The following is a 143,851-nucleotide window of genomic DNA, read 5'->3' as shown; positions in this document are numbered from 1 at the left end:
GAGCAGGGTGCTAGCTTTGTGGAGCTACCACCTAGCACCCAGTCTTCTGCGAAACCTGAAATAAACTGATATCTCGGCTCTGTGTGTGTATTGGGTGTTGCACACCAGGTAATGAACTCTGTTTGTGACATAACAATTTCAATAAAAATAGCAGGATAATTAGGAGCACTACTAGAGTGAAAGTCTCAAGTTAACTCTACAGTAAGCACATACATTTAGATTATGCTGAGCCTGCCTGGTAGTTTGTGGAAGACAGCCACAGAGAACAGAACTAGCTAAATCTAGTTGCTCTTATTCTGCTATGTTCTCTAGCCATTTTTTGCACATTTTGTTTCTCTGTCTGCTTTCAATGTGGCAAAGGGCAATGTATTCAGAAGGTGGTAAACTTCTGAGTAAGCCTGAACTGCAGTTTAACCCTTATAAACAAAAGTAATAGCCTGAGGGTCTCAGAAGGACTTGCAAGAAAGTTTAGGGAAACAGCACAGATATTGGCAGGGGGCTTTTTATCAAATAAAGAGTAAAATGGGGAAATAAAAAATTGTTCTTACTTGTACTTTAACTGTTCCAGCAATAACCATGTACTTAGAAGATTTAGCAAATAAAGTTAGATGGGCCAGTAAGCAAGCAGAGGATTACCAGAAATACTGTTGAACAGCAATATTTAAATGCACACACACCTTGCTATGCAACAGGGTAAGGGACAAGAAATATTTTTAAAGGAGAGTCTCAGACTAAGAAATTCAGATTTGCTTTGAATTGCTACAGGAAGGGAGGAACTGCATGAAGCAGAATCAACGAAAGGTTCATTAATCAAGAAAGATAAGAGTCACCACAATTTTTGCTGTGAAAAGCTCGTTCATACTTTGTCAGACAAATTCTCTGCTTTCCCAGCCAGCTTACAGCCTAGTCTCTCTTAAATCTAGGCATCCGGGAGGTGTACCCAAACAGCTAGAGTTTTCCCCTCCCATTTTGTCAATGACTGTCTCTTTTCCATCGTATCTTCCCCTCTCCTTCCCCCCTGATTATTTCATTTCTGAAATACTCTTACCTAGTGACTACAAGCAACATCTGTGATGTCTAATTGAAAGGCCAGTAGCTTTAATCTGTCAGTCTTCTTGAGCAATGTTCCACCACAGGAAACACCCAAAATATGGCAATTTTGTCAGTAAACTTTGCGAATTGCTTAGATGTCCTTGAGTAAGACAACAACACTTTAAACTACATTATGAATTCTTGAAAGTATTCTTTATGATGTCGAGAAAATCTGTGGAATTGTGAAATCTGTGGAAACTATGACTGTTCAGCCAGAGAATCATAAAGCTATTATTAGTAAATAGGAAGTGATTTAAAAGATTCATTGTCTTTGGCAAGACTATCACTGTTGATTCAGCTACTGTTTTCAATGGCAAAGACTGGGATTTTCAAGCTCAAGCCTTAAATCAAAGAGAATAAAGTCTTTTAAAAATAGTGAAGACAGAACTTAACGTGAATATATCTTGATTATTCCTCATACTAGTTAATTTAGGCTTATTTTGCCAACCATCACAGTCATGATTATTGGAAGAGTTTATTTAATAAGCAGTAAGAAACCTAAGCAGCAAATTACAGTTTTATTCAACACTGCTCAGAGAATTGAAAAAGTCTGAAATAAGGTATCTGACCTTTTTCTGTGCAGCTTGTTCCCAAGATGAGGTAAGCTCAGAATGGTAACAGAGCTCAACGCATAAAGAGATCGCTACAGTTGTCAGGGTGCTGATTGGATATTGTGTCTTCTAACTACTTCAATTAAGATATTTATCCTGGATTCTTAAAAAAAAAAAAAATCAATGACACTTACGATGAAAGCAATCCTCTCCAGTCTGCAAAACTGGACACTTGAAACTGGCTGCGATTGTTTGGTGTAAGCGATATCCATGCAACATACTTCTAGAATATAGCCTGCACACCAGATCACCTAACACACACATCCTCCCACATCAGGGCAGAGATCAGAGAACTGCCACGTCAAGGTGCTGAACGACGTTTCTTAAGCTCCCATGCAGCATTGTCCCTCTTCTCCCCAGCTCCAGGAAGCCACACCTGGTAGTGCAGCTTGTGAGCAGGTCATAGATCCATTGTGCAGATGTATCTACAAGGGCTCCCAGAGCCTCAGATGGGCAGTGGCACCACACCACCTGTCAGGGAGGTCCAAGAGTTTGTCAATATCTGAGATGAGGGCAGAGGGTGAGTATGTGAGAGTCTGGTTTGATTTGTTTCCACTCCTTTCACTTCTGCTTGTTGAAGATGGTGCCCCAACCTAAGGAGGCCAAGTCCTCCAAGGTGGAGGCAAAGGCCAAGGCACTGACAGCCAAGAAGGCTCTTGAAAACATCCACAGTGTCAAGAAGGTCTGCACATTTCCCACTTGCGGGAGGCCTGAGACTCAACCCAGTGGCTGCAAAGGCAGCTCAGGAACCCCTGCAAGAGCACCCCACAGCAGAACAAGCTTGAACTTTATGTCATTACGAGGTTCCCTTTGACTGCAGAATCAACCATGAAGAAAGAAGATAATACCCTGATTTTCATCACTGATATCAAGACCAAGGCAAACATAGGATCAAGAGGCTTTCAGGAAACTGCACAATATTGACGCAGTCAAGGTCACACATTGGTTAAGTCTGAAGTCTGGTTTGAAGACTTGTGGCTGTCTGACCTAGTGTTCTAGTTGAGACACTGAGCTAGACCCACAAAGGGGGCTTGGGTATCGAAATGTCTGATTTACTGCATCTGCTTAATAATTTTTTTAGTATTCAGACCGAGCATTTAGGATCTCCCTTAACACTGCAGGAGAATCAGAAGATATTAGAGGATATAATTCAGGATAAGTCCCATCAAAGTCAGCATATCAAGATAGAAACTGCCTAAAATCAGGCTGGACAGGGCTCTGAGCAACCTGCTCTAGTTGAAGATGTCCCTGCTCATTGCAGGGGGGTTGGACTACGTGACCTTTAAAGGTCCCTTCCAACCCAAACTATTCTATGATAAAAGGGCTCTGAGGGCACTAATAGGCCTTAGTGGCCCTGAACAGCCTCAGCTTGGGTCTCAACCCCACCAATCATGGGTCCATTTAAGTCAGGCTGCTGGGCTGTGTCACACCCAGGTTACCCTTATTGGGCCCGATCCTGACCTTGTGTTGCTGATTTGCATTTCTGGCTTCACCTCAGAGCTGTCTCATCACCACAGACTTGCTTGATGACCCAGACTCTTGGTTGAGGCTGCCCCCAGCCTGCCCTGCTCCCTTGCCAGAGGCAGTGGACAGGCCAGCTGGGCTCTGCCCTTCCAAGCCCCACCCTGGCGATATTCCCTGTGAGAAATCATTTTAACACAGAACAAATAGTTAAATATAAGAATTATTTAGTGATCTGCTCAAAACACTTTTTCATGGCATGGAAGTCTTCCAAGTACAGTAAAGATTGCAAATTCCAGATTATTGGATACAACTGCTCAAGGGCTAGGTTGTAAAAGAAAAATCTGGAGTTATGCCCGTAACATTAGATCTTAATTCCAAGGCAGAATTTTAGAAGCTGTTTGCCACTATGGCACATTCTCCTCTCCAGAGCCTACTAAGCTTGTGTCTACTAACCTTTTAAGGCTTTGAAGATATCATTGAAGTCCTAGAGATGTGCAGAAGAAGAATTCTGTGTTTTGCAGATTATCTACAGAAAGGAGCTTTTATGAGGCCTCTCGTGTAGTTATACACCAGTCATTGATTTTAGCTCTCATAATCCAGACCCAGATTCTTCCTTGTGTACTATAAAACAATGAAACACAAATTATTACACTACGCGGAATATTTTTAAGAAGAGGAAGGGGAGTTACGGTATGTTAGTAAATCTATGCTTTTATTCATATTAATTGCCATTATTAAAAGGCCATAATTTATTTCAGTTTGGGTGACCTAGAGCTATAAAGCCACCAGCTGAGAGTTAGATAGAAATGTGTGTCATTGCAAGACATCAACTGGTCATAAAAATAACCAGAGTAACTAACTCCTCGTTGAGGAAAATTTGAAAAGCTCGCTCTGGATCCTACTCTCCTGTCTAAACTTCTTTCACTTCCCTCTTAACACTGTCACACTAAAATATATGGTTCGCAAACCTCGCACTACTTACGACAGAAGGAAAGCTTTCTATAATTTGACCTGTTCTTTTCATATTCCTGGGGAAAAAAAATCCCCCTATTTTGTAATCTTGCAAAAGAGATTGTCCCACATATGAAAAACAGTTTATTATACATTTGAAGTAGAGTTAGACTTCCCCTTTCTGGCACTGGCTCTGCAGTGGGTGGTACAGAATGGACAGGCACTCACGCAGCATTCCTGGGACAGGATTTGTTCACTGTGCTAAACTTCATTTTGAATGGAGGAATTTTACTAGAAGGTATGATTCTTAGTGCTTTAGCTCCCACAATTCCCAGAGTTAAGACTCCACTATTATTACTTACAAGAATGAAAGAAAGAAAAAATATGTGACTAAAACACAGAAATGCATTTCCCTTTTTGTTCCTTTTTAATATACTCCTAGTGCAAAACACTAGAGATTATTTTCATTCCTGTAGCAACAGCTCTCACAGGCGTCTATTTCAGTTAGTCCTTATGTTTGTAAAAATGTACCTGCAGTAGCTGCTGGGTGCTTCAGTCCTTGATCAGCTACCTGGTTGAGTCGATTCTGCTGGTTGTTCAGCTTAATCCAGAGTAAACTGCATGGTATGAGGCAGGCAGCACGCTTCAGTTCTAACGCAAAGCAGAGCAATCCACACTGCCTTTTAGTTACTATCATAATACTAAGTTATCACAGAAACTATACATGATGAATATTCTCAGGGACAACATACAAAAACTCTTCAAAGTTACCTGACAACAAAAACCATGTTTTGACTTTGCATAATAGTATAGTTCACTAACATTTTAAAGAGAGACTTGTCATTTTTTAATTTTTACTTCTTTTGTCTTAACCTTTCAGCAAGCTTTCAACATCAGTTTTCTATACAAGACAAAAAAAAAGAATTCCATAACTGGACATAACATTAAGGGAATGTGAATGAAGCTATAATAATGTTAGCACATGAACCTCCCATCAGGAATTAATGCAAAAACAAAAAGAGCAAATTATGCAAATGGTTCTATTTGAGGAGATAAAACAAGTTAGACCCAATTGCCTTCCAGTGCAAATTATAAAAACTTTTCAAAATTACTGTTGTATGTGAGAAATTAATTTCAGGTGGAAAAGGAAGTCAAGTTTACCTAGGTGTTCTGAAATAAAAGGTAGACACAGAATGAATCTCATCTACAGAAGTAATCAGCTCAGTTTAATTTTTAATCAGTCATTAAAAATACCATTTAAGAAGAACTCATCCCTTTTAAACAGGTTAATTAAAAAATTAAGCTTAGTGGGAAGTTCAGCATGCTTTATCGTACTCAAAAATACAATGTTTCATGTTTTATATAACAGCTTTATTACCAAATGGCAAGAGACATTTAGTAATGATGTCATGCAGGTATCACAAAAAATTCCAAAAGATAAACAGGTCACCTAACAACTCAAAATTGCTTGCAGTTAAAAAACAAAGCTACATCTTCCTGATTTCCCAGTTTGTTTCGTGGTAGACACTGTTTTCCTGTCAAAATGCTATGGCTATTTCTTGGATCACTTGCTGGATTCCCTAAAGGAAAGAGTAGGCTGGTACAGTATTCCACAGCACAGTGCTTTTTTGCCTTTTTCACAAGGCCTTCCTTACTCTTCACAACCCGCAGAAGTAGTCCTCATAGGGCAGGAAACTGCCTGAGGTCATTTGCAGCTGAAGATAAACACAGAAGGAACAGGCTAAAAAAAATGCTAACTTTTTGCAAAGGGAAAAGAACTGTATTTTCAACCTTTTTAAGGTCTTAAGGCTTTTAGTCACTGTGAGGGGAACTCAGTCAATGGCTGAAACACAACAGATTTTTCAGTAACACAGCCTGATCCCATCTACACAGTGAAATATAATGCAGTGAAAACGTCAAGTGACTCACATTAAATTGAAACATAGTTCAGTTCCTTCTTTAGTGCCAAGGTTACGCCCAAACATTGGCTTTATACAGAATAGAAGGGATTTTCCAACAGCATCCGTTATTGACCAGAAATTGCGACAAATTTTGAGAAAAGCCACTGGACAATAAGTAGTAAGTAATTTATTCTAAGAGATCATCTGCATGAAAAATTAACTATGTGGAAAAGTAGGCTGTAAATCTACAGTGACTTCACACTCAATAGTCTAGGGGACACTTGCTCACAACAGCTAAATTCACACTCAAGTTTACTATGGAATAAATCCCCTGGGTAGATGACCTCTGAGATTAGAGCTGCCGCAATAAAAATAATCACTATTCAGTTTTAAATACCAATAAAGTACACTTTTAGAGTAAATTCTAAACAACAAAACAATTGCTGAAGCTAAATAATCTTACAATAAACTTGCAAACAGAAGTGATATGAATTCCTTTACATACCTATGTAAAAAATACCATTTATGTGCAGCCCATAATAATCTTTAAATAAAAGACAAATAGTGTATCAATAATATTTACTATATATTTACATGTAATACTGTGATGAAATGAAGGAGTCAATTATGTTACAAAAACTCTTTAAAGGTACCAGTACCTTTCACATTATCACATTTATGGAACTGTTCTCTTACATCTCAAATGATCTACCATATGATGAGTTAACATGAGGATACAGACAAATAAACCCTTGAATTGGAGCATATGCTAATGTGTCAACTCCCATTTCAGCAAGATACTTCAGGGGCACCAACTTAAAGCATATAAGCAGCACTGGTTTCAGTAGGATAAAACTTAAACGCGCACCCCAGTTCCTTGCTCATCAGGGCCTCATTTTATGGGATTCCACTGACAATACAACAAACTACAACAGTTATAAGCATACAAGGGGAGGTATCATATACCTTATTGAGTGAATATATATACTTTTACTTAAAGGTGAATCATAGCTGGTCGCCCACTGCCAGCTACTGACTTACCGGACAATGGAATCATCCTTTCAATTTTATATACACTGACACATGAGCCTTCTGTTACATGATGCTTTGAACATTATTTGGAATCAGCTCTTTAATAAGAACTACACCAATTTGTGTACTTGACATTTCTAGCTAATCCAGCAGCAGTGGAAAATTTTATACTCTTTACATATTGCTTGAGAAATGGTAGTATTACAATGCTTAAAGTTATACGTTTTTAAATCACTTGAGAACTGAGAGTTTTATATAACCATACGATCATTTTCTTAAATTGGCAGAATAAATCTATGCAAGTGAAATATCAGCAAAATAATCAACATTAAAAAATTAAAATTAGAACTTCAAAAATCATCAGCCAGGCACGACAAAAATTCTAACCTACTCTCTCCCTTCCTATATCCTCTCCCAGAAAAAACTTTACAGAGGACTGGACAAGAGGGAATGATGTGACACTTGGCCTTTGTTAATCCAGTTAGTAAAGCAGATGTAGGTTCAAGTATTTAAATCCACACGGCACTAATAAATAGAAGTAAACAATCAGGATGAGAATATCATTGTAGTTAAAGTACTGCGAGAAACTTTTGTTTCTGAGTGAGCACCGTTATTATATTATGCTATTATTTTGGAAATCCAAAAGGCAAAAAAAAAAAAAATATTGTTGATGAGAAATGTACTCAGACCAGATCACATGCAAGCCTACAGAGAATGTTACAAAACTGGACTGAATAATTAAGAGGTTTTTTTCCTTGCAAGTTTTAGAAAGCATTATCTGTAGTTTATGTCTACATTACAATTTTTGCTCTGCAGATAATCAGAGCAAAATATTACATCTGTGTTTTCACTTCCCTCATCCTGAGGGCCCCCCACACATGCCCTCCCAAAGTAAAACACTGATGGTTTGGTTACAAAACTATACGCAGTACATTTCTGAACACGGTTCCTTCTATTTTAGGCCACGTGTTCATTTGAAGACATTCTTATCAATTACAAGCCTCCCCTTTCATTGCTTAAGATCCAATAGAAAAGCAAATATACAAATATCAGAAGTGCTGATCCTGAGATGAAGTATGGGAAATTCTGGTCCGGTTTGATCCTTATTCAAACTTCTGTTTCAGTTTCTTCTGGAAGACAGCTGGTAGGATGGAGAGGATGGCTAGAATCATGAGGACAAAAACAGAGTTCCAGGAAACAGCTTCCCCTGCTGTTGTAAGTTGGTACAGGGTTGTTCCTGCCTTAATGGCTACAAAAGATGGTGGTGCCACACCTGGAGCAGGGAATTAGAAGGGTAGGAAAGCAAAGGAAGAAAAAACAGCTTGTTAGGGTGAAAAAAAAAGGAAAAAATAGTCATCCAACTTTTAACACCAAAAAATTCAGACTTTGCTGCCTTGTACTTTTGTTTTTTTTAAAAAGCAGCATAAATACAAAATTCAAAGACAAAAAACCGTTATCAAAAGAACTGGTTTTAGGCCATTTTTAATATTTTTAACACCAACTCAAACCCAGAAGACTAAGAAAATAATCTCTGCTCTTTAGACACTGCAGTTTCAAGTTGTCTCTCTACAAATGGATTTTATTTAAGTTCACAAAGGAAAAATATGGATTGTTTCCTGACCAGATTAAAAAGTATTTGTAAAAACATGCCAATTACAAAACTAAAGTGTTTAGCACTACTTTAGTTAAATTATGAATTCACTCCTAGGAAGATATATCAGGATGAACAAAATGGAGTGGGAAGAGGAGAAACAATCCTTCAGATCAAAGCCACATACATCCTCACACAATTATGCTGAGCTCAAAATAGGAGCTTATAGAAGTTCACAGAAATATGATAGCCATGAAGTAGAACAAAAAGTTACTAATAAAGTGTTCATATAATGTATGTTTCCTTAAGTGAGTAATTAGCCTAGGCTCATTACCTCTCATCCAGTACATCAGAACAGTCCCGACTACTAAAATCTTTTGATGCTATAAGCTCCACACACTGAAAAGTACAAAAGCAATATTCTTGTGTAACCTTTCAGTTGTCCAGTAGGTGGTGATCTCTGCTGAACAATGTATACAGAGAGAAGCAAGTAATAATCCTTCTTTGGGCTACCCCCAAACTGCAGTTCACTAGCCAGAATTCTTACCTAGAAAAGTGCCAATGAAAAATACTTTCAATGGCACATTAATTACAGGAGATGTTATATTGATAAACCAGTTGGGAAGAAAAGGTGTTATTCTCAAAAATATTATGTAGTTAATGAGGTGTTCTCTGTGTCGTTCAACCTGCCAAGACAAAAACAAAAAAAAATTCAGTAAAACAATCCCTGCCTTGAAAATACACAATTATTTTACTACTAGAGCTTTGTTAGGGGAGATTTTTGTACCTTTTGTAGAAATTGAAAAGTTGCAAACATAAAAATCAGTTAAACAATAAGTGACTCAAGGAAGAGTCATCAGTGAATCACCTGTTAAATAGTACTGAAGTTAGTCTGGAAATACTAGTCTGTGGTAGAGCATGATGACGATGTGTCTGAATCAGCCAACTTAAACAGCAAACAAGTAATTCGGCACAGCAGCAGGCCTAACCCTAACTCTAGAGCAGCAACCTCTGCCTGTCTAACTGTAGCTCAAGCAACACGGCCAGCTTGTCATCCTATTCCTAAAGCTTTTGCAGGAACTAACAATTAAGTTTGTTCCTCAACCCATTCTGTCCTAACTCATAATCAAACTTGAAACATAGCTGTATTCCTCACCTGAAAACTTACCTAGGTCATGGCTCTGACGTTCATCAGGTGGCTGCTGCCAGCACAGTTGCAAAACCTACCTACCTATACATTAGAATGCCTAGCATTAACATTACCCATTACCACAATAGCCTCAACTTTATTTACAGTCTTAATTATATTCTCAAGTCTAGCCCAGCTCCTTACACTAGTACTACACCAAAGCCTCTTCTCCTTCCAGCCTGCCTGTAGCACATCAGCCCTCTCAAACAAGGAATGTAACCTCAAACCAAGTTATAAGGGTAGCAAAGCATCCACCATTTCTGGCCTATCCTGGTAGACCCTCACTAAGCCTAAGCCTAAACATGGTCATCTGGCCCCAAACAGTTGAAATCAAACCTGGTCTGACTGCAATTCCGTCTGAAATCTCATGTAGCAACTCACCCCAGTCACAACCCTGGTTTTTCCTGTTTTAGCTTTAACTGCAACACTGAACTCAGTAGCCCTGCTATTGTTCACTAATACCACTGTGGGTTTTTTTAACCTTAGTGGAGAACAAATATTTAAACATTTATTAATCCTGCATATAAAATGTCTTAGCCCTCAAAATGCAAGCATGATATAGTCCAATTAACTTGTAAGCAGTGAGATATGAGCTGCACATGTAATTACATGATTTGAAATCACATATCCAGTTCTACTAATGGAAATAGCAACCACTTGCTGCTCAGAGAATAGCCTCAAGATTATACTGCAATATTAAGATTTACTTGGGTCAAGAGTCAAAATACTACTATATTACCTAATAAGCTCAATTGTGCAGGACACAGCTCCACATCTTACCTAATGAGGAACAAGTTTAAAATATTCTTATGTGATTCAAACACCTTGAACAGAGTATAGTAGTAAGTTGTGCTTCATACTTGCCAAAAAAAAAAAAACTCAACATGTTTCAGAGTATCAAAGCAAGAGACATGCAGTCAAGTACTAATCACACTATGACTTGGTATTGCAAAATCTTTAACTTCATCTGATGATTAACACTTGCTGACACTAATGTTACCAGATACTGTAAGAAAGTTTCTAAATGCTCCAACCACAATAACATCTTCAAATTAAGGGTTTGCAATCAAACATGTAGCTACAGGTTTTCTTCCCCTATAAAAAACAGAAACCCAAGCTTTCATTAGTTCTGATGCTTAGAGAGCTATTACTTTAAATTGAAACTGGAGAGGTTTCCTTTTGACATTAGCTAAACCAGGGGGGTTATCAGTTGCAAACTCTTCCTAGGTAAAAACAGCTTCCTCACAGGAAATACCATAAAATCAGGAATACTCCCCACTGTTTAAAAACACCCAGAGAAAGTAACTATACAGTGTCAGAAAGGAGTCAGAATCCTTTCTTTGTAACTAGATACATGAGCATAAGACCCCCTAGTTTTTCATGCTATTCCACTATACATTTTCTATCATAAATTTCAGCATCTCTAGAAACTTTACCTGTTCTGACCATTTTACCGCTTTTTCTGTTAAGTATCTGTATACAACAGGACGTCCCACTAGGTATGAAAGCATATAGCAGAATGAAGCTCCAAGTCCTGAGCACTGGGGAGGGGGAAAAAAAAAAAAGGAACAAATGAGCAGAAACTCTAATCTTAGCCTTATATCTCTACACTGGTCTGGATAGAGCCTGCTTCTATGCAGCCCTCCATTGTGGCTGAAGGGCTGTCCTTCAGCAGTATGTACACACTCCCTAAGAATGTTGTTGACTCAAGACAGTTCCTTTATTTCCAAGGCATATAGATCAATCTTAACATTCAAAGTAGACAATGTTGATTACTTATCAGTTAATACTGAGTGCTTCTGCAGTTTTAAGATTTTGAACAGTGAAAGCTTTACAAGTAAGGGCACAATGGCATTAAAGATTCAAATTTGAAAATTCATCAACTTGGTCTTCCATACCTGCTCAATTATCTCATTCATAAGTACTAAGGCTCATTATGACTGCATCTTTTGTAAATGACATTTTTTGAAGCTTGTCAATAACATACATTTCATATCTTAAATTAAGCTTCTTGGGTATTTAAGCCATTTAAAAACAGATGTGTTTTGCAGTGCGCTAATAAAAATGTAGTAAGCGTTCTGAAATTACAGTCAGGTTCTGGTAGATGCTAGGTAAGCTTAAAATAAAGGTGACTGTCCAATTCACACCCAGCTGCCGCCATTATTAAGAAAACTTGGAGAAACAGTTTAGTGTTTTGGATCATCACCCAATGCTACAGTGAATTTTGTGGTAACACCATTCTCACAACAGAGCTGAATGAGAACCCGTTCATACCCCTATTTCACTCAGACTTTGATCATTTCAAACAGGAAGCTGTTTAGATGCTTGGTTGTGTTCTAAATGGATAGAAGTATATGCCCTCACAAACTATTTTCCATACTTACCAGACAAACAAGAAATAGGGCCAGTGGAAAGGGATAAAGAAACCCTGACAGGATACTGAGAAATATAGACCCAGGGATAGCAAATGTTTGCAAGCTGGATGCATCTTTGTTAAGAAAAAAAAACCCCAAACATTTTTAAAAAGCTACCCAATTCTTAATTTTTTAAGCAGTCATGATACATATTACGATTTCAACAAGCATAAATTGGCACAGCCTCTAAAGATCTTTACTTCCAAATACATTTGCAGAGTAGCACAAGAAGCCCAAGCACAGAGAAACAAGGGGTAGATTCATCATTACACATACAAAAATAAGTCACTAAATAATAAAAGCTGTACTACATTTTTCTCTTTTATCTGTGCTACAATTGACACTGGGTATTTATTGTGACATTACAAGAAACACATACTTGTGATTTTACATTATTGACTAGAGATAAGCAGATTTCAGCCACTCTCTCAGAAAAGTTCACAGAACTCCTCATCTGAGCCCCTAACTATTATGAGTTTCATGGAAGACTGACATGTATGAAGGCAACTACTACTTTCTTACAAATAGGCACAGTGCAATCACGAGATAACTAGGATACATGATCACTAATTTCAGTCAGAATTTTTCAAAAAGGCAAAAATTAAATTTCTGCAGCATAAGCAAAAAGGCTAAAACTAAATTTCTGCAGCATAAGCAAAAAGGCTGTTGAGCTTAAGGCTTGCTAGGCATACTTGCGACTCTGATGTATTGCCCAGTTTGGACAGAAATCTTATAAAGCAAAAAAAATTTGCACACTATTTTATCTGAGTTGAATTGACTGAAATATCAAAAAGCCAAATAATCTTCCTTTCTATTAAGTCCATTACAACTAGCACAGCTTTTTCTAAGCAAGTGTCAAGGTTCCAAGATAACTGTAACATGCTTGTCAACTGATCACAGTCTACTGCTGAGACAGTAAATGTCGTCACATCAGCTGCTATAACAGTTCAATAAACAGCTAATTCTGTTCTACCTCTTGTTAATATATAAACCAACATTTTAATTTTCTTCATAAATCTATTATTTGTGAACTACACTTAAAAAGAATGGGCTGAAGGATAATTACTAATGGCACATTCAGTGCTGATTTTTCTTGGGAGTTAGGAAAGCCTCCTGCATTAAACTATGAAACAGACCTCTTATATAGCTTTTAAAAGTTATTAACCTCTAGTTAAATGTCCCAGTTAAGAGTGTGTTTAATGATTAATTATTATATTCAGCACTCAGGAAAAAGTTAGCACAGAACACAGGTAGCCTTTGTGTATCCCTAGGCAGAAAGTACTTCAGAAATTTAGCTCTCTCTAAAAGGAAATAGAGATTTGTTTTTTTAATGTGGGCATTGCAGAGATGAAAGAAGGCTCAAAACACTTTCCTTGAGAAAGGCTGTAAAATACTCTTTAAATTACCTTTATATGGCACTTTTGAATGTCTCGAGGAAGAGCAGTGCAGTAGTCTCAGTTTTCCTTTAGAATCAAAAGTAATTTCTAACTGGCAATTCAGTTTGCAATTTAAAAAGTTAGCATAACTCTAAAATGAGACCAAGTCTAATATTAAAGCTAATAATGTTGTCCATAACAGACACACAGTCAAGGTGAAGCTGCATGCAAATCCCCAACAGCATTTACTACTATACATGCATGCATCAATTTCCTTCTACTCAATGCCTTCATACAGTCCAAAAAGCATACTGAAACACATAAGAAATGTTTTAAGTTCAAAGATTTTAGAATATCTGTGTCTATTTATAAACATACCTAAGTATGTTAGCCTTCTTTACCCATGATCAAGAATTTACAAGTTTGTATTTTTAATTTCTTTTTCAGAGAAATATGACTATATCAAAACTGCCATTTATATCAGAAAAAGGATACAAAACATATGTGGCAAAATATGCCACTAATACTTGAACGTAAAATGTGTCCTTATATTTAGACAGGACTTTTCCCAAGGCCTTTGCATCATCCATATCTCTAGGAACCTTTATACATTCTCTTTCTTCTCTGGAGGGGAAAAAAAAAATAAATAGCAGGAGTGGTGGTAAATATAATCCAACAGTATAGTAAAATTACTTACTGAATATATAGATAAATAGATACACTACACCACTAAACTATAACCTCAGCAAACAAACCACATGATTAATATTGTGATAATGTTCTCAGATGAACACTTAACATTTACAGCATGTTTTGTATTAGAAGATCCTCAATTTTAGATATTTGCAAATGATATTTTAATTCATTACAATAATCAGCTTCATTTCTAGGGTTTTTGTTTTGGTTTGTTTTTTTTTTCTTACTAAGTACGGATCAAAAAGAAATAATTACTCAAACCAAACCTTGGCAACTGAACAGCAGTCAACATTTCGGCCAAAAAAACCTGTAACTGCCTCAACAGTAGGGTCATAACATTTGAAGTGCAGCAAGAGCGGCAGAGCTTTACCTCACAAACAAACAAAGCTTTAAGAGCAAAATCTCATGTCACACCTTAATCTGGTGCAACCCTGGGCAGCACAGTTGAGTGTCCTCTCTTCCTCTGTATCAGACTTAGTGATTGGACTGTTGCAAACTGAACTTGTTGAGCAAGTTAATCAGACAGAAAATTAACTACCAAAAGAAAAAAAGAAAGTTGTCAGACAAGCAGGCTTCCATCTTGTCAAACTATCTACCTTCCCAACACAAGCACTAGATGCAACGAAAAGGAGAAAAAGAGAACGTGAAGCTTAGCTATGAAGGAAGAAGGATGTCCCCTTTTGATGACAGCCTGCAGTTATACCAGTACACAAGGAATTTTAAAATAAACCTAGCCCTAGCTAGGTTATAACCTAGCTAGGTTAATAAACCAAGCACATTTTGGCTCTCAACTGAAGAAGGTTAAGAACATAGTGAGTTACCATTGCTAATGTGACAGGCGGTAATTTATCAAAACACAGTATCTCAACTGTCCAACAGAAACCCTAGGTCAAGTACAACTCTGTTTACACAGATCCTACTGGTTAGTATTTCAATATTAAGCTTTGTACCCTGACATTCTAGGTTATACACTCAAATTCCCTTTTAAAAAAATAAGGTTATATCTATAATTAACTCATGTCAGTTTAAAAATCACTTAACCCCATGTAGGCTCCTCTACAATTTGATCCTGAATGAAAAGCAAATAAATTAATCTTTCCTGACATACTTACTCACTAAGTTGTGGGAAATTTTTATATACCAGGAACATAAGGAAAGCAGCTGATAGGAAGACAGACACTAAAATAAGAAGTGATGTCCGAGCTGATCCACCTTCTGCCTGCGCTTTCCCTGGAGTTAAACAAAAACAAAGAAAGTTAAAACAAAACAACAAAAAACCCCTCACATCTTACAACAGATTTCAAACTTATACCTTAAGGAAATGTTAAGGTAAGCTGTCCGTGGACATAAATCTTCCCACCAATGCTTTCAATAACATATACAACACATTGCTCACATTCCCTGAAAGCTTTCAAACAAATCTGAAGTTCTTACACTGGCAAACATCCCACAGAAGTCATGAACTTCTATGATCCATATTAATTGAGGCTTAAATTATTAAATACATTTGTAAAGAGATAAAAGGAGCAAAATAACGTAAGCCATACATATTTTTCCCCTTTTTGCCAGAAATCTTCTGCCAGTCCAATTAACCAGAGATTTAACTTGAAGTTAAACCTTCAGTATGGACAACGCAACTTTGAAACAGGCTCATTAACAGATTTTTATTTTTTTTCCTGCTAAGAAAGAACACCAGGCACAGCCACTAGCCAACTAGCTGAGACACACACATCAGGAGAAAACATATGTAAACACACACAGCCTCCAGCCTGGGATATAAAGATTACAGTTCTCAGACTTGGGAATTACACATATTTTACCCTCATAAAAAAAAAGACTTCTCTCTGATATGTCTATGTAAGTTTTTATTAGCCCTTAAATTCTTGTGTAAAGGAAGTAATAGGGGTACAATAAGTGATAAAATTACATTTAAGGCTTCTTCTCTACTTTTTTGTGTTAGATTTTTACCAATATGACCATACATATGCAATACACTGACAAGCACCAATGCACTGACACGCACAAATAATTTTAAACAGAAATAAACAGTAAGAACTCTCTGCATCCACGCTAGGGTGTGTATGCGTGCATGTATTAAAACACTTTCTCTCCTCAGACACTGCTAGACTAGCACAACTTTGCAGGGAGCGTCTCTCTTGGTCACTGGAAGAACGCAAAAAATGCCAAGGCTGTATTTTCATTCGTAGATGCCGGTGGCATGACTACAATACCAACGCGCAACATTCAAGCGGGTCGCGCTGCCACCTCACTGTTGTGAAACACAGCGAAAGGATGACGAAACCCACGGACGAAACAGAGCCGGCTGGACGAGCTGGCAATTTTACTCGCTTTAATGTTTTTCGCTTTGAGGTCAGCGTGATCCTACAGGTGTGCACTGGCTCTGCTAAGGCCGAAAGGACAGAAGGCGGCCTCCATTTAGCAGTTTCAAGCATTAATACCTCACCGGTGGTTATTTTAATAACATTTTCTCCACAGAGAAAAAAAAAATAATAATAATTTAAAAAAAAACTTAGAGGACGAAAAAGGAAAATAAAGCGAACTGCACTTTCTGCCACTTTTTGTACTACGGTCGTGCCGGTAGCGGAACAACACACACACGAACCCACGCGTGTTTCCTCATTAGCGTGCCTGTGGAGCGGGTTGCTGCCCCATTTCGACCCCCGGCCCTGACGCCGGTAGCGGCTGACAGGCCCCGCGACCGGAGCCCGTCTCACCCCCACACACATCGGGCCCCCTGAGGCGACCGAGCTGCCGCTCTCCCGCCCAACCGCCCGTGCGGGCCGCAGCGGGCAATGTCCCCGGCCCGCGCGGGCAGCTGGGCGGGCGGTTGACCGTTGGCAGGACGAGGTCGCGCGCTCCCGCCGCCCCAACCCCCGGCACCTTCTAGAAGCTGCCGCTGGTGCCTGGCGCTCTCCGCCGCCGCTTGACAAGGACCGCGCTCCGCCGCCCTCCGCTGCGCCATGGCTCCGCGATACCCCAGGGCCCACCGGCCGGCGAATCAAGGCAAGGGCAGGCCTCGCCGGCACCGAAAGCCGCGGGAAGGAGGCGGGACCGGCCGCTCCTCCTCACCCCACCGGGTCGCGGTCGCCCTCCCGCCCCCGTCGCCGCACAGCGCATGCGCTGCTGCGGTGTGCCGCTTGTATGAGGGTTATTACGGTTTGCGCTTCTGCGCCGTGATATACGGGAGCACGTGTTGGGCTTCACATCGTGAAATACGGCGGTGGGTTAGTGATGGTAAATACGGTAACGCCTCCTTTCTGGGAACGCCCATATGGGTATATATGGTAAACGGGTGTGCGCTCAGTAGGGGTAAATACGGTGCGGGGTGTCCCTTCAGCGCGGCGGGGTGGCGGCGCCCCGGCCCGGCTGGAAATAAAGGCCGATCGTGCCTGCGGGAAGCAGGGTAAAACCTGTCTGCGGGCTCGTTTTACCTCGGTAACGGCGTGAGGCGTGGGAGCGGCTTTGCCTCTGTGAACGGGGGTGGGAGCTTCCCTGGGAGACAGAGCAGCGAGAGCCCCTCGGCCGCCGGTTGGGACGGTGGGGCCTCACTAGCGCCCCGCCGCGGCGGCGGCGGCTCTGGCGGTGCCCGGGCGGCTCTGGGGCGGGGCGGGGCTCACCGGGGCGCTGGAACAGTAGTGGGCTTTGAGGAAAAGGGGAAACCTGATTTGGTTTTTACAGTTAGGTTTTCGAGACGGTTTGTTCCTCTCTTTCGAGAAGAAAGCTTCAGTGCGCTGTTTCAAATGAGCCGGATTGCTCTTTCCCGGGAAGAAAGAAAACTCCTCTAGCTGTCTCGGGATTTTCTTCATGTCTGTTCCTGTCAGTAAGGAGGTTTGAAATCCCTCAGAAAAGCTAGAGCGTCATGTCCCAATGTTCACAGATTCCTTGGCATTCAGGCCGAATCTGACCTCGAAGCACCTATTTCCTCATACAATCTTTTGGCAATAGGACATCTCTTAACCTTTCAACTCTTCCCGCCAACAAGAAGTGTTACAGTAAGTGTTCTCCAGAGAGAATGCTCTGAAGCTGTGCAGACAACACACATTGCATAAGCTTCTGGGCAGACTTGTTGGCTGAGGGAGATAGTGTGTCACCCTCTCTTCCCTTTTCCAGCTGTATCTTCTTACGAATATCTAGCCCTTCTTCAGGGTCTTTTTCTAGAAAGGAAGCTCTCATGAAAGAGCTCGACACTGTTCTAAGATTTAACTTCAGCCTCATTTATCGGAATACTCTGCCTGCAACTAACTTTATACCGTGACTAAACATATCTTTTAAAATTGCTTGTACAGGATACAACAGATAAGTAATTTTATAGCAGTAGAATTTTACAGATTGTATTTCCTGAGATCATAGATCTTTATAAAGCAGCGAGGAAGATGCAGTTCAGCACACAGCAGACCTCTGAAAAGCATTGCTTTATTGCTACACTGTACAAAAAACACTTGTGTTACAGTGTAAGTGTCTACAGGAAGTTGATGATTCATTTAAGATCTAAATAATCTAATATGCTATTACACAACTACAGCCCCTGCCAAATCCAGTGGGAGGAAATAATCCAAACTATAAATTGTGATCAGATTCCAAATAAAGCTTCAATTCATGAGCAGATTCCACATGAAGCTTTAATTTACTAATTAATTAATGAGTAAAATGAGAATCAAATTATTTAAAATTATTTCATTAAATCATGTAATTCACTATTTTGATACTTTTAATTGATATTTTAGAAATGCTAGTGCCCAGAGGAGCCAGTCAGGTCTATGAACTTGTTGCTCTGGGCATTGGTGCCAGATGACAGAATCCTTTGTTTTTTCAAACCCTTTCACTAGAAAATTGTACATACTAGCAAGATGGGAATTGCTGACACCGTAGCAGATAGCATTTTTCCCCCTATTGTAAATGCACATCACATTTGTCATCTCTCTTTGATTATCCCATTGTTCCTGGTACTCCAGGTAAAATGATTCAAACACTGGGACTTCTTTCTTGTCTGGATAACTTGTGACAAAACATCAAACAGATACTAAACTGAAGAAGGTTGGAAGTAAAATTGTAAATCAGATTATTATGCAGAAAAATGTTTACCAAGTCATCCTGAAACAGAGGAGAAAAAGCACATAAAGATGTAAATAAAATACATACCACAATTTAAAAGCTGTAGAGTAGATTCTAAATGCAGCAAGGGCTATCTCTTATTTGGGTGTAGTGGTTTGTACAGTGGGGCATGAATCCCAGTTTGGCATGTTTGTTGTTCAGTAATCACTCAGAGCCAAGGAATCAGGCAGAGCCTGCATCAGTGGATGTCTGACTTTAATTAACCTGCTTTGTATTGTGTAGCCCCTCTGTGTTACCCAAATGCAGGTAACCTGACAACACAGGTTAGGCTAACATCTGACTCTTGCTAAATTCTCTACAGTTCCTGCTGTCCAAGAGACCACTGTAAGACATACAACAAACAATTACAGCAATACAAATTTGCTCCATGTTTCCCCTTCTATTTAGTACAAGCGCATGGCCTGCAGATGGTTCCCTGGACACTGATACTGCAGTAAGCTCCCAGTGTTAGTATATGTCTATTAAAAATAGAGAAGATAACTCTCATCAACTCAGTGTTATGGAGCTCCAGCTTTCTGAATTGCTGCCAGAGTGAAATTTAAGGATTCATTAACTAGATCACTTTGAAGTTGAAATACACTGCATAAGTGATATTTGTTAGACTAGATTATCAGAAGACTCTTAGACTGCCTGTTCTATGCTGTTCTTGGTTCCCCTTGGGGGGGATACTGCTGTTGTGAATGTGTTGGCTATTTTACTAAACTTTGAAACTGTCAGCAGTGTTTGGTATCTGCTGACAATTTAAATAGTCACCTCCAGAGACATCCCCACCTAACAAATATCAGCAGAACCTCTGCATTCACTCACGAAAAAAAAGGGACATGTCTGGGGAATGTTCCTTAGGACTCACTTTGTAAATAAAATAACTCAGAACCTCTATTTAAAATATTAAATTAGATTTGTTTACTGGAAAGAAAGCAAAGAATGAAAAATACCACCATAAGCCACATCCCTTATGTGTTCAGAGGAGAAAGAGTTTTGGTAACTGGAACTTTGGTGAGTGATCAAGGAAACTTTTGACACGTGGTTGAGATCAGTACTGCCAGAAACTGCTTCACTCCACAGAGTACTGAGAAAGATAGCTGTGGACTGAAAATAGATTTACTCTCTTCATGTATAAAGTATCCCCTATACATAACATACAACTTCATAAACAACATAAAATCTCCTCTGTGTTTGGAGCTTCTTTCTAATCCCCTCCTAATACGGAACATATGCTGCACTATACTTCATTCAGCAGAGAAAGAATGATGGAAGTGCTCTGGTCTCCAGCTGGAGTTTGCTCAGTGGCTTTACTAGTGGGAGCAGCACTCTCTGTACTTAGAGGCTACAGACTGAATGAGGCAAGAACCCACAAGCTTTATATGAATTGCTTTTTGGAAAATATACCTTACACTCAGAATATGAGTTCTTTCAAATTATATGTGAACTAAAAGGAAAAATGCTTTTTTGACCTGCTGGAAAGAAACAAAATATATTGACAATTACTAGGGCGGCAGCTAAGTGGTCAGCTATATGAAGTCACTTCCTTCTGTGGGTGGTTGGATGGAATGTTTTATTTTTATCAAATTGAAAGAACTCTCTTCCCACAGCACAAAAACTTGTACTTGTTTTTTTTTTAAATCACGCTTAGATGGACTGATAGAGCACATGTCACATGGCTGAGTCATTGACACTGCCAGTGCTTTGTAGACTGAGTCACACTAATTGTCAGCAAGAGGAAGGAGGAAGAGAGAGACAGAGTGATCCTACTCCGGAGAGCTTCTGGGTGAAAATTATCAAAAATGGGAGCATTAATCAATTAGTAAATCATATGTATAATTTCTTGAGGAGGAGAAGTGCAGATTTAGAACCCTTTTCTCCTGCTTTCCCCCATTATTGTCTTCTTTCTGACCACCACAAAGAAAACTGCATTGTTTTAACATTTTTATTATGTATAAATATGGCAAGAAATTACTCTGTTCCAAATAACAGTTCAAACTTTAGAATAAAGCAGCTGATTTTGCTTTACACAGAACAGGGAGCTACTTTGCTGGCATCTCAGAGAGGCAGTAGCTTACAAGAAGAAGTTGTAACAAGCTGAAAGGCAGATGACACCAGAGCTCACTTCCCTGCCTGAGACCATTCCCAGGAAAGCGATGGAAGGCCCAGCTGTAACATTTAGCTGGACAACCTATCAGGTTCAGAGTGCCTGCTATTGCCTGTGCCCCTTCGTAAGCCATCGCAGAGGGCTGAACTGTTCCAGCAGAAATGTGTGCAGAGATGGCATGATGGGTCACGTCATTCCTTATGTTTCTTGAAAAGGACTTTGCATAGGTGCTTTTTTCCAGATTCTTCCTCCCTGGCCTGGTTAGGATTGGGGTGGGCAAAGCCTGAAGTTTATGAGCACTCAGCATATCATCTCTGGTTGGTTTTGAGTCTGTCACGGCTCAGTGATGGTGCCAAGCTGTCTCTCAGCATGGGTGCTGGGTGTTGCATGCAGAGGTGACAGTGACTTCCCAAATACAACAGTAATCCCAATGAAAGAGAAAGTACATTGCTTGAACCAGTTCAGAAAGGACGGTAGCCAGAGGCCTTGCTCTTGGAGCACAGATGTGGAAAGAAGCTGGCAAAGAAGAGTCTAATACAGTCATTCTGAGGTAACTACAAGAGGTCCGTAGTATAGCAGTACATAAACACAATACCTAGGAGTCTGCTGGAGTAAGGTTGCCTGTTCAAAAGTTTTGAACAATATTATACTAGCAGATCCATTTTTAATCAACGAAGGAATTTGTATTCTGTGGCAGATGCCTTTTTTTATTCCACCTTTGCCTTAAAAAAAGATTTACAGTCCTATGAAACCTGTATCTGCGGTGTAAGTGTTAACCAGTGGAGTTACACCATTGTCATTCTCCAAGTTGTGCAGATGTTTTTGTTCTATTAGAGGAGGTCTTTCCTCAGCTTCATTTATATCACTTGGGAAGGAAATCAAGACAACAAAATCAAATACACAACTACACTGATGTAACTGGTAAACTAATCCAAAGTACACGTGGCCTTAGTGATTTTTTTACTTTTGGTTGTTTTTTTTTTTACCAACTTCAGTGAATTTATTTAAAGATACTATCAGTCTGGTATATGGACATTGTTCCAAGAAGTTGGCATTAACATAATTAAAGCACATCTAAATTAATTTAGCTATATGGATGCAATGCATATATAAACAAGCTTTAGCGGAGTTAAGAATTTTTGAAAGAGTCCACTTCTCCTCAGTTCTCCTAAGTATGGTTTTGCTGGAATACAATTAAAAATACTTGAGTACTGTGTGAATGAAGCAATACCTGTCAGAAATTAAAGCTCTAACATTTATTTTATCATCTTTCTATCCAAATTCTAATTTAAACCAAATAAATCTATGTCCTTTGCAAGGAATGGGGTTTGTGTGTTTTGATGAGCTCATAGTTTCATTAGTTGTGATAAAGAGGTTGAGGATGTAACTGGTGAATAAGCATCTGCACAGAAGACAAGTTAGGATGGAATGCACTGATTAAAATGAACAGAAAAATGTCACCAACAAGTGAGATAAATAGAAATAAGCACATATTTGTAGCTGCATAGCTCTGTTGGTGTGAATGAAGGATTAGAAATATCTTGGAGCCAGAAGGAGAGTTAATGAAAGCTTTTATTTATAAAAGTCAGTGCTCAAGGACAGAAGCTGAAAAATTAATTAAAGAGCAAGTGAGAGCAAAACTTGTAAGCATTAAAATGAGTTGAATCTGAACTCAGGAATCATAAATGTTCAGATTCATTTATCTCCTGGTATTTTTTTTATATAAGGTATGTTTCTGAACTCCTATTGTCCATTTTATGTACATGCAACACACTGTACGCATTTATGTGCAAATGTACAAAATGCACATTTTTAATAGTGTACCTATTTTAATTACTGCTTAATTAATTAGAAACACAGTAAAATAGACAGCTATGATGTTTCTATCCCAAAAGGTAAAAATAAAAGCCAGATTCTCAGTTCTGATGCATCTCTTGTTTCTAATTAATAGTTCACAGATCACCTTAAATAGCCAGCTACATTTTTTTTTTCTACTGCATGTGCCAATGGTGTGCATGAAATTGGGAAAGAAACTTTTCTGGTTAGTCTGCTCATATCCTATTTTTGAATGCAAGACGACAGGAATTAAAGGTTATTTTGTCTTGCTGCAAATTAAGAGTGAATCACACCCTGTAATAAGCTTATGCCATCCCAACTAAGGGTCATGAAAGCTCCGTCAGGTTCCTGAAATGTAGTACCAACCTTCAGAGGCCGGCCTTCTGATTCTTTTTTGTTTTCCCCCTGACTCAGAAAGCACTTTCTCTAAAAAGTCAAAGCTCGTATTAAAAATACCAGGAAAAGAGGGAGTTCTCATCACAGTCCAGGGAATCTCAAGTGTCCTCCTGACAGAAATGAATAATTTACTGTTTGTAACAGGAAGAGGGCTGAACAACTCCACCTCACTCTGTTGATTACCTCATACCAACTCTTAGTCTAGCCTACAGCATCCAAGTTCTGGGAACTGGCTCAGGCAGAAAATATGTTAAAGAGTTCAGCCAATGTCAGCTCTTTAAGATAGGTAGCAAGGGAAGTAAAAATATTTCCAAAGCAAGAAAATCTTCCTGGCACCTTATTCTTGCACAGTGTCTCTTTCTTCAAAGCTCTCTGCAGGCACCTGTGAAGCACAGCACAAGCCACACCTAATGAAGCACAGAGCTGTAGGGGGAAGCCAACACGAGCAGCAGTCCAGATCGCAGACAGATAAAAGAAGGGAGGCAGCGCAAGAGGAGAGTGAGTATGCAGAGCTGCAAGGAGAGTCCTTGCTTGACTCAAAAACAGCTGCGCAAGACTTCAGCCATGCAGCGCTTGTCCGCAGGTGAGGTATTTACAATCTGGCATTTATTACTTGTGATAACTATCTCATTTGTAAATTTCTGGGTAGAGAATGTATATGCCCTTATTCTGGGATACACCCATTAGTCATGATTCATATTTAATACTAGGTTAGGATTAAATGTAATGATCAAATTTATACCCTGTCTGCAGCTGAGTTTATGCTAACATAGCTGAAAATTCATATATTCCTTCTAAGGAGGAGTATGTTCCTTCAAAGATTCCTTCTAATTTATAGCAATAAGGTAGTTTGACATACCTGTCTGCACGGCAAAAGTTCCCAAATCTAAGTTATTCCATGCTGATAAAACCACTATCTTTAATCTGATCAAAGACCCATTTAAATTTCTCTTTAGATGCCATTACATACTTTCCAGACTGTTTTTACAGATCCTGCCTCTACAAATGTGGAATTGGAGTTTCAGCTCAGTTAAACTGAGGCTTAGGATATATATAGGGGTGTTGGCAGAAGTTTCTGTCTTTTGATTCTTGTTCTTGGGCACACAAATTCAAGAGGGAGGGGGTGAACAGTGAACCTGAGCAGGGACCTTAGATCTCACTGAATAATGCTCTGCGTTTCTTCTTGCTGGTTTATTATTTGTTGGACTAGTTCCTGAACTGCCTCACTGTATGGCCACAAAGCTGTTTGAAAGTAACACTGGGAATGGTATACTGGCAGAAAAAACTAGTCAGAAGTGGAGATTTCCAGTGCCCGTTTAAACAGCCTGTGTCTGAGGCTCATTCTGTCCAGTCTCAACCCCAGCATTTCCTCTCACCTTTTTGTGGGCCATGTCACTGTTCCTGATGTAACCACATTGCACTGTCCAGCCATGTGGGCCCATAACATGCCTTATCTGGAAAGCTTGGGGCTCATGTGAAGGTAACTCACAAAGATCATTGGTCTGGACAGCCAGCTTCAGGCCACCTCCCAGTATTGAACACATACTGGGGTGTGTAGCTTTGACAGTGTCTAATCTGCTGGAGTAATGACAGAAATTAATGCTGCAGAGTGCAATCAGGTGCAATCAGTGCAATTTCAAGCTGCTTTTTCCACTGTCCTCACAAAGACCCAAGTGGAACCACCCGCTGGAACTCACCAAGACCTGACTGATCTCCTTTTGCTGCCAGGTTCTTAAAAAGTAGACAAGGTATCAGATCACTGTAACTGTCTATTGACATTTCCTTTCTGCATTTTGCATTCTCACTGTAAGTAGGCTAAGCAGGTTACACTATCATAAAGAAAGCTTCCTTTTATTTTAATTTGCCCTGAATTGAGGTGCTAGCTCTGTCCCCTACTGCTAAGAAACAAGCTAGAGGAGAAAATGTGTTTATAAAAAATAATTGAAACTAGTAAGATACAAAGCAGAGAGTAAACACTGTGAAAGATAAAAAATGAGAAACTGTTGAGATCTGAACAGAAACGAGTTCAGCTTCCTCATTTATTCTACAGCTCTCTTGGAATGTGGTCTTTACATAACACGCCACTTGATTACCTGAACTGGGTTACCAGCAGAAAGGGTATGTCAACAGCCAATTGCCTAACGGTATTGCAGAGTCTAATGGTTAAATTATCAGTGATCATCTTCCATGTTGCGCTCTGAGTGCAGTTTTAATCATCCCTTGGTGTTAAGCGGTAAATGCATTTGGCTTGGAAAAGGAGGAGCAAATCAGCAGTACTGGCACATAGTGTTGAAAAACAGACCAATAAAGCATAAAATTAACACTTGCTTCAGTGTTAGGAAGGATTTGCATGTCTTCTCATTAATTACTTAAATGACAGAATGACCTTAAGCAATGTGACCCAGCTTATGGTAAGCATGCCTGGCAAAGGAGAAATTATAAAGACAGAGCTTTTCAGAAATGCTATCTGACTTCTGACCTCAGCTTCTCTGAAATTCAGGCTCAGAATGTCTCAATGTAGCACTGTGTCATACAACACTGTGTGCCTAGGGTTTTATGTTCCAGGAATACATTTCTCTCTTACCTACATAACTTGGTAAACAATGTTACATCACACAGGGGGAACACGGTTCTGGTCTGATGGCAGAAGCAGCCTGTTTTATGTGACACAAGGCCCTAGACACCATACTGGGTAGTGCTAGGAGTGACAGGGGCACTAGTTTACTCATCCTTCCTGCAACCCTCATGAAATCATCAGCTTGAAGTTCTGCTGCTTTAGTGTTGCCTCTGGATCTATTCTCATCACCAATGTACCCACAAATCGTAGGAGGTTGGATGATCAAAGCCATTCACTGCTCATGCTCTGAGAAATAGTTGTTTTCATTGCTGAAGAGGATCATTGCACAGACATTAAGCGGGAAAGTAAGCGTGTACATGTGTGGGATAAGAAGGGATAAATACGTAGTTCATCACACAGTCATACAAATACAGAGGCTTTTTCTCCTGCTCACAACAGGCCATTTCTCACAGCATTGATGGACAACATATAGAGTGATCAAAAATGGCTTGAAACTAGAGGCAGTGCCCCTGCTCAGGAGAGACAGCGGGTGATCTCAGAGTCTGTCAGGAAGCACCTGCTGTACGGAAATACTGCAGAATGGTATGGTCAGGTAGCTGAAAGTTTATTTCTGCAGTTTTTCCCAGTTCGCACTGGAAACCTGAATGAAGATTTTAAAAATTAAATGCACCTTACTTTTCAGAATTAATAATTTTCAGATTTAAATAGCCTGAACAGCAGTTATTTACAGTCATCAATGAACCACTGGCTGGTGGCCAGCAGCAAAAGACTACAGGTTGTTGATAATTTGCTTTATTTCCAGGTGTTGCTCAAGGGTCTCAGAAGACCTGAAGAGAGAGGTCAGAGTTTCTACTTTGATTGATATGCTGGTTTTGCCTGGGATAGAGTTAATGTTCTTCACAGTAGCTAGTATGGGGCTTTGTTTTGGATTTGTGCTGGAAACAGTGTTGGTAACACAGGGATGTTTTTGTTATTGCTGAGCAGGGCTTACACAGAGTCAAGGCCTTTTCTGCTCCTCACCCCACCCCACCAGCGAGTAGCCTGGGGGTGCACAAGAAGCTGGGAGGGGACACAGCTGGGACAGCTGACCCCAACTGACCAAAGGGATACTCCGTACCATATGACGTCATGCTCAGCATATAAAGCTGGGGAAGAAGAAGGAAGGGGGGGACCTTCGGAGTGATGGTGTTTGTCTTCCCAAGTCACTGTTACGCGTGATGGAGCCTTGCTTTCCTGGAGATGGCTGAACACCTGCCTGCCCATGGGAAGGAGTGAATGAATTCCTTGTTTTGCTTTGCTTGCGTGCACGGCTTTTGCTTTACCTATTAAACTGTCTTTATCTCAATGCATGAGTTTTCTCACTTTTACCCTTCTGATTCTCTCCCCCATCCCACCAGGGGAGAGTAAACAAGCAGCTGTGTGGGGCTTAGTTGCTGGCTGGGGTGAAACCACGACAACTGAAAATTTCTTCTATTTTAGAGGAGGAAGAGAGGAAAAATCAGGGATCTTTGGAAGTGGAGACCAGATGGACAAAGATTTGGAAAAAAATGACATAATGGTTACACACATGATTCAGGAAGAAAATGTGGAACAACAATTCTGATGGGGGAAGGAAGATGGAGAAGTGTGTTCAGGTAATACGGGAGTGTAAAACAGATTGTAGAAGAAAGAAGGATAAGAAAAAAGGAAAAGTAGGAAAACCCAGTATTACTTTTTCCAAAACAAGCAAAACTTCCAGTGAAAAACTTTAGGACTTCTAAATATTTCCCATATTGTAAGGAGTCCCTGCAACCTTCAGATAAATTGCATGAATTGCATTTGAGATGAGGAGGGGAAAAGTTAATAGTATGATTTTTTTTCCTGTTACGATGTGTTTCACAATTCAAGAATGCATGGTCTAATCAGAATATGTGCAAATGTCATGCCGTATTTTCTTCTGTTTTGCTTTTTCTGTGAGATACAAAATGTCTGCAGTGAGAGTGCCCAGTATTTCTCCTGATCTGGCCTCTAAGGTCTAAGTTCTTCCAGAAACTAGCCATTCATAATGAGTGGGCCGATAACCAATCCACAAGGAACAAACCTTTCAACCTTGCTGTACGCAACCACACACAGTTAGTTTTTAAGAAATATATTCAGGTCACTATTAAACAAGTATTCTGCAATGGAAAATAATTAAAATCCAGAGCAACATCGAAGGGGTTAGAATGTGTTTAACTGAAACATTTTAGAAAAGCTGCCAACATTCTGAGAAATTAATTGCTGTATGTGTATTCCTATGGGAAATTATTAAATTAATTGAAAAAGCTATAATATGACTGATAGCACTTACTATTGTAATAAATGAGCATCACAGAGTCAGTTGTTAATCAGGATTAGAGATTAAATGGGGGTGGTCTGGTAAGTATAGACTGTTTTCACCAAAGGCAGTTCTGTGGAGGAAACCTCTTCATTTCAAGAATCTTGAACATAACGCACCCAGTCCTAGACAAGTTTCCTGTTGAATAGCTTGGCTGAATGCAGAAATCCAGATCTACAAATATTTGTGATAAGGAAATTCACACACTTTTTCTACTGCACACAATACTAGTTCCTTTTTGCCTGTGGACAGACTACAGGATCGGCTTTTTGGCCCGCTTTCTGCAACAAAATAGGCTAAAGCCAATGACTGCAGAAAATAAATGTCAGATGCTTGTGTAAGACATTAATTAATATGATGTAATAATTTCTGAATAAGCAAGGCTACTACAGAGAAAATAAAAGGAATCCACAGGAAGACTGCTAAGTGGTTTTATAAGAACTAAAAAAAGCTGGTATGCCATTATTCTGTAGAAATCCTTATTGTAGCTGAACCGGCATGTTTGCTTTTTTATGTGGAATTACTTGCTGTACTGGTGATACAATTTCATGCAAATACTTTAATACACTTTCAGCTTGATTTAGCTGTAGCAATTCATTATTTTATCTTGTCAACCTAGCAGAAACATGAGTGAAAATTCATTTCACATTCTGAAGCAAGGAGTCCTGCTTGGGAAAGGCCAGGAATAGAACAGCAGAAAGCTCGCAAGCAGGAACCAAGGTGTATGAGGAGCACCCAGGGAGGAAGCTGACACAGCTCTTTGTTATCCTGAGAACACGATGTTGCCCTGCATGCATCGTTCACGTGCCTTCAAAAGGTGAAATGAGAGGTGTTTTCCACTTTGTTACTTCACAAAACACATGGAAAAGACTCAGAGTCTTGATCAGCCAAAGACATGGGCATTGGCAATACGGTTCTCGTGTTTCCACACACATTCGCTGCCTTGCTGTTGCAGCTACTGGAATTAGCATGCAGCAATCATGAGGTGTGTTTGTCCCACAGGCCACGCTAACTGCCCTAATTTTAATCTAGCTGTTGGCTACCAAGAGCCCAGAAGCCACAGGAGTATGAATTTCTGGGCCAGCTCTGTACTAACTCAGCTAGCCTCAGTCGAAGATAATGCTAATATATCTGGGCTGCTGCTCATGCAGAAGCTAAGATAAAGCTATATGTCCTATGTGTTTGTATGTCACAGGCAGATACCCAGCTGTAGCACATGCACACCCCAGCTCACCACCTATTATTCCACATGAACAGTTAGTGGTGCACCAACAGTCATCAGCAAACACATACGTGTGCCCACAGGTAGAGTATGAAGTTGAATAATATAAATTTCATCGCTTGTTTTAATATCTGTATTTCTTTAGCAATTTACATACAGGTCAGAATGGGTCCTATGTTTACCCCTCCTCAGCATTATAACCACTTTTGTTAAATAAGAAAATACTAGTATTTAAAGCGATATAACCCAATAGAAAACATATTCATCCCATTTGGACAGCAATACTCAATTGCAAAGACTTACAAAGAATAAACACTTATGAGTCACCTAATAAAAGTGCTGATCAGATAACATCTAAAATGTAAGTAAAAGAAGGAAATTAAAAGCATTCAGTCTTATAACGAAAAAAGTATTTTTAATACCCTCAAATTATCATGTTTATCTTTGTTCTATCTAGGAAATACACATCACACTTTTCAACCATAATTTTGTTGTTATTGACTCGTTTAACATAAGCAGCTATCTAAGGCTTATGATCTATAGAGCTATTTCTAATATAAAAGTAATTTGGTGAAGAAGTAAGGTACTTTTATGAAATCCTATTTATTTAAAAAAAATGTATCAAAAGTTGTGCTTCACTTAGTGCAGCAGGAATCCAACAGAAAGGGGTAATATGTTTATTTTAGTACTTGTAAGTAAACTTTCCAGATTATTTGCTGCTCACAAACTCTGTATTTAATCTTAGATTTTCTCCCAGTCAGCTGTAAGCACCTCCCTGCCTGCCTCTGGGTACTTCTTTGGTCCCTTTATTATGCTTCCTCTCAAACAGACAGAGAATTCACCAAGCAACAGTCAGTCTCCTTTATTTGTAGTCAGACCCAAAGAAAAGCACTTGGCCATGTAGCTCCAATTCTTCACCTGCCCTGCGTGGGGTCTCTGCTTTTAACACAGTTCTGATGATTTCAGCTATAAAGGAACAGAACTGGTTTTACATTTTTCCTGCATAAAAGGCTTCTTTTCTATGTACCTGCTTCCCCTGTATTATGCAGAAATCTGGTAACTGTACTCTCCACTTACTTTACTTTTCTAGAAGAAAAAATGTTTACATATCAAATGGGAAAGGGAGTAGAGAATATACCTAATTGCCTGGCCTAAATTTTGATCTTAAAATTTGGCATGGAATGGATTTTAAGGGTATCTGTTTGGCATTGGACAACTGTCATCTTGAACTTGCTATTTATGAAAATTAAACAGGAAAGTTTTAAAAGGTTCAATTTACTCTTTTATTTAAAGATAAACTATTATTCATTATACTGACTTAGTAGTATACATAACTGTCTCCTCAAGTTTAGAAAGGACAGAGGGAAAGGTAGATTTGAAAAGCTGGAAAAATAAGATAAAGGGATATTGTACCATGCCAGCAAAAACACAATATGTTTTCTTTTGTATAATAAATATATAATAAACCCCAAATGTGCAATTAAGACTGTGGTCATCACTAGAGGTCAATCATATTTACTGATTTCTCATCCTTGGATGAATGTTACCACAGCCATTTGATGTCATATATTGCATAACAGTCACAACAGACTTCTTGATCAACTTCATCTCTTTAACCTCTACCTCTTTTCTTATCCTTTCTTTTCCTATATCACTTCCTTCTTTTCCATCTCTGATATTCTTTCCCTCTCTTTTCTCCTTTTGCTACCTCCGCATTCTTCTTCTCTCTCATACACATCCTCACTGCTACTGCTGACATTCATGCAGCTCACTATCTGTGCAAAACTGCATAGTCTAAATACCTACTGGCAATTTAAGGTCCTTGAAGGAAACCGAGCTTCCCAACATACTGGCTTGTGGTGTCACCTCACAGTAGCACTAGGAACCGATGGCCAAGGGCGTGGGCAGCCCTGAGCACACCAGAGGCTCCTCATCACGGCCTCGACCACCCCTGGCTGCCTCACAGCCTCCCTGGCTGCCAGGACCCTAGAAATGCTTCACAGGCAATTAAGTTTGCTGCCGAGGAGCCACACTGGCACACTTTCTAAACACAGATGTGTTACGGAGGGAACTGCCTAGTTCCCCTAGTACAGACTGGAATGAGTTAATAAACTGAATGCTATGTTACTAGATTACTAAAATTCTTAATGCGTGTATGTAGTTCCTTGCAAATGAAAAGCTTTTCCTAAGTGCTGAGAATTTATTCTGAGTTAATTTTTAATATAATAAAATCCTAGTCCCGTTTTACTGTACTCACTGTTATTTAATCAATTTAAACGGAAACATGATAAAGACTAAAATTATTCTAAACAGGACTAACTTGAACTCTCTGTCTTATGAAATAGAAATATTATACTTTGATAAATGTACATATAGCTTGCATAAGCCTCACTTGAACACATATTTAGTAATATGGCTAAAGTTATAGCTTAAATGTACTTTTTTACTCTTAGGAAGTTTCATAAATTTTTGCCTGTTCCCCAGCTTGAACATTTTTACAGCTCTTTCTGAACAATTTCAGTTTATTGCTGTATTTTGGCTGTAAAAACTGCATTAGAAAGCTTGTGTTTTAAAAATCAGCATCCACTTGAACACTAATAAATCATGGATGCACATCCCTTATACTTAGATTTTCTATAAATTTGCTTCCTCAAAATTTCAAGTCTGCGTTACATTTGATCCACAGGTGTCCATTTTAGGAACAATCATAAAAAATAAGATAAGCTTGGGGTCCTACTTAAGGAAAGGTAAGGAACGGACATACTTGTTTTCTTGCAAAAATAAAATAAAAACATGCCCATAATGCACATTAAGAAAAAACATACTTGCAGAGCAACACAGTGATCACAGTCATTATTCTTAGGACACGTATTCACTGGCAGCAATTCAGCATGAGTTTTCATTTCAGAGTAATACAACACATTCCATTCAATGCATTTGTTAACTTCTGTGGTTGTGCAACTGACTTCAAAACGTGAAAAGAGCATAAACTGTTAGTGCTATCTTAGCGCCGCAAGTACCGGTTACTATCTCCTGCTTATCTTCTCAGGGTGTCACGGATCCACCATTCTGCAGCTTTCTAAGTTTGGGATTTTCCCTAAGGGCCATGAAATTCAATGTTTTTGCGTGCAGAATTCACCATTTTCTAGTGTCCAACATTCATTGTCTGTGTCTATGTGCCACTGAGGCTTATTTGAAACTGCCTCTGTTTCATTTTCCTGCATGAAAGGAAGTACGTTTTTTGCACAGTTTGGCAAGGGGTAGAGTTACAGAGCTGGAGGGGACTCCGTATCACAATAAGGGAAAGCTAAAAGCATAGATGTGTATATAAATACAAATATACAGGCTGGAAAAAAAGTGCATGAGGTAGGAGGAGATAAAACTGCTGTAGCTACAGACACTCTTGCTCCACTGCCTGTCGCACAGAGCCTGAAGCAGGTTCTGGGCTGGGTTAGCTGGACTTCCACATTGTGGAAACTGAGCCTTCAGGAGCAGATACATCTAACTTGAAAGCAAACAGCAAAAACCAAACCATCGTGCAGTTTATGATCACATCATCTAGTCCAACATCCTGTATAGTACTGGCAATTAAAGTTTTATGCACATATTTTTATTAAAGCCCTAATCTTGTCGGTTTGACTGAAGCACAGCTTGTGTTTTTACTAAAACATATCTTCCAGAACGGCATCCAGTCTCAGTCAGAAGACATCGAGAGACAGAGCACTGATTACTGCCACTGGGAATTTGTTTCAGTGATTCTCTAGTTTCATCTGTTAGATATTTGATCCTGTTACATCTTTCTTCACTGAAGAGCTGTTCAGTACCCAGTATTTTCTTCTTGAGGAGATCATTGCTCTTTTTTCCCAGCTTGCTGCCCAGAGTTAACGGTGAAAAGCAAGAATTGATGCGGGAGTCTTGTACCTTTGAAGAGATGTTTATTAAAGAAGTTAAAAGTCCAGTTTTTCTGAACTCAGAAGTATTATACATCAGAGCTTTTTTCTAATTTTCACACTGCTCAAGCTTTTTTTTTTTTTCTTTTTTTTTAAGAGGCCATTGGTCTAAAAGCTCTATAAAAGCTCTATCTCCTTGGCATTTACTCAGGACCTTAATATCACTGGCTCTATTACAGTGAATGTTTCTTTGCTGCTTCATCTCAGCATTTCTACTCGTGCTGTTCTACTTGCATACACTTCCACCAGCTAATGACTGAATCTTGTTTTAAGCCTCTGTCCCCTGGGAAAGCTGTCTGAATATGGGGTTTAGCATCTGCTCAAGCCTTGCCATCTGGCTGGAGGGGGTGGGGGTGACTTGTGCTTTTTTTTAGCAGAGGGGGAGCGACTATTGAGGTCATGGCTACATAAAGGAGCTTAGTGGCTTCTTTACATCCATCCTGAATAAAATTTCAGTGCAGTTTACCTTGGGGGTGAAGCCAACTCCCAGCTGACTAAGGGGGGGATTAAAGGGAGCTGTGCAACCACAGGATGGGCATGCTATGGCATCCTGCTCTCTCAGCTAGAGCCAACCTCAGAGCAGAGACTCCATAACAAACCTCCCTTACACTGCCCACTAAATCTCTGCTTTATCTCATCATTATAGTAGTGACATACAGTAATCAAGACTCCTCATAACTTTTGTCTTAAACCTAACTTGGACATTTCAAATAGCTGTCACACAGATGAAGAGAATAAACTCTGCATCTCAAATAATTTTTGTGGCTATTTTATACAATCCAGTTTGTAAATACTTGAAAACCGTAAATGCTAGAGGTATTCTCTGGCAATGTAGCATCTGTCTCTCCAGCACCAGAGGAAGGGACAAATCACTTCCCTACTCCCCCTTTTCAGACCTCTGTTTTCAACTTGAAGATTGTACTACGTCTTCTGCCACAATGTCCTGCTGGGAGCTCATGTCAACCTGCACGCCCACGGTATCCCTGACAATCCTTTCAGTCTACAGAAACCTGCCTGCATTTTCTGTTCTTAAATATATAACTTTACATCTGGCTGCATTAAAGTGCATTTCTGTTTGTTCAGGTTACCAGCTTGTCCCATCCATATAGGATTGTTTTGCTAATCTTATGCCATCCTCACAATGATCTGCAGAGATTTTTACATTTATTTCAAAACTGCTTAAATTATCAAATAGCAAAGAATCAGCCAGTGGTATCAGTAGAAATCCAATAGGAACCGGTCCCTTAAATAATCACTCTTCATTTATCACCTTTTTACCAAGAACTGTAATTTAGCCAGTTCTCAATCCCTTCAATGTGTGCTCAGGGTTATAGCCCACTATGACATTTTGAAGCAAAGAAGTCTATTTATTCTGCACCATTTTCCCAGCAAAACTAGAGAACTCCTCAAACAATTAATGACCTTTGTTTGACAATTTTACACCAAATCCTGTTGACTATCACCAGTTTCATTTTATAGCTTCATATCTGAATCTCATTTGAGCTTTTTCTTTTAAGACTAATATAAATAGTTATTTGAAAACTTCGCATATTGGCGCAATATTTCTGTACATGCTTTTTCCTTCCTATTGCCATCTTTGATTTAGCAGAAGTAGCTCCAGGATAGCTTTGGGTGCTGGTGATTCATCCGTTCACTCCATGTCCAAACTCCCTTTGTATTTGTAGGATTGGTAGGTACCTTCACATGCAAGTATTTTTTTCCAGATTCTGGGTTGACATTTGGAATGCTGTTGATGTAGGAATACACTGTCTTGCCATAGCTGGAGTCAATCTGGCTGCTGTCAAATCTGTTCTGGCACAGAACAGCTGATACCAGCATTTATCAGTTACTACCTTTTTTGGATAATGTAGATGGCATAAAAATTTCTGCAAAATTTTGTAGAATGCTCTGGTGAAAGCACCCAAACTTGACAAGGCTCAAGAAAGATCTTCAATAGCTGTGCTCCCTTTATACACAATTTTTGGCTTCTAGCTTTTCATTTACCGTAAAGAGAATGGTACCCTAGAAAGGCATACATGCTAAGCAGTGCCCTGCAGTCAGCTCCAAGGGAGTATACTACTTTATTAAAGCTGACAAATCTTGTCTTTGTTATTGTTCCAACTTTCCAGGGAAAATATACATGGCTGCTAAACCCAAGACAGTCTATGAGAGTATGTTTATCTTCAGGAGTAATTGCGACTGATTTGTATCCAATGTTTGAGGCCTGCACAATACTGCATTTGCCTTTTATGAGATAATTTGAGAAGCTCAGTTCTCCCACAGGGGCCTGAGGTTGTCTACAAGTGTTCATACACAACAGAGAACACTATCAGGCCGCTAATCTCTGCAGCATGTATACATTTTTTTCTGTTCTGAGACCAAGAATTTGATGAGGCTTCTCTGGCTAAGGGACACATTTCTCTCCAATGTCAACTCTCATGATTTGAAATTTGACTTAAAAATTAAATTTTTATATGAACTCATCTGTTGCATCTTGCAAGATATTTCTTTATGCTTTGGTAGGATATTTTTCACCTCCTTTCTTTGCTAAACAGTTTTGGCCAAAGTCCTCGCCAATTGCTGTGCTGTGATGGCTAGACTTAAGTCTCTTTTGTCCTGCTAATACTGTTCAAAGAAAGTACCTGACAAAAGCAGGTATATTTATTTAGCCCTGACAAAATTTCAGTGTTCAAGATGCTACAGCTCACCAGTCCCTCGTACTTTGATGTCAGTTGTCATGTTAGGTTGCTCCACTCAAACTGCTAGCATGTCCGTTTTCTTTTATCTTTACTAATTCATCTCCCACTTTAACACTAAACTACCCATGGCAAATGTAATCCATCAACAAATTGTTCAGATTTGTGATGTTATTTTTTAACCTCATGAATGTTTCTTCTTAAAGCTGGTGTCCAGTCTACATGAAATGTCTATCTTGACTGAATCTTGCATTTATTATTTTCTGTGAATCATTTACGCAATTAATCCTGCTGTGAGGTTAGCTATTGCTATTACTTCTGGGCAAGCAAAGATGCAAATGCGAACATCCTTGTGAATGCAAACATTCCTTGACATACAATGTTTTCTTTTTCAGAGTACTCAGACTCTGGACAATTGCTTACACGTTCTTCTGCATAACTTTTTTTTGACCTCCTCATTTTTTTTCTTTTTAATACAAATAGTAACAGCTCTGGCAATAAGCTTCTCTAGCCACAGTACCTCTGCCGACAATGGTTCACATCCTGTTGTGCTTTTCTTTGCAGCATTTCGCATCTGTATATCTGACAAAGAGTATTATGCATAACCAGCACATCATGAGCCCTTTGTCCTTTGAAGTACTTATTTTTCTTTTTAGAGAAGATATATTCTGTTTCATAAGTTGTTGGATCAGCTTAGCATCTATGTTCTCTCTCATTAGAGACATTATTGCTTTGCTCCTTTGATACAAAGAGCATTGAGATTTGATCTTGTTATCTGTGCTGTGACACAAAAGCATGAAAAAGACTTTGTTGTAGCATTTTTTAATGGTATTGAATCTACAGTGTTTCACCTTTTTTTACATTTTGGGCAACATCTAGAATTGGAGTGTGACTGCAGATCTGGGCAACTTACAGAAGAACATCCCATGACATCATGTCCAGACATTGTGCTACATTGCCACTTGGGTCTTCTGGGTCCGTATGTCTCCTGGGCTTATTTAGAAAGCCAGCCATTCATTGCTGCTTCGCCGTTTAGTTTTAAAAATGAGGCACTCATTTTCATACTTTCAATTTAAAAAAAAAAAAAGCTATGTAGTGTAAATCACAGTTTTTAGCACTATGTAAAAAAAAAACCACCAGCAAACCAGTAGCAAGAGAAACAGAGCAATCCGGTTTTTAGTTCAGCAACAATCATGGAGAAGTTACTCATTTGGAAAATTTATAAGCAAGTCTGTTAAGCTGTTTCATATATGAAAAGACACTCTAGATAAACCTGACTAGTGCAGATTTTGCCAGCTGAAATGGTACTGGTTAGCCTGCCTTAGGCCATTCTCTGGGACGGTGGCCAACTGAGAGAGGATGGCCTTCAAAACCAAGCTGGCTCCATCCAGGTTATGTGCTGGGAATGGCCTGTGGCCCATGCTAACTCCATGTATGGGAAACGTTTGCAAGACCACTAGGACAGTAGGGTGGTAAAGGGAATCAAGTTTTAATGTGGCATTTCCTGAAACTGTTTAACTTAACTAGTAAAGAGATAGTGTCCTTTATGAATTTTCTAAATTGTACCACTTTTAATTTATGTTATTTTCTGTATGTATTTGCATTTCTGCTTTTCTATTTGATATGCAGTTTCTTTGTTAATGTGCCTTCATTTCAGAGTTGTTCCAGGATGGGCTGTTTGTGAAACTTTTTTTCTTGATTGTATTACCTGACTGTTCAATAAACTCCTCTCACAAAAATAACTCTCAAAATTTCAAGTACATCACTGCATGTCATCCCCCAAAAGAAGACATGACAGTGAATGACTCTGTATACTACCAATTACATTTTACAAATCACTATGCACCTAACTTATAAATAGCGTTGCTTATTTTATCGTGACCACTCACGTAAGTGAAATTACTTCAGTGCCTAAATGCTTGTAGGATAAAGCCTGCAGAAGTGACTTGTAGAGGACCAACTTAAGCAGTCCAATTCTGATTTTGTGACTGAGTCAACCCCTCCAGAAACGACAGCTCTGTGTTTATACTGATTTTCTGACAAATTTCTGACACACCTTCGGGACCTTTTTTTTTTCCTTTTTTGCTAAAACTAGCAGAACAAAACGCTGGATTTTCCCCAATCCTTAAGAACTGTTTGCACCCTGTGCCCATTATAAAGCAAGCGCCTTTAAAGGAAACCTATGCCTCCACGCATCCCTCCTTCCTTACCAGCCATCCAAGTCGCACCGAAAACGGGAAGCGCACGTGGTAAAGGGAGGGACTTTCGATAAAACAACGGATTCCACTAAATCTTACCACGGCCGATGAGTTCAGGGTGGACCGTGTGCCGGCCTTCCTCGCGCGCAGAGGCGGGCAGCCCAGCCCAGCCCCCCGCAGCCAGCAGCACCTACCACAAGGCCGAGGTCGCCTTCAGGCCCCCTCCACAGGCCAGCGCCGCTCCCCGGGCTGCCCCGAACACAACGCGCTCCCCGAGGTAGCGGGCCGAGCACCGAGCCCTCACACAGAGAGGGAACCAAGCGGCGGACCCCTCTCCGTCCCTCCCCTCAGCGTGCGGGGGCGGCGGCGCGGCCTCCCTACAAGCGCGCCCGCCGCCCGCCGCTCCGGTTTGGCGGGGCGGGCGGCGGTTAGGCGCGCGGCGGCGACCGTTGGGGCGGCCGTTAGACTACAGGTCCCGTGGCGCCCCGCGGCGCGGAGGCGGGGCGCGGGCGGCGGAAGGGGCGCCGCTCCCTGGCGGCGGCGGGGGGCAGCTCTATCCGGGCCTTTGGCGCTTTCCCTTCCTTTCGCGCCGGCGGCCGCTGCGAGGCGGCGGGTCCATGTGCGCACGGCGCGGTGCGGCCCCGGCCCCGGCCCTCCGCCTCCTCCTCTTTCCCCCGCCGCCGCCACCATGGACCCCAACACCATCATCGAGGCCCTGCGGGGTACCATGGATCCGGCGTTGCGGGAAGCCGCCGAGAGGCAGCTTAACGAGGTGAGGGCGCTGACGGGGCCTGGGCCGGGGCCGCGGCGATACTGGAAAGCGGGGGGGACGGCGGCGGGGTTGGGGCAGGCCTGTGTGAGGGGGAAGCGGGGCAGGCCCAGCGGGGGCGGCGGGAAGGGGCGGAGGGCGGGGCGAGACGGGGCTGAGGGAGCAGGGAGGGAGGTGGAACAGACCCCCCCTGCGCCCCCTCAGCCCCGTCTCCCCGCGCCCTCGGCCCCTTCTCGCCGCCGGGCCCCGCCTGGTGTCACGGCGGCTGCAGGCCGGGCCCGGCCGCCTGACTCGCATTGTCCCCGGCACATGGCAGCGGGGCCTCCGGCCGGGGCCAGGCCATGCCGTACCGGGCGGGGCTGCTGAGGGGGGGGGTTTAGCGGCAGAAAGCGGTCGGCATTGGGGAGGAGGCCCCCGTTGCCTTCCCTGTTGGTAACAAATTACCTCCATTGTCTTCCTGCTCAGCCGGGGAAAGGGTAGTAGAGGAGTGTTTAAAGTCATCGGTGGCGCAGGCACCCGGTGGCTCAGAGGCTGGACCCAGTCCTGCCTAGGACTATCTAAGGGCAGGCTTTGGATGTGGAAGGCAGTAATTTGTCAGCAGGAAAGGAGATAGTAAGACCCCCATCACTTTATAAGTAGTACAACCTATTAGCATAAGAGTGGCCTGGGCTGAGTTCAGAAATAAATCTGATAGCCTGGCGTAACAAATTACATGTGTTCATACAAATCCTTTGGACTCCGGGTTCGGCAGCGCTGTCGAGGTAGGTGTGCTCTCTGGGTGTAGTATCAACACGTGCCCAAGAGACGAGGGAAGACAGGGTTCCCAACCCAGATCTGTCATCCACTTAGACTACATTCATGTGTCTTGTTGGGATGTAACAAAACCAGCAGACCCTAGTTCCACAGGTTTCAATTTTGGAAGAAGGTTATATTTTTGTTCCACTTAACTCCAGCTGGTAGGTGAAAACTTTTCTTCATTGATGTGATGTGGCCACGGGACTTTTAGACATTTTGACAAAAAGGCATTCTACTGTTTGGCTCGGAGAAAAGGTGATAGCTTGATGGAGGCAGTGAAGGATAAGCCTGTTCGGCAGCTCTTGTGGTGCCTTTAGTTGGCCTTTTCCACAAACGTTTTTCTTTGTTGCTCTTAAGCAGACTTTAGGTCTGACAAAAAACACTTAATGCAACAGATGTTCAGCAGAGCTTAGATAAAGGTGGGCCAAATGTTCTGCTGGCAGTAGAGAAACTTTCAAAAACTAAAGGTATAGCTTCTCATATTTTAAAAAAGTGTAATTAAGCTGAATTCCTGCATGTCATTTAATAAGTGAATGGCAAATAAATATTGGGTACATTTGAAATAAATAGCTGTAAAACTACTCAATGTTTAATTGAGGTTTGTATAAAGTAATTGGCTATCTTTTATACCTCAGTAAAAAGTATTTTAGTGTTTCTTATTTAAACCAAAAGTAAAAATAATGTAATTGCCTATAAAGACAGCAATATATATGAAATCTTAAGCTGGCTCCAAAATGCAATTTTTTGTTCTATGCATGTCTATCTATATATAGTAACTTGCTTGAAATCTATTTTAGCTATTTTCTGCAGGTATTGAGTTGCTGAGCATGCAGGAAATTACGTTCTCTGCCAGTCGGGGTCTTCAGCAAATGGCTAACTCTGTTGCATGAAGGATCATGCTCACCGGCAACTGGCTTTTGTTCACACTTTTGAATCAAAATATCATGGTCTATCATGTACTACACAAGTACTAAATTGGTATAAAATCCAAATATCTGTTCCCCTTTAAAAACACCAGACATTATTGAATCGGTGCGTAAGAATTCTTTATTATTGGAAATGTAGCCTCACTGATCTTTCACAGACCTTTTGTGATAAAAACATTTGTTAAACTCTGAATCTGCAAGCACTCGTACATATATGTCATTTTAGTCACATGCATGGTCTTGAGTTTGCATAGGTTTATTGAAGTCAGTTACGCATTTGCTTGCAGGATACTGGTCTAAATTTGTTAACTGTTAGGGCAGCTGCGTTACCAGTTAATATTTTGTTTCAGGTATGGGGGTCTCTTTCTCTGTAAACGTGAAATCATACAGCAGCGAATGCTATTCTAGCATGTGGCCAGGCACGCACAAGTGTTTTTATAATTTAAGTTTAATAGTTGTCTTTGGTTGACCTTTTAGTTTATCTTTAATTTGTCTGAAGTGCCTCTGTTGAGCTGATGAGACTGGGTTTCAGTAGAATGGTCATTTTACCTTATCAGAAAAGAATATGCTTCAGTCAGTAATTGATATTCCTAATTAATGGAAGGGTTAAGTATCTAGATCTGTCTTCATCATAATCAACAAAGTTTCCACTGACTGGAGAAGGGAACCAGGGTGTATGATTCTTGGTTTGTCCAGGCTTTGTTATTTGTCCTTTGACCTTGGCTAAGTCATTAATCATTCTATGCGTTATTTCTTCTTTCACTAAGTTTTATCAGGTTATATTGCCTGCACATAAAGTGTTGTGAGAACTTTTAGAGTTGAGATGTGCTGGAAAAAAAAAAAAAAGGCAGGTATCTTGGTCTCTTTGGCTTTACTTTCTTCACTGTGAAAATAAGTTACAGGGAATGATACCACTAGCTCTTGTGTCCAACAGCTTGTCATGTAATTTCCAGGTGATGATGTACCCTGAGGTGTTTGCCCATCTCTATCCCTGTCTTACAGGGGAAAGCTGTGCTTTACAAGGACTTAGAACCAGAGTCTTCGAGTAAGCTACTGGAAAGCAGCAAGAAGACATTGTTGCCTTTTGAAAGTCTTTGTACTGCGTGTATAAAGTGTTTCCCAGAAATGGTGATGAAAACAGATATTTTTAACTATGCAGCTATGGAATGACACTCTGAAAATAATACACAGTGTTGTTTCATCTTTTAATATCAACATATTTATAAAGGCACAGTTGCTAGATAATACTTTCCTTGCAGGTTTCTTCTTTGTAATTCCAGGGAATTTATAACTTAACTGCTATGTATGTCTTCTAAGTATCTGAGATTAACCCCAGTACATATGAGCTATTAAGACATCTTTTTAGACTTACAACCCAATTTTTGTGTCTGAGAATGTTAGGTTTGTTTTTTTTTTTTTTTTAAAAAAAAAGCAATCCCCAATAACTCATAATTTTTTTTAAGTCAGAGTTTAACAGAGTTTGTTTAGGAAAATGTTACCCTATCGCTCTACTGAAAAAGTGCCTTTCAGAAGTTATGTTTAAGCTTTTTCATGTTCTAATATAAGAGTCATGGGAAGGAAAAATGCTTTAGCTTGTTGACTAGTCGCCATAGCACGCCATTGGTTTAACAGAATACAGTAGGGCCTAGTTCAATGTCTTTCATTGCCTGCTTAATAGATACAACTGTCAGAACGATGGAATGATTGTATTAAATTATTGGACTCTTAACTACTGGGAGCTTTGGAGTGAAAGGTTGTCGAAGGGGAAAAAGCAATCTGCTTATTACGTGGTGCCTTTCCCCCAGGAATTTTCAAATGCTGAAATGCCATGTTTTGGATAGTTTGGGGTAGATATTTATAGTGTTACCCCCATCTTTAATTTTTTTTAACCTTTTCTAACATGGTCTTCGTGTATAACACCTATGGCTGTATATTGTAGTGTGAGTAAGAACAAGAATAGCATGAATTTCCTGGCTCTAATTATCAGATCATGGGTTCTCTTTTAAAGTTGTTACTATGACATTTTACCGGAAGTACTTGATTATTTTCACTTGCCTTATCATCCATCTATATATTTTGTTGTGTGCTAGATGAGAGATGCTTTGGGAAAAGATGGTTTTAAATTTTATATATCAAGGCTGGTCCAACACTAGACATCCCCTTGGGGGCAGTAAGGAACCAAGGGAGCTTTGTCTTCATTAGGAAGAAGTTACATTCTTGATGCATGTTAACCGGTACAAGGTAAAATCTAGCAGACAAGGTGACTTGCCACTTTCTCATGACTTAGCAAATAGTTACTGTGTGCTTAGCTAGCCTTTGCTAAGAGCACATTCCTTTTTCCTCTGCGAACAGAAGAGCAAATAGGCTTCAGAACTTGCAGACAGTATTCTGATGAAATGAGCATCAAGGATGTTGGCAAGATCTGATAAGCATGTATGTAGCTTTTGTGGACCTTAAACTGGATTTACATATATATTGTAGCTGCATAAGAGGTAGCAGAACTAGCTTGCAAAAACCTGAGGTCAGAATGACTTCCACACCTGCTGAGTTCTTAAAAAAGAATTGAAAGAGTGCTACAGGATGGTTTGCTGATTCAGCATGGCCTAACAGTTCCTGACCTTACCTTTCTATAAAAAAACCAAACTGTTTCATCTCAGTGTAATAGTTGTGTTCACCTAGTCCTGTTATGGTCTAGATCAAAAATTGCATGAAGATTTTTTTCAAAATTGGAATGGGGGAGATGTGTTGGATTCATATATTTTCAGCTGTTTTAAAAATAAATTGTAGCCTTTATTAAATTAAATACTTTGAATAACTACATAAATAACCTAAGGTTCTAGTTCAGCAACATGTAGTAAGTATTACCCTTCTGGTTTGCTTTTTTGGTAACAGTAAAGGCAGTACCTATAGTAGTGTGTCTGTTATGGTATGTTAAATTCTTAATGTCTAAGAAGAATGCACGGAGGTCTTTTTACCTGAGATGAAGCTTCTTGTTTTTATCATTTAGTGGCATGCAGGCTTTGTGTAACATATGAATAATTCTAGTGTTAAAGATGAGTGTAACTTACTTCAGTGAATATCATTACTGGGGAAAAAGTGGTTTTCCGTATCATAATTAACTGTTGATAGTTTATATACCATGAACCGGTCTCTTTAAAGTTAACTTCAGACTTCATTTATATTTCAGATTATGTATCTGGTATGACACTTTTTTTCTCAAAAGTGTTTTTTAGCACATGGCCAACAAAACTCTGCTAGGAAGAAGTGCAATGAAATATGCAAAAAGATTGTGTGTTCTGGAACAGTGATTGATATTAACAGACAGTGGTGCAACGTTTGTGGTCTGATAGAATACATTCCTCAGCTAGTGAGGCTGCATAGCAAAGATTGCTCTTGGGAAAAGTCCCTGCATTCTTTGGCTCTTAGACAACAAAGTCATACCAGTGACACGGCATGTTGGAGGATTTGCAAGGGGGAAGGACTTGAGATCGGTTTTGGTTTTGTTTTTTTAAAATGTTGAGTTACATGTTGGGAAATAGACTTTGACAGAACCATTTTTTTTCAGTTATCATTGTAGCTCTCTACATTTAATATTTATTTTTAAAGGGTATTTGTAAATGAGGAGCAAGAGAATAGAAGGCAAAGTTTCATAGATGTCAAAACTTTAAAGTTATAGAAATTGTTTCTATTCTCCATGCAGTTTAGAGTATGTAATAGCAACCATTGTGAAATGCTGATTAATTCTCGCATGCTGGAGCCATGGGATTTCTGTGTAGAATGACACTACTTGCCAGTGGCTTTCACTGAAGTGGCATCGGTGCACCCGATTCTTCTTGACACTGGGGTGCGCATGGGCCAGCAGAATCATCTACATTCAGGTAGTTCCCTGGTAGACCTTTAATGAATCTCCATTTGCAGCTCACCTTTTGTATAGTGAAATATTCTGGCTAATCGCGTGCACTAAACCCAAAAGCTAGTATTTGTGTAGAATATGTACCTAAAATAGGTGTGGGTTGGTTGGTTGGTTGGTTTTTTTTTTTTAGCAGTGCTGCCAGTGAAGAGGAACATGATGTCCTGAGAGGCAGCCATCTTTGGAGAGTAAAAATACTAAAGATTAAAATAGCTGAAATGGATGTGTGTTCAGTATTTTTTAATGCCGTAGATACAAAATAGGTACCTATGTGGTGTCTTATTTTAAATTCAGTTGTTTTTTCTGGGCGCCAATAAAACACTGGATGTTCTTTTTAATAGTAAAGCAAAACAAGGGAGCGAGTGACAGGTTATTGTAGTACCTGGAGTTTTATTTGACCATTCAGTACACACATGCCTTCGTGTAGCTGTCCTTACTCCTCCCCACATTTCAGTTTCTCTGGAGTCACCTTCCTTTCAGTGGCATGGGAAGGGAGTCATTGTAAAAATTTTGGAAGTCCTTTATATTCCATTTAGAATGCATAGAAGTGTTAATGTAGCTCTGTGTGAATTTAGTTATGAACTGAATGGATTAAGAGGAGGCTTTGTGTGGAAAGTACAAGGTATTTTACTTATGCCACCTTGTATTAAAAGCACAAATTACTTCTAGCCTGAATCTCTGCATTGAACCACTAAATGTGATAAAGTAGCTCATCCTTGTGGTTGGTTGGTGTCTGATGCTTGAGATGTTAATTAGGATGATACTGGTAAGATTTTTTTAAAAAATACATAATGGTATAGATGTTTTGGTCCTGTCCTTTAAAACTTGTTATAGTTCAAAGAATCCAGTGAAAATATATTAATCCTGCATACTAATATAATTGACATTTCTAGGGAGTTTCTGTAGCTTGCTACAGGCCTGTATAGGCTCAGTCCTGGTTTTTTTATGAAGAATATATTATTTGTTGGTATTTTATTAAATTTCAGTGTGTGGCAGTTTTGTCCACTGCAGTCTATTTTTTGTTGCTTTTAAGACACAACATTTTTGTATTCGATTTGTTTTGTTATTCCATTAGTTCCTTGATAGTTCTTAAGCAATTTCCATATTTTTTTAATTGAAATGAATAGTTTTTATTAAAAGGATAGTTGTTGTTTATCATGAAAAAGGGAAAGTAATCCTTCATTTTTAAAACTCTAGGATTAAATGCTTTTCAATTTCCAAATGTGAAATACATTGCAAATTTTCACTATTGAAAAGGTAGCTGTTAAGTTTATCGTAGGCATTGTGGAAAGACATCAGTTTGCACTTTTAAGTCCATTTTATGCAGACTGTAATATGGCCTTATTTGTAGGTGAGTTAAAGGTTATTGAAGCTGAAAGCTTTCTTCAGCAAGTTCATAATAACAAATTAAGTACAGGAGTACTTCCACTGCCATTAATGTTAGGCATATAATTGAATACTGTGCTGAATTAGGGTCTAATGTCATTTGGTATGTGTTGTAGGAGAAGTGTGTCTATTAATGTTACTTAAGAAAAGAAGGAGCTTAACGGACCTGGAGCTGTAGTAGAAATTAATACCAACAAGTAAATTTTATTTTAAATGTATTTATTCAACCATTATTTGACAGTTGAAAACAAATACACTTTCAAATGAAAAAAAGTATTTGCTTCTTCAGGACTTTGGGGATATCAGAGGGACATGGGCCAGAAAGATGCATGCTCATATTGCAGTGTCAGTTACTCCCAATTCATCAAAACGCACCCTACAAATAAACATTTCAGTTGGACCAGATGCAAGTGTTGCTTCTGTGGGGTTTCTGTAGCCTGTAGATTTTTAGTGCACAGGATGAATACATACAATGACGTTTTAACATTTTGGGGAGATTCTTAAGTCAAGTTCATTCTTCATTTAAAATCAGTTTTAAATAACAGGAGATGGAAAACAAGCTACACGAATCAAATCTTAGTACAAATGCATGAACAAATGTCATGTCCCAGGCTGTCCCTTTTACGCTTGTTTATACGAGAACGTATAGGAGATATTTGCTGGGGAAAGTTAAAGTTGGAGAGAAGAACCTGGTGCTGTAGGAGTGAGCTGGGCAGTGTTACACGCTTAGGAGGAATGTTGACATCATTTCATACTGTCAAAAGAGCTTTTGATCCTACTAAAAGAACAGAAATAATTTCTGGTTGTTTCTCTTTATGATATTAGTTTGCTGCAGTAACTGAGACAATAATTTGTTTTTGTTAAATGAATAGTGTAATTTCAATGGTTTTCACAGTATTAATTGATTTGCTTTATGTAGGGAGTAACAAACTGAGTAACAAGTGGGTAAGAGGTGTTTTCCTAAGAGTTTAACTGGTTAAGTTATGTAGATCTATGCAGTTGTCTTTGATAGAAGTGCCACAAAGAGCGTATGAAACAATATTGACATGTCAGTGAAGATAAACCAGAAATATATCTTGGCAATTTGAATCATGGAGTAATTAGGTTAGAAAGGACCTCTCCGGATCATCTGGTCCAGCGCCCTGAAGCATAGCTGTTTTGAAGTTAGATGAGGTAGATTGGGACTTCTCCAATTGAGTTATGAATATCTCAAAGGACAAGGTCTCACAGCCTTTGTGGACAGACTGTTGCAGACCTTGATGGCCCTTGTGAGTTGTTTTTTTTTTCCTTCTGTAAAATAGGAATTTCCTTCACTGCAGCTCATGTCCATTGACTCTTGACCTTGAGGAAAATTATGTTGTTTTCCGGTTATAAAAAGTAGAGTTAGTTTTTAAGGATTACAGTTCACTTTTGCCAGGGAAATTCATTTAATGTCTCAAGGTTTTGATGCTTAGGAAAGGTGGGTAAAGGATGCTATAATAATGTTAAGAATAGTTTCCTAGTATTGAAAATACAATATAGCGTTTAGTGTACCAGTGACATTTCTCATTATAAAAAAAAAAAAACCCACGTTTTGTTTTCTTTGTAAGTGAACTCTTGCAAATCCTTGCCAAGTTGTTACTTTGCGGATGTCACTCCATTTAGGTCTCCATACTGTTGGTTTGCTGTTGTATAGGTATGCTGGCTGTTGCTGCAGTAATGCATAAACGGTCACTTGAAGCTGTTTTTTTGGAAAGATGAACTATGACTTGGACAGGCTTGCTTAAGGCTGGGCTTAGTTTTAAAACATAGTTGCCATCTGTTTCTTAGATTATTATATTATGAATTCATACCTTGTTAAAGGTCACTGTAAACTTGCTGCGCTTGGGTTTTTCTGGCTATTTAGATATTCTTCTTTTAAGTAAGTATTTGTTCTGGATGAGGAACATATTTGGTGACTGTAAGAGGCTGATTCCTGAAGCCTGTTTAATGATTTCTTCAACTCTATTACCTTAAACAGTAGGGTTTTTTCCTCCCCCATGCTGTCTTCAGAATACAGTAAGCATGAAACTTTGGAATGCTTCGGTTGATTAGCTGACTACTGTGAAACTGTCTGAATTGCTGGTATTCTATTGATTGCATTACATCATTATAAAGATACTGTAAAACCTAATGGGAGTATTCTAAAACTTAACAAACTATGACTAAATAATGTTCCCTTTTTTTTTTTTCCCCCCCTCTACAGGCTCATAAGTCAGTGAACTTTGTTTCAACTCTGCTTCAGATCACTATGTCCGAGCAACTGGATTTACCAGTGAGACAGGCAGGCAAGTTTTCAAACCTTTTTTCATTGTATCTACTTTAATGGTGCATACACACAAGTACATATGCAGATACTGTTAAAGAATTCTAACGGTTTTAATCTCAAATACTCAAAAGTTGGGAGTTGCTCGAATAATGGTCATCATGAACTGTATCTGGCACCACACACTGAATAAGGAAGATGGAAAGAAAAGGTGGCTAGCTCTTCAGTGATTGCTCCCCTTTATCTCTAGTGAATAATGGTCTTTGGGGAAACAGAACGGTTTATGATGCTAGTATGCTTGGTCCAAGGAGGTAATTTAACCTTGTAGTAGTAATGCTAATGTTTCTAAACATTTTAAATGGACAAAACCAAAGTATGTCTTTTGGAACCCTGCTGATTTGCACATGAGCCGTAAGTAAAATTGGATATTGACTATTAGCAACTCCAAACATCACCTTAAAGCTTCTATGATTACTTGATAGAGCTTCTAATATGGTACTTCAGTGGTTTTTCTGACAGTTCATGAAGTGTGATCTTGGTCACTTATTTGGATCTTCCATGTAGTAGACTATTCTAAGTTGTAGCATAAGCCTAACTTGTGTTTTTATCTTGTTGCTTGGGGGTACCATTCAGATGATGACTCTAAAAAGTTACTGCTTAACATGTATAACATGCAAAAAAAGGGGGAGGTTTGAAAACAACCTCTGAAAATTCACCCTCAGTGTAAGCCAATTAAAAACCAAAGCAGTCTGTAGAGAGTGGAAACAACTCATACAATGTGTAGATTACAAACAGTGCATGTTTTGCAAAGCAGTTAATGGCATGATAAATCCCTCTGAGGATGGACTGAAGTCTGCATCACTTCAGTCTTGTAATAGCACATATCTGCTGAGTGTTTCTTACCTTTGCAGACCCTTTCTGAAACCCTTTGGTTTCTGAAATCCTTTCTGAAACCCTTTGGTTTCTGAAATCTTGAAATCCTTTCTGAAACCCTTTGGTTTCTGAAATCCTTTCTGAAACCCTTTGGTTTCTGAATCTTCAGAAGGTGCACGTGAAATTTGGGAAGAGAAGTTGCTTTATGCATTTATATATAGAATTATATTAATAGTAACTTTGTTATTAGTTTGTAATTTGAGATTTCCTGTTGCATTTTGTAAGTCCTTTTCTTTCCAAATGCTGTAATCTATATTCTGCCACATAAGCAGTTTGGATTTGTGGTAAACACAAATGGTAGCAGGTTGTCAAATGGTAAACACAGGCATTTGTGCCAGCAGCCTGATTGCTACAAAGTGCTGTGGCCCATAACCTTGATAGAAAGGAGCTCTGTTTCTCTTTAGCATTCACTCCTGTATCACAAACTTAATTAGATTTTTTTTGCTTACAAGGGACATTTTAGATAGTCACTAGTATTGATTAGCTTTTTTAAATGAAAATACTGAGAAAATAATTATAAAGCATTTTTCAGAAGTGTGTTGCTAAAATGTTCCACAACTATTTATCTGTAGCACAGATATAAAAACACTAAAAGTATTGCTTTTATGAAAATACATTCTTTATAGAACTAAAAATACAGATATCACAATAGATGAGTGAAAGAGTATCAACCTAGTAAATTATTAGGTTAATAATTTGCATGGTTTATGTGTTTTGATTTTCCTACTCAGAAATGGTCAGTGAATTAGTAATTTCAATCAGTTTTGTTCTAAAATAGATTTGTTCGCAAAATGTGTGTTTGTTTTGTACTTTGAATGGCTATCAGCTGATTTCCCACTTTTGTCTCACAGGGGTTATCTACTTGAAAAATATGATAACCCAGTATTGGCCAGATCGTGAAACTGCACCAGGAGAGATTCCACCTTACTCCATCCCAGAAGAAGATAGACACTGTATCCGTGAAAATATTGTAGAAGCCATTATTCACTCTCCTGAGCTGATTAGGTATGCAGTTTTAACCTGTTTATGAATTGGCTGTGGTTTCTGACTGTTGGGTTTCTGTCTTTTTTTTTTTTTTCCCACAACTAAGATCACCTGTGTGCTAAGCATCATTGTCATACGTTGTGTATCCTAAGCATAGAATTAATGTAGATGGAAAAACAGTTTTCAGCTTGTGCAGCATGTAGAAATTTAAAGTTCCTCAAATGGAGAATATTGAGCAGAAAATACAGAACCTAAACCTTCTAAACAAAACTTGAAATAAGTCTAAGTTTGGGCAATATTAGCTGTTTCAACACCGCAAGACTATTATTAAAATAGCTGTAACTTATTTAATCATTGTGTATTTGATTTCTAGAGTACAGCTTACTACTTGCATTCACCATATTATCAAGCATGATTATCCTAGTCGCTGGACTGCAGTTGTGGAGAAAATTGGATTTTATCTTCAGTCTGACAACAGTGCTTGTTGGCTTGGAATTCTTCTTTGTCTTTATCAACTTGTGAAAAACTATGAGTAAGTTTTTTTTCTACCATATAAAACAGAAGAATTAATATAGTTGTGTGTATTTTTTTCTATTCTATAGGTATATTGTAACTATGTAGAATTGCGTGTGGGATTGCACAAAGGTGAAAGAAATCTAATTGTAGAAAATATTATTGAATACTCGCTATGCAGATGTTGGCTCATACATCTTCTCCACTAAGAAATTACAGAAAAACTGCCTTCATTAGAGGTTTGAGATCAGAAAAAAGAGGGTGTTTTAAAGCCTTAATTTGGTAGTTGTTTTTTATGGATTGATAGTAGTAAGAAAGTCTGCTCAAAATCATGACTTTTGCAGAAAATTATTATTTCTTTAAACCAGGTTTAGACTCTTAAACAATTTGTACTCTAGGTATCAGTGACAGTAAACATAAAGGTTTCAAAGTGTGAAATCTTGAATGTTAGGAAGTTCAGAATTAGTTACCTGACTTTGGTATGATCATTTTGATAGCCTCATTCAACCCATCATAGGAAATCTTTATCAAAGCCCACTTTCTCCTATATGCAAGGCATTGGGCTAGGATACAGGTGAATGTTGTTTGCTCTGTATGTGGTATTACGCTCAGAGCTTTAAAGTTGAGGTTGCGCCTTGAGAAGTTATGGGGAGCTTAGCTGCTGCTGCTGGCATGTTGGAAGCTCATTTGAGCTGGGTCAGAGAAAAGTGCAGTCCTGGAGTCAGGGAGTTGTAGTAGTGGGACTGATGGAATCCACAATTTACTCTTTCAAAGCACTGTCATGCATAACATTTTTGTTTCAGGTACTTGATTTAAAACATTGCATTGAAAAATTGCACTCTCTAATTCCATTAATTTTACATAAATTAATGTAAAACAGGTGAATATCAGTTTCTCAAAAATCCTTTTTTACAGAAATGCTATAAAGACCTTTGTAATCCCATGTTGGAGTTTTTTCAGTGGCTGAAGGTTACAAGTCCTGCTAGGAAAGGAAAATAAACTAATTTCTCACTTACTTTTCAATTTAAACATCTTTAACCAAATATACAGCAGAGATCTGTGAGATACACTACCAGTGAACACTTCATGTTTGATATTATGATTATAGCAATCCTTGTTTAGGGAAGAATTTTGATATGAGCACAGTATTTCATGATTAACTAAGGTAACAGGTGTGTTCATAATCTTAGTTGATCAAACACTTTAGCTGAGGCCAGCAACTGCTCATACTTGTTTGGCTTTCGGGTGAAGTCAACAAGGGTCAGTTTCACAAATCATGTAGGAATATGCACGTTTCATTGTGTAACAGTATGGGTGCAAGCAGGTCTCTGTCAAATTTGTTAAATTACTTATGTCAGGTTTTTTTGGGGAAAAATCTGCATAATGTTGTGGCTTTGATCAAGTTTTTACTGCTTGAGTTGTAGGAATATTTAGCTATTAACTTTTTTTTTTCTTAATGTGGAAGGTAAATATCTTGGGGCTTTTCAACATTTTTTTTTTTTCCTCCAAATCCAGGCAGCAAGATCAAATGGCTGCTCTTTGCATAGTCATTTTTTTTTGTCTTTTTCAATTGTGTCTTTTGCGGAAATTAGAAACTGAGTTTTCCTGAGCAACATTTAATCCTTATATTTAGGTTTCTATTTCAGAAAATACATGGAAACTATATTATTGGAGCTCAGTGTTCTGTAGTAGTTTTTACAGAATGTGCCATCTGGCAGCAGATTGAGTAGACTTTATCTTATATTTCTGCAAATTGGCATTGTTTAAGAGGTTGAGCACTGATATTTCATATTAGTGAAAAGTATACCAAAAATGTATTAAACCCCCAACAAACAAAACCAAACCAAAATCCAATCCCCCAACCCAAAAATCTCCCACAAGAGTCCAAGAGTATTATAGTATTAATTGCTTAATGAAAAAAATAAAGCTGTACAGTCTTAAAGTGATATTTTACTTCGTTCTTATTGTCATCACCAGTATGGACAAGATCCTATTCTGCTGTGATAACTCTTGAGTCAATAAGGACTTTCTTCTTTGTAAGTTAAAAGCTGGGGGAAAGATTTCAAAATACACCTTCCTTTCCTTTCAGCAATTTTGAAGTGTTTTGAGAAATGAAATGGAGCCTTGTTTTCAGTATAGGCAAACTGGTGGACTGTCACCAGCATGGGAAGGTCTGAGGCACTATTTCAAGGGGGGTTGCAATCAAAGCCTGCTCAGAGTCCGCCACATAGCCTTGAAGCCTACGTTCTCTATCAAATTGTTAGATTTGGGCAAATTAAATGGTAAAATGTGAGAGACATCAATGGTAAACTGAGAGACTTCACAATTTACTTTCTTCAATGTCAGTGAAGTAGTCTAGTTTCTGGAAATATTTTGATAAATTGTGAACTCTGATAAATGTCTTTCTGGAATTTTACTGACTAGCCCAGCATCTGCCATTCTTGGCAATAAATGTGTGCCTTTTGCTTGCAGTTTTTGTAGTGCTCTGATTGCTTTTCACCATAGTAATGGTGTGGCCAAACATGATGTAGTATTCAAAGTGAATAAGTTGGCAGGAGTGCATTACCAGCAGAAAACTAATGTGGATATATAGTGGAGTAATGGACACTCAGTGGTTTTCTAACTTGCCTTTTAACCATAATGTTGTCTGGCTATAGCTTTATTTCAAATTCTGTAACAAGAAATGGCTAGGGTTTGGTTTTTTTTTTTAAATCATATGTTGTTATGAAATGTATTATAACCTACTTGTGTCTACACTGGTGGACTTTTTTAAAATCCAAAAGCTACCTGAAAGATCTACAAAACTGGTTTGTTCTTAATCTAAAGGTACAAGAAACCAGAGGAGCGAAGTCCTTTGATAGCTGCAATGCAACATTTTCTACCAGTTCTGAAGGATAGTTTCATTCAGCTCTTGAGTGATCCATCTGATCAGTCTGTCCTCATCCAGAAACAGATCTTCAAAATATTTTATGCCCTTGTCCAGGTAAAAAGTAAACTTTGTATATACACAATAAGTAATTTAATTTAAAGCATTATGCTTTTCCTTAAAATAGTAAATGACAGAAATATTAACAATATTAGATTATATCTGAATCATCTCCCCTACTACTCAACTGTGGTACGATTCACAGGTTTTTGGTATGCTTGATTGTGCTGTGCTTTTACTTTTGTACAGTGCTATTCCTGGTTGTCATTAGATAGAACTTATGCATGCCATCCTCTAAGAGTGTTTGCTAGAAAACTGATTAGAAAATCAGTTAGAAAACTGATTAGAAAATAAGTTTTCTAATGACAGATTGTAGAGGCCAGCCTACATAGAATTACCAGTGTAAATGCAGAAGTTTGGAATTAAACTGTTAATATGCTGTTAATTGCTTCAGCTATTAGTGTAACATCCATTTAAGTAGCATCTTAGGATTGCATAAGCAGAATGAATTGGAGTAAAGACCTCTAGCACCTTTGAGGATATAGACTAGGTTGTGTTAAGTTCTTTTGCCTGGTTTTTGGAGTAATTTGCTAATCTTTCGTGGTAGCTAAGTGTCAACAAAGATTTGAAAGAGCTGAAGTTCAAACTGTGAAAGTAACATTATTTTCAAATTGCTTTATAATATATTTATTTTGCTTTTTTTTTTTTTCCTAAATAAGTACACATTACCTTTGGAGTTGATAAATCAGCAAAACCTGACTGAATGGATAGAAATCCTGAAGACTGTTGTCGATAGAGATGTACCAGCTGTAAGTGGCTTTTGGCTATTTAGGTCTTTAAGTTTAAATATTTTTCATTCATTAGAATGTTTAAAAGTTTAACTTTTTATTTCTGCATTCTTTTTTCTCAGTAGATGCAAAAAAAAAAATTCTTAAGCTAAATAGGGTGTTTTAAACAGACAAGACAAATTTTGAAAATATGTAGCTTGTATGGGAGTTCTGTTGTTTTCAAATTATAGCACAACTTATTTTGGCTTCTTGTTTCAAGAATTTGTTGACCATTTATGCAGCATATATAATGGGATTTATTTTTAGGTATGCTGTACTTTATACTTCTCTTAAGCTAGGAGTGCAAATAGCAGGTTACAAGCAAAATATGCTATATAGTTGTTCAAAATACATATAATTTGAACTCTTTGTGAATAGTTGGTAAATAATCTCTCCCCCCCCCCCCCGTCCCCAGGAAACCCTTCAAGTTGATGAAGATGACAGACCTGAGTTGCCTTGGTGGAAATGCAAGAAGTGGGCTTTGCATATCTTAGCTAGACTTTTTGAGAGGTATTTTCTCTTTGTTGTTTTTTGGTGATTTTTTTTTTTTTTAAAAAAGCAAACAACTACTCAAGTCAATAATATGACTGCACCCTTGAATTTGCATACTTGCTTCTAATTCTAGGTATGGAAGTCCTGGTAATGTTTCCAAGGAGTACAATGAGTTTGCTGAAGTGTTCCTGAAGGCATTTGCTGTTGGTGTTCAGCAAGTAAGAAACACTGAATGTGGGGTGTATTAGGATAAGTTTAGAGTTAGTAATGATTTCTTATTTAATTATTTTCTGAAAAGGCTTCTTGCTCTTCTTCACAGGTGGGTTTTTTTAAGCACATGGGCATGGAAAGCACTGACATCTGTGGGTCAAAAGAAAAGAATGATTAAAAAAATTATTAATTTGCCATGTAGGACAATCCACTGAAAATAGCCTATGCAGCATTGATAATCTGTAAATAGAGTAAATGCTCTCATATAACAAGCCCTCAGATGAGCTTCAGATAAATGCTATCAATTTTTCTCTTTCTGGAAGAGATAGGTATAATATTTATGTGGTGTAGTTGGCCTTCTTACCTACCCCTTTAAGTCTGACAATATAATTCTTCTTTGACTCAAAGTTAGTAAATACTAAACTTTCTAGCCTTCTGCAAAAGCCTGATCAAGCAGAGGCTCGCGTACAAACAGGTAAGTCTGGTCACTTTCCACTCATCTCCCTGTCTGGGGGTTGCCACTTCTACAAAGCATCTTATGAACTATAGCAGTTTCTAACCTGATGTATTAATATTATGCCAAGCTATCCTTGATTTACCTTTATTGGAGTAACTTAATGATTCAGATAGTCCTACCATGTGGCAGGAACCTACAGGTTTTCATGAAGGGACAGAATGGATGGGACATAACTTGTCATCTGCCTCTCTTATAGTGCATGTGTTTAAAGTCAGTAATTTGAATTTTTTGAACTAGCAGGAAAATTCACATGAATATTGGGAAGTTTTTTGATCTGATTCTCAGCTCCTGGCTGTACTCCTGACTTCTGTTCTTTTGAAACAAGTTTATTTATAAAAAAAATTCAAGTAGTTTTTATAAAATTTCCTTGTATTGGCTCATAAATCTGATTATATTAAGTTGATTAGGTTGTAAATGTAAGTAGACTATTAATTTATGAAAATCTCAGGGAGCGGAATGTTTTCTTCAAAACCTTTATTTTAATCAGGAGAAGAACAGTTCTTAGTTCAGTTTCAATTTTCTTAGTTTTCATTCCTAATGAAATTATAATTATTTACAGGACTTTAAAAGAGGAGAAGTAGGGAAAGTATCTCCTAAATACATGTTTTTTGAAGGTCGTCCAAAATATTGAAAGGGAAAAGAACATTTGTCACATGGAGTGTTAGGAAATATATCCCAACATACTACTCAGACAAATGGAGTCAGCATCACCTTCTGAGGTACTCATCTGTCACCTGTAGATGACATCAGACAGATAATTACTACATGTTCTTTAAGACCTTACTGGTTGCTTTGCACTTCCAAGATAAAATGAAGCTCTGACAAAAGACTATATGGGCAAAAGAAGTCTTTGAAGAGATAAATTTAAACAGTTCAAGAAAATACTTTGTGTTTTTTCTTTACATTTTCTTTGCATCAAATTTGATCCTTACCGTTATTGCATCCAGGAAACACCAAGAATTCAAGTCTTTAAAGAAAATTGCTAAAAAGCAAAACTTTAAAATGCTTACAGTTTCTTCCTATACAATAATGTAACTAGTTTAGAAATACAGATTATTTTTAAGGTGCTGTCCTCTATTTCTGTGCAGAAGATAAATCTTGGATGTATACTCAAGGAATTGAACCCTTCAGTTAAATGTTATGGAAGATTTTTGAACTGGATGTATTTCTTTACAAAAATTGGAAATCCATGAAATACTGAAGAATACAAATTCTGATAATATGCTTCACTGAGTTCTCTTTACTCTCCAAAGTGCACCCTTTTACTAAAGGAGTAATAGATAAAGATATGGTATGGGGTTACAGGTTGTTCAAGTATAAACTTGAAACATACTGCTAATATTATTCTCATAATTACTTCTCATTGATTATTCTTTTTATCTTTTTGTCATGTGCATGTCACCACCAACAAAAAAAAAATCCAGTACATTCAGCATTAGTTCTAGCTAAACTTTCTTAAGCTTGGTCAAAACAGGCTGAACTGCCTAGCTGGAATATCTTGATTCTTATCCCTTGTGTTAGCAGCTGTTTTGCTCAAGACACTTCTCATTTTGAAACACCTGGTGAGCCAGAACTAAGCCCTGGCTGAACACTACTGTCTGGTTATTCCTTGGCACAGTTGCAGAATTTTCTTTATTTGCCCTGGAGCCTCTGTCCCACATCCTGCTTTTCCTCACTGCAATTCTTAAACCTTTTCTTAATCTTTTTAATTTATTTACTTATTGCATCTGAATCATGAAACTGCTTAGATTTGTGAAAAGAGAGGGCCAAAACATTTGTCCTAAGAGTGTGGCTGCTTTGTTAGGCCTCAGCTTTGTCTTCATTTCCAAAGACTATTGCCCATCCCTTCATTGACTATTGATGAATTTAGGCTTTTCTGTGTGCTGTCCTGTTACATTGGAGAATATCTCTTTCTCAAAAAGAAACAACTTCAGATCCTTCTAAAATTCAAATACACCAGCAAACTGGGCCTTCTTGTATAAGCTCTTCCACAGAGAAGATTGTATTACTGTATGTTAAGTTCTACTTTGCTGAAGACCCAGGATTACTACTTTTGTCTAGAACAGAGAACTCCTAATTTATATTTTTTAAATCTTTCCTGAGCTGTCACCATGGAGTGACTTAGGCCATGGAGCCTGTCTCAGATCCACGCGTTATAAAAGTTCACTATATGCTGTTAATACAATGATGGTCACTTCTTTGTTGCTTGTGTTGAAATTTATAAAGGAAGCCAGTCTTTAGAATGTGATGTACTCTGTGTAAAACCACAAGAAATCTGTCTTTGTTAGTTTCCCAATTACTTCTGGAAAGACTGTATTTAAGGCATACCATCAAGGAAGTAAAATATGTTGCAGAGTTGTTTACATGTTTAATCAATTTTGTTACCAGTTTGTTAGACTTTTTAATGATTAACATTCTTCTTAATTGTTATAACTTCAAGAAGCATGTTAGTCTTACCATGTACTCAATGTTTTACTGATTTTGGAAGTTACAAACATCTGTCACTTAAGGTATTGTTTTTGCAGAGAATCATTTTCTCTTTTAGTTCACAAGAGACTGAAAAGGAATTTTGACATATGTATTCTTTCATAATCCTTGAAACAGCTGCAAGTCTGAACATTTGTTCTCTTTTCCTTTCCTATCCTAAGTCAATATCTAATGCCACCAAAGCCTTGTACTCAGGTGAGGGTAACAACCGTTAATTTCTTTAAGTCCAGGAGGCTTTTAAACATGAGCAGTTAAAGTTTGACTGATAATGCATCTAGAGCATTATATTTAGCATTTTGAATATAAAACCATTTGTAAAGCTATGAATTTCATGGTGAATGAATGCATCCTCTTTAAACTCAAGTGTGAGGCATCTTCTTTGGGGGAAATGCCTCAGTGCTTGTGTAATAAATGTTATCAATGGAATTACTTTTCAAAATAATGAATCTCATTTTCCCAAAATGTTTTCTTGGTGTTATTACAGATTGATAGATATCTTTTCAGTTCCTTCAGGTTTGGATTTTTTTAAACGTTGTTTTATGTGAAGAATTAAATGAAACCCTGGAAATGGGATTTGTCATTTCTCTTTATTTGGTGCTGCTGCTCTTGAAGGTGCAGCGTTACCACTGACCTGGATTGGGCTACAAGGAAACCCCCTTGCATTACTAATACCAAACTTTCCAGTGAGCTGGAATTTAATTACTAGTAATCGTCCCATGTCCATTTCATGTCCTTATTTGTGGAGAGCCATGGACTTTAACAAACATAAATCCCTGTGAATAGTTCTGAATGCCACCTCATGAGAAGAATTGAGGCCAGAAAGCCAAGGGGAAAGGCTGGTTCATCATTCTTCATATGCATGCATTCTTCATACAGCATCATTGCTGTAAGGCTGCCCATAGGCAAGGATCAGTAGACTGTGTAAGTGTAGAGTCTTTTACCAATCCAGTGTCTGGTGATTAATTTCTCCCCCCAGAATGGCAAGATGGAATAATAAACCTCAGAGGGACAGGTCCCCTGGGCTGTGTTGGTGATGAATTAGCATGTATGTTTTGTCTTATTACAGGATTGTATTTTTAAAAGATATGCAGCACCTCATATGAGCTGCAAATTGCCTTATAAAATTAACAATGGCATTTAGCAGAAGGATTAGTTAGTACCCATTTTAGTCTAGTGAATAAAGAGGGGGGTTTTGTTAGATTTAGAGGGGTTCTTATGTAGGATTGTGAGGGAGGGTAGAATTCTTCTGGTTAAAATGGTCTGTGGTCAATATAAGCTATTGATGAGATTGATTTTTCTAGGTGTTGCTGAAGGTGTTGTATCAATACAAGGAAAAGCAGTACATGGCTCCTAGAGTTCTGCAGCAAACACTGAATTACATCAATCAAGGAGTGTCACATGCAGTCACCTGGAAGAATCTGAAACCTCATATTCAAGTAAACCATTTTTGGGGTTTAATACTTAGATGATTCGGCAGTACCTTTAGTCAGTCTGTTGTATGGTGTTTCTAGCCTTGCCAGAATTCAAGTTTTAGGGACTTCTGTTATAAATGGCTGGTAGAAAGAGTTCAAGCCTGTTTGGTGAAGGTTACCTTGATACACGAGCAAAGCTAGCTAATTGGGTTTTTTGCTGTCAGTCCTTTGTGCTTTAATATATTAAGGATTACAGTGTAACACAGCAACACAACAAATTTGGAGATGGTGTAAGCTACTGAATTTATGGCATTGAATGATCTCCACATACCATTATCCAAAGCAAATCTAGTAGCTTGCGCTGTATTGTAGCTCTACCTTAAATTAAAATATCTCTTTTTTGCAAGGTAGCACATAAAATCCAGTATGTCCAAATAGTTTTAGAATGTTGCCATTTTATATGAGAAGTGACAGGATGGACAAAATCTGTTGAATACAGGACAGAATATAGAGATTGATTTAGTAGTGCTAGCCTGTTTTCAACTTTTTTTTTATTGCAGGGAATTATCCAAGATGTTATTTTTCCATTGATGTGCTATACAGATGCTGATGAAGAGCTTTGGCAAGAAGATCCGTATGAATATATTCGCATGAAATTTGGTGAGAATTTGAAATCTTAAAATATGACTTCACACAAATATGGGATTATTTTTTTTTTAAATAGATATGGCTTTAATTTTTAAAAGAAAGAGAAAAACAGTTTGTGTTATCCAAATAATATAACTTCATATAGTTTTCTTTTGGAAATACTGGTGGAAATAACAGATAACATATGAGAGTCAACACACAGTGTTTCTGCACTTGAAAAGGTAGCTAATTTTGAGAGTTACAAAGTTTTTGTTATAAGTCAAACAGTCCAGGTCTTGCTAACAATTATTACATAAATTTAATGTTATTAAAAGTTTATGCTTTACAACAGCTAATATTTCAGGCCCTGGAGTTTTTAACAATCTTAAGGAATTTCACACGTGGCACAGTTCAGAACAGGTTTACCGTAACGGTAAATGAAACATTATGAAGTAAGCCTAGCATTCCAGACTTGTCTAATTTAATCTCCTGTGGCTTGCTACTTTGGTGTTGGGGTTTACTCTGTCTATGCAGTCCTTTCAGGCTGGGGAAGACAGAAGATACTTGAGACTTCCTGAACAAAATCTTCCCTCCACTAGGACTTTTATGTGGCTAGAACAAGGAACCTTGATGGGTTTGGGAGTTTCTTATCTCTCAGGTCAGAGGCAGACCTGTAAACAGTACAGGTATTATACAAGGCTCTGATAATCCTCTTCTGCAGAGAAATAAGAAACTGAGCATTTTTAACTCAATCGTGTGCTTGCCTGTACAGCAAATAACATATAAGTCAAAAATTGACCGCTGTGTCTGCTTCTACTGTTACAAAAGATTTATCTTAAAAATAAGGAAGACATACATTTCAAATCAGACATGTAGAGCCAGTGATCATGAAAAAGGTGAGACATATGTATCAGGAATCTCCAACCATGTGTTACTGTTGTTTGGTCTTGCAATATCTGTAGTAAGAAAGCATGATTAACCACCTGAAAAAAAAGGAAAATTGTTGCTCTTTTGTTTCATATTAAATTATTAGATTACATTAGGATCATGAACTGTAGTAAAGGACCAAAATTTATAGGTGTTATATGTTTACTTAATTAGATGTATTTGAAGACTTCATTTCTCCAACAACTGCTGCTCAGACGTTATTGTTTACATCATGTAGTAAAAGGAAAGAGGTAAGCTATTCAAGGATTTTACTTAAATACGTTAGCCAGGTTTAGTTTATAGTCTCCATTTGCTGAAACAACTACTAATAAGAGTTTTACTTTACTGCTCTCTGTCATATAGTACACTAAAATTTATCATTTCTCTCAAATTTATTTTGCACTGGTCTATTTGTGATTTTTGTATTTGCCAATTCCCCTAGGACCTATCTATGAAGAATGTTGTGTGTTTATAACAAAGACATAAAACATTATCCAAATTCCAGACTTGGAGCAGATTATTAGAGATTTAAGCATTTCAGAGCATGGAGAATGGTACCCGAGATGATTGATTGAAATACTTTGACTAACCTTACATGTAATATAGGTCTTGCAGAAGACAATGGGCTTTTGTTATCAGATCCTTACGGAGCCAAATGCTGACCCTCGTAAGAAAGATGGTGCTTTACATATGATCGGTTCTTTGGCTGAAATTCTCTTAAAAGTAAGTATAACAAATCTGGTGGTTCTTTTAGTTCTTTTTTTTCCTCCTTTCCTTTCTTTAACATATAGTGTCACATATAGTGTCACATATAGTGTCACATATAGTGTCACATATAGTGTCACATATAGTGTCACATATAGTGTCACATATAGTGTCACATATAGTGTCACATATAGTGTCACATAGAGAATAGCTCTTTGAATTTACAAGTTTTTGAATAGCTGCCAGTTTTTTTAAAGCTGTTGAACTTAATTGTTTTGGGTTTGTCAGCTTAATTACACAAGCTTTATTAGGTCATGTTCAAGTTCAGATGATTGTTTTAAGTTCCTTTAAGTTCTCTGCTTCTAGTAAGAATTGCTACACCATTTCCTGTGCTGCACTTAACTACATTCCATTTTTTTGTGGAAGGAAGGAAAAAAAAAATCCATCCAGTGAGAGGCTGTTGATGTAATGAGATCTTTTCTGGGTATAGAAGAGAGGAAATAAAGTGCAGTTAGCAACCTTGATCAATTAGAATGGTAGCCAAAAAGATGCAGGGCATGGACCTGTATTTGGACAACAGCTCTGAGAAGCTTCCCTGACCACTTTTGCTTTTGATAACAGAGTAATGTACTGCCAAACAAAAGGTGTCTCTAGGAGTCAAAAAATGACAGGAAAAAAGTGTCACTATTTTGACTGAAAATTATAAAAGTCCATGTAGGATCCAAGTTTAATTACTAATATGGGATTTCATTGTTCCTTAATGGAGTTTAATAAAGGGGGAAGTTAAAAGTCTGAGCGTTTTGTTATGCTGTTGATGCTTTTATATATGACATTTTTTTACTTGATTAGAAATGCATTTTATATAAAAGTTTTAAACTGATGTGTTTCTATTCATATTCTGACAGAAGAAGATATATAAAGATCAGATGGAATATATGTTGCAGAATCATGTGTTCCCTCTCTTCAGTAGTGAGCTGGGTTACATGAGAGCACGGGTAAGAAAGTGTAAGATTTACTGTTAAGATACACTGTTCCAACTGAAGAGTTCAGGAATATTCTTTAAATTTTTCCCTCTAAAAATGTACTCCTTTCTGCACTTTTTCTGTAATAAATTGTATGCTTATTTCGGAGATTAGTATCAACCTTTATGTGCGATTATAGATAGCTACTGTGTAGTTCTAAAATGGCTGCAGAGTTGTGTGCATAGTTTTCCATCTGTGTCTGGTGGTATGGTCTATCTGTGTTTTGCATTTAGACTGTACTGCTCACACAAAACCTGTGGCCAAAGATAAACTTGAGATCATAGTACTGGTCTAGTGATGTCTGAAAGACAAGCCTCCCACTGGCCAGCCTCCACACTCTCAAACATCTTCATCTGTTAAGAAGTTTTACAGTATCTTTATTCAACAGTATATTTACTTCAGATGTAATAATTTGTGTAGGTTATGGATATATGAGTAGTCAATAATCCTTTTAGTAGGTTTTGTAACTCTGAATTTGTTCAATGTCTTTTTTTCAGGCTTGTTGGGTTCTTCATTATTTTTGTGAAGTCAAATTTAAGAGTGACCAGAATCTCCAGACAGCCTTAGAACTCACAAGACGGTGTCTGATAGATGATAGGGAAATGCCTGTGAAAGTGGAAGCTGCAATAGCACTTCAAGTTCTGATCAGTAATCAAGAGAAAGGTAGCCCTCTTTTGTTAAAGCTACAGCAAGCTTTAATGGAATAGGCATTAATATTGCGATGTTCAGGGAGACTTGTTCTCCTCTTTCCTGATGTTAATTTACTTCTTGCAATTGTAATTTGTAATCACTTATTGTAATTTTCCAGCTGGAAAAAAATATGTTTTTTTATAAATAACATTATCACAATTTCATGGTACAATAAATCCAGGTTTACAGCACCTAATTGTTGAATCAGAAATCCAATGGCAATACAAGCATATCTGTTTCAGCATACATTCATTCATGTTAAAATTTATTTCTTTAAAAAAGTTGTCTTTATCCTGGTGGGCTTTACATTGCTTAGTATTCCTGAAGCTGGCATAAAAGCCACAAACATAAATTCTATATCAAATACTTTGGCTAATTTGACAAAAATGTGTATATACACATTCCTGTTCAATTAAAATCTGCAATGATAAGTAATCTTGCATCCCATAAAGACTGTAGAACTCTGGTTTTCATACTTCAGTTGTGATCCTCTTGGTATACATTTTTGTTAAAAAATTGTTCTGAATGTTAGTATTGCTATAATGATTTAATACTGCACATGTTTTTGGCATATTAATGCCAAAGCACTAAATATTAGTAAAATATATATGGACTTTCTTTTACTGATACTGTAGTTTTGTAAGAATGTCAATTCAAGTATTTTCACTTGTTTTACAGCTAAAGAATATATTACTCCGTTTATTAGACCCGTAATGCAAGCTTTACTTCATATTATAAGAGAGACTGAAAATGATGACCTTACTAATGTGATTCAGAAGATGATCTGTGAATATAGTGAAGAAGTTACCCCAATTGCAGTAGAAATGACACAGCATTTGGTAAGACTTTCTAGTGACTTCAGGAGATGTTTATTATGTGAGAGATTGGTATTTAAAATTAAGATAGTTGTCCATCAATCAGTAGGTGTTGTTACTCCAATCTGCTTAAGTGCATTGATACAAGTAATTTTCGTCTACATTTAGACTGTTTTTTCTCAAAGGTGGCTTCATAACTTGACCTTAAATGGAAATTTCTAAGAACAATTGTAGAAATGTTTGAGAAGTCTTTGTGTGTATTTTCTCCTGATGGTGTTAATAATGAATTTTGGTAGGACATTTTAGGTAGTCTCTACAATGTGACTTAGGTTTTATGTTCTAAAATGGGAAATTAAAGAGCAGGTTTTTAATAAAAAGTTTGGTGTGAAAATAATGTTATGTTTTATGGAATGTGAAAATAAAATTGAATCTGCAGGAGAAATTTGGAGCCCGAATGGCCGTATCTAGCAAGTTGGACTAATGGTTTCAAATGCAGAGGTCAGCTCAGTGCTTCCCTATTAAAGGCCCTTGCCTTGGAGTTAAAACTATAAATTGTTTGCATGTCCTCTCTGGGAATGCCTGCAAAGTGGTCCAGTCTAGTATAGCTACCAATTAAACCTTTTGTGTCAGAAAAACATACCGTGGGAAATTTATTCTTTTGCATGGAAAGTAATGTCATTTTATATCTTTTTATTCATGAATAGATAAAGGCTGACAGCTTAGATGGCTTAACATTCAAATTTTATCAATCTTGTAAACAAACTCTGGAATGGAGCAGTCACCTTCTGATATTCATACATGTTTTCTTAGCAGAAGTCCTCCTTAAATTGTGTGGAATACCAGACTTGCACAATTGTTCTTCATCTCCAAGCATGTCCTCATTAAATGACATATTTATGGGTTGTTTTGGTATTACATGCAGGCAATGACATTTAACCAGGTGATCCAGACTGGACCAGATGAAGAGGGCAGTGATGACAAAGCAGTGACAGCAATGGGAATCTTGAATACTATTGATACACTTCTCAGTGTAGTTGAAGATCACAAGGAAGTAAGTAAAAATTACTTTAAAGCTAATATGTATTGTCTAAGACACTGAAAGTCTTTTGTAGTTCCAGTGTTCCTGACATTGTTATCTGAAAAACTGTCCTTTCAGCCAAAAATATCTTAAAACAGAAAACAGTGAAGTACTTATCATGCAACAAAGTTGTAACAGAGTGGGTCACATTTCTAACACAATATGTGTAGTAATAGAGAATAAATGTTGTAGGGTGGGTTTTTGGGGTTGGTTTTTTTTTTTAATTTCACTTTTCCAGAACAGCAAATACTTCCTGCAATTTCCATTGCTTACCCCTTTGATATATACATTTGCTTATTGTGTTTTAATGGGACTGAACTGTTGCATAGGGTTACTGTCAGGCTTTTGTTTTTAAAGGATACCCTATAATGAGATTCTTCCAATATTCAAAGAATATTCCAAAACCACCTCATATTAAAAGCTATCTTACAAATCCTTAGCTAGGAGTGCTGCTCTTACACATTTAGTGCTCTAAAATGTGAGAAATTTTGAATTGTTTTTAGAAGACTATATTGTATAAATAGAAACTGCTTTGAGTAATTTTATTTTTAAATGTGTTTAATTTAAACTCCAAAGTATTGAAAACATTCATAACTCCTTTTTCCAGATTACGCAGCAGCTGGAAGGGATCTGTTTGCAAGTGATTGGAACAGTTTTGCAGCAGCATGTATTAGGTATCTGTACTTTTGTTGGCGTATTTTTTTACATGTATGGGATTGGCATTAAATTTACCTAGATTCTGTTTCTTTTAGAGTTCTATGAGGAGATCTTTTCCTTGGCGCATAGTCTGACCTGTCAGCAAGTTTCTGCACAAATGTGGCAGCTTCTTCCTCTTGTTTTTGAAGTCTTTCAGCAGGATGGCTTTGATTATTTTACTGGTAAGTAATACAAATAATTCAGAAAGCCAAATGGTTTCATATATGTAATTTCAACCATACAATGAATTGCATCTTGATTGAAATGTTAGGAGAACAGTGAAGTGAGGGTATGCTTGAAGTATTTATTCTGCTGTTGCTGCAACCAGACTTGTTTTGCTAAGGCATCTATGACTAGACGCACGCTTATCTTGACAAACATGAAGCAAGAACTGTAATTAACTTATTAATACATAGATTTCAACCTGATTTTAACAGCTTGTCCTATAAAACATGCAACCATTATCTAACTGTGATCATTCATCTTTTAATACAGACATGATGCCTCTCTTGCATAATTATGTTACTGTTGATACAGATACACTTCTGTCAGACACAAAATATCTTGAAATGATCTACAGTATGTGCAAGAAGGTAAGTAGATTCCTTTGAGATAACAAAACCTGTGATCTCTGAAGTAATACACTGTTAAACTGGGTACTTTTTTCCACAACAGCAGACTGTGAAAATGAAGAATTTTTATATCTGCTCTTAAAGCATTATGCTATTTCATGTCCTCCGTGATTCCACAAATTATTAAGTTATAGCAGAGAAATTTAAAGAGTCTGCATCAAATTTCAGGTATATGCTTTTGCTAAAAGGGAAAAATAAATCATACACAACAAAAGCAGATTAAACCCAGGTTTTTGTGCATGTGTGTTTTGTGTAATACACTTCGTGCTTATGGGCATGCAAAACACACATATGCATATTGCAAAAGGTAGATGGTTTCTTTTATCTGAGATTTGTAGCCTCACTATGGCTGGGATACCACATACCATATGTATGCTAAAGGTCTTAAATTTATTAGCTAAAACAAGTGGAGTAGGGATGGAAAGTAGAGGGATAGGAATAGGAAGTTATTTTCTCAAGTTCAGGCCAAGTCAGTGATAAAAGCTGGGAGCAGAATGCAGTTGTTCTGACTCAGTCCAGTCACTTTTTAGCAGTGTTTCTGTATTTAACTTAGCTTCTCAGCTCCTGTGTAGTATAGGTAGCTGCCAACTGGGCTTTCTTTATCCAATCAATATGTAAAATACAAAGCTTTCCAGAATGTTAGCCCTATGTGAGGAAATGAATACTTCCTTATAAGATGGTTTTAATGTTTTTATAATCTCTAATAGTAATCTGTGGGGATTTCAGTTTTCCACTTCTGGATATCATGTGTTGTGTCTATATAAGAACTATGGTGAACTGTCAGCTGCCCTGCCCGTGGCATTTCCTGAGTAATTCTTTTGAAGGTGTTTAAATATTATAGTGAATAACTCTTGTCAGCTTGTATTTGAAAACAAGCTGCAACCAGGCTGATTGTAAATACTTGAACATTTTATATATATAAAAAAGAAAATTAGCCTGTTATAACCTCTTAGTGATTAGTGTTTTATTAGCTGAGCACAGTGAATCTTTAACACAGAAGTTTTAGGTATTGCGTAGTGTCCCACTGGATATCCCAAATTCGTAAATATAATTTTTACAAAATTCAGTATGTGAATGCGTAACAAATTTTTGGTTTGTGTATGGAAATAAACCTTTGCAAAATGGCAGCTGACACTTTTACAGTTACTGTTGTAAGCTCTGTGTCCATAGAGTTATTGAATATTTGTACACGTAGATCAGTTTTACCCGCATTCGGCAATGTTTCAGTTTCTAGTTGTGATACTGAGCCATTGCTGTAGATTTGGCTGCTTCACTGATGGATGTTTATGCTAGCATTGTAATAGAATGGGTAAATTTATATCAGCTTTTTAAAGCAAAACAGTATAGAGAAAATACTTCTTCAAGGGATATCATCAACAGTAATTGTTATTTTTCAGGTCCTTACAGGAGTTGCTGGAGAAGATGCAGAATGTCATGCAGCAAAGCTGTTAGAAGTAATTATTCTTCAGTGTAAAGGGCGTGGCATTGATCAGGTTGGTAACAACTTTGGTTGCTATAACTAATACTTTAAAAAGATTTTTATTCTCAAATATGAATTGATTATGTATTAACATGAGTTCAGTTCTGAGAAGTTTGTATAGTGTGACTAATAATCCTGTCTTCTACTTCAGTGTTACTCAGTTAACAGTACTGCAGAGAGAGTTATTGCACACTTTGTCTCCAGAATTTAGGACACTGCAAAACTCATGTGTTTTTGTGAATCTGGAACAGTACTGTTTTAGGAGCATCTTGGTTCTAAAAGTTGATTAATTATATTCTAAGTTAATTCTAGTGAATATTTCATGAAAATTATTCAATCTGTCAAGTTAATAGCCTTGAAATAAGAATGAAAATGAAGTTCCTAGAACCCCAATTAATGTCATAGAGGAGCCAGGGACTTCATTATGCACATATGGAAGTTGGAATTTGAGAGATGAATTTGTGTGCTTCTGCTGTGTACATGACAAGCACTGTATAATAGCTGTTGAAACATTTTTTGCATGCTTTTTAATACTTGTGGGTATGGTGCCTGGAAACTTTAATTTTTAATTTATTTGAAAGAAAATCTTCTATAGCAATTTTTTTTTTCTCCAGTGTGGCATCTCTGAAGAGACTACTCCTTTGAATAGCTGTTTTCTTGGAACGTTAGTAATATCTCTTGACTTTGTTGTGGATATTAAAAAAAGACTAAGTTGATTTTTCTGGACTACTGTACACATTTCCTCTATTTTTCATTTTTAAAACACAAGATTATAGAACCAGGAATTACAGCCACTGTGCATGACGTCACAAAATCGATGTGCTCAGAGTAGATTAAATACTTTTCACCTTTTCATTTCATCTTTGTATATGACTTCTGCTGGCAATTAAAAATTATTCCCATTTTATGCCCTCTGTATTTATGCACCAGACTGGTTTTATGCCATTTCTCAACTTTATTGTGAAATACAGAACTACAAAATTTATTTTTGATCACTAAATTTGTAATGGTTCTCACTTTTCAGTGCATACCCTTATTTGTGGAAGCTGCATTAGAGAGATTGACCAGAGAAGTGAAAACAAGTGAACTGCGAACAATGTGCCTCCAGGTTGCCATAGCTGCTTTGTATTACAATCCTCATTTACTATTAAATACGTTGGAAAATCTTCGTTTTCCCAATAATGTGGAGCCTGTCACTAATCACTTCATAACACAGTGGCTTAATGACGTGGACTGTTTCTTGGGGTAAGTGTTTCTAATTTTGAGGATTATTCTCTGTGATACACCTCTATGTTACCTGCTTGTAAATCATAACAAAACTTGCAACTTTTTTACTCTTTTGTTTTGTAGACTTCATGATAGAAAGATGTGTGTGCTTGGCTTGTGTGCTCTTATTGATCTGGAGCAAATACCACAGGTTTTAAATCAAGTTGCTGGCCAGATCCTGCCAGCTTTTATCCTTTTATTTAATGGATTGAAAAGAGCATATGCCTGTCATGCAGAGCATGAAAATGACAGCGATGATGATGATGAAGCTGAAGAAGATGAGGAAACAGGTATGGAAAATGAAACATTGCTGTTACTTAGTATTCTTCTTTTTTTCTGATGGAGATGCTGAATTCCTTTGTGGAATTCTTCAGAGTTCCTGAATTCCAAAAATCAAAGGCTGTGGTAGAACACTGGACATCTTTTAACGACTTTCAAGTATATCTGACTTTCCAGTTCCTCTTAAAAACTAACTTCCTAGGCTGAGTCTCTTCAAAGTGACATCAGGCTAGCTTTTGTGTGTGGATGCTGTCATTACTGAAAGGAATTATTACTGGAGCATGTTGCCCATTTGAGTGAGGGGTAAGAGTCAGTAGGAGGAGTTTCCAGGAATCTTTCTAATCCATTGTACAGTTTGGACTATATATTACAAACTGTCCCATAAGCTGCTGGTGTTTTAGCTGTGTGTTGAAAATGACAGTTCTTGTGATTCCCCCCCCACCCCCCCTCACCCTACCCCCAATGTAATATCAACTTCATCAGCCTTTATAGACTTTCTTCTTCATACAGTCATTTCACAAACTTTCACATCTTTTGCCATCATCTTTATATGAAGTTCAAAATTACCTACAACTTCCCTGTACTTCTTTCTTCCACCCTTCCCTATACTCTGCTTAAGCTTTTAGTTCTTATCTTTCCATCATCAGCCTGGTGTCTTTGTGAGTGATTTTTTGGAACAGTTTTCCACACTGAAAGGAATATCTGTTGGTTTTCATCTATCTACCTAAAGCCCAGTTTCTTTTTGATCTCTGCTGTTGAATTCTGGACTCTCCGGACTATTGTCATTATACATCATTCATACTATTACATTTTGTATTTCTCAAGCATTCTTTTCAAACAGCCCTTTTGAGTGTGCCTTTGAAAGTGTTTTCATCAAATTATTTCAGACTTTCTTTGGAGCACGAATAGTGCTTTGCTTAAAGTTTTATCAAGCGCTGTTCCAAACTATCTGCATATAAATTTTTCTATATACATTTTTGTGACAATAACATTTTGCTTTCCCACTTACACAGTTGGTGTAAGTGAGGGAAGAGTGTCTGGGGGGGAAGACCACAGCACTAGGAGCAGAGTTAAATGAGCTTCTTCCCACTTTCTAGTCTGCACTATACTGTTATCAGTTCCATTGCCTGTTTTGCATAATCAGCCATCTACCTAAAGATTTGTTCTTACTATTCTTGAGATAAACTTTTTGTGTGTGTGGTATTTAACTCAGAGGAATTGGGGAGTGATGAAGATGACATTGATGAAGATAGTCAAGAATATCTAGAAATTCTAGCAAAACAGGCAGGTGAAGATGGAGATGATGAAGACTGGGAAGAAGATGATGCTGAAGAGACTGCTTTGGAAGGCTATTCCACAATTATTGATGATGAAGACAACCCTATTGATGAATATCAGATATTTAAAACAATTTTTCAGAGTAAGTAACTATTTCCTCTCCTGGCCAACAAGTATATTTTAACTTAATTTTAGTGTATACCATTGTAAACTAGAACCTGTTGAAAGCTTCCAAACAGGCTTTTCAATATGTGGTTTGAACAAGTCCTTTCTTTGGAAAGGGGAAACCAACATTACACTTTCAGAGCAGGGGGAGTTGTTTGAATTAATTTATGGTGGGAGGAAAGAGGTCAGAGGTTGTATTAGTGTTTTTAAATGTATTGAATTATGTAACTGTAACAGAATATTATTCAGATTAAAATGGTAGTGAGTTAGTAAGCTTTGAATTACAGAACGTTTTAATGAACACTTTCCTTTTGCTTATGTTTTCTTTCTCTTGCAGCAATTCAGAATCGTAACCCTGTGTGGTACCAAGCTTTGACACAGGGTCTTAATGAAGAACAAAGAAAACAATTGCAGGACATAGCAACTCTGGCAGATCAGAGGCGCGCAGCACATGGTATTTTTCCCCCTTTATACCATTAATTGCTTCTTTCACTGTTTGAATGCTGTTTATGTGCTCAAGAAGCATAACACAGAAAATGCCTATAATTCAAGCCTGATAATGTCTTCATCAAAGCAGGGCTGTTTTACACTCCAGAGATGTTTGAAATCTCTTTAAGATTGTCAGGTCACAAAGCCTCAATGCACAAATTGTATGGCATACCACAAGTGTAAGGAATGATAGAAACTTCTTAATGAAGTGGCCAAGTAAATAAAAGCATATTTGTCATAATTGCTTGGATTTGAAAACAGTCAATTTGATTACTTGAAGGTGGATGAACTCAAGGTATGGTAACAAATGCATTAAGTGGCTAATAAATTATTTCCTGATGTGACCTAGTCCAGCTGGGATAGACAATGATTCTGTGGGTGGGAAAATACAAAATTATGGAAGTAGTATCCATCTGTAAAGCTACATTATTAAGCCTATTAAATCTTTCAGATTGTTATTCTTCAATACAGATAATACAGATTTTAAAATATAGATAGGAATTGGGCAGATCTTCACTTTTTTTTTTTCAAGTTTTCCCATGTGTTTGAGAGTAAGCCAATACATTTCACTCTCAAAGTCAAGGCTGAATTTTGAGTGATCAGTCGAGTCTCATATCCTGCATCTTATTGAGCAATTACTACAAGATGTTTCAAAATAGAAGTTCAGAAATCTTTCAATAAAAAGATTGGTAGTAAGAATGCACATTTTATAAGTAGTTTTTGTCAGAAAACAGCCTAAATGACCTCACAAAGCTTGTAAGTGTCCAGAATGGTGCACTTTTAATGGTTATAAAATACAGTTTCACTGTGACCCCTGTCAAGCACTACACATTGTACTGATGAGATTATATACTACTTGTGCATTTTATGAAAAAGAATGGCGGGGTTTTTTCGCTGCTTATTCATAGAGCAAGTTAGGTTCAGATTTTTGAAGTTTAACTTAAGCAACTGGATCCTTAGAGGAAATTCTTGCATACTGTCAGAGCATACTGATACTCCGTTTAGGCTACCTACCACACAGGGGGACATCCTGTTAGGATTGGAATATAATTATCTCTCATTAATGTAGCTAAGAAGAACTTCTATAAGCTAAGAGATTTGTCTTCCTGTGCACTATGGAGCTGGGAGGGACTAAAGCAATGGTCCCCAGGTCATGTTCTCCTTCATCAGCCAGGGCAACATTTTTCTGGCCTGTTTCCAAAGAAACAGAGACAAAATGCAGATCCTCTAGATAATATGAGCTGTCCTGTATTCCCAGAAAGAGAGAGATCACAACTATTTTGAGGTAGGAGAAAGCTCTTAGACTGGAGATAAGACATCAATAAGCATTGTTATCTTGAGCTGGGAATAATATAAATCTTCTTCTGCATTATCTAGATTGTAGTAAAGGTAGATAGAAATACACATTTCTATCTGCTCTTTACCAACCTAATTTTCAGTTGTCCACGTATTAGAGCTTGTACAAACCAGTTTTACAGTAATCTTCAAAGGATGGAATATGCAGCTAGTAAAACCAGACAACTTAACTGTCATTGTTAGTTACAGTGATGGGTATGTGGACCTCAGATGCCTAAAGATCTTAAGGTTTGGTTGAAAATGAAAAGTGATGAACTCGGTAGTTTTCTTTCAGAATTATATGGTCTAGTAACCTAAACTCCAAATTATCTGCTTGGGTATGGGGGGGAAATGCGTGTATACTAAAATGTCTGTTTCTGGTGTTTCAGTGGCTATTTCTGCTTACATTGTTGAATTGAGATAGGAACACTGAAAACTTAGCTAATATCTGTGTACTGCTTTTTTGTACGTGTGCTCTGTTATTGATTTGACTGAAAAGTCTATTAATAATGTTAATCAGAAAGAATTGGGTGCCTGTTAGCAAGTTCAGAAGTCCAGCATTCATTCAGGTCCTGTTTCTGAAATGTGAAAATTACATACTCATGTCCAAAAGTGTGGGCTTTTTAAAATATAAATTGATTTAAGCATAGCTATAACAATATTGAGAAATTAAAATAAATAAATAAATAATCAGTCCATCTGTTGTTTGAGGGCTGGCACACTGCCACTTTGTGGGTGCTGATTACTTTCTTGGGTAACCCCAGGTTAAACCTATATCTCCGAGAGACTCAAAATGGTCAGTCACAAAATCTTACTCTCTTCCCCCCTACACACGCACTAAAGTACCTTCCTTCTGTTTTGTTTGTTTTGTTTTAGAATCCAAAATGATTGAAAAGCATGGAGGATACAAATTCAATGCTCCAGTTGTGCCAACTTCATTTAATTTTGGAGGCCCTGCCCCAGGAATGAATTGAATTATCACTTTTCCTGCTACTGTGTGATTGTAGTGAAGAGCTTGTGTTCCTCCCAATAGTGGTTCCAGAACTGGTTCATGTTATCTACAACTCACTCTAAACTAATTGATAAATAGATTGGACAAAAGCCCCAGAAGTGGGACCTGATCATGCAACCTAATACTGGAAAGCAAACCAGAGGTTTTTTTGAAGATAGGAAGAATCTGAATTTAAAGCTTCAAATTACACACTTTGGAAATCGGAAATCAAGAGGGGATGTCATGAAGGCAGCTTTTCTTTTTCTGAGGAAAAAAATAGGCATGGGCTGCAGGACTATTTAAAATGTCTCATTTACAGGAGAAGCTAGAAGGCAGACTTAATTTTTACACCTGTGGCGGTATGAGTATTTGCCCAATTTATTTCCCTTTTCTCCCTTCCTATTGGGTGTCTATTCTTTTAATGTAAATAAGATAAGGTAATCAGATAGCCTTACTTAATCTTCATCATTTCCATTTATCAAGATTGTTCATATGTAGAATATTGGACACTTAATGTAGCACTACATAACTGATAAATCTGTAAATGAATTAGCACTTTCATATTGAAACAAGCCTGCTAGCCTATGTACAAAAATAGCAAAATGTTTGCTGTTTATAAAAAATAAAAATAAAAAATAAGGGATATATTGGGGAAAATAATTTCAAGTTATTAATTTAAAATGAACTAGCAGTTTTGTACCTGGTGACTTTGTGGTGCAGTCACCTCTGGTTGTGACTTGAATTCGGTTATGTAAAAAGGGGTTAGTGATATTTCATTGCTGCTAAAAAAAAAAACAAAAAACACCCTCTGTGTCCTTTGTTTTTCTTAAAGATCTCACTGTACAAGGTGAAATTCGGATACAAACGTGTGCTGTAAGCACTGAGGAAAAAGTTATCTTCTCTAAAGCAGGTAAATAAGATGTGAAGTTCTGCTCTTAAGAGTCGATTGAAGTTTGTGGATGAAACATCTATATATGCAATCTATTAAAAACACAACAATTTAATTTGGCTAATCTGGGCTATGATCTATGAATGCAATTTTTTTCCCTAATTTTGCAAAATATTCTTTTTCCAGCATGTGGTAGTGCAGGTGCACTACTCTCTGCATTTCATTCCCCCTCTTTTTGCACTCCCAGCATTAGCGTGTGCTGTTGTCTGCCTGATCCAGACAGTGTATTTGAAGTTTTGCCAATCTTCCATTTTTTGAAGCCACAATTTTCTTCCTTCAAAGTTGCTATAGTAACTAGTATTTTAGCTAGAGAGGCAAAATACAGTTCCCTCTGGGACCACTATCAAAACCACTGTATGAAGAAGCCAGCAGGGAGATGCTGTGAATGGGTTGGCTTAAATGCCCCCTTTTTCTTTTCTAAAAGCAAAATCCATAGGTTTTTGATCTTGCCTTGAGATCATTGGTGTCAGGTCTTTTAAATCAAATGTTTGGGTTTTTTTTCTTTTGGCTGTTTTTATATAAAATGTCACCTGCTGTTACAATTGATATTAAACAAGCTACCTTAATTTAATGTAAGCCTCCAAAATTTAAATACAGGTTAAAAATAAACTGAGTTTATATCTGTAAAAATGAAATGCACATATATATATTATGATACTCAAAATGCAGTCTTCAGAAAATTGGTTTGTGTGGTGTGGTTTTTTGCATCAGCAGAGTAGCAGGAATTCGTGGTTTGGGGTTTCCATGATGAGCTGACCAGCACCATGCTCTGCCTTCCATTTGTTGCACAACCACTAGCGCTTCTCTGGGCAGGTGTAATGGGTTTTTCCAGTCACTCCTCTCTGGTCTGCTTTTCTTCGGCAAATACAATTCCCTGCGCACAGAGTGCTAATTGTGAGAGACTGAGCCAGCACTGTAATGCCACGTTGCCCTAGCCGAATACCAAAGGGATACTTTAAAAGCAAATTGTGGACTTAAAAGGATGGATATTGCACCTGATGTGAAAAAGCCTAAAAAATTAAGCCTTGAATCAGAGTATCCATTATAGTAGTGGTATGAGAAGAACCACAGTAGTACTTTTGAATCTTTAGCTGACTGGCCAAGTACATAGAACAGAACTGGTTTTTTTGTAAATGTGTAACTCATGAGAGCATACAGGTGTACTCCGGCCTCAAGATAATCTCTAGACAAGGTTTTATTTTTGTAGAAAAAGGTGACAGACATAATTACAGCATGCCTTTTCCTGTGCATTCCTTGACCTTGAAAAATGCCCAGTTTGACATAAATAATTTCTGAACATCTGCTCGTGGGGTATCTGCTTATCTTGTTATGCATCCCAGAAAATGGAAGAGAAACTTTTAGGACAGACGAGATGCTTTTGCCTTGTGGCAGAAGATAATGACAGAGCAGCAGTGAGAAGGTGCTATATACAAAGCAGATGAAAAAAAATGAGGGAAATCACCAATTTAGTGCCATTGTCATTTGTGGAACAGTTACATTTTTCAAGTCACAAGTCAAGGGAAGAATTTTATCTTGGTGTGAGGAATACAGTCTTACTTCAAGGGTGCTTTTATGTGTTGCTAGACTGGTTAGCAAGGAGCATCTTTTTTAAGAATGGATCTAGAACTTTGCTTTCCTTTGCTCCAAGAAATGTATTTATATAAATTGCAAAACAATTTTGCATTGTTGTTGGTGGTGATAGTGCATTTTGTGATGCAATATATCAATTTCAGTGATACACTTATGTCAAATTTAAAATGGATCTCCCTCCTAGAACTTGCACTTATCCTTTCCATTTTCAAGGATAATGCAACTCTAAAGGAAGAGCCGGGAAATTTAAAGCCTCTGTTTTTTCTATTATGGAAGATCTCCTTGGATTAATAAACATCTAAAGCAAATCCTTATCTTCACTTATTTCAGTGTGGTGTTTTGAATGTAGCTGTATTCTTACATTATTTGGGAGTCTGTTCTAGTTACATAGCTCTAAGGTTTTGTATTTTCCTCTCTAAAATATTTATTCAAGCAGAAATGTTAGGTGCAACCACAGTTCTCTTAACTGTGTTAAATACAAGAGGCTTATGTCATACACTTATTTTTTTAAATGTTGATATACTGGGTTAATTTAATACCCTTTTTTCCTAAATCACTATCTTAAAAGAATTAATAGGTGTCAGCGTAGTACAGCAAAGCTCTGTTCAAATCTCCTGTAGCCTAGAATTACTACTGCAAGATTCAAGAAGCCTGCAGTGGATTAATTACAGAGTACCTGACAATAAACATGCAGATGCTTTTTAATTGTGCCTAGTAATTGATACCTGGTAAGTTTTATGGGTTAAGTTGTATTTTTCTGAAGGAAACATCCTCCTCTTGCGATTATCAGTTCTTGAAGAGCAGAAACATCATGAAGCTTCTCAGTGCATTTTATCTTTGCACGTTTGTCAATTTCCCTTTCAGTCCTTCCTCGTAGGTACTTTGTCTTGCTAACCATTTTCACTTCCTGGGCCTGAATTTGTCCCCCCGTAACTCCCTTGAGATGCTGCTCAGAAACTGTAAGCACTTTGTACTTAAGCAGTTCATACTGTAGGCGGTCACCCCTGCTGATGTGCTCTCTGTGTGTATTCAACACCAAGATACATGGCTGCATCCTTCTCTGGAGTTTCAGCAATGGGACTGATGCTCGCTGATGGCTCCGAGCAGCGCAGCCGAGGGGACGGCTCCTCAGTGGGAAGGATGTGGTTCCAAAGTCAGTATTAGTGGTAGATCTAGTGTTGTCTACATATGGGTTTCAACAGATGCAGCCAAGTTCAGGTAACACTGGTCCAGACTTTCTATGTTGGTTCAGACTTTACCAGTCTTCCATGACTTGGGCTACTAAGTAAGTTTTTATCTTTGGTATATGATCAGCAGTGGATGAACACTGCTTCTGAAAACCTATGCAGAAGTGGGCATTTTGTTTACTTTTAAAAAGTAGTTTGGAAGAACATTACAGTTTTGAATTCCTGCTCAATCCACTTCAAGTCTTAACCTGAATGCAGTAGTAAAAAAAAAAAGGTTTATCAAAATTTGAGAAAACCTTGGAAGGTCCAAGGTGTTCCTGTATTATGCTGTTATGGACTGTAAAAGCCAGAGTTGAGGCCCTTGAGCTGTTTTTTTCTCTTCCCTCTGCTCTGTGGGACCTTCCACATACCTGGAACCAGGAATGTGGAAAAGCTTCATCTGCCTGGTGTTGTGGCACTCATAATAAATTACTTCACAGTCCATATGTAGCTTATTGAACTTAAATGGTGTGTCATTAGTTTGCATATTTCTGCTTTGTATAATCAGACATTCTCAGATGTTGATGCTAGGAACAGAAAGCACTTCAGAATGGGAAATACTGAGTTGTAGGATTTGACAGATGTTAACAAGTAATCTGTTAACATAAAGGAGTTGGTAAACCGAGAACAGAATTTTATCTTCAGTATTTCATTCACTGTTACTGTACCTCAAATGAAACTGATGGCTGTAATTTGTATTTTGGGTGAAAGTTTCCAATTAAGAAACAGGAAACAAAACTTGAAACTAAGAAAGGAAAATTCCTCTGTATTGCATCTATTCAGGAATAAGCTATTTTTGGCTGTTTGTATGACTGCAAGTTTCAGGCAAAAAATCTTAACTGCTTAATATGTCATGTTCATAAAGGTCAAGTAACCTAGAAAGAACAGTATGCCCTACACAGCTGGGCATATTGTCCTATCAATGGTGATAGCTCATGTTAATTACACAGTTGCGTTTTCTTGAAAAATCATCGACCAAAATAACTGTAATACCCTTTAATTGCCTGTGGAGCTGTTGTTAGACTATTACGTTTCCATACCAAAAAATCACATTAGGATAAATATTCTCAAGCATAAGTTTAAGAACAGAATCCTCATCCACAAAAGCGGCTCTGAACCGGCAGCAGAAGATAACGAGGCTGGGGAAGGGCAAGGTGCTCGCTCCCCCAGCCCTGCCCGCACGCCGTGCCCCGAGCAGGCCCTCTATAAAGGCACCGCGCCCCGGCACCTTTCCAGCGGCCTCCCTCCCTCAGGCTCCCGCACCGACACGGGACGGAGCGCCGCGCACCGCCTGCCGCGGGCCCGCCCGCCTCCGCGGGGACGGCGGCGCCCCGGGCCCAGCAGGACGCGCCGCTGCCCTCTGTGGGTGCCGCGACGGCGGGGCCGTAGCCCGCGCGCGGGGGGCGGCCGAGCAAGCAGTCCCTCCCCGCTGGCGCCCGGCGGCCCAGCTCCAGGCGTCCGCCTCCTCGGGCCGCGCCGCTCCGTCCCCACCGCGGGGGGCCGGCCACACTGCCAGAGGCAGCCGCTTCAGGGCGCGCCCGGCCCCCCACGCTTCCCTTCCTCGCTTCCTCCCTTCCCGCAGCCCCCGCTGAGGGGCCTGCAGCGTCCCCGAGCGCTGCTGCAGCTGTGCGCCCTCCCCGGGGAAGGAAATGGCGCCGGCTCCCTCGCTCCCCCGCTGACGCACAAGCGCCTCACTCCCCGCGGTACAAAATGGCGGCGGCGGCGGCCCCGAACCCAGCATAACCGAGACGCCATGAAGCCGCGGGGCGGGGCCCCGGGCGCCTAGCCAATGGGCATTGGCGCGGGGCCTGGAGGCGGCCAATGGCGAGCGAAGGTGGTGACGCACGGCACGGCGCGCCCAATGGGAGCGGTGGTAGCGCGGGGCGCCAGGCCCGCCCGCGCGGCTCGGGGCGGTGCTGAGGCGGGCGGGCGCTGAGGCGGCCGTTTCCTGTCCTGGTGCATGGTGGTCGGACGGAGGAATTGTTGGAAAATTTCTCGGCGAGGTTAGTATATAAATGTGTTTTTACCCAGTGTGCCTTATTCTAACCACCGCCATCTCCGGCTGGGGCTGCCGCGCCGGGCCGCCGAACCGGGCCTCGCCCTCCGCCCCGCACGCAGGGAGGCGGCGAGGGGCAGCGAGCGGGGGCAGCCGGGCAGCGCCGGCACCAACCGACACGAATAAAGCCGCGGCTCCGCCGCCCGCCCGCTCCGCGCGGCCCGGCCCCTCCCCCTCCCGCCGGGCCTGCCCGCGCCTGCCCACCGGCATCCCGCACCGCGGGCCGGGCCGCGCCGGGCCGGGCGCCGGCCGCCGCCCCCGCCGCCCCCTCCCCGTCCCGGGTGGCGCCCCGGCCGGCCCCCCGCCGGCCGCCCCTGCCCGGGCGCGGGGGCGCCCGTTAGCCGCTGCGTCACGGGCGGGGGCTGCCGGCGGCGGGCGCGCTCTCCGCGCGGGCGGGCGGTGGCGACGGAGGGAGGGGGGTGCGGGGGCGGCGGCGGGCGGGGGGGGATCCTGGCGCGCTCCGTGCCCTGCTCCCGCCCCGGGGCGCCCGGCGCTCGCTGCTGGCGGTCGCCGTGCATTAATTTGGGGGTTCATTTATTTTTACATTTTCTTTAATTTTTTTTAACGTTATATTTCCATTTTGACGGAGGGCAAACTTGCAAAACGGCATTAAAACAATTGCCTTCAGAGCTCTTTCGGCCTAACGTGCGGCTTGATGCGCGCGCGTTTGGGAAGGAATAATTCACTGTTACTGCATGAAGTTGCTTATTTTTAACGTTGCTGTATTGTGGTGCCATGAGCGCGTCTGTTGCCGTGCTAACGCAGGAGAAGGTCCTTGCACGGAGCTTGTGAAATTACCTATTTTAGTTCATCTCTTTCAACTCGCCAAAATACCGTGCAGAATCATGTTAAGACTTTTACAGCCTGCTCTCTCGTAATTTCCTTCAGCTTTTCTTGTCTAGAACTTTTAATAGAACAGGATAATGAGAAGCTACTCCTCTTTAAAAATTTCCTGCAATAACGCAAAGATTTTATTTTCTGATAAGGTCTTATTTGCAGGGCTCGTTCATCAAGAAAAAATGATGTGACTTTCACGCAAGTTAAATTTTCTGTTAAAACAAGCCTGCGGTTGAGCAGCTCCAGTTATGTAGAAAATCTCTTATGGGTTTGTTTTGAACTACCAAAGAATTGCATTTGACATTATACAAAGAGTGACACCACGTTTAAGGAACGTTATTCCTGTTTCCAGTGATACAGAAACTTCAACCTTACAGTCCTTCAAAGAAAACATTTTCTCTTGCCATATAGTTTTCTCAAGATTCTGCTTCAGGTGTTGTAAATCTGTTATGCCTTAGAGGACTATATACCAGATATTTCTGTTGTAGCTTCAAGGTAATCGTACCTGAAAAATTATATTTGTTTGTCCTTAACTAGTAGCTTTTTTAAGAGAAGTAGTATATGCGTAGTATATTTTAGCTTCTTTGTGTATTTGCCATACAGTTTTAGAGTGTCAGAGTACAACATAACCGTGTTTTCATGGCGTGTTTCTTTGTATTTCATGCATTAAAGTCTTGAGCTTTCAAGCTGTATATATGTCAGAAGCTATTCATCTGAATTACTGCAGAAAATGAAACTTGGGAATACGTAGGCAAATAATATATGATTGTTTTGGTAATAGATGGCAGATTAAATGAGATGTAAAAATAAACATTTTAAACAGTTTTGAGAAATTATTTCAAATTGATTGCATCATTTACATAAACTGTACTCATTATTGTAATGAAATAATGTTTCATTTCTAGTATCCTATCTGAGGAAGAGTTATTTTGCCTTATATTAAAGGCTTAAATAAAGCAAATGCTTAAGCAAGTGCAAAAGTTTCTTTAGCTAGAAAGTCACACACACTTCACTCTGTCTTCGTGCCTGGGTAGCATTCAATGCTTGAACATCAAAATAACTTCTGTCATGAGCAGGCAATGCCTTTTCTCAGAGGAGATGGGTGCAGCGATAATAAAGTGATGAATATTCCCTGGTAATGGGTGCCAAAATTAGGCTGTAAATTTGTTTTTGTCTCTAAAATATCTCAAATTATGTACTGCTTCACCTCAGCAGACTGCTGCTGGCCCACGTTTTGCTGTCCTGTACTATCCGGGAGAAGGGAATTGGTAGGAGTTTGAGCAGGAGTGTCTAAGCAGCAGGCTGCTGCTGCCGTGCCTGCTCACAGCTGTGCTTCTGGTGCACGGGCTGCCTTCTCACCTATGGTTTTGTTGGATGTGCTGAGTGATTAGGCTGAGGGTTCTTCAGCTTAAGTTTGGTGGTGGTAATGGTCTCTCCCTGGGCACCATCTTTTCTGGGCCCTGTCATTCCTTAAAACATCGTGTCTGTGTGTGTCTGTGTGTGTCTGTGTGTGTCTGTGTGTGTCTGTGTGTGTCTGTGTGTGTCTGTGTGTGTCTGTGTGTGTCTGTGTGTGTCTGTGTGTGTCTGTGTGTGTCTGTGTGTGTCTGTGTGTGTCTGTGTTCTTGCAGACTTATGTATTGACCTTAATAAAATAGATGGGGTTTGTTTTAAAATAAAGCTAAAAAGATGACAGTTTTGAACTGGGTTGCTTCTCTTACAGTGTAATTGGGCTTTGTTTAGAGTGCAGGATGTTGATCTTTCCTTGCTGTTGCATGTAAGTCTTGCCCTTAAGAGTTTTGGGTTAAAACATGCTCAGCATAGGTTGAGTCTTTGAGAAACACTGTTAATAAATTCTGAGGCGTCTTTAGTTGGCATGTGTGAAACTATTTGTTTTCCAAAGCATAGGGCTTAGCTGAATTTGGATGAATTTCCACACACAAAGCAAACAGCACATTCCTGATAATCAGGGCAATTCTTCCAGTTTCAAGCTTTGCAATGGACAGAACACAAATACGAGGAAGATCTAACTTGTCTCAGTGCTCTTGTAGTCCAGTTCCTTCATTACTCTTTTCCTGTTTGCATTTTGACTTGTACCCTCTTCCTTGATCATCCCCATGATCTCTACTTCCCATGCTATCTTTTGTAACACATGCTGCCTCTGACATGTATGGACATACCATAGCATCCCAGGCCAACCTTTGTTTGCCATTCCTTGCCACTGGCTTTTTTCCTGTATTGTCACATCTCTTGCACATTTCTACAGCTCAACAGCATGCTTTCTGCTCTTTCTGCATTAATAGGTGGGCAGTTTGTTTTTTAATCTCTTCTATGCTGCAAGGAAATTGGTGCACCTGGTAAAGAGAGTATGAATTGGGTAGCCTATTCCTGTGCCTTGTGCCACAAAAGATCCCAAGAGATTGAAGGAAGGTTACTGCTTTGCTTATGGATCCCTAAAATGGATTGTAATCCTAACAAGTGGATCCTCTTCTGGAATCTGAGAATTCAGCTCTGAAATGCAAGTTCTGAAATAGGGGTGTGCATAGGTATTGTTCTGAGGATGGAGTGAGGAACCTGAGGGAGCTGCCTGTCCGTGGACACCACATTTCTGAGGAGGAGGGGAGGGAAGCCTTACGACCCATCATGGCACAGTAGGGTTTATGGGGTTCTGCCTGTACCTTAAGTCTGTAACTTGATCTGCTCTTAGTTGTATTTACTTAAGGGAATATGGTTTTGGTCCTCTAACTCTGTGCTCTGCACACCAGGACTTGTTGATCAGTTACTCAAAAATGGAATTGGACTAAATTAGTGAATGCTTCCAGTGACTTAGTCTGCTAAAATTTTCTGGGTTACACTGCTTTTTTAATGTATAGTGGGATTGTACTTTGCTCCACCAAGGTAACACTTGCTAAATAAATGAAGTTCTTGGTTTTGAAAGGAATTTACAGTTCCAGCAAGTTCTGTGGTATTCAAAGTTGACATCAGAGTTACACTTACAACTACTTAGTGCTTCCCTCAGTCTGTATTTTATTGTCTGCTGAATGTTTTCCTCTGTATACACTTCTTGAGGGGGCAGTTGTGTTACCTGCTTAATGCTGTTGGACTTCATTTCTGATGACGGACTTCTCTAGAATTGGAAGATGGGTCGGTATTTGCGTGTTACTTGATGTTGCCCATATCTTAAGTATACTCATACTGAGCTAACATGGTATTACAGAGAGTTTCTCAGCATATATTTAGATGCACTGTTTTTCAATTTACATTTGTACTCTGTTTTTGGTTTTGTTTTGTTTTGTTTTTTTCAATTCAGGGTAAAGGTTGGCAATTCAGTAGGCTGGCCGTTTAGTTCCTGAAATACAAGCATAGACTAAAACACTACTGTTAACTGTCATGGCTAATACTGATAAATCTATAATGTAGTTATCAGATTACTAATTAACTCGTAACTACACAAAACAACCCACTCAAAATTCCCTGTTTTGTTGGCAGTCTCAGTGGAATTGCTGGGTTTGGAGGGGCACAGGCAGGATTAATTGTTTTGGTGATGTAAATTAGACACTTTTGTGATTTCTTGACAAGAGAGTTAGAAGTCTGTTTGACGCAAAAGTAAAACATTGATAGAAATAGTTGGTCTCAATTTCTTTCAGATTCTTAGCCCTTAAGTATTCACCTATTCACCAAATGTTCCTTGTTTTATTTAAAACACTCACCGATACAACCAGAGCTTTTATGATTTAAGGATTAAGTAGCCTCCTGAAGTGCTTCAGAAGTTAACTGGGTTTTTTTTTTGTTTTTGGGCTTTTTTTGTTTGTTGGTTTTTTTATTTTTTACTGCAGATAGGCATTACTGCTCATTTCCAGGAGTACTTTGAATACAATTCTGACATCCGTCATCTGGATGCCTTCTTTATATCGCCAGTATTTTGTGTATATATACTTGATCGTAAAAAACAAACCCCAAAAGCCAGTAGTTTTAAAAACACATAGGTTCATTGGTTAAGTGCTTTAAGTCTGTTTCTCATTTTGTGACTTCCAGGGGGAAAATCCACTTGGAATGAAATCTAGTGCTTTATCTCACTAACATGTATGCTGAAAAATTATTTAAAGTTGTTTTTTTTTTTCCCCCAGCATTGTTAATCATATTCTAAGTTTTTCAAGTATAAAACAGAAAATCAGAAGACCTACCATAGGTTCAGGTTTTTTCTGATCTCAGGCCCAACATTCAGTTTCTGAGCATACACATTATAATTATTTATCCTTAATTTTTTCAACTATTAAAACAAAAATAATTTATTACTATAAATTACCAAACCAGTCTGCAGTAAAGAAATGGTTTGGGTTTTTTTAGAAAAGAAGGTATTCTTTAGCATTGATAATACAAGTTTGGCTGGGAGAAAAGCAATGTGTCTTAACTTTGAGCAAGGAATACCATCTGAGTTGAGAGAAACTTCCTGGCTTGTTTTGGTAGGTGAGTTAGGTTGTTCTGTCGCAGCATGCCTGCAAGCCATTCTGTGCACACAAGTATTCCAAATGATGCATAGGTGTTTTCAGTCATATTTGAATTTGATGTTTTGGTACAGATTATATAGCCCTTTCTCATACTCCACCTATATGGCAGCATACTGAGAATAACTGTCTCATTAGTGCATTGATCATTGACCAGGTGCATTAGTATACTTTTTTGTACTTTGATAAAGCTGTCGGAATCCTGGTCTCTGTACCTCTGCAAACGGTGCTGTATGGATCTCAATTGCTTGTTACCTTCTGTGCAGGATTTTTGGAATCGGATCTCTCTGAAGACTCCCAAGTCTGTGGTGAGGTGCTTGTCCCAGAGCTGCGGCATGAGTTTAATTAGCTTTCTGTCCGCACTGCTGGCAGTTAATATACTAATGGAACTACTCTGACCTCCACTGATTAACCAGTAATTTCTTCTCTATTATGTTCAAGAAACATATGAAGTTAGCAGTCATATTTGGGATCAACCTGAGTCTTCTCCACACATGTAGGAAAAGGGTGGCTTTCTGATCTGCCTGTGTTTTTTTAGGTGCCATACATTTGAAAATCATAGCATCCTTAGCACTCCCACAGTATGAAATTGCACTCATATGCATAACCTCATAATATTAGTTAGATAAAGGATTTGTAAACATTCGTTATTTGCACTGGTTAATCCAATTATTTTTTTTTTATAAAATGCAAGCATCGTTCTCTGACGATACTTTTAACATTCACGATTTGTAGATGGGATTCACAATGTAAACTGAATGTGTGGTGATGACTTTGGGGGGAAGAAGACTGCTGGAATATAAAGTAATTATGTGAGGCTAAATGTGGTTCTCACTGCTCACACTGAAGTCAGGAAGAGTTGTGTTTGGTTATGGCAGTGATAAATTTGGTCTTGCATTTATATGTTATTTCTGAAGAGATACCAAACTCTGTGGCAGTGAATTAGTCTTGAACTGCATTATAATTAGAGTATAGCTCTGGTGGAACAGAAAGGTTGAAATACTGCAAAAAGAGTAAAAGGGAGCCTTGAATTTGACTGCAAACCTCTGCTTTGGGCAACATCAGTCTCTGCAAGTTAGCTGTGCTGCCACTCGGAGTGTATACGTCATGTTTATGCAGTTGACAGTGCTGTCAGTCTTGATTAGGTTCTTCTCCAGGGCCAGGGTTAGAGCCCGTGGTTCATAATTCGCAACACTTCTTTGCTATCTAGAAAATAATTGTGTAATTTGCTATTAAATTGCATATCTTACTCCTCTATGTGAATCCAACTATTGTTACCAGATTCTTCAGTAGAGGTTTTTTTTCTGTTTTTCAGCCTTGTTTCCATTTTATACAGTGGATGATTAATGTAGTGGAAATTGCTGTTTCTGTTTTGCTTGCCTTTACAAGAGACTGGAAAAAATACAGTAAAAGAAGTTAAGATTATAGGAGAAAGTACGTAGAAATTTAGAAATGCCTAACATTAAGTAATTTGTTATGTTTATTTACTAAAAGGCAATCGGACCGATTATAGCATGAAGTCAATGTTTCAGTGCAGTGGTAAAATACTGAAAAAGGTAAGGGCTGTTGATGAAGAAAGAAATCCACATCTCATCTAATCGAAGCATTTGATCAAAGCATCCACAGGATCTATATTTCATTTCTGACCCTGCTACAGATTTCTGGTGTAATACTGGAAAAGATTATCATCCAGGTACTATAGGAACAGAAGTAAGATTTTTAGAGAGCCTTAGTTCTGCTGGTTTTATTTCTGAGCTTACAGCTGTCAAATGACTTTATGTAATTAGTAAGCTATCTACTTGGGTGCTCTAAAAAAACTTTGTCTGGACTAGTCAGTTTTCAGTCTGTCAGTCATGTTTTGCACTGAGACTGTAATACATATTAATTATCAGTTGATGTGTATTTAACCAGAATGTTAATTGTAGGTACTAATTTTGATTTTTCACAAATGTTTGTTAATCAGACTAGTTTTAGGAAATTACTGGTCTTTGCAATCATATCAGTTGTTAAGGACCCTAATGCAGCCAGTATTTCATTTAGAAAAACCTTAATTATGTTACTGTGCTGACATACTTGAACTGATTTTGGGATCCAGCTTTGTCAAACATGGGAATGCAGTTTCCTAAAATTCCTTAATGAAAATTTCAGTATTGTGGGGTTATGTGTCGTTTGCCATTTTAGTTTTCTGGATTGGTTTTTATTTCTTGTTTTTGTAAGTTTTATAAAATTACAGTGGTTTTGTACATTATTTAGAAGTGTATTAAAAATAAAAGTGATGTTTCTTTTCAAATGAAATAAGTGGATATTATTTCAAGCTTCTCGGTGCTGTCTGCGCAAAGAGGGTGAACAATCACAAGGATGCTGAATGTCTGGAGTAGGTTTTTTCCTCTCTTTCTTTCCCAGTTCTTTCTTCCTGCACATTCTAGATAGCTGATAGCTAGATAGCTATATTTTATAACTGTAAGTTTTCTTCCATGACTGCTATTACAAACTTTATTCCATTTCCTGCTAATCATCCTCTAAGCATAATCTTTTTTTTTTTTCTCTAAGGTGTTTCTACTACTGTCACTGCAGGTTTTTTCCTTTGTCCAGGAATACAGTGGTATAGTCGTTCTTTAGATGGTAAATTCCTGCTATTTTCCAGCTGTTATTTGCCTCATTCTCCACTACATGGAGTCTCCTCATGCTGTCCTCTCAGCTGCCGGAGTTCCCAAGTGCGCCAAACCCACTTTCTGCTCCATGGCAGCATACCCTCTACCAGCTCTTGCTTTGCTTTTCAGCTGACTAAACCCCACCTGCTGTTTCTTAGTTTTTCGATTCCTAGTTTTCAGTGGAGACTCCTGTTTCCAATTGCTAGATTGAGTTTATATAAAAACTTATCTTTTAATATTGTGTCTTTTCTCCAGAACAAGTGACAGCACCCAAAAGATTCTACTTGTTTGAGTATTAGTGGAAGGAAAAATAGAGGAGGTGCTCTCTAGATAGGCAAATTGATGAAGTCTTCACAAAAAATCCTTTATTTTTAACCAACCTCTCTCCTCCCCCCTCCCCCGCATCCCTCTAGTTTCTGAGTGTTGAAAATTTAAAGCATACTTGAGTTCACAGTTTTTTCTGTTCAGATAAATTGGTGGGGGTGGTGGGGATGTTAGGTTTCTTTTTAATAAAAAATTACACGTATGTACCCTGCTGCATGGCATATTTTATCTATCAGTGTTTTACTGGGGGTTTACATTGCTGGTGCACCTTTTGTCAAAAAGCATAATAAAGTCAGCAATGCACATCACTAACAGTGCTTTTGCTTTGTAACTAACAGTGCGAGACTTGTTTCAGCATCACTTCTTGCGACTGGCTGTTGCTTACTTCTATCAGACACTGTTGTCAGTTCAGAAATTTTTCAATCTAATAATTTTCTGTCTTGGGCTGATTTTTCTGTGGGAAGTATTTTAACCATCTTAAAGAATAGTAAGATTTTTCTCTGCATTAATACCATAGGAGTATTTTGGTGACTAATCATTTCAGGAATGCAATATGCATTACTGTCCTTGTGAAAGTCTTCACAAATATCATCATTAACGTGCCTTTTGAAAATTGCAACTTGCGTATGATCTGTGAAGATTTGCAAGAGTTCACAAAGTCAAGTCTCAAGTTTTCACTTCAGTGAGTACCTCGTGACTAAGCCTGTACTTGTGTCTTTTCTGTAGGACAGCTCTTCAGATTAAGCAGAATACACGTGCATCAGTCTTGTTGAGCAGCCAAGCAGGCCCCGCCCCAGGATTCATGTATTTTCCTAAAAATTGATGCTTTCAGCTGCTTTTTAACTAATGAGGTGCAATATTTGAAGTGGGTAAAGGAACTCTTTCTCTACCAGGTTCTTGCTGACAAAATTCCTGGCAGACAGGAGGTTTAAAGAAAAAGCTTAGTGATGCAAATGCACAGAAATAAAAGCAATGAGGTGGATTAGGGAAAGAAGCTGGTGAGATTCGGAATGGAAGAAGGATGAAGACAAATTTGCTGGAAGCTGAGGAGAAAGCAGCATATGAGCCAGTTAACAGAAAAGGGGAGGAAGAGAGTGACTAAAGCTGAGGTAAGGGAAGAGACTTGAGTTTGATGAAAACAGACTGGTTTCAAAAAAACAAGGCAAATGAATAAAAACATGATGGGAGACTAGATTTGCAGGATGGATGATGTACCAACAGCATGGTGATACTGTTTTAAATGTATTCAATATCAAAATTATTAGATATCATAGAACAGTTTAAGTTGGAATGGACCTCCAGTAGTTTTCTAGTCCAGCCCCAATCAAGGCAGGTCTGATTAGACGAGGTTGCGCAGGGCTGTGTCAAGTTGAGTCTTGAATGCCTACCAGAATGCAGAGTCCATAACCTTTCTTGGTAATCTGTTCCTGTATTTGACTGCTCTTACAGAAAAAAAAAAAAGTAACATTGTAGCAGCAGTATCTCTTTGATAGCCTGACCCATTTCTCTACAACATAGGCCAACTTTACATCTTCTTTATTTCTTTCCCCATCTTCTTCCTCAGAGCTTGTAGCCCTGTCTGGTTAGCCTGTCTTCTCCGCTGAGGAGGATGAAGAGAGGTTGAAAGTGAGCAGCACATTCAGTTTTGGCTGAGGGTACTCCTCCCTGCACAGCAGAGTAACAGGAAAACTGCTGCATCACCAGAGAGCGAGTGATAGCTGGGGTTTTGTTGTTTGGGAGGGTCCCAGTGCTACAACCTCCATTACAGGGGATGTACCTCTAAGATGGGTCTGAACATGAACCGTCTTGAGACAAAGAGGCAGGAAGGTGATAGACAATGGTGTGATGGACACATAGAGCAGACCAGCAGTAAGAGAAGACTTGGGGGCTAGTTGCAGAAGGAGTTGGTGTGGACGTGGGAGTATTTTAGATTATTTTGACAAGAAGGATGGGATTACATTTGGGAAGAGGGATGTGCTGGAAATTTGGTACCATGATAGGACTGGCTGAAGAAGGAAACTGGTACTTCAAGGAGAAGGGATGGAGCTGGGGATAAGAAGCTAGTGGAAGGACAGAGGATTGGGAAGAGGATATATTGGAAGGGATAATTTTAAAGCAGTCAGAATTGGGAGAAAACAGCAACACAGTCTGTGTAAGTTACAGCACATGATTGTCCAGATCATCTGGAATAGAGGAAAGTAGTGAATGTTGTTCTGCTGTGTGCAGCATCTCACTAATTTTTTTTTTCAGTGTGTGATAACTATTAATCAGCCACACTACAATAACAAACACTGTAAAATAATTTAAACAAATACTTTTGCTCCTTTGGCCCTTGAATTTATCTTGCATTACATTTCTTTTTCTTCCAAAATAGCCATTGACCCTTTAAGCAATTGGTTCTCCTCTGACTGATTCAGGACTGCACAGTTGTCTGCATTGACTAGCTTCCTCTCTACTTCCCCAAAGTTGAGAGAAGAGGCGTAAGCTCTAGAGGAAGGACATTATTCTATTTTAAAGGCAGATAGTGCATTAAAGATGCTGGGGGCTTCTTAAAAGATACTTTGTCTAAGAGAGGGAATATTCTAAAGATGACCTGAGCTGAAAGGCCTTTGAGATGCAGTCCCTGCTGGAATTGTTTCAGTTCTAGTCAAAATCACTGGTTGTGTAGCCTTTCTTCTCCAATGTGTGAAATGGTCTAGCTGCTTTGTAACCTACTTCCATGAGGTATTCTGAAAATTGAGTGAATGGAAAACATTGACAATACAGAACACTGTTAGCGGTTAAGAATACAGACAACCTCTGTGCACCGCTAGCGTCTAATACCATAATTACTTAACTTGCTACAAGCTGGCAGTACCTCCAGAGAAGCAGTCCTTGCAAACTGGTCTGAAATAAAACTTTTTTTGGTGCTAGTTTATTTTTTTTAACTGCATCAGTTTTCTGATCTTACTTGCTGCACAGTACATGAACGCTGAGGGTAGGGCCACTTCAATTAAGCGCCTGTTTAAGCTGATCCTGTAGCTACAGCATGTTGTCCCATTTTTGGTTTACGAGCAAAGTGCATTCTAAGTAAGTGTTTTGTCCCTGTTTTGAGATGGGAGATAAATGAGTAATAGGGAAAGAAATTACTACTCCAAAGTCACTCGCGTGGAGATGGCAGAGAAGGGAGTTGAACTCAGGATCTCTTACGTCCTCATACAACTCCTTGTTCTTTAGATTATAGTATCCAAAAAACCTTAGCTATTTCATTTTCTTCAGAAACATCTAGTATAAATGCAATTTAGTCTGGATGGCTTCTCTGCACTGGCTCTTTTTCTGTTGTATTACATCTCTAAAAGAGACCTCATTTTCTATAAAAGCTTCTTTTCTTGAGAAGGATGCTGGGAATAAGAATTTCCCATCTTCCCTTGGATGTTAAAAAAATCTCTCATGGCTCTTTTGAATTATATTTTGGTTTCTGTCCTAACGGTATTTTCTTTTCGATGCTCAGAGTTGTTCAAGGTTCAAATTCTCTATGACAAAACTATATTTTAATCTCCTTAACATTCCAGATAGATATGTAGGATTTTAATCTTGGAAGGCATATTTTTTACTGAATTGTGAACTGATCATTAGTAGTGTTTTTTTCTTACGTGATTTTCAACATAGCGCATGAAAAAACATGCTTTTTTTACAGGAGGCTTAAAACGTTCCTAAAGCTACCCCTTCCACTTTCTTTAATAAACTGTATCTATTCCATTAACTGGGCTTTTAACGGTTAACCAAACTGTCAATAATATCTCATACATGTCAAGGTGACTTAGACTCCAGGTCCAATTTCAGGAGGTAATGTGGGTACTTGGTATAACATCCCATTAAAAGTTAGCAGGGCTTGGACTGTAGCAACACATTTGCTTTGTGCATAGCACTTGGGTTAAAGCACTTCAGACAGCAAAAGCAGCAGAGCTGCAACAGTTGGGTTGGGTGTGAGTCGGCTTTTTCTCTGCTGAGACTAAGAAACTTATGTAGCTGCCTGCCTCTCTAGGAAATACAGTGTGCTTCAAAGTCACTTGGATGTATTTGGAAAATATTACTCGGGTATAATTTTCAACTACTAAATTAGTGTACCAAACCTTTTAAATACTGCAGGCATGCTGGAGTACCTAAATGGTCTAATTTTGCTTTTGTTATTCTTTAGTTTTGATGTAAGCACGAGTTTCTCAGTGGTCTTTGAGACCATTCATGAGTTGCTCATTCAAGGGCAGATCTCTGGATTGTAGAGGTAAAAATAGTTTAGTTATTTAGAAATGTAATCATAAGTAAATTAAAAAAACTAGATTATTCTTCTCAGCCTTGAATGATAAAACAACAGGTCATAGAACCATACTAAGATTAAAAGCTTTGATTGTTTATCTGTAACCTTTTTGTGAGATTATCTAACTGCTTCTTATTGTAAGAAAAACTCTTGACTATCAAGAGATTGGGGTGGGGGGAAAGTTGCTTTAATGCTGTGTAGCCTAGATTGCAATTCCATGTGGGGTTCCCCCCCCCGCTTCATCCACATTAAGTGTATGTTACATTAACTAAAGGGCTTGCAGAACTCAGTGACTCTTTTTTGGTTGTTTTTTGGTTGGTGTCCCCCCCCACGTGGTGAAAGCCAATATCTGAGTTAGTAGAATGCAATGTTACATATTTCCTTTATAGCTTCTTAATCTAGTAATACTGAAAATTAGTAATAACCTGTCAGATTCACTAGACTTCTTAATCTCCCATATTGAAACATGCCTGGGTAAAAAATAAGTATCCAAAGGGATAGCTGTATCTGGTTATATGAGATACGTGCAGAGTTGTGAATGTCATTCACTAATCACTATCCTGTTGTCTTATTAATACATTTTATCATGAGATACTTTATTATTTTCAAGGAGGGATTTTTTTTTCTTTTTAAAATTAAATAGAAACCTTCCTGGAAAGTTTAGGGAAATAGTTGGATCATTCAGTCAGACTTACTAATGAAGTACATATTTCCCAGTGTGTGATAGATTCTAAACCTCTTACTGGCACCGGAGAGATGTTTAATTTATATAGTTAAAACCTTGCTGTTGTCATGGGTGACCGTGGGTGAATTGTCAGCTTTATTTTAATTCTGAGGACAAAAAGATATCATTACTTATACCATCATTACCACCATTATTCTTTGTACATTGGCTGAATAATTCATATTTAACTGAAATCTAAATGTGGTTGATGAACTTCAATTTAGTAACTGCTACCTGAAGTTCTTAACAGCTTAGTTAATTAAGGTAATAATATTTACTTATTTCAAATAACTTTTTTTCCTCTGAAGTATATTCCGGGTAAGTCAATCATTCGTTGCATCTTCTTTATGCGGAAGGTAACATAAAATATTTGTAGCAGCTGTATAAAAATCTAATTAAACTTGGATTGTCTTTAACTAGTTCTGGTTCTGTATTTAAATTTTCTGTCTATGTTTTGTGAACACTTTCTTTCTAGGTAGACAATGTTATTAGCTCAGATAAATCGAGACTCTCAGGGAATGGCAGAATTTTCTGGAGGAGGAATGGAGGCCCAGCATGTGACTCTCTGTCTAACAGAAGCGGTAGCTGTGCAAGGTGAACCTTCAGGTTAAAATACCTCTACATTATTGTGTCTTTTCTGTTTGAAATTCAGATAAAACTCTAAAAATCACATAGTGTATTCTAAATTAAAAATTAACAGAAATTATTCTTAGTTAACTGAGATTGATTAAGTTCACTAATTTAATTCTGAAAGGAAATGATCTCTTAATTAAGGTAATAGGAGTGTAAATGTGCCAAAATAGGAAATATAAAATCCAACTTTATTCTCACTATAGTTTTACTGTTTTATACTTTGTAACTTCAGTTTATATCTAAGTGTGTATTAAACAAGTTGAGTTTTAAAATAGATTGGTGATCTAGGATTGGTTTAAACATGATGTTTTCTGACAGCTTCATTATGATTTTATGGGATTAAAAACTTTTCCCTAAATCTTTTACCCTAAATAGCTTTTTGTATATTAATGACAGGTAGTAGTCTACAAAACAAAATTATCAATACAAGTATATATATTGTTATTTCACTGTTGACTCTCATGACCTAATTAATATTTCTCCTAAATCTTCAGCTTTGAAGTTATTTATTCAGTGACATTGTAACTTTTTTAGTTAAGGAAAATAACATTCTAGTTGTCATATTTGCAGAGCAAAATCTTGCACATATGACCCTAGTATATGTTCAAGGTTCAAAAACTAGAAAGCAAGAAAGAGCTATTTCCTATTATTATTTCTGAAATCATTATGGTTTAAGGGGATGTAATCATGTATGGAGGTGGTTAAGTTGTGATTTTTAGGGTTTGATGCTGGTAATAGTGAATATGAACTTTTTTCCTTGCTAGATGGTGACAACTTAGAAAACATGGAAGGTGTAAGTTTGCAAGCAGTTACCCTTGCTGATGGCTCCACTGCTTACATACAGCACAATTCTAAAGGTAGGTAAATGTCTAAAAGTTGATTGGTATTGAAATAGTATTCCCTTTTTAACCCTGTCTTTGGACTGTAAACCCCTTTGGATTGTAAAGTCAGGCAAAATCTGTACAATGTTTATGAAGTTCCAATTCCAGCTGGGAATTACAGGTATTACAGTAGTACTATAAAACAAAGATTTATTTCTGCTTCTAATAAGATGCAGGTATCAAATGCAGAACATAAGTCAAACAAAAGTGAGATGATCTTTACACTTCAAACCAAACATCAACATTCTGCCTACTAGGTAGGACATCAGGCCTTTTCCATTTTTTTATTGCAGAATTTTAAAACCTCTGTATAGTCATACTGTGCTTACTCTTTACAAACATTATTTCTCAGTGATATTTTATTGATATTTTAATCCAAAAAGTATCAGATGTGTGTTTAAACTGTGATGTGTCATACAGAATACTTTTTAAGAATTCTGGTTGTGTATTTCAGATGGGAAATTAATGGATGGCCAAGTGATTCAATTAGAAGATGGTTCTGCTGCTTATGTTCAACATGTACCCATGCCTAAAAGCAGTAAGTGTAATAATACAAGAAATATATTCTAAAATAACGTATTACCGATAAATATTGATACTAAGTAATTCATGGTCATTATAATAGCTTGATTTCTTATTTTAATGGAAACAGTTGTGAAGAGATCCTAGGTATTTTGTAATCCTAGTTATTTAGTATTTAATCTTTCCAGCTAATGGATTTTTCAAACTGTTGTTGAAGCATTGTAATTCTTTCTTCCGAACAGGGGACAGCTTGCGTCTGGAAGATGGACAGGCAGTTCAGCTGGAAGATGGAACTACGGCATTTATTCATCACACCTCAAAAGGTAATTTTTTTTTTTAAGTGTGATTTATTACATTAGAGTTCAACAGAACTTCAGCAGTATAAAACACAGTACTCTTTTTAGACTATGACGTCATTTAGTGTGATTCCCAATGTAGATTACTTGTTGCTTTTACTTTATGACATCTGGAAATTGTTGAAATGAGACTGGTTCAGTTCCTTATTTGGGCCTCATATAACAGTTATAAACAGAATAAACCCCAGCATATTTAACTTTTTTTTAGCCCAGGATCACATTAAAGTAAGTATATGTCATGTTAGTAGAGAATGTAAGTCCTTATACAGATTTTAGCAATAATTGTATGTGAAAATGAGAAGAAAAAGCAGGTAAGAATCAATCAGTCAATCAATCCCTCTTGAGCTAAAGAATGTAGAGACTGACTTAAATTTTAAAGATCATGCTATTGATGATTTTGCCATTAGGTAGTAGGGCAGAAAATGTGACAGCTGACAGTCAAGAATGCAAACATTTATTTTAAATGGTAACTTAGATTTCTGCAGAAGATGATTACACTAGTCTTGGAAATAGTACTACTTCTCTACAAAAAGTGAACAAGTAGGTATTTTAAGTCTGTTTAAACTAGTGTGATAAGACTTCTACAATCAGCAATACTAAGAGGAGAGAGTACAATAAAGAATTTCCTCCTTAAAAGTCATCCTGTATTTTAGTGTTTCTTTTGCATATTTGCGTGATTCTGTTCTTAAAATGATCAGATTTATGAATTCTAAAATCTGAAGTATTGACATCAGTACATGTGTTACATTATTTTCATTTTATTATGAGTGGATACAAAATGGAAAGCATATTTGTGTTCTTGGTTTCCTTTGTAAATAAAGCTAGACAAATATAAAATTGGTGTTGCACTTTTATAAGTGTGCAGAAATAAAGCTATGGGAGGTGTTTTCTTGAAAAAATTTCATCAGTGCTATTCATAGTAATATTTTAAGTGTTTATATTTCTCATGTACTAGTCGTTATATTTCTCATATATTTTATACATATATATGACTTTAGGAGACATTTCCTAAACAGCAGTAGTTAGTTGTGTAACATGCAGACATTGCTATTCCTTTTTTTTTCATAACACTTTGTAATATTATTTTTCAGACAGTTACGACCAGAGTGCATTACAAGCAGTCCAGCTGGAGGATGGAACTACTGCCTACATTCATCACACGGTGCAAATGCCACAGTCAGATACCATTTTAGCCATTCAAGCTGATGGCACAGTGGCAGGTCTTCATACAGGAGATGCTGCCATTGACCCAGATACCATCAGTGCTTTGGAGCAATATGCAGCCAAGGTATACTGAAAGACATCTTCTCTATCCATAATGTTTTCATGTAGCATCACAAGGTATTTGGCAGCAAAAGCCAATTGTGATCTAAGAATTAAAATGATAATTAAGAGAGTCTTCAGTCTCTTAGAAGAGAGAACAACAAATTGTCATGACAGTGCTTCACTGTCATGAGCAGCTCCAGTGTGTAGTGTTGCATAAAAAGAACAAGAGATTGAACGCTGAAATGATGTGGAGTCAGACTGATTTGGAAGGTGATTTAGACAACTAAATAATAATTCTCTCTAAAATATAACATTGGAAAGGAGCCTCTTGAGATGACATTGTTTGGAAAGAAAGACACAGTTAAATTATTCTAGTTCAGGCACTGTTGCTGGATTTATATTTATTTCCTTGCATTGGGAAGAGTAGGGCCTGGTGTACTGGGCAAGGACAACGCATGGTATGAAGTGTAAAACAGACAATTAGACAGTTACTGAGTTTGGAAAGAACTTCTTTGATCTATATTTTCAATGGTAAAATGTAGTATGATGCTCAAAATTCATGTTGTCCACTTTACTGGACTTCTGTAAAGCACAATGTAAGTATAATACTGGGTGGTGCAACTTCCATGACTTTATAGTTTAGCAGTGTCCCAGTTGCTGGATGATTAGCATCAGTGCTTGTATTGCTCTGGAAAAAGAGTAGAATAAATTTTAAAATCTGCCCTCTAGTGTCACTGAGAGTTGTCGAATTCTGAGAGAAGGCCAGTTAGGATAATTAAATGGCTTATACACTATTCTTTCCATTATGCTTCTGTCTGTTATAATTGAGAGATCCTAAGAGAGCCAGTCAGATTGTGTTGTGTTTGGCTATGCCTTGAACATTTCATAAAATAAAAGGTAATTCAAGGTTAGTTGAGCTGTAGTGACAAGCTTTTACACATTCCCTAGCTACTATTTAATTTAGGTTTAAATCAATCATAACTTCATCCTTCTTAACAAGGAGCTATATTAATCATAATTTAAGTTTCTGTTTTGAGAAGGTGAAGAAGAAACAGAAGAAATGCAAATAAATTTGCATTTTTGCCTATTTATCTTAACGTGTTTTTTAATTCTGTAATGTGAATTTGCTTTCTGTAGTATACTTGTGTGTGTCTAGGAAAAATTCTATTTATTTTCTTTAAGCTTTCATCTCAGAACCTTATTCTGAAATGTACTGCTAGAACATCTCAGGGAAAGTCAGTAGAAGTGAGTTTCCAAGTATTGCACCTCTTTTACATACAAAAGCAAATAATAGCTCAATTGTCACAACCCTGTCTTTCTCTTAAAAGGAGAAATGTGGTTTTGTGAGTCTGCTCCATGTCCGTGTACACTTCATAGTGAGGCAATGTATACTTTTCATAGCAGCTGGTATAGGAACATTGAAAAAGGTACAGGAAGGGGCAACAATGATGACCAAACATATGAAATACATGAGGTAAGTATATGATAGAATTTTCTAAAATTTTAAGTGGCACAAAGAGTCGTTGTCTTTACCAGTGTAAGAACTGGGAAACATCTTATGAAACTCTCAGGTGACAGGTTCAAGAAAAACAAGGGAAGAACACTTTCTCAAACAGCACAAAGTTAAGCCAAGGTACTGCTTGTAGGATATTGAGGATGCTAATATGTCCCTGGATTCAAAGGGTAATTAGATAAATTCATAGAAGAAAAATGTATCCAGGGCTATTAGGTAGAAACATGTGACTTCTAGTTCAGGAAGTTCCTAAGCCACAAATTGCTTGGAGGTTGGGAGAATATTTCTGGGAATGTATCACTATATGCTTGGCCTGTTCCTTTAGTCTTCTCTAGCATCTGCTACTGGCTGCTGTTGGAAACAAAATGGTGCACTAGATTGACCTTTAGTTTGGCTCAGTATAGGTGTTGTTATGTTCTTAATTGAAGACAGACTAAATCTTTCTTTAGAATCTTGCTTTTTTTGTTAACTTTGAAGGTTTTCTCTTTAAAACTTAAAAGGGAGAAGAAAATTTTAAAGGCAGATTTGGAGAATGGTGGTTCTTCTCTGTTCCCCTGTACTACATAACAGGCAGAAATAGCAAAGATCTGTAGGCTGCCCAAGATCAGTGTAGAAACTCTGTAAGGGTTCATACAAAGAAATCCAAGAAGACTACAGAGAAGTTCACTGAAAGTCATAGAACACGTACATTTTTCATTGTCCCTTGCTTCTCCTTTAGGCATAGTACTACTTTCCCACATCTTGCAGAGCACATGCAAAGACGTAACTAGAGTCCTCTTAATTTTGGGCTAAGTCAATGCCACCTTCCAAAGCAACCAAGGAAAAAAGAGATCATTGCTCTCAGTGAACATTAAGTCAGAAGATATGTAATGGAATTGTGAAGAGGTTACAACACATACTTTTCTTCCATAAGTTGTTTTCCTGCGACATCCCAGCTGCTGGAAAAGTACAGTTCCTGGGATTTGTGTACATCTGCATACATGCATGCACATTCTGTTTGGATCGTTTGTTTCCAGTGGCATTGATGAACTTTTAATTTCATGTCAGCAGTTCCTTTCTCAACCAACAACAGGAAGTCCAGGATGAAGTGATTCAATTCTCCTTTCTGTGCACGTTGTCTCCCCTCCCTTCAAAAATTCTGCAGGAGAAGGTCCCAAAAAGGCTATTGTTTCCTTTAAAAAAAAAAACACCTGAGAATTACCTGCTTGCAGACTCTCTTTGCAGTCTCTCTATAATGTAAACTTGCCTCTGCTTGAGCACTTTCCTCTTCAGTTTTAGCTCAAAGTTGCCAAAAGTATATTTCTCACAATCATCTAATTTAGAAAGATAGTACAGAAACCTGTTACGGGACAAGTTCATCTTAAGTCTCCAAGCGAAATGTTGGTAGCTGATGCTTTAAGCAAGATACTTTACACAACCATTAACGTTCTCAGGAGCCTGCTATGACCTCCTTAGTGAAAGGGTATAAGCATACCAGCTGAGGTAGGGTTCCTGCCAAACTAATTTAAAGAAGAATAAAATCACTTAGACTAGATTTAGGTGCATCAATCTCAGCCTTGAGTGTAATGGATGCAGAGAGTATTGTGAATGCCTGTGCTCAATACAGAGGCAATTAAGGAGTAGGAAACTACATAAAGTGTACTTTAAATTAGTTTTTTCTACAGTGACTAATAAGGCACTATTCTTCGAGTTGATGTATGTGAGAGAGTTTTGTCGTTTTTGTTTTTTTTTTTTTAAACTGGGCAATTATATTTTTATTTAAATAAAAATTTCAAATTAATATCTAATACTCTTTCAAATATTTTTATAAGCTCCTTGGAAAGCAGCAATAGCTTTCTCCTCCTGTAGACTTTTTTAAAAAATAAACCTATGGAGCAATACACAGGTCTTTGCTTAGCTGTTGTAATTTGACTATTTCGAATTGAGATGTAACACATTGTCTTAGGTATTTTGATTCCAAAGGAGTTGTGCTGTTCGAAACAAGTAAATTCTGCTTAACAGGGAGTGAGAGATATGAGAGATATATCCCTATTATAAAAGAAGTAAACATTTTCTTTTTTTTTTTCTGTCAGAACTCAGTATTGTTAAATTTATTAATTTACTTTAATACTTTTGTCAGTCTTTTAATTTAACATACTTGGTTCTTGCAGTCTTTCCTACCTTGTTTTAAGACAACTTTTGAGATGCTCACTTTACTTATTCTATCACGCAGGTGCTACAAGTGGTGATTTTCATGAAAGCTAACGTACTATAGGATAACCATGTTTCAAGAGGGAGCTAGAGAGCTATGAAATAATAAGCCCTCAGGAACTGTCTGTAACCCCCTGTTTTTCAGATGAATAATAATAACCATAACCTGTAAATGTTTTTCCAATTTCAACTTCATTTTTCAGGTGTCTATTGATGGAAATGACAGTGTTAGTGGCACAGGAATGATAGGTGAAAATGAACAAGATAAAAAAATGCAGGTATGTAGCCCAATACAAAATAATTAAATATATCTATTTCTTCTGTCTTCTCTACCCAGCAATGTGCATGATAGATAGTCCTGTGTAGCCATGAGCTAGGGTCTGCTGCTACCCTTCAGGAATTTTAGATCTCAGACCTATACAGATAGGTCATATTTCTCACTTTGTACAAGATCATTTCACAGGATTTTAAAAGGATCTTCTAATACTTACTGTTTTCTGGGTTTTTTTCTGTTAAAAGGTAATTAAAAATCATGTTGGATTTCTAAGATTTTTCAATCCAACCTGAGTATTTAGTCACTAAGGGTGTAAGTATTTCAGAAGTTCTTTTCCAGGCAATGAACTAACTTTTTAAAGTCCTTAAAGCAGAAGGAATGCTGACTCAATTAAGGAATTATTTTCTTCTCGAGAGAGACAATTCCAGGCATATGTCTGGAGCTGTTCTCTTTGGTGACTTTTTTGATTCCACTTGCCCTACTAGGGTCCCTGGCTTTTATTGCGGGTTTTATAAGTAATCAGTAGATAAGAGTGTTGCTCCTAGTGAATGCTTAAAGAAGCAGAAAAATACTTCAATTTCTTTTTCTGTATTCATGTTGTTAGTATGTAGAAATATAAAAACCTTTTCAATGTGAAAATATTAACTTAAAAGCTCAAAGGGCAATGGAAAATACAGATGCAACTTATTAAATCTCAAGGTTTTTTTACCTGGTATCTGTAAAATTATGTAAGCAGAATAGTATTTGTCATCATAACATATTTTATTAAAGGAAAAGACAAAGCAAAACTTATTCTGGGCTTCAAAGAATTATGACCAGCCACAAAAATAATAATAAAACCCCTATACCCTCACAAGTTGTTGTGGTTTAACCCCAGTTGGCAACTAAGCATCATGCAGCCACTTGCTCACCCTCCCCTCCTCCTAAGGGGATGGTGGAGAGAACTGGAAAAGCACAAATTAGAAAACTTGTGGGCTGAGATAAGAACAATTTAATAACTGAAATAAAATAATAATAATAATAGTAATAAGAAATTCTAATGAAAAGGAAAATAACGAGAGAGAGAGAGAGGAACAAAACCCAGGGAAAAACAAAAAAACCCCAAGTGGTGCAACCGCTCACCACCCACTGACCGATGCCCAGCCTGTCCCCAAGCAGCGATTGCTGCCCCCTGGCCAACTCCCCCCATTTATATACCAAGCATGACATCATATGGTATGGAATAGCCCTTTGGCCAGTTCGGATCAACTGTCTTGGCTGTGTCCTCTCCCAGCTTCTTGTGCACCTGGCAGAGCATGGGAAGCTGAAAAGTCCTTGACTAGTGTAAACATTACTTAGCAATAACTAAAACATCAGTGTGTTATCAACATTATTCTCATACTAAATTCAAAACACAGCACTGTATTAGCTCCTAGGAAGAAAATTAACTCTATCCCAGCCGAAACCAGGACACATGTTCAAATGACAAAATCAAAAACGGAAAAGTCATTGTATTGAGAAAGGTTTGGTCAGAGAAGCCCCGTTTTTCCTTTTTGTTTAATTTAAGAGATAATGAACTAGACAAGGAGGAAAAATATATTCCAAGGTAAAATATAGTATCTGTGAAAGGAAGAATTATAGGCTCACCTCTGACAGTTACCTTGAAATTCTCTGTTCTTAATTTTTTTAAAAGCTAGGTCCCACACTCCACTGTTGCCTGTGTGGCATGACTGTGAAAGGAGAGAATAGCTAATACATGCATTATTTATGGTATTGGAATATATTCCATAAAATGAAATCAAGAAATCTAGAGGTTTTGCACACTTGTAGGTTGGAATAGGAATACAACTCCAATGAAATGCAAAATTCAGGGAAGAGCAAGATACAATCTTGGTTGGTTTTACCTGGAAGTAAGAGCCTATTAAGCAAAATGACATGTAACCAGTATCCAGTTACATGTTGATTTCAGCCTCAGCCCTAAAACAAAGTGAATCTGGAGGTTGTTTTGTCTTACACGTGTCTGGTAACATATATGCCATATGGAAATGTGCCAATCTTATGGAGCATTGTATGTTCCAAACAAAAAAAGATCTGGTATTTCAAAAGGTATTGAGGCTTAGTCTCAAATTCTGACCCCTGCAAGGTGACTTCAGTTGGCCAACGGAAGGGTCCAAAAGCTATCAATTATCTATGAAAATCTTAATCATGTTGATTTAAGTAGATACCTACTTGTAACTCATTCTGAAATAATATATTACTTGGGATAAAATAGCCTCATATTTAGATATAGTATTAAATAAGTGTATATTTGTAAACTTTTTAAGTCCACAGGTAACACAAGAACAGAACAGATGTCATGTGGCTAAGTAGTTATTCAAACCTGCATATGGTTAGGTTTTTCACCAAAGAAAAAAGCACAAAACCTCTTTGTGATTTCTACATGTGAAAACAAAAGACTACGTGTGCCCAAATGGATATCACACACTATTTCCTTTCAAACCTGCCATACCCATCTGTTCATAATAAAAGCAGAATCGTATGACTGAAGTTTGTACGTATACAATATAAAAATCTTCTCTGAGATCTTCGTTACCTTTGTTGTCCTCCTGTGTTACCTGTCTGGACTCAGGATGCATTTGTGATTTCTTTTAAATTAAACCTATTTAAAAATATTTTGAAGTACACAATTCCTCTCAACAAGTTTCACATTATTATAAAGGTGCTTTATTTGCTATGTTCTTCGGATTTTGTGCCTCCTAACATCTGAATTTTTTAGTTTCTTTAGAGTGAGTTGTCTTCTAAGAACAATAATTTTAATACTATATCTGTCCTTGGTGAATGATAATACTAACTGAATTCTTAATAATCCTCAAGTCATACTAACTAATGTATTGTGAAGAAACACATACTTCTGCAAACAGTTGTTTGAACAAACAAATGCTCACGGTGTTCAACTGATTTTTTTCCTAAGGGTTCTGTTTGTTTACTGACAGGAAAAAAAAATCAGTGCTTAAGTGCAGGTGCTCAACCAAGCGTCGTCTTCATGATCCTTAATGTATTAAAGTGACTGCTGTGATTCATGATATCATAGGTTAAACGATAGTATTAGTAATGGATTTCTTGATTCATGAGGTTATGTTTTTCTCTATGGTTCCAGAGAAGCTTTTCTGAAGTGGTGGAGTTGTACATTTCAGTTGATTAAAAATTTCATATTCAGCTTTACATCTTTAGTCTTAAGAACAGTCTGAAGGTAACAGGGGGCATCCACCCTGAAGAATCTATAGGAAAGTTGTTCTCAATCAAACTTCTGATCTATCTGAATGAGGAATTAGAGGTCTATGCGCAGTCGCAGGGCTACAGTCTCGTTGGGATGAGGGAAATGTGGTGGGATAGTCCAGCTGACTGGAGTGCTGTCATGGATGGCTACAGGTCCTTCAATAAGACTAGGTGGGGAAGGAGAGGAGGGGGAGCTGCCCTTCATGTGAGAACAGCAAGACTGCATAGGGCTTTGGGATGAGTGATGAGCCACTCAAAAGCTGATGGGTCAGAATTAGCTGGCAGACCAGTGTGGGTGGCATTGTGGTGGGGGTCAGAATTAGCTGGCAGACCAATGTGGGTGGCATTGTGGTGGCTGTCTGCAACAGAGCGCCTGATCAGGAAGAAGATGAGGCCTTCTTCAGCAGCTGGAAGAAGCCTCATGTTCACAGGCCCAGGTCCTCATGGGGAATTTTAACCACCTCGGTATCTGCTGGAAGAGCATCACAACAGGGCACATGAAATCCAGGAGGTTTCTGAACTTCAGGGGTGGCAGCCTAAAGCAGCTGCAGCTGGCGAGGTGAGACATGTTGCTGGACCTCGTACTTACCAAGAATTAGTTGGGAATGTGAAGGCTGGGGCCAGCCTTCAGGAGTCTCCATCCTTAGAGATACTCAGAACCCATCTGGATACTGCTGTGAGTAGCCTGCTGCAGCTGACCCTGCTTTGAGCAGGGGGTGTTGGACTAGAAGATCTCCAGAGGTGCCTGCCCACCTCATCCATTCTGTGAAATGTTCTTTTGACAATTCAGAATAGAACTGGATCCATAAGAAAAGGGGGGGTGGTTTAGAAGAAGAATAGACCTTTTAAAATAGTCTCGATTACTTTGCATACAGTTGTATGAAAATGTTTACATTTGGGCTTCTGCCTCTTTCTTCTGTCCGTATGAATGTTTCTTGCATATTAGTGTATGAAGAAGCCTTTAAAAGGGGTTTAAGTTGCATCGCAAAGCTATTCTGTATAGTTTCCTCTTGTGTCATGCCAGAAAGGAGAGTAGAACCTAGCTCGAATCGCTGCAATTAGTTTGATCAAAACACATGCATCACTGACAAAGTACAAAATGCTTTCCTTCATTTTCAAAAAGTGCTCATTATAAGTGCATTTAATTATTGTTTGGCCTTTGCATGAACTTATCTTTGAAGGTGGTCTGATTTATGGCTAATCTCCCTTAGCAATGGATCCAGTGCCTTAAATGTAATCTAAGCCTCTTCTGTCTACTAATTTGGTCATTTTACCCCTGGGCTTGTATTTCAAATTATGTTGTCTTTGTTGTTATTTGGCTAATGAATGCATGCATTTAAATTTGCTAGCTACAAGTAAATATGTTTTACAGTCTCTCTTTTTCTTTTCATCAGAACTTATGCTTTTTAGTAATTTATTTTTAGTTTATTTATTGAGGACTAATAAATACATGGCATAGCAAAGGGAGACAAAAGAAACCTGTCAGAATCAGCTCTGGCTTGATAGCAAAATAAAATGTGTGACTTTTCTGATCCATTGTGGGGTTTTTTTTAATGGTGGGTTGTTTTTTTTTTTAAACTTAAGATTGTCTTGCAAGGACATGGAACAAGAGTGACTGCAAAATCTCAGCAGAGTGGAGAGAAAGCCTTTCGCTGTGATTATGATGGCTGTGGAAAACTGTATACAACAGCTCACCATCTTAAGGTGATTAGATGTAAAATGAGCATTGTTACTTTGCAGGCATGATTTTTTTTTGACAGATTGTGGTAAAAGTAACAGAAATTAACAGAGAGCCAGTTGCAATGGTGCTGTTTTGTCAAATGTTTATTGAACCGATTTTACAGTAATTGGTTGTCCCAGGTGCTCAGATGATTTTGCTCAGTGTTCTGGATAGATGCAAGTGTGGGATCGTGTTAGGCTCCTATATTGCCAGCATGTAAGAAATCTCTTGTTGAGATAGTTTCTACCAGCAGTGTCACAGAAATTCTGAAATCCAGTGTTCACTTTATCTACTTTACATGCATGCATGGTCATGCAAAAATTCCAATTTTTGAGAGATTTTACCATCATAATACAAAGTATAACTCTTCAAAACAATCCACTATTCAAAGTGAAAAGCTGGAACATCTTTTCTTTACAGGTGGCAACTCCTTAATTATCTTCCTTTTTTAAATTAAGTAAAGGAATTACTGGAACAGTAAGGGTGTAGAGCTGTTCACATTCCAGCTTAGGCTGAGATAATCACTTGCTGATGAGGTAAACTCCTTGCAGTGCTGACTTGTCTCTGATAAAACACTCTGGAGTCAGTGAGTAATTGACTCTATGGATCATGTGTTAAAATGGTCTCCTTGCGGTAGAGGTTTCATGCAATATAAGAGGATCATTCGAAGTGCTCAGTGGAGTCAAAAATCAGATAGAGAGTGGGCTTGGAGGCATGTTTCCATACTATCTTTAATGTAGTTGCATGATGGCAACGCTGTGTGTATTTACAGAAATGTTTTTTGCAAAACTGACTGAAAGGATCGAGTTAGACCTTGGAAAGAGACATCTTTAGTTTTAGGGAAAACATCATTACCATCTTTCATTATTTTTTTCTTACTGATTTAAAAAGAAGACACTTGAATGTGAATCTTAGGAAGAGAAATAAAATATGTTGGCTTTGAGAATGAAGTGTTTCTGTGTTGAATTAATCAGATACAACATTTCATTAAGTCAGTGTATTGGATGTCTTCCCAGGTGCATGAAAGGTCACACACAGGAGACAGACCATATCAGTGTGAACATCCTGGATGTGGCAAAGCCTTTGCAACAGGTGATCTTTTGTAGACTAGCTCCTCCTGCTTGTTAGTGTTTGTCTCTGTATAAAGTAATTTTTTAATACTGCCTTTTTTAAACTGCTAAGTAAATAATTTGGTTGGGAGAACTGCAAAAAAAAAGTCACCATTACAGCTAGTGTAGCATACAGAAAAGACAGGATTTAACTCTTAGTTACTGAAGGAGAAATGAGGTGAAACGTTTGACACTTTCCCTTACTCTTCACCTGTTATGCTGCAGTCAGATTTTATGTTGAAAGAATAGGCTTTTCTTAACAGGAAACTAATAGTATAAGTTAAATTAGGTGATAATAAGAAGCTGAACCTGTTGGCTAGAGGTAAATACCTGATCTTCTGTTCCAAATTTGAAAGGAACTTTGATGAATGATGCTGTTTTAAGTGTTCTTTATTAAATTTGTATCAGAGAGTGAGATTTCTCATGAAGTGAACTCTACATTCCATACAGACTACTCTGTTCATAAATGATGCTTTCCCGGAGATGGAATTTGATTGTGCAAAATGCAATTATGAAGAATGAAACATAGAAGAAAGTGAAAGAGCAAAACTTGTTTCAGATTTTATTCTTTTGCTTTGAATGTAAATTAGTATGATACTTAGAAAAGTTAGGCTCTATTTAAAAAAAAAAAAAAAAAGTGTTTTTAAAATACCTTCATCTGATCTAATACATTTAATACTGTTTCTTTGAATAGAAACAAGCAAAAGAAATGCTGATGAGAAAGGTCAAAATGGAAACAACCACGCTTAAAGGGTTGCACCTAAGTTTAATTGCATAGTGTTTGTAAAGGGATTTCAAAACTACACAATGAAATATTATCTTCCCTTGCAACAGACTGATGTATGGCTATAAACAGCTTTTTGTCTATTAATACCATATTTTTGGTCAGAGCCATTGTACCACTGTAGTTCAGCAGTCCTTGCCTTTTGATAGAGTTCATTTTAAGTACTGAATGCTCTCGGTTAAAATATTAAGAACTCTCCTGGCTTGGATCATGAAACTGAGTTTATTTTAGATGTAAGAATGAATTAATGCTCAGCTTGGTAGACATGCTTTGTGTTTTTAAAAACATCAAGAATAGGAATTTCAGCTGTTTTAGGGAGAACACACTGTGAAACTAAAGCAGGTGCCATCTTCTTAGAGACTGTTACTTTATTTTGTAGAAATATATACATCGCTTGTGAACACAAGTAAAACTAAAGTTCATTTTCTAAAATGGCTGTCTCAGGGTTCTTTAGTCAGATCTTCTCAGGGAATTGCAGAAAGGAAAATCTTGGTAAAATGCTCTTTGCAAAATAATTTACAGACGGCCTGGTCCAAAGCTCGCTTTAGACTGATAGAGTTTTTTATGATGATGATTTCCTAAAATAATCTTAAAGGGAATGAGTGTCCATGACTGCTATCAGTTGGCACCTTTATATGTGATGATGTTAATAATATGGTTTAAAATAATTAGAGTTTAGAGCCTGGATAGCAGTAGAGCTTTTACTGCTGACTTCATTAATGATACTGATTTTTGTATGAGTGAATAATTAAATGTCATTTTGATGACAGTAGTGGTAAGAGATAAAAAGTATATGGAATACAGAGCATACAGCTTCCTCAGAAGACAGAATAAATATTTTTCCACATTATAGTCATTACAGTTTATCCTTTTGAAGGGAAGGAGAAACATTATGGAAGTATACTTTCTTCATAAATGAAGGATGAAATAATTTCTAAACTTTATCTAGAGTTGTTCTGCTCTGTATGGTAGAATAAAGAGCTTGTGAAAGAGTGAAGAGTGAAAGACCAAATATTACTCATCTGGGAGCTTCCTGATTAGAATGGCAAGCGCAGCTTTTGATGGTGATGGTTTATGAGTATCCTAATTTTGTGTTTATACTATTATAACATCCTTTGTGATCTTCAGGGTATGGGTTAAAAAGTCATGTCCGAACACACACTGGTGAAAAGCCTTATCGGTGCACAGAAGAAAATTGCACCAAATCATTCAAGACTTCAGGAGACCTGCAGAAACATATCCGAACCCACACAGGTACTATTATTACCCTTTTTTTGTTTGTTTGTTAATTCACTTAGGTGGATTTTTTTTTTCTTTTATCATTCTATGACTTTATACTTATGAAATCAGCCTGTGTATATTCTCTTTCTGAAGCCCAGTGAGCTCAAGAGCATTTCAGCATGGTAAGCATTTACTGCAAATCCAGCATGCTTTTCTTGGAAAAAGTGCTTAAGCATTCACACTGCTATTACAAATGCACTAACTTTTAGCAGTGCATCACTGACATTGTCACCGAGTCACTTGGTGCCTTTACAGTTTCTTTTGCAGCTGTAACAGAACAAGGAACTTTTCCTCAATAATATGGCTCGCCTTTTAGAAATGGCATCAGTGTTCTTAAGTTTTGGTGCTTTAAGATAACTTGCATGCCAGCTTCACAAAGATTGATAGTTCTGAGCTTGTTATCCTGATTTCCCTTCTCTTCTTGTAGCAGAAAAATGAACAAAAATATCATACAAAACTGTTACTAAAACTTCCAAATTCATAAAAAATAAAATCTTACATTTTGTCTAAGAAAAGCCAAAATGCAAATAAATTCTAGACAGCATACACTACACTCCGCAAAACTCTGGGTGCACACACATGTAAACAAATTTGCACAATGTCTCCTTTGCTCCTGAGATCTCAAAAAAAAAAAAAAAGAAAAAAAGCCCTTAAATTTAGGAAGAATAAGCTATCACTTACTAACCTATTCCATTAAGAATATTTACTTGCCTGCTAGAACACCGACAAGTTTTTCCACTGAACTTTCTGAATCTTAGAGAGTAAAAAAGAAAAAAAAGAAAATAAATAGGTATTTCTCAGATTAAAAAGAACAAGTGGGGGGTAAAAGCAGGCAATAAAAATTATAAAAACTCAAGATTACATTGAGATAATTCTGCTTTCCTGGACTTCCGTATTTAAAGACAGTCTGTTGGGATTAGTGCTATCTTGATGTTAAATTGGTCATCAGGATGAAGACATAAAAGCGTCATCTGTTTTCAGTTCTAGAAGAGAACTGTTTGATGTTATGTACTACATCAAGTACAGACTATGAACTGAAATATTTCTGTAGTATGGACAATTTGATTAGCTGTAGACTGTTTTCTTTACTTCTTTATGGCCATAGAAGTTGTATGGTAATTTAATAGCTTTAATCTAATTTAGCAGTTGAGACAAAAGACTTGAGCCAGCCCTGTGTAATGATTTACCAATTTGAACAATATTAATAATAAAATCATAGACTCCCAGCAGTCCAGGGACTGGAGTTCAGGAGTGTCTTTTTTTAGATTTATGAGTAGTTGCAGGAAGCCGAAGAATAAGAAGAAAATTGCATCCAGTCCTTTGTGCAGATGGATGAAGTAGTGTATGCTCATACCCTATGCAAGCTGCAACAGTGCACCCGACGGAGGCAAGTCTGGGCCCTACCCACTCTCCCCCATGGCTCTGACACCTTTTCGTTCCTTTATCATGTAGAGCAGGGTTAGCACTTTCTTCATTTTCTGCCTGTTTTAGCCAAAAGTGATTTTTCCCTCTCTTTCAGTGGCAGTCCAGTCCCTCTTTCTGTTGCTTGCCTCGGGTTCCTTGTGACTTCCCTAGACACACTATTCTGGTATCAGAAAAGCTGGTGTGGATGGTTCCTCATAGCTTCTGTGGGGTAGAGCTTGAAGGCTTCTGCCTTGCTTTGCATTTCTAGTGCTAGAAATCTCAGTCACCTGGAAACAGGTCGCTTTTCTAACAAGTACATTAGAAACTTAAAAGGCTGGCTTCACCAACCGGTCGGATGACATTCTTGCGGGCATTCTTTAAGAGCAATCTGTTTTGGTTTCTAATGCAGGGTCTGTTGTTGGGCGGGGTTGACTCTGCAACCCTGCTCCTTTCAGGCGTGATTTGAGGTCCTGTGCTGAAGTAAGGATTAGGGGAGCCATGGTAACATAACACTGAGGCGCGTACGCTTAATACACACACACTGCCTTGGCAGGAAGCTGAAAAACCGTCCCGAAACAGCTGCCCTAAGGAGTGAATTATATTTTCCTCTGCCAAGGAGCTAACTACTTTGGAGTTTCGTGGTATTAATGTCTCTATCAGGACCTTGGTTTTTATTTCTGTCTCTCAGTACTTAATGTTGTATATGTAATGATAATCTGCCCTGTTTTGCTCTTGGATTCTTCTCTTCGGTAAGCAGTACAGTGGGTGGAATGCACTTAGCTCTACGAAGTGTGAAATTACAACAGGACAGCATGTCAGGTGGCTCACACTTCTCCAAAGTTCACTCCCTTCGCTCTCCCCCTCTGTGTGCTTTGATAGATCTGAAAGATCAGGGCTATTGGGGTGTTAGACAGGGATTGGCCTTATCTAGTGTTCATGGTGAAATGTTTTGGTGCAATGATGTAAGTTATTGTGCCTAAATTTATATTACACTAATAGACTTATTTTAAAAAGAACCTGTATTTGTGATTGCTTTAGTTTTGTGGTTGAAACTTGAGTTTCAGGGCTGTCTCTCTTTAAAAAGTTGGTTACTCTCATGTAAGGTTAAGTGCTTTCTATAATGAGTTTTATTAATCCATTTGTATCTTGGTTATATGCTAAATCATGAAGGTATTTTTTCATTTTATTAATTACAATTGACAAATGTACAAATGGTGTGATACACTTGTTTTGGATAATGTATGTATGAATTGTGGGGGGTGTTAAATACATGTTAGAATATGGACAATGTGGAAGCTAATCCAAGGAACTGTGTCTGGTTTATACATCATAAAGTACTAATCTAACTGCTTCATAATTTAGCTTACAGATTGTACGATTTTCCTGAATTGCCAGTTTTTGATAAACAGTAGAACACTCCACAGTGGCATGTTCATGGTATTTCTGACCAAGGGTCTCAGAGAGAATTAAGTAGCTTTAGATTCCTACATTCAGTCTAAGTGTAACTTAGGATTTTTGTTCTTTCATAACTTTTGCATGTGTACCTTTTCTTTTCTTTTTTTTCAGGTGAAAGGCCCTTTAAGTGTCCATTTGAAGGATGTGGCAGGTCATTCACAACATCTAATATTAGGAAGGTTCACATCAGGACACATACAGGCGAAAGGCCTTATTACTGTACAGAGCCAGGATGTGGGAGAGCTTTTGCCAGTGCAACTAATTATAAGAATCATGTGAGAATACACACAGGTATATGAGTGATGTTTTTTATTTTGAAGTGGAATCTGCTTGGGAGAGGCTGTGTGATTCTCCTTGTGAACACTGCTTTAGTGCATTGTAATTGGGTATAGTCATGTTTATATGATCTGGCTTGGTACTTTCGTTTGGGACTTGTCTCCCCTCAGCAGAGGATAGTTAAGGAGTTAGGTTTCCCACCTTGCTGTCAAGGCAAAATAATTTTGGTTTGGATACAAAGTTCTTTAAAATGAATGCAAAACCTTGTCTTCAGTGGACATTGGGGTAAAGCCATAATATGGTCTGGGGCTTGCCTCCGTTGTGAGCTGTATCTTAAATAACAGTAAAGCACAAGTCTGAGCTTGACTTTGGCTCACCGTTGTGAGTCACCCTTTCATCCCAGCTGTATTTTCCTTGCTGCTGGAGCGGTGGCCAAAACCTTCTTTTTATAGACTAGAAGTGAAAATACGTACCCAACTTGACTGTCAGGGTTAGTCAGCAGAAGTAATCGGCACAAATTTGAAGGTTCTAAAATGTAAAAGCCAGTGATAGTCGTATCATCGTGGTAGCCTTATATATTTTTATAGAAGTACTGACAAGTTTCACAGAGGTATGTTTTGTATCACAGATTATCTTTTTAGTTTATAATGTAACTTGGACATCTGTTTCATTGATTTTTAAATGAAAGGTGTTTTTATATGAAACCATAATTGTTTAAACATATGCTTCCTATAGATTTCTTCAGAGCTTAAAGACTCAAAAGTAAGTGAAATTGTACTAATGTATCAACATACCTGATCACTGAGGAAAAGTATGGGGCTTCCATTAATAAAACCAAAATTCTCAATACGATGCCAAACTGACATTGCAGCTTTCAGCCTGTATCAATCTGTCTTCATCAGAAGGATGTTTTAGATGGAATGATAGGGAGAAGAAGGGGCCCAACTTTTACTGGCAGTAGTTTTTAAAAAAAGACAGTGAGAGGCTGCATTTGTAAACTTTGTGAGCTTGAGCTTCACTGTTGCCCTTGAAATTGGTTGGTAATGAAGGTGTGTCGCTACATACAATTTGTTGACAATTTTTTCTGTGCATCCTGGATAAAGTTTTCTTTATCCCTTTTGGTTTTCCATACAGGGGAGAAGCCCTACGTCTGTACAGTTCCTGGTTGTGATAAACGTTTTACAGAGTATTCCAGTTTATACAAACATCATGTTGTACATACTCATTCCAAACCATATAACTGTAATCACTGTGGGAAAACATACAAGCAGATTTCTACACTTGCTATGCACAAGCGGACAGCACACAATGACACAGAGCCCATTGAAGAAGAACAAGAGGCTTTTTTTGAGCCACCTCCAGGTTAGAGTTTCAGTCTTTGAATCTCTTGTTATAAAAAAAAATGGGCTGGATAATATTTTGCTGCTTTTTTTGTAACCAAGGAAATGAAAGCATAGATAAAAATCTGAAGTACTTAATAAAGTTATTTAACTTCTTTGTAGGACTTTTTAGTGTGGTAGGCAACTTGTAAACAGAAACTGAGAGAGTAATTGACCAGATCATAAACTCATTTATAGCAGTCCTGGGGATAAGAGAGAAATTTGAGTTGCTGTCCCAGCAAACCTGCTATAAACATGAATGTGGGAAGGGACCTGAGAGAATCTAAGATGTTTATGTTTGCAACCTACTGGATTTTTCTTAAGGATTTTTTTAAGAGTATGTATAACACCATCGTTGGTGACAGTCTTTTGTGCAGGAGTAAAGGCACTGCCTTGAGAAAAGGAAAATCTGTCTTTGCAGCACTCTGATACTGTGCTGGTTTTCCGCAGTTAATAGCAGTTTCTGTAAACTGTCCTGGCGGCAAAGATGAAAATAAGCTCACGTGCTGCAGTACTCCTTAGAATATTTTTTTCATGGTATCATGAGTATTGAATCCTATCACTATAAAATATCAGACTGAAGGAAGTACTGTGGAGGGCAAATACCACTTGTCAAATTGCGATTTTTAGATGTGACTGAAGATAGGAAATACACATGCAAACTGTTGTGGTCAGAAAAGTTGTTTTACTACACGTGTCTGGGAAACTGCACTGAATGCCTCAAGCAGATTTGCTATAGTCTAATTCCTTCTTTTATGGGAATGACAAGATTCATTTGCTGAGGTTAAACATTTATTAAGATAATGAACTTACTTAAATCTTCACACAAAGCCATCGCTGTGTTCTTCTGTATGTTTGTTTAATTAACTCCTTTAAAATGCTACTAGTTGTGTTTGCATGGAGCCTCTTGTATGGAGAGGTTAACATTTAATGAATTAATTAGAAATGTTTGTCACCATTTTAATATTTGCTTATAAACTAAATGGGGTTTTTTTGTGTACTGTTTATGTGTGTTAAAATTCATTGCTAAAAGATTATACCCCGTGTTCCCAAAACAACAGACTTGCTGACTTGCTTTTGCTATCTTTCCTTCTTCTATTTTTCTCATCTTTCCACTAAAATTTTTCCATTGGAGTGTTTAAAACCTTCAGACCAGGCTGGCACTTAATCCTTGTCATTTGCTTTCCTGGCAGCATTTAGAGTATCTAAACTATCCTCTTGCCTTCTTTGTATCAAATAGGTCAAGGTGAAGATGTTCTCAAAGGCTCCCAGATAACCTATGTGACAGGCGTAGAGGGAGAAGATGTAATTTCTGCACAGGTTGCTACAGTTACTCAGTCAGGATTAGGTCAACAAGTAGCACTAATATCCCAGGATGGAACCCAACATGTAAGTAACCACAGTGTTAATGAGCTGACAAAAATACATTGAGAATTGAGGCAGGTGTTTGCAGATACTCCATGTGCGTTCTAAAATCAGTTAGGATTCTTGGTAAATACATATGTGGGTTTCTTAAGGAAAGAAGGGTCTTTGGAGCTGGGTCAGGATATGTTTAAGGTTGGGCCTCCTGTGGAATACCTAAATTAAACCACATATTCTGACATCTGAAACTATTAATACATAGCTAGATTTTTTTGGCTATCCTTGTTATCTTTGTCACTCTTAAAGTAGGCATGGGCTATTTTAACAACTGTTATATATACAGTCTAGTTTCTGAGGTTTCTCAGAATTCCCTGATTATTCTGTTGATACCTGATGGTCATCTTCACTGTTGTCTTGTCTGCACACACTTTGGGGGGGTGGGAAATCTTTCTAGTCCAGGTGCCTGCTTTACAAGCTGTTTGGTAGTGTGCAGTTCTTATCATTTCTAACATAAACAAGAGGATAAGGAATGTTTTGATACTACCTCCACTTGAAAATTCCTATGGATATATTTTTTAAGGATTCCCATGGATATATTTTTTAAGGATTTCAGATGAAATTTCATTGGGAGGGGATTTTAACGCAACTCTTTTGTTTAGCTATGGCAATATATCAAAGGCATATAGGGAAAAGTTTGTATCTCAGCTGGAAAGGTAGCTGAAATGCTAGTAGCATATGAAAGATATCTTCTAAATTCAAATTGGAAATGAAATATTAAAAGGGGATGTTGTATTGCCAGCCCTGAACATTGCAGCAATACTAAGTAACTGGGATTTTTACCCTCTAAAATGAAGGCCTGCAGAAGCCTTGACATGGAGTTCTCGCATTTATTTAAATTATCCTTCAGCTTAACTTTAGTTCTGGGATGTTTTATTACCTTGTAAATCAGACATCAAATCACATATCTGATGCCCTAATGCATTTATACTGGAGACATCAGTAATTTATATCATTAATTTTTTATGAATTGTTTATTTGCGGTTTAAATTGTAAGCCCTCATAGGCCTCTTTAGTATTTCCATTAAGATGAAAGTATGTCAGGTGGTACTACCTTGAGTCACATTGTCCATTTTGTAAGACACATGCATAGATAATCTATCATGCAGTTATTTGGGATATGATCTGATTAACATGGAGTTGTAGACTAGGGGCAAGTATGCATCCTTTTTCTTATTACTGAGAGCCATAATTTTATTTCTGTAAACATATAAGTGTGTCTGAAAGGTCGTGGAATATTAGATCCCAGTCAGTAAGATGAATGCGATGAGGGCTCTTTGTCCAAGACGGGGACTTGGCCAAAGAGTGACAGTGATTCTCAAGGAATGCATGAGCATGCCGGTCAGGAAGTGGAATAACACCTACTGGATCTTTTGGCCAGTATGTTACTTGTGATCATGGCTTAAAATATTTTTTCCCCGCTATTATGAACAAGTTGCCTTTTTGTTCTGGATTGCTACACATTTTGTTTCAAATGAAGAAACTGAACTAGCAGGAATATTCCTGCGGAACCAACTGGCAGGAATTTATTTGATAAATGCTGTTACACTTCAAATTCATATCATCATTTTTTTTCAAACCTTACTTAACAACATATGTTGTGTTGCCAAAAGCTAAGACTCAGGTATGACTTGAGCAGCAATCAAACCTTCCTTTTTTACTTCAGGAATTATTTTGCGTTTCAGGTCAACATATCCCAGGCAGATATGCAGGCCATTGGCAATACTATCACTATGGTAACACAAGATGGCACCACCATCACAGTCCCTGCCCACGATGCCGTCATCTCTTCTGCGGGAACACATTCCGTAGCGATGGTTACTGCAGAAGGCACCGAAGGACAGCAGGTAAGATATTATCCTGCATACACGTGTAATGTTCTTTTATAAGATGATATAAAATAGGCACCTAAGCCATCACAGTTCTGTCATTCACATAGAATTACCTAAGTAAAGCAGTTTTCAACACCTGGCCATAGCATTCCCCTCATAAGAGTATGATGTGTTCTACTCCAGCACTATATATCAACATATGGCAGAATGTTTTAAAAACAGTTGGGCACCAAGAAAAAATTCTGAGGTACCAGTCTGGTAATTTATTTAGGTGTGTGTAAAATAAGACCTAGAAATGCTAAGTATTTTCCCCAAAGTCACATAGTAAATGAGCGGCAGAGCTAAGAATAGAATCCAGTATGAACTGTAACTTTATCACTGAATATTATGGGACTGTAATTTATTTGGCAGATAGGAAACGTTTGTGTAAGTATATATTTGCAGGTTTGTTTCTAATATACAAATACAATAACTAACTTTTTTAGTAGAAATATAGTGATATCATTTTTAATCTTTAAGTTAGAATGCATTCCACTGTTCTAAAAATGTGCCACGTGAAAATAAAGATACTTATTGATCACCATGCTCTGTATGCATAAATAATCACAGGCTTACAGGCACATTTTTTGAACTTCTGTGCAGTTCTGAGGATATTTATATTTTGAGAGCTAATACATAACTTTGAGAACACAGTGATGGCAACCTTTCTTAAAAAATGTATCTTTTGCACAATAAAATTATGCTCATGAATAATCACAGCTTTGAATTTAACTTTAACTTTGAAGATAACCATTGTATGAGCTCAGTAACGGTAACAGATCTGTCATCCAGTTCATTCTCTTCCTTTGGTCTTGAAGGTTGCTATTGTGGCTCAAGACTTAGCAGCATTTCATAGTGCCTCATCAGAAATGGGACATCAGCAACATGGGCACCACTTAGTGACTACAGAAACTAGACCTGTTACATTGTTGGCTACATCTAATGGAACACAAATTGCAGTACAGGTAAGATGGTGATAAATGTTTTTTGGAGTGTTTCTTACTTCTAGAGCTAGAAGCTCCGAGTCATGTAACAAAATGATTCAAATAAGCTTGGCTCCCCTGAAAAAATAATCCATAACCATATGATCTCATATTTTAAATAATATATAGGGTTAGGAAGAGGAATAATAAGCACCTGATTTTCCAAATCTACTTGTTGAACTTCCAAAAAAGGGGGCGGTTAGGGGAGGGACAAACTTCAGGTCAGCTGAATCATTCATGGAGTCACAGGTTTTCAGTGGAAAAGTGTTTTCATTCATCCTTCAGCATTGCATACAGAGCTGATACATATAAAGCCAAACTCTCAAGGGTAAATTGCTATGAACTTATACAGATAAAATTACTGAATTTATGTTATTTGAACCTTGAAATGCTAATAGCAAGAAAGTGTAAGCAGTTATATAGAAAGATAATAATCAGAAATCTGTGGAAATAATAACCTTCTGTTTATGTGTCAAACCAGCACAGTACAAGCAGCAGTCTCTGTAAATAGTTCCTCACGCTGTCCAAACACTGTCATGAAAGAGTAATTTCTAGGTATGAAAGAGTCTAATTTAAATGGGACTAATTTAAAAGAAGGTGGAAACCAAGCACAAATTAAGCTTTTATCTAGAAAGTAACCAAAACCAAAGCCTAGACAAGTCTTTTCATGAATAGTTTATTCAGAGGGAAGCTTGGCTTGACTGGAAGGTTGAACAAAACTTCTAGTGCAAGCGATGGCCAGTAGGCTACCTTACTCAAACATTAAATTAACTATGTGTGTATTTTATTTTTGTTACATATGATGTGATGGTAGGTTAATAGAAGCTTTTGGAAATTTGAAATCTGGAAGATTTAGTATTTTAAAAATTCATCGCTTTAAATGGCATTGCAGTCAAGGGTCAAATAAATGATGAAGGATCTTAGGGAAATTGCCACTCCCATGAGAGAAGCCAATTTTAAACTCAAAATAAAATAAAAGGAGTTGAATTAGTTTAAATTTTGGGTTGCACAGTAGTATCAGTCCTGCAAAGTGCCTAATACTTTTGGTCCACCTCATAGCCCTCTTGAGTCTGTGCTTAACTATGTGCATAAATAGGAAGTCCAGTGGGAATGTAATGAAGCTACTTTTGTATTCAAATTTACTGTGGAATTGGGACTCACACTTTGTGGGTTTGATCCTATCGTTGTCTGGGTATCACCACAGACACACATTTTGTTCTAGAGAACATGGAAAATCACAGGAACCATACATCCTGAAACAGTATACAACTAGGAGGAGGATAATTTTCATGGATGTGATACACGCTATGAATTTCAAAGGGAGTTGAGTATATGCAACTGTCTTGAGTATGATTTGCATGATGGGCTTTAGCTCTGACAAATACCGATATAAAAGAACATCAGTTGTGGCTACGCAGAGAGGAGACGCTCAAAAGAGTTTCTAAACAAATCAGTATTAAGCAGTGTAAGTTAATATGTGTTCTCGGGAATAGCTTCAAATAGAAAAAGAAATGCAGAAAATGCACTCACAAATTTCATTTCTAGGGGGTAAAATATACTTTGCATGTGGAAGTAACGGCAGCTTAAGTCTGGTTCCTTCAAACTGTTCATATTTGCTGAAACTAATATGAGATCAAAACCTTTGAGCATTTGAGTCTCAGGATTAATGCTGCAGTCTAAGTGTATGTATGCATGTACTCTCTTAAGAGCTCAGACTGAAAGGAATTGTGTTAATATCTTCAAGCAGAAATGAGAGATTGTTATTTTCCCCTTTGTTAAATGGAAAATAGCAAGTCAGATGCTGATTGAAGAGCAATGAAAGTCGAGAAGCTCTTAATTCTGAACTCCTGTCTTTTGAGCTAAGTTGACAGTAATCAAAACTGCACGTAAGACAAAGCATAGCAGAAGGCAGTTGTTTGCATGAGAGGAAGAAAAAAAAGTAACTTGCACCTTTAGCAGTGTGTCCTTTGAATGAAAAGAAAACATAGGCGCTCTCTGCACATGCCCCTCTTTTGTTCCCAGCAGTGAAGCTTTTGGTGAAGTATCTTTATATTAATTAAACTTAAAATGTACAATACAAATAGAAGAGAGAGAATTCAAAATTAAAATATTATTGTTTCTCTTTTGTACTTTGATACTAATACATGAACCCATTTTGTTTCTAAATACTGATAAAGCCAGCAGCCTGATAACCAGATTGAAGTCCTAAGGAGGTGGTAACAGAGCTCTTCTTGATTTGAGTGGCTCCAGAATGTGATATCCAGTGACTGTAAAAACAAGTTACAAGCGATATTTAGAGCTGTCCCATTAGGTCTATCCATCTGTCAAATAATCTGGTTTTACTTTTCACACTCTCATACATCTTTCTCCTGAGCCAATAGGTAATGGCCAGCTTTACGTTTTTGTTATGTTGTCTTCAGTGTTCCCATCACTGGATGTACATGCACGCACGGTGTACACGTAAAACTCCATGGATTCTTTCACAAAATAGTGTCCAGTTGTCTTTATTCAGGGTTGGTTGATGTTGCTTCTGACAGTGCCAGATACATTGATGGCCTTGTAGTTGCAACTACAAGGTAATTTCCTCTCTAAACTACTGTAGAATCAAACAGTGTCATCATGACTGCTTTTTTTATACAGTCAGGATTCTGCAATAAGTATACACTTTTTACATATATTAATGTCATATAGTGTTCCAAAGAGCTGACTTTCTGCAAGAGAGTTAAGAAAAATGAAGATGTTTGTTTGATTTACCCGTGTTAAAATGTAATTCAACAGCCACCATGACTTTTGAAAGCCTTATCTTAGCTTTGTTATATATGCCAAGTTGAAATATAATCTACTTTGTGTGTCATGAAATGTGTTTACCATGCAGCAGTTCTTTGAAGCAAATTTATTCGGTAGATACATAGAAGCTCAGCTTAATCTGCTATGGGAAGCTATCTTAATTGTCATGCTGATTAGATAGTTGCTAGTATGTATTACCCAGAAGAGGTGTGACAATACTGATCACAGTTATTTGTGCTAACGTATTGATCCATATCTAGATCTTTGGTTTCATCTTTAATTTTTTTTTTTAAACATTTATATCCATATGTAACATTTTTGATTTATTTACGTATAAATGCATTTGTTTCAGCTTGGAGAACAACAGTCTCTGGAAGAAGCCATTAGAATAGCCTCCAGAATACAACAGGGTGAAACACCAGGGATTGATGATTAACTTCTAAAACTGCTACCAGAACAATAGAGTGAAAGGTATTTTATTTTCAATCAACAAAGGTCCATGCCAGCAGCAACCCATAAAAACTTTGAAGTTCCCCGCTCATTGATACTGTGTACACATTTTATGCAAGAGCGAAGAACGTTTTCTAAGTTTTGTGTACATAACCCTTGGAATGGACTGACATCATCTACTTCCAACCGTTGTATATTCAGGAATATGGAATTAGGATTATATAGTAAATTTCCTTGTTACCCTTTTGTCAGATTTCAGACTGGTCTACAAGCAAGTGAAAAATTAAATAGAAGTACTGGAATTAATTTTTAATGTCATGTACAAATAATGAAGGCATTACTGAAGATTTCAAATGTTTAAAATACTGTTAAAAATCATCATTTCAGGAACCCTTACAAGTAATAAAGACAACAAAGCCTTTTAAATTGCATTCCATAAATGGAAAAGTCTTGGATTTTGAGCCTACTGTAAATCTTCGTATTTTGATTTGTTTCATACAGATTTGAATACTCTTTAGATTATCCACCCCATCTGATTCATTGTAAATACAGACTGTTAACGCTGGAAGTGCTAATTATATTATCTTTAAATTGGATTATGTACAAAGGAGAAACTTTGGTTGTTCAATATTAAAGGAAGTAAATCTAATGATTTTGTTTCTTTACATATTTTACTTAAGATGTTACTCTCAAATTATTATGCAATAAAATATAGCAAGATTGTATTGTCTAGATAGGATGATATTGTCATGTGATATACTGTTTTACTTTTTAATGAGACTGAAGTTCAAGTTATTTATTTACGGCCTTGTATAAATTTTTCCAAAGTTTATTTATCATAAACGTAAATTTTTGACATACTAATTTTGATCATAATCCACTGTAGTGTATTAAGTAATTAGTGTTAACAGTTATTTTAAACATTCTAAAACACTACAGGAATGATTAAAATAGTAATTAGTCAACTGATTTTGACTAAAAAGTAAACTACCTGTTTTCAAGAGGAATATTTTCAAATGGTGCATTTGCGGCGTAAGTACAAGTACTAATAGTCTATTTTCAACAGTTCTGAGTGCTTGCTGCTACCATTCAGTACCTAGGATATGCTGATAATCAGTGCTTTTGAAAATCAGGACACAAGTTACTAGAAAAAAGGGATTAATTAATGATGATGTAAGTACAATGCTCCTCTCCACCTATCCTTCTGTAAAGGAAAAAAATCCGTTGTAGATATGTCTAACACATACAGTAAAACGTAACTTTATTTTTTTTTATATGAAAAAGTGTCTTTACTCTTGTCTTGTTAGTAAGCTTGTTAAGCAAGTTAAAATGTTTTGGCTTCATGTAAGATTCAATGCTTATTTTAGATGAGTGTCAAGAGCACTTCTGAAACAGAAGCCTCACCTTTTACCTTCTCAAGGGAAGGATTAAACATCTTCTGGATGAAGTGTTAATCAAGTAATCATTTTATAAGTATTGTGAGGTACACATTTTACATAAAAAAATAAAGTCAATAACTATGTACCTTGAGGTATTTGACCTCAAAAAGGCCAAGTTTGAATATAATTAAGCTAATTTATTGTGCATTACTGTATCAGTGTGGGTTGCAGCCTTTTATGTTTTTTATACAGATGGACAACTGAAAAGTGCAGGGAAAGAATACAGTACTGTGGGATAGATGTGGACAAAGCAAAGACTATTCTCTGGATCCATTACAAAGTAAAACTTGGAAACATTGAGGTTGTCTGTAACTTTTGTATAGGATTGAGGCTGCTTGCTCACTTAGGTGCCAGTTTTCCTGAAGTGTTGTAATTCTTGATATCCCATGGAGATAAATGTACTATGCAAGGAGGATTAATTGCCTGTCAACTAGATCAGTTTCTTAGGACTTACCACCTTTTAGAAATTAAAGATGTATCATTTGACATGAACGTTCAAGGTTTTCTTTCTTAAATTTCATTGCTAATAGTTTCTGGAAACGGTGGCTGGAACAGTGGCTTTGACTTAGCAAAGAAATAACTTCAGTACTTCTCTCGTTTCCCAGGACGTTTTCTGACCACTGTACAAATGTGAGTATTCGCTCCTCTTTCATACTAGTTGGTTTGCTGCAAGGCATTCAGAACTAGCTCAGCCAGGAAAAGCTGCAGTATTTTTAAAATTATTTCTCTTACTGGTATCTTACCAGTTACTCTTGCAAAACTCCCAAGTCAAAGGTTCTGCTTCCATGTTGTGCTAGCAACCCCTATAAAGGAAAACATACTTACTGAATAAATAAGCCAGACTGACTTAGGCTGCTTAGTGTTTAAAGAGAAGCTGAGGTGATTATATGTGTCTTAGCTGTGAGGCCTGTACTCATAACAGACTTCTTGTCAGAGTGGAGAGACCTGTATGATTTTCTGCCCTGCTTCCATTCAGACCGGAGTGGAAGGAGCTGTTTGGTAAGCTGATGCTGCATGTTGGTGTCGGAAGGACCTGTAGTGGAGATTAGACAGGACAAAATTGGGTTAGATAGGAATATTGGTGAAAAGGATTTCAGGAGGAGGAAACAATATGACAAAAAGGATTGGGTGTTTGGCAGTAGAAATCTCTATCCTTTCCCCATAGATTTTACTCCTCTTCTTGAAAGTTCTGCCTCAAAGGAAATGCTTTGGCACACTAGAAGGAAATAATTTGTAAAAGAGGAATCCTAGAAAGTAAAGCAACTCAGTGTATCACTTCCTCTTACAAATTGGCTCCCACATTTCCAGCATTCCCAGTCGCTTTCTTCTTTCAGATCTGAATTCCCGGCCTACACCAACTCCTCCCTTAAAGGAAAAAAAACAAAACCTCTCTAGACTTGGCAGTCAACTTTTCCCTTTTAAATGTTTCTACAGTTTTTTGCCACTGTGGGCTTTGCTTTTCTTTACTGTAGTTCAGTGCCTCTCCTGATAGTAAAAAGAGAAAGGCAATTATTTTCGGTGCTCCAGGCTGATGACCTATTGTGCCAGACACACTAACATAACAATAGGACAGTTTTTACCCTAAAGAGCTAATGCCAAAGCACACATGAATAGGCTGACGCTGGAAGAGTGTGTTTTTATAAGAGTAAATCTTGAAGCCTGACAACAAAGTTGTAAACAGCCATAATCCCTGATGGTATAATTAATCTCAGCAACCAATCACCTGACCGATACCAGAGATATTCAGGCACAGCGTGGGAGAAAAAGCATGTGGTGTCTGCTTAGCACACAAGAGAAGGACAGAACTGATAGTCCAGATAAACAAAATGTCTGAGCTTGGAAGGCAGTTCTTCGTAAATTTTACTCTAGTTCCTAACCCTCATAACTCCTCAAATACTGCCGGGAGTAATTTGTTTGACTGGATGCTCTGGTTTCTCTGATGATCATGCTGTACTAGAATACGGAAAATCACTCTGCATGCTGTGTACTTCTCAGAGTGCAGAGTCAGGGAGCCTTCCCCAGGGACAGGAAGCTATTTAATCGGTATGTAGCCACCAGGAAAAGATGGTATGGAGTAAGGATGTGATCAAGAGTGTTTCTGAATCTGGCAACTTCAGCACTACAGCTGTTGAGGTTAGTCAGATTGCACACCTTAGGTTGATGATACGTTCTACTTACCAAGACGGAGAAGTGCCCTATAACAAACCTATTCCAGTCACTCTTAGTTTGTCATCGAATGAAAACAGTTAACTGTTCTGTAAAATCTTCTGTGTAATTTTCAAATACAGCACAGATGAAATTTCAATCATAGTTCAGTGGGAAGCAAACTGATTTTCTTAAGCAGTAAGGCATTAAGAGACTGGAAATGAAGGGTAACTTGTGTCCTGTTCAATTATTACTTTACAGTTGTTTGGAACTTGAAAAGTATATTTATTCAGCCCGCATAATTTTTCTCTTGAAAAAGACATTAACATGCCTTGTCTTTGCAGATGCATAAATTCAAACTCCAGCTGTTTGTTGATAGTAAGGTACTCCTATTTTTTTGCAAAGCAGTATATATTTAAACACCAGATGCCCCAAAAGTATTTTTTTGCTCCATTGATTAAAAACCTTCCAAAGCTTGGACCCCTATGACAAGAGAACAAAAAATCAAGAGCCACTTTCAGTTCTTGTGTCGTAAATAGTAAACTACGCTCCAAATAAGGCATAGAAACAAGCATTTTTCCTTGTTGTGTTATGTGTATTTTAAAGTGTAGCTTAGGTGTTGCCAGCAGTTTGACATTCCTTTGATGCTGTTTCTCATTCTGCTAGTAAAGTTCACTTGGCCAAAGGAAAATTTAACAATCTAATTAGACCATCACCACTAGCAGTAAGTGGCTGACACCTAACCCTAGCAGCAATGTGATACCAGACTTTTTCAACTGAGGGTTATATTCAAAGCAGACTTTAGTTATCCCAATAAACATACAAGCTTATATCAACAAGCAAGCATTTTGTCCTACACAGTCTGTGTATTTATCTCTAATGGAAATGTGACCCCCTTAAATCCCATCCATCTCAGGTTCTGGAGCAGTAAGAGATTTTTATTTGGATTATTTCTGTTCTGTTTAGATTATTTGAAGCATTTTACTCAAAGGAATGGCAAAACATTTACACTTGCAGGGCACAAGTGGTTGTGCGGAATTTTTTTGATAACAAAAAAGTGTCTTATGTTACTGTCAAAACCCCAGTATTTTACCCTTTCCTTTGTTTAAATCCCTCACCAGCCTTTAGGTTGACTGGCTGCTGTATTTTACTTATTTTCTGGGGAGTTTTAGACTCTCCATCATGTTGCTGCTTGATTCTGTAGTATTTGGCTGCAAGGCTTCTGAGCAGGTAGCTTAGTGAGGCAAGACAAGGAAAAGAGGCTGACTTCCTAACATCTGGCAGGTCTGCTGGCATAACAGAAACTACCACGTGGCTGTAGAAAGCTCTGGAGAAACAACAATGTTCCAAAGCTACATCTCCAGTGGGCTTTTTGCTTTGGTGTAGAGATAATTCAGATTTTAATATAGTTTGTAATGACTGAAAAATGAGAAAGTACAAGAATGGTTTGTGGGACAGATAGGATTAGCTGCTTTTTGTTTTTAAACAGATATATTCAACACAATAAGAGAGATTTTTGAATGTATGTAGGCTCCTGAGGATGGTGTTAGTGGGAAGAAGGTGGCTGAGCTTCTTGAAACTCTTAGTAGGCTTTTATCTTGTTATCTGCATCTCTAAAAAATGTTTGCAAAACGTCTTACCTTAAATGATATGCATAAGAGATTATTAAAATGAATAGTAGTAAATTTGAAAAAAGGCTGAGTACCTCTTCTATGGTTTTGCATGTTCCCTGAAGGAGAAAAAGAAAGAAGGTTAGTGATACTGGTAAATTAGTAGTGACTTTAGTTTCTGTGCATTAGGCATTTTGAGGTTTTTAATTGCAGATACAGAATTTTGACTTCTGTTCTATTCTGATCATTTTAACTTCACTTCAGCACAGGAATGGGTTGTTCTAATTGTATGTTTTCAGTCATGGTAATCATTCTGTCTCTTTAACTTTTAGGATGTTTTGGAGGAAATTTCTGATCTGAATACAACTCTTGGGAACAGATTCTTTTGCCATTTGCTTTGTAAACAGATTTCAAGTGTTAAGAGGCAGACATACAGGCAAAAAGGGAGTCACTAAAAACTGTTAGGAGTGTGTGCTCTCGTAGTCACAGAGAAATAGTGAATTGTACGTGACTGCTTAGCAAAAGCTGTGATTTTTGCAAAAGCAAAACCTGTTATTTTTTAATGTGCCTTGTACATTATAACTTCTGAGTATCTTCAGATCTTCCCTTAAATTCCTGGATTTTGGGCCCAGAAGCTGCTCTTTAGTTCGGGAGGCATCCTACATGCTGTCAAATTCCCCATTCCATTCTCCACCTTGTTCTCTTGCTCTTATTATTTACACTTCCTGGGTGAATACATCCTTGAGAAATGCTCTATCTGCATGCAGACTATAGGCTAAAAAGAGTAAAAGGACTGGCAGCATCAACTACAGGTATGTCTTTGGACACAGAACTCCACCTTTGATGGAGAACTCATTCAACTCTGGACCTTATAATGAAGAGAAAGAGGTTGTCAGCTAACAGCAGCTGTTAGCAGCATGACCACAGATAAACTAATCTTTAAACTCTTCACCTTTAAGCTGTCAGTGGCCTGGAGACATCTCCCAGTTGGCACACTACCACTGAGACCAGTTAGCTCTGTATATGCCAAGTCTTGTGTGAACACTGGAACGCCATCACTGGCACCGGTGACAAGCATGCTGGTCCCTAGGTACCTACTGGAACTGAAGAGAAAAGCCAGGAACAGCACAGATCTGTCCCTGCTCTCGGTTCTCCAGCAACAGCCTTGGCACAAGTGGCTGTAGTGTTTCTGTTTTTCATATAAGCAACTTGACCTTCCTCCTCTTCTGCTTTTTTACTCCATTTACCCTTCTCATAATAAGATGAACTCATCATAGTTTCATTACTATGCTGGCTGATGTAGAATGGGTTTCATCTAGTTTTTGGCAGAACTCTTCCAATTTGATCAAAGTGGTTTTGGGGGACTGCAGACGAACTTGTAAGTGCAGGAAATCCTGACAAGATGACAGTGTACCCACTTCTATGGCAGTTTCCTCTGACAGCTAGACAAATTGGCTGTTGTTCCATTTCTTTCTCATTCATCGTTATTTGGGTTCCCCTGCTACCCACAAAAGAGGGAACAACAGTTTCCCTTGAGCTTGAAAACTACTAGTTAAAAGCAGCTGTTTGTTGAGTGAGTGTCTGCTGCCCCAGATAAGTATTTCTGGTAGCAAAAGCTTCAGTGCACCAGACTGATATACTTAATTTTTAATTTAAACTAAATAAAACCAGAAGCCAATTTTGCAAATATATCCTGAAAACCCTTAAACCACTCAAATTTGTAGGAATATCAGTCAGGCACTGCCTGGACATCAGGTTATGTGCTGTTACATCTATTTGGAGGATCAGGGCTTTAGTTTGCAAGATCTACAGAGGCTCAAAGGTGCAAATTAATCAGCTTCAGAGAATTTGGGATTAGTTTGGCTCGGAGAGTATGGCGCAGCGGAAGCCTGCAGAGCTCTTCCCTGCTCACCTCTCTTCCTCCTGTGATGATGTCCATTGCTAATGTGCTCTCTGTCTAAGGGAATTGGCTCTGCAGTGCTTTTTAGTTAGGCTCTTTATAGGCCTCCCGATGCTAGTTATAGCAGTTGTCATGGTGGACAGGATAGCAGAGTTGCCACGCTCAGTCTGGGGGAAAATCGTCTTCTCTTCAAGACAACTGTTTATGGTCCTGTCAAACTACAGCAAAAGAACAATTGATGCAAATTCAGAACAGCAGATATGTAGAGCATATGAATGCGGCCCTTACATAGCAACTATGCATTTTGTTATAGTTACATATTTATTCAGTACTTCCCTTTCTTATCTGCTCTCAGTTTGGAAATAAACTGTCTTTTAAAACAATTGTGTTACTGTTGTTTCTTTCTTTCTCTATTCCTTTTTTTCTTTCCTCTTGTTCTGTCTTATCTTCAGAAATACTTCCTTCTCTGTACAAACTCTGAATTGTTCCATTTGATTTTGTCCCACTTAAACTGTCCCAGTGATTAGTAATTCATTAGTTAGTCTATACAATAGGGCTTCTGAATTTCAGTTTGCCACTTACCCTCACTAAATGCCTGTGTCTGTAGACTCCAGAAAGCAACACAGCACCAGTTATATTTAGGTTGAGTTTGGGAAGGAAACTGCAGCTTTGACATTTCAGGGGGAGGAATTTATTGAAAGCTTAAATTCTTTAATCTTTTTTAAAGAAAAGGAAACTTCATATATGACTGAAGGAAGCCACAGCTAGTGGCTGGGATGTTTTGAGTCACTTATTAGGAAGTGCTTTGCATCTCCCTCTGTGGGCTATTAATTGAGAAAGAGATGGAGGTTGTGTTTTTTTAATAGCCTTCTCTTACATCATCTGTTCTAAAACTCAAATGCTTCAGTTAGTATTTGCTATACAGTGTATTTCAGTTTTAAAAATTAGTATGTTTAATGGGACATTATTGTTATTCTAAATTACTGCACACCAAGCATGTTTACAGCACTTGGCTTGATGTAGCCGTATCTCTGTAAATGCCGCCCAATCCTATTTTCATAGGTTATGTTGGCTACTTTCAGTTTTCTGAAACTAGTTTTCAGGAGGTTTCCATAATCTCAAAACTTGTGTTCTTGTGGCTCACCACTGCTTGTCCTGTCTTAAGCTTTCAGGCCATTGAAAGTGTGAGAAATACGTAGGGATGTGATATTTAAGCAGAAATGTTTCTATATAGGCCTTACAAAATAAAAGGATAGTGACCCACACGTCTCGAGGTGATGGAGCTCTGAGCAAAACCATTTCACTGCACAGGCATGGGGAGTATGTGTGAGTACAGAGTTATATTAGCCAAATTAATTTAAAATGCTCTTACGTTCATGCAGTGCTGGTGGCATTCACCTGGCGTTCACCAGGGCATTCACAGGCAGTCACCCCCACGCACACTGCTGGTTCAGTCGCTGCAGGGTACCAGTGAGCCGTTGGGGACAGTTGTGCCACCCTGTGTAGCAGCTCTCTGCAAATAAATGGGTATTTTCAGGCAGAAGAGGGTAAAAAAGGAGGAATTGGTAGCAGAAGTGGAGTATGGGACACTAGCATCCCCGTGGTATTTCTTATGTCCCAAAAGCACACAGATTTGGAGAGCGGCAGTCGTGTGAACAGCACCAGTATGAAAAGGGGAGAAAAAAGTATCCCGCTATTTCTGGTTTGGGCCTCAATAGAAATTCTGTCTAAAAATAATTACCTGTTGGAGATACAGGTAGGCAGCAGAAAAGGGCGTCCAAGCCCTGCTGTTGACCACAGCCCTTCCTTCAGTAGCAGGAACATCTGCGCTCCGGCTACAGGAGCTGGAACCACGTCTGAAGTTGCTTCTGAGGCTTCTGCCCATGGACATCAGGGACCAGTGGCCCAGCGACAGGAGATCAGCAAACAATGGAAACATGGTTAAGTACAAACTTCTGTTTTCTATTAACTGAGCCTTATGTGTTTTAGTTCGTTATCTTTGAAGCTTTCAGACTCACAGTCAGACCGTGCTGCTCTCTGTAGAGGTGTCCCATTTGGAGCAGATGAGGTTTTTGTCCTCTGGGTGAGGAGGGGTAGGCTTTGGGGAGGAGGCTGGCCATGGGCATGGGCTGACAGAAGGGGGGCTGTGCCGCAGGGTCCGAGCAACCCATGTGCCCTCAGTTCTCGGGGAAGTGAACCCCTGGTGCTACCTGCACGTCCAGGGGATAGTGTGCCTGCCCAGAGAGCCTGGGGAAGCAGAGAGAAACTCAACAGGGATACACACCTGGCTTTCTTCAGGTTGTTCAGGGCTCCTGTGGCTGGAAAAACCTGGTTTTTTCAAGACCTTTGTTACCCAAGGGGTTCATTTTAAGGTGATTTGGTACAGGAGAGAGATTGGTGGGTTTATTTGTTGGGTTACACTTCATCAAAGTGATATGAGACAGAAAATGAAGCTGAGAAGCTAAGTTGTGGCACCTGTAGGGATACAGCCTATCTCATAAACGGCATCCACTGTAAATCACATTTGCCACGCTGGGACTTTTGGTTCGTTTGGAAGTGTCTTGTAGGAGTTATCCTTAACAGCATGGGGTGCTGTATTTGAGGATCCCGTGTTTCTGACTGCATTTTAAATCACGTGAATCATTTGGAATGTATTAATTTTTTGGTTTAGCTAAAAAAGGCCATCTTTAACTGGCCTAAAAGGAGTTATTGTTTGCAGGCACGTGAAATGGGAGTTTTTGCGCACTCTTCTAGCAACCGAACGGGAGCAAAACAACCTTGCTATGAAGCAGGAGCTGCACCCTCAGAAGGGCAGCGCGCGGCCCGCCTCGGCCGGGCTGAGCAGCCCGGGGTCCCCGCCCGTCCAACGCGGGCGGTACCAGGCCGGGCCAAGCCGGGCGTCCCCGGGGCTCCGCCGCCGCCGCCGCTGGGCGGGGCCGCACCCCCGTGCTAAGATGGCGCCTCGCCCGCGCCTCACCCGGCAGACACGTACGTGTGGCCGCCCCAGGGCCGGTTTCGGGTGGCGAGCCCCGCCCCCCTCCCGCCCCCTCCGCCCGCACTGCTCGCGGCGTTCGCGCCAAAGCGCCCCGTGACGCGGCCGTGTGTAGCTTCGCCCCCGCCCTCCGTGTTTTCAAACCGAGTGGGCGGGCGTGATTGGCTGGCGTGCGCGCCACGTGACTAACGGTCGCGGGAAAGCCGCGGAGTCCGAACAGCGCGAGGCGAGCCGTGCCCGGGGGCAGCGCCGTGCGGAGCCGCCGCCGCACCCAGGGGCACAGCGCGCCGAAGGGACGCGGGGCAGCGCAGCGACAGCGGGCGCGGCGCGGCCGGGTTCGGCCGTGAGCGGGGCTCGCAGCGAGCCGCCATGAGCTTTCTGAGCTTGCAGCAGGCGGCGCCGCCGCGGCGGGTCTCGGCCCGGCGGGCGGCCGCCCCGATCCGGCAGAAGCTGCTGTTCCTGAGCGGCCACAGCGACTGCGAGGAGGAGGAGGAGGACGAGGAGGAGGAAGGCGGCAGCAGCGGCAACAGCACCGGCGGGGACTCTGCCTTCCAGGAGGCGGACTCGCCGCTCTCGGCGGCTCGCACTCCGGCGCGGGGCGACCCGCCCCTGCTGGAGGAGGAGGAGGAGATGGAGCCAGCGGCGGCGCCGCTGCCGGACGAGGGGGACTCGTGGGAGGAGGAGGGATTCGGCTCCTCTCCGGTGAAGTCGCCCGGAGCCTATTTTATGGCCGGCTCGCCCTCGCCGCCGCCCCCTTACAAGGGCCGCCGCTACTGCGGGCGCTCCCCGCCGCACCCGGCAGCGAGCGGTTACCGGGTGCGTAGCGAGGAGCCCAGCTCGCCGCTGCCCGACTACCCCGGCACCCCGCCTCACAAGACCTTCCGCAAGCTGCGCCTCTTCGACACGCCGCACACCCCCAAGGTGAGGCACCCGCCCCGGCGCCGGAGCGCTCCGCCGCGCTGCGGGGCCCCCTGCCCGGGGAGAGGGCGGAGGGGGGGTGCTGGGCCGGCCAGGGCTCGGCGGGAGGCGCCGCGCCGCGTCCGGCGGTTGAAATGCGGAGGTTAGGGGGCGGCGGGGGCCCGGGTCCGGGCGGGGTCGCCGCCCGCCCCGCGAGCCGCTTGCACCACCCCTCCTGCCCGCAACGGCAAGTTGGCGTCTGCCCCGGGACCTGCCCACAGCCCATCCGTTACGGTTATGTAACCCGCGGGGGGCGACGCTCCGCCCGCGCCGCTGCCCGGCCGGCCGCTCGCGCTCCGCGCGCCGGTGGGCCCGGCGCGGGGGGGAGGGGGAAGGGGCGGGCGGCTGCGGGCGCCGCGTTGAAGGCCGGGGAGGCGCCGCCGTTCCGCGTGGCTCCCTCAGCTCGGCTGGTGGTCGCCCGCGGGGCCCAGGCGGGCGCCGTTCGGTTCCCTCCGCAGCCCGCGCTGCCTGCGGATGGGCCGTGGCCTGGGGGAACGGGGAAGCGAAAGCAGTACCGCGCCCCCCAGTCGTGCGTTTTGGCCCGTAGGGTACCTGGGGGCGTGGAACAGTCCCCCCTTATGTACACGAAACACATACAGATAAATACGTTTTTACATTTTTTTTATATATAAGTGCCCTGCTTTTGGTGTATTTTGTGGAAAAGATTTTTTAAAAGGTGAATATTAAACTCTTAAAATAAATGTTCTAGTGTCGTGTGGGCATTTGTACCCTTATAACCAGAAAGTTAAAGCTTGAATTGGAATTTGCTCCTGCGTGTCTGTCAGTAAGTTGGTATGTCTTGTTTGAGTACGACTGTTGTACCGTATGCCAGTGTAAGTTCAGTGTCTGCAGTCTTCTGCATCAAATGTAAAAGGCTATTTGAGTAGCCGATGCTGTTAAACTGATGGATTTGAAATCTTATAGGGATAGGTAACTCTTAACTCTGTCAGTAACAGATTTTTGGAAGGCATTTCAACTTTGGAACTCGACACTCATGTAAAATACCGTATAGTGAATTTAAATCTAGTGATAATAGGCTTGCTTTCTTCATTACTTTTCATATAGCCCTTCAGAAGTAATCCAGGGATAATCCCCGGGGATAATCTCCCAGGGGTCTATAGTCTATAGATTGAAAACAACTGACTTAAGGTGTGAGGAAGGCAACCTTGTTAATTGGTTTTCTACAGCTTCCATCTCGCATGAGGTTTTGCTGGTAGAAATCAGTGGTACACGTTTGGAAATAGTAAAATTGGTGATGATCTTGTACCGAGTTAGGAGCAGATGCTTTAGAGATGCAAGAGTCTTGTGGATTGTGATGCTAAAAACAAGGCTTCACTGCCGTTCAGTGGGGTTCTTAAATTAGGTGCTCAAATTCTACGTGGGTTATCACGGAGAGGTTATCTTTGGTATCTGGAAGAATCAGTTGGTTAAGGTATCCAGTGGAAGTACTGAAATGTGTGTTGAGACGCACAGTGACTTAAAGGTGTTCACCTAGTCGGGATTTGGGGGGTGCAGTTGAGATTCCCAAGTATCAGCCTTCTTTCCTCTGGTGGTTTAGGCTTTAGGTATGTCAATTCTTTATTTCGTAAGGTGTTGCTAGGATAAGGCAATAGTCCTGCTTGTGATCCAGTAGGTCAGTCGGTGGCATCCTCGCCAAGATGTAGGAGACTCGGGTGCAAACTTCCCTACCTAAGTGGGAGAGGTTTCATCATGTGCCTGGAAAATGCCTGGTCTGACAAATTACCACCCAAAAGATCTGTTTTGGATATTGAACAACAGTGCTGTTAATTCTTGAGCAATTCTTTGGAGGCTCATGAAGAGGCATCTGTGAATCACTATTAAATCTTTTATTTACTTATTTTTTTAGCTTGCCACCTAAATTTGTAGTCGCCAAAGATAATTTCCGATGTCTGATCTAACTTCCATATCTTGTATGTGAAAATCATGGTGATATAGCACAGGATGGTCCATGAGTTTCATCTGTCCAAGAAGTTAAGGTGATGACATGATTAAAGACAGAAAACCACTGCTCTCATAATCTCTCCTGTCTTTTAAAAACTATTTTAACATTCAGTGTTTCCTTTAACTGTTTTTGTGTGGAGTATAAAGCCTAATAGTTTCTTTGGAATTCTTTTTGATGGAAATGCAGGTATTTAAACAACTCATGCTAACTTTGATTAGACAGTACAGTAATGATGGCTTTCAAGCATGACCTGACTATTTGTGTCTAAAGCAATATTGAGGTTATAAATGTCTTTTTTTTTTGTCCTTTTGTTTTTTTTAAATAAATACAGAGTTTGCTTTCTAAAGCACAAGGAATAGGCTCCAGCTCAGTAAAACTTCGAGGGGGCTCTCTATTTATGAATGTTGGGAAATCGGAGAAGCAAGAAGAAGATATTAGACAAACACCTCATGTGAACATTAATCCCTTCACTCCCGATTCCCTGTTCCTTCACAACTCGGAAGGAAAATGTCGTAGGAGGAAGAGAACGCACTGGAATGAGTGAGTAACTTGTATCTTCCTTTAAGATTATCCTTAGAATGACTTTTAGCTGCAAAAGTTTGTTACAAATTGCTTCTGTGGAAGTTTTTTTCCTTGCAAATCTGTTAGTGATGCATAATATAGCTCTTAAAGTATCTGCTTTGAGATGCATGATATTATGAAATAACCATTTAGCACTAGATCTTTTGATCAGTATACAGAGAGGATAGACTAGGCCGTGTCCTACAGTCTTTTTACCTGACTGAATGAGCTATGCACACAGTCTTTTCTTGAGGAGGGAAAAACACATTATAAATACTAGTATGAAACACGAAGAAAGAAATGACAAAGGTATTAGCATGGTACCTTTATTTTATGAGTTTGCGCTTACAAATGTCTAGCGTTCATTAGTTAACTTAGGTAGAATGGGAGAATTAGATCTCAGAAAAATCAACAGCTGCTAGACTTCAGTTTTTAAGTTTACTTAAGCCATATTACTTCTGCAAAAGTAACTGTGAATTTCAGCTCTTGTGGAGAGGACATGGAAGCAAGTGATGGAGAGCCTGAAGATGAAACTATCAGACCTGCTAAGGTAATTAATCTTTAGAATTGGATACTAAGTTTGGCAGTCTGTGTATCTGCAGATCTAAGTATTTTCCTTTCTAATCTTTGCAGAGGATAACAATAACGGAAAGTAATATGAAGTCACGGTATGCAACCGAATTTCATGAGTTGGAGAAGATTGGATCTGGTGAATTCGGTTCTGTGTTTAAATGTGTGAAGAGGCTTGATGGCTGTATTTATGCAATAAAGCGATCCAAGAAGCCCTTAGCTGGCTCAGTGGATGAGTGAGTATTTCCTGCTATTAGAAGTTAAAAGTCACTTCTTGGTGCTTTTTCCTCCCATGTCTTTTTGTATCAGTGTCTAGAGAAGGCATTTAAGAGAAAAGTGTAAATATACATGAATTAAATGTAAAACAGATACAATTTTGAAGTCACTTTACTTCCTTCCCACACCTCCCCCTCCCCGAATACTGTGCAATACTAGGGAGGAAAGGCTACTGGGCCTTTCTCCTAGCAGACTATTGTCCCAATATTCTGTGTGGAAACGGGTTGTTCTCGTCTGGAAAGTAAGAATAATGCTTACTTGCATTAATGGCGGGAGGGACTATAGGAGTAAACTGTGCAGTGATGATCCTTTGAGATATGAAAGGAAGGCAGTATTCCCAACTAGGTCCTCATCCTCGTCATCTTGAGTGATATGCAGATTAGTTAAGTCAGTTTAGGGGTATTTTTTGGCATTTGTGAATGAGCCTGTGATTCGTGACTTTTTCCCCCACTGTTTTAATAGTTATAATATAAAACTCCACAAGTTTGAGTTGCTCAAAATTGCATACCAGAACTTATGAGAAGTTAGGAATGTTGAGGCCAGTCATACTCCTGGCTTATGATCATCATTAGTTTTTTTCCTAAAACTTCAGTGATGCTTCTCAAAGCTTGCTGCTGCTGGTTGGAAAGTATGTACTGGAAGTGGCAGGTTCCTTGAGAATTATCTGCAACAAAACCTGTTTTTTGATGTTCCGTGTACTTAGTCTTTTAATACAAAGTAAAGTATTTTAGCTGTTTGGATATAAATACAAATCTACCTTAAGGTGCCACAGAACTGAATATGAAGATTTTAATTGGAAACCTGAACTGGCAGAGGGGCATGATAGTATAATAAGTGTTTCTATCAAGCTGAAATTAGACTAATTTCATCTCATAATATTCTTGTGTGCTGTTACTTTTTGTGACTGTAATAGGCAAAATGCTTTAAGAGAGGTCTATGCACATGCAGTTCTGGGACAGCATTCTCATGTAGTGAGATACTACTCTGCATGGGCGGAAGATGATCATATGCTTATACAGAATGAATATTGCAATGGTAAGTAAAGTTGATCGCTTGTTCTGAACTTGCTTTCAAAAAAATCTAATTTTTGAAGATATACAGGTATCTCCACAAATCCCTAGCACTAGTTAGGAGTTGATTGTCCTACACATAGCTCATACCATCATTGTCTCAAATGTGTCTTATGTTCCTTTCTGTTGGAAAAGGCGTATCAGATACGTGAAACAAAGATTATACAAAATTGCAGACTAAGTCTTAAGTGTTCAAGAATATTGGAAGTACAGAAAGGCATTTGCAAGCGGCAAAACTGTTCTTTCTTCTGTACAATAGTACAAGCTGGAATAGAGAAAATTACCAGAGAGTTTCCTTTAACAAGGGAGGTGGACCTGATTTCTGAAGTTTTTTGCTATGGTTGATACCCTGCCAGAGATTTGGAAGAGGGAGAGAGGTCTTTTCCCTTGTGTTGGTGTCCTGTTAATTTGCACAACTATAGCAGAAAAATAATTTTGTTATATTACATGGCTATAAAGAGGGGATACAGCACTAGATTTTACACTTCTTATGTATCATCAGCAAGTTCTTGGTGATATATTCACTGTTAATTTTGGAAGCCAGTTGTACTTACTTTTGGAAGCAAGTTGTCATTACTCTGTCAACTGTTTGATGTAAAATAAATAGTTGTTTTCTTTAATGTTGTTTTAGGTGGCAGTTTAGCAGATGCCATAAGTGAAAATTACAGGAATATGCGTTATTTTACTGAACCAGAACTGAAGGACCTGCTACTTCAGGTGGCTCGAGGCTTAAAGTACATTCATTCAATGTCACTGGTACACATGGATATCAAACCTAGTAAGTTTTTAAACTGCTTTACTCTGTATTGACAACTTCCTCAGTTAATTTAATCTGCTGTAGAAAAATGAGCAGTTTAGCCCCACCTTACTAACTGTAAATTCTTCACTGAAGTTCTAAATAGCAGTACAAAGAAGTCAGTTATAAAATTGGCTAGCAAACTTAAACTGTTGTTGAGTTTATCTTGGGTCCTTTTTGTGTAATTGACTCTACTTGTATAACACTTGGCTCCCCTCCCAGCAGAGGGGCCAGAGCGAGTAAGTTTCTCACTCTAGAAATTGGGTATGTATACAACTAAAACTTCTGTGTGGCTAAAGCAAACTGTAATGAAACTAGATGAAGTAGAAACTGGACACAAGTGTTTTGTTTTTTAACAATTTGCTCTTTTTCAGGTAATATTTTCATATCTAGGACATCAGTCCCGAGTACAACTGCAGAAGAAGGTGATGATGACGACTGGTCGTCTAATAGAGTCATATTTAAAATAGGTGAGAAGCAGCACACTTGTGCTCAAAAGAATTGCATTGTCTATTTGTTTTCTGAAAAATAACTTTTTCTTTTTGCAGGTGACCTTGGTCATGTAACTCGAGTATCTAGTCCACAAGTGGAGGAAGGTGATAGCCGTTTTCTTGCAAATGAAGTCCTACAAGAGGTAACTGTTCTGTTTGTGGAAAATAGTGATGTTAGGTCTGCATGCTGTTTTCGTTAATGAGTTGCTGTCTGCCATCTCCTTGCTGGAGGAGAAACTTCCTAAATGGTATCCCCTTGAACACTGGTAGTTCTTAAAGGGGATTGTGATATTGTGGATGTGTTCAGTGCTGAATAGTTTAGCTGTCTGTTAGATTTCTTCTTACACTGGATGGTATGTGTAGTAAATGTATTTTTCTTTATTTTTCAAGAACTACACTCATTTGCCAAAAGCAGATATTTTTGCTCTTGCTCTGACTGTTGTCTGTGCTGCTGGGGCTGAACCACTTCCAACTAATGGGGACCAATGGCATGAAATTCGACAAGGAAAGCTACCTAGAATACCACAAGTGCTTTCTCAAGAATTACTAGACTTGCTGAAAGTAAGAACTCTTATACCAGTGGCTCACTGATTAGTGTAATTTACTGTATTACTCGTCTTAACTAGAATGCCTTATTCTCTTTTTTCCAAGGTTATGATTAATCCTGATCCAGAGAAAAGGCCTTCAGCTGTGGCACTAGTCAAGCATTCAGTGCTTCTCTCTGCCGCAAAAAAGAGTGCAGAGCAGCTCCGGATAGAACTGAATGCTGAAAAATTCAAAAACTCGCTCTTGCAGAAGTAAGTAGCTCCTTGGGGTCCTTAAATATAACTTAATTTCTAATGGGTTTTCATCTGATGGTAGAGTGATGATAAAATAGGGCTGTCCTTGTTTCTGTATGAGGTCCACAAATCTGTATGCATGTACATCCCCGAGAGTACAAAGTGGGTTATGTAACTTTAAAAGGAACTTTCTCCATAGAAGGAACTTCTTGAACACTCTAAGGGAATCTCAACTACACTATTAGTATTCAAGGCATACAAAGCATTACAGTTTAAAAAAATGTTTCAAGCATAATGCGTACTTTTGTGACATGTATAGTGTAACTTACATCTCTGTGATTTGAGTCTGTGTTTTCCTAGGTCATCTGTACTTTGAAATGTGTTGGAAAACATGGCTTAAATGAGCTGGTTTGAACTTAAATGAAACAGCACATCAGGAGTGTGTTTGGACTAATTTGATTTGTACACAGCGGTGTTATTAGGTTACCAAAGAATCATTTGTATTGGGAGGTCATCTTGTCCTACTCCTTGCTCTCAAACACTCAACTCTGAATTAAACCTTTGAAGAAGAGATTCCCTTTAGGAAAGTCTGATTTCTGCTTAAGTTTCAGAGAAGGACTTAGTAAGTTAAGAAGCAATCATGCGAATCTTTCACTGCAGTTAACTTTGCATGTATTATGCATAACAAACAGGCTTTTATGAGAGAATGGAGAACACCGATTACTTTCTGACTGGCTCGTCTTGAATGAAGATGTTAACTTAGCATTTGGATTCTCTCCATTGCTATCTGCTTATCTTGCCATTGCTACAGTCTGAATGTAGCCCAACTTGCCATTTTAGATGGTTATCTCTATAATCTTAGGAATTACACTGACCGCAGAAAGAATCATTTGACAGTTTGTGCAGGTTATTCAAGGACAGATTTGCTGAGGTAACTTGCTTGCTTGTATAAAGACAACATATTTTTGTATTATGTGAAAGGGGAAGTTGGCAAAGCTAATATTTTGTGAAGACTACTTCTGGCATGGCCACAAGTATGGTACATCCTTATAAAATACAACTGTAAATCCAAGATTGATTGAAAAAGAACACTTATCCACAGTAATTTTTAATGTTGTGTGGGATAGTGTTCCATAAAATAGTTCAGGTAGGTATATTTGTTTTACTTTGTTTTTTTTTAACACTCCTGCATTTGACCCACTTAAGATACAACTTGTGTATATAAGTTATCATCAGTGAAAGGAATCCTTGTAAGGAAACTCAACTTTTCTACTGTGTTGTCTTCTTTAGAGGAAGGAAGAATTCAAGATTAGACTTCTAGGGAAGAAGGGAAGTATATTGTAAAACTTAAATTTCCTGGTAATGGTGTGGTGAGTGTACACATGTGTGTGCATTTGTGACTGACGTTCAGTCTTTAGGGAAGATGACTAAAATTGATTGCATTCTCTTGCAGTGAACTGACACAGTGATAACGTGGGGAGGATTAGATGGGGCATGGGTGTTAATGAATAATACTTTGGCTTAGAAGAATGGGAGTAGCTTATTAAACTAAAACATGTAACTTAAATACACCTACACCAATATGCAGCAAGCTTGTAAAATTTGATCTTGCTTTGGAGTCCAAATGTGAAGTGAGATTACAAATACTAGTTCTTACAGTAGAGAAAGTTCTTTGAGGGATAGTTTAGGATAGGAAAAGGAAAAAAGTATGGGGGCAATCCTTATACTTAGCCATATGTCAGCATTTAAGGAAAGGAGAAAAAGGGGTGTGTGGGGAAACCCTTGATAAAGCTAACTTTGCTCTTTAGTCAGAATGTTTCATAGTTTTATCCTGAGTTTTAGTTAACTTCGTCCTCAGACTGAGTATTGGTAATTCTCTGAAACAGAATAGTTGACAGAATGTTGCACGGGGACAATGGCCTGTGCTACCTTCAGTGACTCAGCCTTGAAGTTTTGGGCTCAAATTTTTATGTTAGACAAAAAAGATTTAGGTGGTGATAAGCTTTTGATGTGGGCATGCAAAAGGAAAAGGATGCTTTCTGAGTTGTCTGTTGCCAGTTATGTTCATCTAAGTGTGTGTCTGTCTGAATCTTCTAGAGAAGTTCAGCTGTGGCCGAATGCTTCATTTGGGCAAACCTCAGTAATTGGCTCTTCAGTGATTTATCATACAGCTTGTACTAGAAAGTAAACAGCATCCTACTGTGTTCTGGTAATTGAAGTGTTGAGCTGCTTATAAAAGGCTGGATATAAAAATCTGAGTTGTGTGAATTTTGTCATTTCCTTCCCTTGTTCAAATGAAAGAACATCTAGACAAGTAACGAACATCCCACTTCTGTCCTCTGGGTTGTAAACAGGTGGATGCAAATGATAATGGTCTTAGCATGACCTAAATTGACAGCAAGTCTTAAGTTCTGAACTGCTGTGTAATTCATTTGAAATGCTCTTGCTATGATACGCCTGTAGTCCTTACTGATACCATTGCGTGTGACTCTCTCACTGTCTTGCAGAGAGCTGAAGAAGGCACAGATGGCAAAGGCTGCAGCTGAGGAGCGAGCACTGTTCACTGACAGAATGACAACTAGATCTACAACACAAAACAGACCATCTCGACTCATTGGAAAGAAAATGAACCGCTCAGTTAGTCTTACTATATACTAACTATGAAGTCTAAAAGAACTACTGAGGATGGCTATAGCATCTCTGCTGGACTGAAGCCTAAGGAATTGAAGAAAGCATTCAATTCCTGGTTTCTTGTCCTGTCTTTGATCAGTGTCACTAGTTTTACAGGAATTGCTTCTGGGTTTTTATTTGTACAATATGGCTGATGAGCTGTATTAACCATTTGAGTTAATGGACTCAGTTACTATCTTGTCTATAGAGGATCCTGGATGTTAATCCGTAAGCCTTTCAGTTACACTGTTAGATGTTACATCGTCCCAGGGTTAACCACTATAGTGGTGTGCTGCTTTGTAGTGTTACGGCATTGTAATAAGAAGTAATATCCCTAATGATCTCTAAGAAGGAGGGAGGGGGCCTTGCTTTGATAGTTACTGATTTTTGTGGAGCAGAGGGGAATACATTTTGAAAGACAGGCTTTAAGGCCACCTACGCTCAATGTACCTGATGTCAGGTAGACTTTTTTTGTGAATTTTATTTGTATATTCAACTGGGAGCACTTTGTAGGCATTGCATAAACCACAGCTTAGAAACCTGTGGAATTAAGTGCCATGTGGAACTGCTGCTATTTTTAGTTTGTTGTCCTCGCTGTAAACTGTAGCATTAAAACAATCATTATTGTGTTAATAGGCTTCTTGTTAAAACAATTACGTGAAACAAATCTAAGCTGCATTTTAGTGAAGGCAGCATTTTTCTCTCAAAGCTAGTGCATTGTGAAATAATGCACCAATTTAATATTTGGACTCTGTATTAGTGTAGTGCAATTGTTAATGTCTTGGCTATTGATGTTTTGTAATTCTTTCTAATAAGGTTCTCTAAATGTTGGTGTTCTCTTCAGTTGTCCATTCTTGAGGCTATTGTATATTTTTTTTATGTTGGAGTACTTGTAAATAATTGTTTAGTGTAAGTGTTCAGGTTGTTCTTCATGGTTTATGTACATAAGTTTGATCGTGCTTATAGTATACTATACTGAAACTGCAGTCTGAGATGCCAACAGACAAAGCTTAACTATTCAGTTTTAACTTCCAAAATGAACAGAATGTGGCCATCAGAACCTGTACTGATGTTGGACCTAGGCTGACAGATGTTGCTAAAAAATAGAACTGTTCTAATTACTGGCTTGTCTCTTAATTTTAGTTTAAACAATGTTTCCCATTTGTGCTCTATTTGTTCTTATTAGTGTTGAATTTGAATATTAAAGTTAAAAGTTTTGTTTAATATTGTCTAACACTTATTTAACTCTATAGTTGTGGAAATAAAATATTGAGTCAGGAATACACTATAGCAAGTCTTGATTAGATCTGCTTCCTGCTCCTGTGTAATGCTTGTGGTTCCCTCTCATGAGAGTGGGACTGAGATCATACTCGCTGATAGTTAGGAGAGAAGCACCACAGTCTGTGCGTTAGTATCTATAGCAGTCTGTTTCTACAGCTTCAGAAATGGTACTGCATGTTGGAAAGATGAAGCCCCTGGAAGATTTGAAGTGGAACCCATGACTGTGAAGACGGAGGACTAGATGAAACTATGTGAAGAAAGACCTGGGTCTGAGGTAAGGAGGAACACTCATTAATTGCTGAGAATGGGAAGAGAACTGTTATTTAGAAGTTGGGAAGAAAACTGGGAGGAATTGGAATAGTCTAGGGAACACAATAACAGCATGTTCTGTGGCACGGATGCGAAATATTTATGCATTTGTACTCTACCTCATGTAAAGGAGAGAGATACGGTAAAATTAATAAAGGCCTAATAGATTAGTCTATTGGGGAAGCTTTTACATTGCTTTAATAAAGAGTTGCAGGTGACTATCAGAGAAGCTGTATGTGAATGGAATGGACTATCATAAAATTTAACTTTGCAATTAGCAAATGAAAACTGCGAAGTATTTTTATTTGTAAGAGGTCTCTGCTATTCATATATGACAGTGAAATTCAGAGGCTTGGTTTAGGTAACTATTCTCTGAATATGCAGTTCGCATCAGTAAAAACTGATAGACTGGAATACCTTTTAAGTTTTTACTTTGTATGATAGTCCTGTCTTGTTTGTGAGAG

The 143,851-nt window shown here is 38.6% G+C and overlaps 4 protein-coding genes, 2 long non-coding RNA genes and 1 other non-coding gene across 11 annotated transcripts; 5 read left to right on the top strand and 2 right to left on the bottom strand.

Annotated features, from left to right (window-relative positions):
- Nucleotides 1-6,188: 6,188 nt before the first annotated feature.
- TMEM41B (transmembrane protein 41B) lies at nt 6,189-17,443 on the bottom strand. The gene is made up of 7 exons (XM_072864561.1): nt 17,219-17,443; nt 15,430-15,547; nt 14,117-14,245; nt 12,216-12,309; nt 11,268-11,372; nt 9,190-9,328; nt 6,189-8,324 (listed from the first exon to the last, which is right to left on the bottom strand). The coding sequence occupies exons 1-7, from the start codon at nt 17,298-17,300 to the stop codon at nt 8,155-8,157; spliced, it is 837 nt and encodes a 278-aa protein (XP_072720662.1). The 5' UTR covers nt 17,301-17,443; the 3' UTR covers nt 6,189-8,154.
- A 6,236-nt stretch (nt 17,444-23,679) lies between these two features.
- On the top strand, nt 23,680-29,908 carry LOC140653399 (uncharacterized). 2 transcript variants are annotated; one of them, XR_012043108.1, is made up of 3 exons: nt 23,680-24,354; nt 27,334-27,983; nt 29,328-29,908. It is a non-coding gene; the product is annotated as an uncharacterized lncRNA (long non-coding RNA). The 2 variants fall into 2 exon arrangements; XR_012043109.1 differs by having other exon boundaries at nt 29,325-29,908.
- A 9,303-nt stretch (nt 29,909-39,211) lies between these two features.
- Nucleotides 39,212-77,470, top strand: IPO7 (importin 7). Its single transcript, XM_072865470.1, has 25 exons — nt 39,212-39,543; nt 48,782-48,863; nt 50,626-50,779; nt 51,132-51,290; nt 54,098-54,254; nt 54,917-55,006; nt 55,440-55,534; nt 55,650-55,734; nt 60,032-60,166; nt 60,703-60,802; nt 61,871-61,947; nt 62,303-62,419; nt 63,307-63,396; nt 63,921-64,086; nt 64,792-64,952; nt 65,851-65,979; nt 66,614-66,680; nt 66,759-66,884; nt 67,198-67,295; nt 68,732-68,827; nt 69,839-70,059; nt 70,165-70,370; nt 71,573-71,779; nt 72,140-72,256; nt 74,503-77,470. The coding sequence occupies exons 1-25, from the start codon at nt 39,460-39,462 to the stop codon at nt 74,598-74,600; spliced, it is 3,117 nt and encodes a 1,038-aa protein (XP_072721571.1). The 5' UTR covers nt 39,212-39,459; the 3' UTR covers nt 74,601-77,470.
- On the top strand, nt 63,591-63,772 carry LOC140653785 (small nucleolar RNA SNORA23). Its single transcript, XR_012043223.1, has one exon. It is a non-coding gene; the product is annotated as a small nucleolar RNA SNORA23 (small nucleolar RNA).
- Nucleotides 77,471-80,236: 2,766 nt separating the features above from the next.
- Nucleotides 80,237-122,227, top strand: ZNF143 (zinc finger protein 143). Of its 4 annotated transcripts, none has more exons than XM_072864564.1 (17): nt 89,321-89,434; nt 89,646-89,861; nt 94,246-94,376; nt 95,168-95,260; nt 95,739-95,822; nt 96,049-96,129; nt 97,254-97,450; nt 101,335-101,409; nt 106,245-106,364; nt 107,397-107,472; nt 109,402-109,527; nt 112,525-112,704; nt 113,824-114,051; nt 115,309-115,457; nt 117,173-117,334; nt 118,177-118,323; nt 121,481-122,227. In XM_072864564.1, the coding sequence occupies exons 3-17, from the start codon at nt 94,253-94,255 to the stop codon at nt 121,562-121,564; spliced, it is 1,926 nt and encodes a 641-aa protein (XP_072720665.1). In that variant the 5' UTR covers nt 89,321-89,434; nt 89,646-89,861; nt 94,246-94,252; the 3' UTR covers nt 121,565-122,227. The 4 variants fall into 4 exon arrangements, with proteins under 4 accessions (XP_072720666.1, XP_072720664.1, XP_072720665.1 ...); XM_072864566.1 differs by having other exon boundaries at nt 89,322-89,434; nt 94,246-94,364; XM_072864565.1 differs by lacking the exons at nt 89,321-89,434; nt 89,646-89,861 and adding an exon at nt 80,237-80,385 and having other exon boundaries at nt 94,246-94,364.
- Nucleotides 122,092-131,604, bottom strand: LOC140653004 (uncharacterized). Its single transcript, XR_012043004.1, has 5 exons — nt 130,414-131,604; nt 130,045-130,185; nt 128,685-128,890; nt 126,868-126,891; nt 122,092-124,050 (listed from the first exon to the last, which is right to left on the bottom strand). It is a non-coding gene; the product is annotated as an uncharacterized lncRNA (long non-coding RNA).
- A 226-nt stretch (nt 131,605-131,830) lies between these two features.
- On the top strand, nt 131,831-143,015 carry WEE1 (WEE1 G2 checkpoint kinase). Its single transcript, XM_072865505.1, has 11 exons — nt 131,831-132,585; nt 134,916-135,124; nt 135,629-135,695; nt 135,779-135,951; nt 136,905-137,026; nt 137,693-137,839; nt 138,232-138,327; nt 138,406-138,491; nt 138,739-138,909; nt 139,000-139,145; nt 141,635-143,015. The coding sequence occupies exons 1-11, from the start codon at nt 132,034-132,036 to the stop codon at nt 141,783-141,785; spliced, it is 1,920 nt and encodes a 639-aa protein (XP_072721606.1). The 5' UTR covers nt 131,831-132,033; the 3' UTR covers nt 141,786-143,015.
- The last annotated feature ends 836 nt before the right edge of the window (nt 143,016-143,851 follow it).

Source organism: Ciconia boyciana, chromosome 6 (genome assembly GCF_034638445.1).
Source record: "Ciconia boyciana chromosome 6, ASM3463844v1, whole genome shotgun sequence".
NCBI lineage: Eukaryota > Metazoa > Chordata > Aves > Ciconiiformes > Ciconiidae > Ciconia > Ciconia boyciana.
The sequence above is the reverse complement of the archived record's forward strand: the minus strand, read 5'-3'. Positions and strand labels throughout refer to the sequence as shown.

Coding starts and splice junctions, on each gene's coding strand:
- TMEM41B (XM_072864561.1), bottom strand. CDS start 17,300: ATGGCGCAGCGGAGGGCGGCGGAGCGCGGTCCTTGTCAAGCGGCGGCG. Junction 12,310..14,116: donor TATTTTGCCACATATGTTTT/GTATCCTTTTTC, acceptor AGATGCATCCAG/CTTGCAAACATTTGCTATCC. Junction 9,329..11,267: donor CGGTAAAATGGTCAGAACAG/GTAAAGTTTCTA, acceptor TTGTCTTGGCAG/GTTGAACGACACAGAGAACA.
- IPO7 (XM_072865470.1), top strand. CDS start 39,460: ATGGACCCCAACACCATCATCGAGGCCCTGCGGGGTACCATGGATCCG. Junction 62,420..63,306: donor TGGCTGAAATTCTCTTAAAA/GTAAGTATAACA, acceptor ATATTCTGACAG/AAGAAGATATATAAAGATCA. Junction 70,060..70,164: donor GACGTGGACTGTTTCTTGGG/GTAAGTGTTTCT, acceptor TTTGTTTTGTAG/ACTTCATGATAGAAAGATGT.
- ZNF143 (XM_072864563.1), top strand. CDS start 94,253: ATGTTATTAGCTCAGATAAATCGAGACTCTCAGGGAATGGCAGAATTT. Junction 95,823..96,048: donor TGTACCCATGCCTAAAAGCA/GTAAGTGTAATA, acceptor TCTTCCGAACAG/GGGACAGCTTGCGTCTGGAA. Junction 118,324..121,480: donor GAACACAAATTGCAGTACAG/GTAAGATGGTGA, acceptor CATTTGTTTCAG/CTTGGAGAACAACAGTCTCT.
- WEE1 (XM_072865505.1), top strand. CDS start 132,034: ATGAGCTTTCTGAGCTTGCAGCAGGCGGCGCCGCCGCGGCGGGTCTCG. Junction 137,027..137,692: donor ACAGAATGAATATTGCAATG/GTAAGTAAAGTT, acceptor ATGTTGTTTTAG/GTGGCAGTTTAGCAGATGCC. Junction 138,328..138,405: donor TAGAGTCATATTTAAAATAG/GTGAGAAGCAGC, acceptor TTCTTTTTGCAG/GTGACCTTGGTCATGTAACT.